Raw genomic sequence first — 144,179 nt, forward strand, 5'->3', positions numbered from 1 at the left:
ATATTAACAACAAGGCATTCGCCATCTTGGGGTGTTTAAATTAGATTATCGCTGTCTTATTTAAGCGGTGTTTTTTTTTTTTTTTCTGCAACAAAGTTATGAAACTTTGGAGGAAGAAACGATTTGAATGATGCACCCTTTTATTTCTGTGGCGTTGAAAGTGAAAGCAATATTTTAATCACACAAATGTTGAGTTTGATTCAGGCTAGTGAGATTTCATAACTACTTGAGTATGTTATGAAACTGCAAACCAACCACTTTCCTGTTCCTGTGATGACATGTCACACATGTGGCTGAGCCCTAGTAATTCACTTTTTCAACATTGTAACGTTAGTGGCTGTAACAATAATCTGCTACAAACATTACAAACACTAGAATTTAGGGTATTTTCTTTTTTTTTTTACAGTGTCCTGATGTCTTCAATGTGTACTGGTTTTATTTATGATGAGCATACTTGGCTCACTCTAATTTGCAGGAAACTTTTTAAGAAATATTTGAATAACAAACCATAACTCTTTCTGTCAATTCTGAACACACACACACAGGCCACAGAGGCACAAACGTTTTACTACGTTTTAAATGCAACTTTAAGGTAAATTCTGCAGCATGTTACGAACCTATTGCCCCTGAAATTAATTAAGACCATGCTCGAGATAAGTCAACATAAATAGGCCATTTTTCACATCAGACATCTTGACTTCGTCATAGTTGGGGAGAAGCCTGTTGCTAATAACATCGACGACGACTTTGTTGTATTCAAGTGTCCGAGTAAACACTGAGCAGTGTGTGACAGTGAGCCGGCATGCACAATACCAGGAGCCTGAAAACAGAAGCACCAATGTAATTCAGCCATCCTTCATTTTGTTATTTCCTACAGTCACATGTCAAAATCTATATAGAAACAGGCGTGTGGATTGTTAAACCCTGGAAATTAACTTGTACTGGGCCCTTTTGTAAACTTTGTCATGGCAGCATCAACCACACTTTTTTTATGCAGCAGTGTTGTTGTGGTGCTTGATGAGTTGTGAGCGACTGGTTCTCCAAAGAGCTTATTTTTATGCTGTAAATGCTGCTTGCGTCATTTAGTTTGTTTTGGCAGGCATCTTTTGTTTGCCGCACAGTGGAGCTGATTTGCCTTTACCGATATATAATTGATAGTAATGAACTCGTGTGTGCCCTTTGCACACACGCAGACACAGTCCTAACTGAAATGGCAGTAAACATTGTTCCTGGTAAAGTCCATAATTTAAATGGCTTCAGTAGCCAAGGCAGCGAGATAAATCAGATCATAGCCTTGATGTGTTATGCATGCATCCAGTAACTGCCAATGAATCAAAACACAGGTAGAAGGTCACTAAATTTGCCTCATATTTATTCAGAGCACATGTCCTTGAAAACCTCTGCAGAGAGAACAATGTTGAGGTGCTTTATGCTTGCATTCTAATATGAGCCTTTAACGTTTAACAATCTTAAAAAAATAGTGCAGGTGTTGCTCTTCCATGCTCCTGAGGCTCATGGTTGCCACATTATTCATTTGAAATGCGTTCACTTGAACACAGACTATTTATTGTATTACTTGAAATGAATACTATAAGAACATATACCGTAAATTCCGTAAGCAATACACCACACATTACATCAGCTTTGTTAGATGTTCTATACCTACAGCATCATGGTTTCAGTTGTCTAAGCCGTATTAGGTGTAACCAGATGTGTCGTGTTTTGCTGAATTATTCACAGTGCCGTGTAAATCATATTAAAATGTCTGTAGCCTCTCTTGTTATACCGAATATGCGAGTGTCCCTCTTTTTTTATGTTCCTTTGGCTCTTTTTCTTTTGGCCTTTTGGCCAACACAGGAAGGGAAAAAAAAAAAAACTGGACTGCTCTGCTAATAATTGTTTTCACCGTGTCTCTCCGATATTCTTACCCTTTTCCACAAGTTTGCACTCATTAATCAAAGATGCTGGCCTCCTGCTGAGGGCTGAGCAGGTTCATCAATTTGGCAGCCAGCTTGCTGTAAGGAACAATGCAGAGGCTCTTAACACACAAGCATAAATAAATCTATGGTCTTTATATGCAAGCCCTGAAGGTTAATACTGTATAATTCAATGTACCCTCTTTGTCTGCCGTGATTGATGTTTTTAAACATGTAGGGCTTGACGGGAGTCCCTTTTTGTAGGTCAGTGTTGACACTTTATGATTGGGTGAGCTTGGGGGGAGCGGCACGAGGGAGGTGGATTATTAGGAATATGTCAGGGAGATTACTCTTTTTCACTCATCTTGCTGATCTATTTTCTCTCCGCCTGGAGATGCTTTTCTCAGTGCTTTTATTTGAGCCAATGATGCTTCTGAGATTGAAGTCTCCCTGCTGTGTAAACTGGGGGCTGTTGTTCAAAGTGCTAGTAGTCTGGTCTATTTGTTTGACTGTTTAGTATTTTATTTACCTCCTTTTGCTGCAAGAATTGCAGGCCAGCTGAGAATGAATGAAGTGGCTCCATATACATAATTCTCAGTCAGATAGGTTCATATTGGATCTGTACCTTTTTGTCCAGTTTTTGTTGTAAACCATTCCACCCTCACACAAAAGGCTGTGCCTCAGCAGCCCACTTTTTTTTATTGATCCTCAAGCATTTAAAATCTGGTCACTGCTGCCACAAACACTTCCTACTTGAGCTGCACTAGGCATGCTGCTGCAGTCACATTTTTAAATATTCTGGCCTGATAAGAGACGGGGAGAAAATACATTTTTCACCGAGAAATGTTTGGATCAGCAAAGGCCAAAACTCTAAAGCTTAGTGCATCGACTTGACTAAATTCTTTCCGCACCCTGATGAGACACTGCGCTGGCAGTGGGCATGCATCTTTATTGCCTTTCTGTCTTGCACTGCGAAAATTTGCACATTCTTATTTTTGAATAAAACACCATAAAAGCACAGACCTTTTCCATTCAACTTTAAACACTCCTTTTATTGAAATGCTCTTAAGTGTCTTAGCTGAGTGGTTAAAATGATCCACGGTTCAGGTGGAGTAGATTATCGTGAAATGATCTCCATCAAATAAAAAAAATCTCTTCAAGGACACCACTATTGAAGGCAAATGCTTATGCATCCCTCCCAATAGGTAAACCAACACACCGTACGCACTGTATGAATGTCACAGTGCTTTCTGTGTTTACACTGAATGTATTGTTACGCATGTAAAAAGCCCCACATTCACTTAATTTGTAGGAGACAGTGTTTTGCCAATGCTAAGAGGCTGAGATTTACAAATGAAGAACAGATATTAAGAAGCTATGTTCATAACAAACACAATATTCACCCTGACCTCAAAAAATGATATATAAGGACTGTCAATTAGACTGCAAAGAAGGAACCAGAGTTTGGTACCCAGGTTTTATTGTTAGTTATGACTCGCGACTTGGTAAATAGCGTTCTGTGTCGGGAGGCCAATGCCATTATGTGCCAGATAGATGGACCGCTGAGTAACCCGAGGAGGCTCAGCCTTGTAGTAGTTCAAAGACTGGTTGCAGAGTGACCTTTTCCCTCTTCATATTGAATGAAACATGTAAGTGCAGAAGACAGTAATCTCTTTTACACTGGTACTCACACTGCAGAATGAGACAGATGGAACTGTAAGGTGACCCGCTTGTAGATGACGCACAACAAGTGTCGCTGCTACTCATGTGAGAGCACGGAGGTCGTCGGTTATGAGACAATCAGTGTTTACTGTTGCTATTAAGAGCTGATATAGAAAGCATAAAGACAAAGGGTAACACAGTTTCTATATCGGAAAATAAATGTGAAAGATGAAAGTGGCCAATATGTTAATTCGATTCACATCCTTAGTAATTAGTAATATCTATCTGAGCAGAGAAGGAAGTTGCTCTCGCTCTGTGTGTTGTAATCCAAGCTTCTCCTTGCTTTGTTGACCTAGCTTGGCCGGCCGCATGTGCTTTTAGTGCATGTTTGTGTGTGCACGTGAGCTGCACTGCTCTCATACAGCGGTTACATCTGATAACGCCGTCCGGAAGCAAAGCAATCGCCCTCCGGTTCTCTCTCAGCTACACAGTGTTAGCTCTGTCAGCACCTTTTACTGTAGTTTGCGCTGTTAGCACCGTTAGCTGCGAGTTGCCGGCTAGGTCGTCGCCATGTTGAGAGCCGTTGAGAGGCAATAGAAATGCTCCCAATCCAGTATATTGCACCTTTAAGCATTATGTTATGGAATCATGCCAGCTGCAACGCCAATTCACGCCGGCTCCGCCTTCACGGACTCGTTGTGTCTACTTGCGCTCCTTTGACCGAAGTGTAGTTTGTTTAAAGCCTAACATTACTTTTTTACTCAAGCCCATTGCATTCACGCTTAAAAGAAATCATAAAATAGCTGGACAAAACTTGTAATTATCATAAACTTATTTTTTTGCTGCAGAGCTTATTTTCCCATTGGCTTTTTGTTGAAGGGAACCAGAGCAATGTCCTGGAGACACCTCGGTACCGAGAACTACACAGAGGCGGTTTAAGGTACTGCCAGATGTTTATATTTTGTCACTGCGATAGCGTCGCAACTGTGCAAGATGCAATGACAAATCTTTACAGGTGTGTAGTTGAGATCAAAATGAAGGTTGGGTTTGGAGATATGCTTGTTCTAAGCGAGGGTGCGAGAAGTAGGGGGTTACAAAGCGGAGAAGGGGCCCCTCCACTTTTTGCCCCCGGCCCCATTCGGCGTTGCGGCTGGAGTGATCCCATCGGCCTCTGGTTTGTTCTATTTCAATAGAAGATCTCCTGAAGTGCCTGTAGTCGTCTTCAATAGATGAATACAACCTTTATTGTATCCCGTTAGCTTGGGAGCTCACTCCTTTGATACTTTTAGTTGGCTTGCAGTCCTTTGTAAACTAGAATATGAGGATAATATTACCACCTTCCGCTCTTTAAAATCACACATAAATGCCACGAGCCTAACCTAACACATGAGAGGTAGAACCTCTTTCTTTATCCAATAGTGTCCTAAAGAGGGACACTTTTTAAAGGGGAGGGATGTACTCCTCTAAGTGACAAGCCTCTGAGTTTGCTAAGCTTGTTCATTTTTGTGATGTTTCGTACAACTGATAGTTTCTGAGTTACATGTTTTAATCGATAAAATTCCTCCTGCAAAATAGGCTCGGTTTGTATTTGGAGAACACAAAGTTGGATTTTTAAATGTCACCAACGGCATCATGTTGTGTATTTAATTTGTTAGAGCCAGAAAGTGAGAAACATCTGATGAAAATACAATATGATTTCAATGGTTTTGTTTGAATTGTAATGGTGTTATTAAGTACTCGTATTGGTACGAGGTATCGGCAAGTACTCAAATGTGAGTACTTGTACTTGATGAGAAGGAAACATTGTAATGGTGCTTCAGAGTTAAACGTATGTATACAGTTGCAAAGGGTCTGGAGATTTCTGGACATTTTTACGAGGGAGGTTTTGGAAAAAAAACATTTTTCAATGTACAAAATGTATCTTTTTAATAGTGAACTTATTTGGGGGGAAATACACATAGAATCATGCATGAAGTCCGTGGAGAGGATATGGAGGCCTGTTTGAAGTTTTTTTTTTTTTTTAGCAGGGGGTCATAGGGAATGTTGTTGTTGTGCAGTGAAAGTTTAAAATAATGTCAAATAAGGTAACTCATTTAATTAAAGTTTTTTTTAGTAGAGGTGTTTCCAATTATGTCTGTTTATGATATGGTAAAAAGTTTGTTTGGATCTGCATGACATGGTTAATACAGCCTGAGCAAAAACAATTGTATATTTCCATTTTATTCATGATATTCCTCGTTAATATGGAAAGTTTCCACCTTGAGTAATCCAGAAATTATGCAACCCTGTGATGATATAGATGTTCAGAACCCAGAGTTATTGTTATTGTTCTTTGGCATTTCTGTATTTCTCTTTGAAATAGTCTCGAGTTACTATACATGACCATAAATTTCCTGCTCTTATGGTTGTAGAGACACCTTTAGTGGGTCAGTAGCTTTGAGTGATGTATGAAGACTTGGTTTAGACTCTATTTCCTTTACATTCCAAACAAAATGAACCCACATGGTAATGCATAGTGTACATGTGGTTTGCAGGGCCTAACATATGTCTATTTTGTGATGAAATGAGAGGATTAAAGAGAAGTATTGCTTCATCTTCACACATTTTAAAACGATTTCCGTAGAAGGGGAAGACTTTTTTTTAGCTTTGTATTTGAGTGTTCATAAAAACATTTCAGTTTCTAATCAAATTAAAGACATTTATTCAATACAGTTTCCTAAGGTGATTGGATTTCTGTAAAGTCAAAGTGTGGCCACTCTTGTTCTACGCACTTGACCATAATCCAATTTCTGCCAAGTGTTTTGTCCCATTGCCCCGTGGTTGTCTCCTGGAGCAGGAGTTTGATTTTCTGCTGATGTTAAGAATGGATAACTCATCTCCCTTTGGGGTCCATATTACCATTTTTATTTCATTTCCACAGAGCCTTCAGATAGCAACGATGCTGAATGAGTAAATCGATAAAAGCAAGCAATAAATCTGACTGTTGTCTCGTGTTTCAGGTGCAGTGATGTCACAGAACTGAGGACAGCCTCATACGAGTAAGTGTTTGGTTACGTTAGCTCCACATTGTCCATCACTGCCATTGTGCTCTTTGAAGTGCCTTTTTTTGATTTCATAAAGGAAAAACCAGTTTGCTTTGTTAAATTGGAAAAAAAATGTGTAAATGAAAATGCAGGGCTAAGCAAAACACCCCGTTTTAAAGTATTATTTAGGTGTAGGATTAGAATTTTCCAATTAGTTTGAGATTTAACAATGTCCTCCTTTATGAAATTAGTTTGTGCTGCATTACACTTTACTCTCATTTTTTTGTGTGTATCTAATTAATTCCTGTCTTTCTTAGAATTAAAGGGTTGAAGCTTCAGAACATATTTAAATCTCTCGGGAGAGAAAATAAAACTTTTTTGACTAAGGGGTGTATTAAGATAAATGACTGTGAGCCAAACAGGCATAATTGGTGGGGTTGAAGCTATTTTTTTAAGCTTTGTTTTCAAATTTAATTTGGGCTACTCCACAGATAGATGCTTCCTGGTTGCTATTTAAAAACTGCCCCAAGACAGAGGCGGTGGTTGTGTCAACTTCACTCTCTCTCATCCTGAGCTCTACTCTATCAGAACGTGTGACATGTGCGTTTTTTCTCCGCATGCAAATATTTGCTGCCAAATTATGAGAGAGTTAATTTGCAGTTTCGAAAGTGCATTTAATTTCCTCTGTTGTACTCCATTGTGGAATAGGAGTCAATTGATGAGAAGGGTTTGTCACAAAATAGTTTTCCTTTCCAAGAGAATTGCACTAAATCAACAGTTTTAAAGCTGACACAGCTGAAATGAAATGCGCTGCAAGTGAAATATTTTCCAAAAGGAAATGATTCTGCTCTCTAATTGAATTGTTGACTAATCCGATATAGTTGAGCGATCAATGCTACTGTTTCTGGAAGAATCCGTATTCACCTTTACCGTTGAATCCAACCTTTTCTCATTTTGTGTCTTTGCTCCTCTGACTCCCTTGGTGCTACTCTTTCAACATTAAGTAAAACCCTAAAGGGGGGGAAGAGTGTGGCTGCTGCTCATTTACCCTCCATGAAGCAAAGAATGCTGAAGCTGTGCCATGAAATTTACGGCATGCACACGGCCACCTCCCGATCGAGAGGAAAAAAGTCTCCCACTGTTTATGTGACTGACCCTGGAAAGAGACAGGTCATCTGTAGTGCTGCAGACAAGCCCAGTTGAAATGGTGAAATGAGCCTCGCCACAGGAATACCATCCTCTCTAAAGCCGAGTACTCTCCCTTTCACTTGTGTGTAGTATGGAAGCCCTCAAGGATTTATTAAAGCAGTTATGAGTAACCTTCAGTTTGGAGCCCAACCTTAGGTTTCGGAAACAGTTGCCAGGTTGGCAAGATATAGTCAGCCATTGCGTTTGGTTGCCAGAAGATGACACAACGGTTTCTGTACATTAATTTCATAGTCCTCGTATGAGTCATTAAACACATATTAATGAATAATAAACAAGAAGCTTCAAGAATGGTGAAACATATTCTTTCTCTCTGTCTCTCTATTATACACATATTTACATTCACACTCAACACTATGCTTACTGATACAGTATATGTTTACTTTAACATGATCATATCAGTGTGACGGGTTTGTTGATCTGCTGTTTATAAGAATGAAGTGAGCAGTGGGGTTTAAACGTTGAGTGACTATGTTCATATTTTGAAGTTGGTTTACATTGTGCATCTCTGATGGCTTTGTTTAAGCTGCAGTTCCTGGATTAACAGCCCTGCTTTGCCTCTTATATTCTGATCAAGATCAATGAAAGTTTACTTTTAGTAGTCTAAATTTGGTTTCCCAGGCAAACTGGACACAACTGCTACTGTTGAACTGTGACCAGTGAGCCTATTCTCCCTTTGCTGAAGAATGGAGGGAAAAGCAAACAAATTAAGAAAGAATATGTGAAAAAAGAGTGATGTGGAAAAGGATTACGAGGTGTTAATGAGGATACACTTCCAGGAGTTAGTCCCTACCTGATTTCTGCTAAACACAATGATCTGGGAATTTTTGTCCGCTATAGTCCAACCCTCCCCAGCAATGTTTCCAATTGAACTGCAAAAAAGAGCCGAGACACGCATGTACAGAGAGACCTAGACTAACTTTAATCAAGCTAAAATACATTTAAATCAGCACTTCATTGTACAGCATGTGCCTGCAGCTGCTTTTTAGTAAAAGCCAGGCGGTGCTGCCATTCATTTCTATACCACTTGAACACAATGGAGATACAAAGCACACAAAGGGCATGTCTGGCTCCAGACAAAGCAGACGTGTTTATTTTCGGAGGAATTGTTAAGAGAGACAAAGTGAAGCAGGGCACGTTCCCTCACACTGTTAAAATGTCAGGTAAATTATAACATGTAAACATATTAGTGTTTGTACGATTGTATTTTAAATAAATAGTTCAGTTAATTTAAATATTTCAGTCATTTTTACAATTTCAACTTTTGTTATTTTTTGTAGTTTACAGAATGTTGGGATGAGTTGGTGTAAAGTGGCATCAATCACTTCCAGTTTTGATATTCAGATATTCGGTATCACTTCAAAGGTGAAGGCTTTTAAAAGGCTCTTAATACCGGTATCATTATTTTTCGAACTGTGTGTGTGTGAGAGAGAGAGCGAGGTTCAGCTTCCACAGTTTCCCCCCTCTTTGTACAATATTGATGGCTTTCAGGTAGTAGTGTAACTTTACAGCGCCGGCTGTATTTTGTGACTTTGCCAGAAGAGCGAACAGATTGCTGTGGCTATGTAATTTGATGAGGTCGTACATAGAGCCCGCTCTCCTTTTGCTCTCCACATTTCTCTGCCCAGAGGGGCACTAAAGCACATGTGAAGTGAAGTGATGAAAGAACTCTGTCAATGGCGAATCAAAGACTCTCGTCAATGATGCAACTATGAGATATGTCGGTTTCCTTGGATACCGCATTCACACCGACTCAGAAGTTTAATGAATACACGGGCACATTTAACAATGTGCTGTATAGTCCAGAATCACTGGTTAGGTCAGCGGTTATGAGATTAATGAATACAAATTAAAAACCTGCATGTTTTTAATACAACGACATAAAGATACCAGAGATCTTGAAATTCCTCAAGGCTCATAACGTCATGTATAGGTAGCTGATTGTAGAAATAAAATGAATGGCGAACATCTTTGCTTCTGGAAAAACTGATGGAGATATTGTCTCGTATCAGCCTTATCTAGTCATTAGGGTTCCTCAGAACATCCTTTTGAATTTTTGATACGACAGTAGATCACCGAAATGCTTGATGGTGATGGGTCACCTGTTTCATAGGATGAAGTCACGATCGATTCATGCAAGTCAGACACCGAGGGACCAGAGCAGCGGTGCACATTCAGCAGCATCACGCAGACGGTTACCTGTAGAAAGTTTTTTTTATTTTTTTTTGTAATGTTGATTTGCAGTTGTCCCACTTAACTGGGAGGAAGTTAGTCTAGCAGAAAGTGGTTTGAGTTCCAGACAGCTGCAGTCACAGAGGCTGGTTTCTTGTCAATGAAGTGGAAATAATGACTGTATTTTTCTCTTCTGGGGTGAGAGGTCTGGGCCGGACTGGCCTCTGTTTTAGGGACAACACTGGCATGGTCTACTGGGGACTGTAGGCCTGCAAGAGCATCTCTGAGGTGTGCAGATGGCAGTGAGGAAAATTTAATTTTCTCACGTGGTCATGGCCAGCTGCCTTATGTTCCATCTTTACTGACTGCATTAAGTCTTCATTGGTCGACAGAGATTTTAAAGTCTCCATCAGTACACAGCAACATTGTGCATCACAATGTAGAGCTGCTGTACATCCTGTCTTGGAGAAAAGCTTCCAAAGTCATTTCTGACGGGGCTTGGTTTTGAGGGCAAAGATTTGTTCTATTTAGATTAACCTAGACATTCTCAAACCTTGTAACTGCTTGATTATAGATCTCAAAACAGATGTTGGAATATTACCAATGCTAATAAAATGCTTGCCGTTGCAGAACAGCACAAATGCCACATAGCCAGATGAGCGTTTTGTTGGCAGCCTATACCGGACCTTCGCAGAGAGGAATCTGTGGTGTCGGCGCTCAGACGGGTGTGGAGGGGACACCAAGGTGAACGGCGAGTTGTAGAATGGTTAGAAATCATTGATATTCTGACTCGGAGGCTGCAAATGGCTTGGTGGCAGATGGAGTCTTTGTCAGGGAAGAAAAATGGCAGCTTGGGAGCATCAACGCCGTTTTCCCTATCAGCTTGGCTGGCGGGCGGTGACCTTCTGCCGCTCAAAGAGATCCCCTTGCACATGATCAATTATCTCACTTCCATTGTTTACTGAGCTAGTGGAAAATGATTCAAATGTCTGCGATTGTATGTGTGATTATGAAGTTGGTGTTTGTTGTTAATGCATAATGAGGAAGCAAATTGTAGTTTGTCTTTTTGTACCCTTTTAATCGCAGTAGAAAATAAATCGGGGCAAGATTGACACACACAAAACCAATACATGGCAGCTGTTTAGCTCCATTTATTTCATGTTGTTACAGAATTATTGTAATTGATTTTAATGATTTCCAACAGTTCTTTTAACAAAAATGTTAATGGAAGAGATTCCTCAGGAGTACAGATATATCGCATTGCTGAAAGTGCTTTTCATTAACATTATCTGACTCAAAATAGATAATTTGTTAAGGTTAAAATGTCTATGCAAATAAACATGTTTATTGTATTAATTCGGTAATGGCTCTCCTCACTACACAGATAACACAGGCAAACAGAATAAAATGGTGATATGCAGTCATTATTTTCTGCTGTAAACAAATCTATCTCAGAATAAAATATGGAGTGAACCTGGGGAAGAATAAGGAAAATGAAGAAACTATGCAAAAAGCAGATGACATTGAGACCCCAGTTTAATATGTATGTATTTCAGCTTGATGGTTGATTTCATTAGCGGTTCTCATTGTTATGCACTGACTGTCCTCCTGCAGTAAAATGGTAATATTGTATTCACTTAGCCTCAATATTGAAGGAAGTGTTTGGATTTGAGTGGCTTCCCTCAGAAAAGTGTTGTCCTCCTTCCCCAGATTCTGATTATTATTAATTATATTGCTACAATATATAACATATTGATCTTCATTCATTCCAAGATTTTGAATGTTACGTGCTCTGTCATGTGTTCTGTGATCTGTCCTATACACTTGAGACCGTTATCATCAATGGAGCTAAACATACATGCAAGTTGGTTTTTTTTGTCTGTCAGGAGGAGGAGGAACTGTGTGAAACATTAATAAGGCTTTTTGTGGTGGTCTGTTTCAATTTATCCTTTTATATATAACTGCTTTCCTGTCCAATGTGAAAATAGAAAGCAATTGCAATACAGCTCCTAAACATGACTATATTTCTGACAATTTGCGATGTGGCTACTACACTCAACAGGCTAGTTTCATTTTGTGGCACTGATGGTCATGGCATCATGTTGTTAGGCTTAGAGTGAAGGTGGGTATATCTGGAACTGCACGCATTGGTTTTACTGTTTTCTGTCTGGAATCTCTCCGTCTCTGTGTTGTTCCTTCATCGGCTCAGTGAATGTGTGGAGTGCCACAGGGGGGGGGTTGCAGTTGTTTTGTGTTTTTGTATGAACTGCTCTATTATCATTGATACGCTACCAACACGCATCTTGATTTCTTCTTATGTTATCAGTCTTTGGCACACAACAAAATACACTGTTGTGTGATAATGATGTGTGCATTCAGTAGATGTTGGTAACGAGACATGCAGCGGTAGAAAGTGAGATTGAAAAACAGCAGAAAGGCCAGATGCCTCAATCTCATTTATCTCGTTCTCTTTTTAGGCCAGTCAGGATTTTGGCTACAGAACTACTGTCAAACTCAAGGAAACTCCCACCCCTAGTCCTAATAGTGATACTAACCACAGTTTACATGTTGCATGTTGTCTTCATTGGTTTAAAGCCAACTCTCTCAACAGTTTGGATACAAACCATATGCTGTGAAGCAAAAGCAGCAATATGTGGTCATATTTCCTGTCGTATTCCAAAGCTCTGTGACCATGGATGTCGCCTGGTACAATAATATTTTACATCTATTATAATGTCCACTTATTATCATGGTGGCTTGAAATGGCCAGTGGTGTTCACTATAGTTCATTGTTAGCAGCGCTGCATGTCACCGTAGAGTACACAGTGTCTGAAGTAAGCAGGTGATGGAAATATTCATATAGCAGCAGAGAAGAAGCTCTTTTTGTGAACATGGCTCGTAGGCAGACAGGAAATTAGTTATTTTACCCGCACATTCATCAAAATAGAAATATTCTGATGAGTATCCCAAGTGACTCTCCCACATCTATTGAAGCCACAGCTGCATGCACCGCGCGCTTAGTATGAAATCTCCAATGAATTTCAGGTGTTTTTGAGTACTATAAGACTCTTTCTTCGTCTTCCTCATCTCCAAGCCATTGTCCTGTGTTATATCCCACAAGAATTAGTACACTTAAAATAATGAAATGCACCATTAATTTTTATAACCTTCGCCTATTACTCTCTCAAAATTACGATGTGAAACGCGGTTGCAATCTGGTGCCGGGAACAAAGAACTCTAGATGGCGAAACTGTGAGGTATTTGCCTTTGACACTTCAGTTTGTGATAACCTTTGATTCAATGACTAACAAGCAGAATGTCAACAGGGACTGTCTGTGTGCCATATTGTTCAGCCTCTGCAAAGATAACAGTGTTATTTTCATGGTCACATGCAGAATTGCCAGCGCCTTAACAAATATAGTGCTTGTGTGAAAGTGAGTAGATGTTTTGAATGTACATATTCAGCCTAAAATATGCAGCAATGCGAAAACTCATTAATTTGTCTCAATTCAAATTTTCATTACTAATTAGTTAAACCGTTGCCATTGTAAACTAGAGTGTATTTCTTTCATTGTTCTCCTTTTCTGTTTGTGTTCTGTCGAGTCTAAGGTTGTGAGTTATTCAGTATTGTTCTATTAGCTCTAAAGGGAATTCTTTGTAGTGTCTAACATCACCTAAAGCATTGACTTTAATATCTGGACTTAACAAATTGAGATTTGAAAAGACAGTGCACCTGCGGTGTGGACAACTGTGTTGCATTGTCCACTTTAAGAAGTTAATTGTTTCTTTTTCATTTGTCTGCTTGGGAAACCTGTCAGCTGCTGACAGCTTCTCAACAGGTGTAACCTATAGTGCACCGTTGTTCAATTCATTTTCCCTTTTTGCTTCTCTACAGGCTATATTTGTTGCATGTGTTTTCACTGCCACACACACTGCTAATGATATTTCTAGGGTTTGATTGACATAATAACAATACAAAGCGGAATATCGGCCTTTTGTAGGTGCTGCGCTGCAAGCAAAAATGACGTTTTCCGTTAAGCTTAAGCTGTGCGGTGCTCAGCCACTCCCAACACACTTGCAGATGGTTGAAATCATCGCTTTACCACTCTTACTGGCATTAAGACAAAATACTGAGCATCAGAGTTTGGAGAATCAAAGGTGGAAAGTCTCGTATCTGTCTATTGTCTTCATCATGCCTGCTCCATCCTGCCTGAAGTGTTGAGGGCCCTCCTCGTTTCTTTGTGTTCCAAGAACTTGTGATGAGTGTTGGGTCCCATGGTTCTCCACGTCAAGGCGACCGGTGTTCAGATGTGACGCGTCGGTCCCCATACATCTCCGTCAGAAGGCTGATGTGAGAGTCCAGCTATTGAAAACTGTCTTCTCCTTCTGGCAGCCTGACATTATCTTTAGCTGCAGTGCCAAATTAGGAGGTTAGAATTCCTGATTATCTCACTTTTTCTGTGTCATTGACCTTCATTTAGGACATTCAGTGTGTGTGCACGCTGCACAGGTGTTTGTTTCAATGTAACCAGTATCGCCTGCTTCAATAAAGCAGTGGACATATGGACACTGTGTGACTAATGCTTTGAAAGGGACACTCGGGATCTGTTTTATTGCTTCATTTGGCACACCGCAGTCCCACTTCCCATTACGGTTGCCATGTGATTTATGTCGTGCTCTTTGGAGAGAGAGAGAGAGAGAGAGAGAGAGAGAGAGAGGAGTCGGGAATGAAAAAGCCGTGATAGTGATGTTTACCTTGATCCTGGCTGCCTTCTATTTCATCTTGGACATTGATGGTGGGGAGAAATGGGTTAAAGCCTTGTTAGGCCCCGTGTTTCCCCGTACATAAGTGCTGTTTCTTTGATCATCTGAAGCACGAGAGTGTTATTGGCATCGCCGTGTCAAGCTTTAAAGACTGAGAGAACCTTGGACCTGGAATCACACCGTCAGACTTCACCACATCACCTTCCACCGACAGATACTTGATTGATAACAGCTACAGGCAGATTTCTAACATAATGTAGTCATGTAGCATAATCCAAATTGCCTCCTTGCAGCGGTTTGTTTACCAAGTAAATAAGACATTATTAAAATGACACGAGGATGTCTTTGCCTTCTCTTACTGTTGCATCTAAAATAGCAGGAGTCCTTGGCTCTGCTGCGTGTTATTTAGTTGTGCAGAATGACAAATAACCTTTTCACCAGCAACCTACTTTCTTGTTTAATTTGTAGCTATGCTTCCTGTCAGATGATTGCACCTGATTTATATTCAAGCTGTTTTTTTTTCGCTTGTTTACATGCAAATGCACACCTTTCACAATCCAATAATATCAAACTGAGACATTCAACTGCTGAATTCAACATTTTCAGTCACAGTCCAACTGCATCGCCGCCTTGCTTTCTGTGAGTAATTGAAGTTTCACACAAAGTGATGCAAACAATGTTCTCTTAACGTTGTCATTTTTATCATACACATGAACACTTCATTTGTGCCAGAAGACTATTTTTAACGCATAAGTGTGGACTACGTTAACACACAACTGTTTATCAGTAGCATGTCAACATTTTTTTTTAATACATTTTAAGTCATCTAATGAGAATTGATGTTACCAGTTACAATGTGGCCTGCTCTTGTACAGTTTTAGAATCAAGTTCTGCACACATGGTTCCCACCAAAAGGCAGAAACTTAATTTTTGCCTCTCCAAATCATTACTATATGTCTAACGTGTTATTTGCAAAGAGTGCAAAAAAAATCACTAAAAGTACCCCCTTATTTTTAAACCATAGAACCATGTGGGCATTATCTTTTGGGGGGGGGTCAAAAACCTTCACATCATAATACAAGAAACAAATACTCGTTAAAATGACGCCTGCAGCAAATGATGGTGAACAAATGAAGCATGATTAAACACAGAGGGTGTAGTGATATAAATATGGTGTACATATGATAATCTGTAGCACGTTTTGGCTTGCTCGTTTTCCATCGCCACCCTTTTTTTTTAAAACACTACAAATACCAAGACCTGTCTGCATATTGCCACAAACAGGTATACCGTCACTCTGAGCATATGATTCATTTACATTGAGTGTGGCATTCTATTGGAAAATAAACTGCCCCAGCAACGCATTCAAAATGAAAATGTCATACAGGGGTGCCATTCTCCCTGTACCACCTGCATTTTCTAAGCTAACAACAACAACAACAGCTTAATAGCAGTTGATTGGGAGATGCATGCAATTACTTGTCCTTTTCTCACTCTCTACCCCCTCTCTTCCTTCTTCTCTGTATGTGTCTAATTAAAAACTGGAGGCTGAGCTCCACATTTTATGGCTAATGCTCGCTGCTGATGGGGCAGCAGTAGGCAGGAGCTCTAGGAAGCGTGTTCATGATGGATGTCAGTCTGCGCAGAAACATGCGGAGGCTCCCACCCCCGGAACACCCCTCGCGAAAATGATCCCCATGCAAACTGCAAACTGTGCCGACACTACTGTGAAGGACAAATGCTTTTCTTGAAACATTTGTCATACTGAGGCCTCACATCATTCATCAGAGTCCATTTGCCTCCTTTTACTACCAGCCTTTCCAATGTATTTGTGGCAGCATTCAATATTTGTTTGAAGCGGTCGATGCAAACAGGAATTAATTTTTGGGCGTGAAGGTCTCCCTAAAAGATGGATGTGCCTCGAAGAACGATGATAACAGAATGCCTACGCTTTGTGTTTTTGTGGTAATTCTCAAGAGCAAGAAATGGATTACTATCCTTTTCGCGGTATGAGCGCAGGTGGATCTCATCGCTGGGCGCGCAGCATGTGTGCGTTCTTGCAGAGGAGGTCAAAGATGTGATTACACTGATGCATAAATGACTAAGGCTGAGACAGGCAAATCAGTGAATAGATGGCGTTTGAAGGTGTTTAGTAACACTAGGGCAGGCCTCGCTATGGATCACAGTTAGTGACAGACGACTGCATCAGTGTCACGGAGCATCCCATCGGCTCCGCAGTGTAACCAACACTGCTCCGCCATCTACCACCCAACAGTAATAGTCCCGTCGATCAGTTGCTCCATAGATTCGGTTATTTACAACCTACATCCGGCATCTGAACTTTTCCATCTTGGATGACAACCATCCCTGCACACGCTCATGAAGACACACGCCCTCTGGAGAGCACATGGTTTCTTTTTTCCTCCCAACATGCTCATAAAAAAAGGGGCCCTCGCTGCAAAGCGAGAACCTGAGATGAATGGTAAACCGGCTTGTGATGCAGAGTATTGATTGTTTAGCAAAGCCATGTTTTCCCTTTTAATCACTCTCCACGGCTCTCGTGACAGCATGCTTAGTGCAGCTGAACGCCATCAATAGAAAAAGTAAGAAGAATATTCAGTTTATAATGTTGGAGAACGACATCCTCACATTTGAGAAGCTGGCCAAGTGTGGATTAATTTTCTGTTGATATAATTGTTATTTCTTGCGAATGTTGCGGAGGGTTACATGTATTTGATTGTATGCTAAATTAGCTCATAGGTTCCTTTTTTTTTTAAAGTATTCATTGCCTTCTGAACACTAAATGTTACCTACTAGTGTCACCTTATTAAATGACAACTTTACCTTATTGTACACATTCTGTTAGTTTCCATTTGAAAAGGCTTCCATGGAACCATGGCTTTAATGGTACATAAATCACCGAACATAAAAGGCAATAGTTGGCCTTGAAACCCCCCTTGTGCCTGACTCTACTCTATGAGTAATGCTGTGTGTTACTGTAGTTTTGCCCCCTGATGCAGGTCAATCTGAAGTTCCCTTGCTTAGCTCGTGGGATGGGTCGGACAGAGCACTTCATCACTTTCCAGGTAGAGTAGGAGTCAAGGCCAGGAACAATAACTGGTCATCAGAAGACACGGGCAGAATGAAGAACTGATGGAAAGTCATAGGAGCATGGTGCTCCAACTGAACTGTGGGGGAACCACTGAACTTGTTGTTTACCTACTGCAGCCACAGCGACCACACACACTCCATTTCATTCTTTGACCATAAAAAGCCTACTTTGAGCTCTCATCCTGCACATCTTGTGATTGTAAACCATAGACTGTATATAAGAAGTGGACGGAGTCATCGCGACATCACTCATCTGTTTGTGGACTGCCTTTTTGATGCCTTGAGTTTGTCGATTTTGCCGTCGCCATCTTGGATTTCGGCCGTGGCTATGTTGTTGTTTTTCGCAACCAATGAACAGAAGTTGCTATATTTGGAATCTGGAGGAGTGACTACTCTGGTAGCGGCAGCGACCTGTCAATCACAGTAAACCCGCCCAAAAGCATACTCCGCTTTACGGTTTATTTCACTCTAAAAGGCACCATCACAAATATTTGACTTGTTTACAGCTGGTCCGCTGGGGGACCTCAAAGAGAGGACCTTAAGTGGGTGAAAGAATGGCTTTTTTTTTTTTAAATCTTTTTTTTACCTCCCATCTAGAAAAGTACGAAGGCCAAACAGTGAGTGCGTTGTTGCTATTTTTCAGCAGAAGAAATTAATTGTGTTTGGTCGGATGATGGACACCAGCAGTGATTTGTAGGGTTTAGGAGTGCGCAGGTGATGACAAAGCAACCATGTATAGAATCCATCAGAGAGATGTCGTTGTCTAAGGAGGTGGATTTAGCCCTGTGATGTACGGTAGTGCTAATTAATAGGCCACCATTAATTTAGGGAAATTATAGTCAGAACTTGACACATCCTATTTGTTTTAAATAGTTTTTTCAGCCACATACTCTTTATTTTCCTCACAGATTGTTGGAGGACAGGCAAAGGACCTTTAGGTGATGCAGCTCTTTATCCTAGAACAGTGTCAAGACTGTCTGATACACTACCTCTTCCTCTTGCGTGTGCCCTCCATTAGCTGAAAAGACAATGTGTTTGCAGACCGAATACTGCTGATCCATGCTGACGACTCTGTTACTGGATTATCATTGTTAGCATCAGCCATCTGTTACTGTGAAAGAAGATAACACGGACAAGAAGGAGCACACAACGGAAAACAAATGCTTACGTGCACCCAATAACAACACTATGTGGTAAAATATACACAGCTCCATCACACACACACACACACACACACACACACACACACACACACACACACACACACACACACACAGCTGGAAAGAGAAAATACAAAGACAAAAAAAAAATCCATCAGTTTGTATTATGTGAAAACGTACATTCATATGTATGCTAGTTTATTTGTCAGTTAGGTCAAAACTTTTTGTCTCATTGTTTTCTCTTTTTATTTATTTAAATCTGCATTCAGTTTAAAATAATACTGACATTTTGAGAAACTTGCTGATTCTTGCCAAGAGTTAGATGAGATTGTTGCTAATCTTATATCTGTGTAGTAAATATGATTATTATTTATTATTATTATTTCCCAGCAGCTAAACATGCTACACCCCAAATCCACCTTCTATGCAACAAAGCTCCCAGTTACACTTGATAATAACAATTATTAACAAACGGTAATTTGCTGGTTCAGTTAATAGTCGTTTTGACTGTTAACAAACAATGATATGCTAATTATCAAAGGTTACTATAAATAATGCTATAATTTATTTGAACAGTTTATTGTTACACACTTAACATTTTCTATATTATATCAAGTATATGTTAATGGCCGAGTGTTATGCACATGCTAGTTGGGAGGGTGTGTTACCCTCTAACAGAGCCAGGCTGTTATCCTCTTTCCAGTCTGTATGGTAAGTAGGTCTGTTATGATAAGTAGCTTAAATCAATTAGATTGATTAGTCGATAATAAAAAAATAATTGGTAATGTTGCCTTAATGAGCAAAATTGAGCATATTTTCCAAAATGTCAAACTATTCATGTAAGCTAATAAATCACAGAACAACTTCCTGAAAGCTTTTAGAATATCAGGTGTTTTGACAATAAGAGAGCGTTCAGCAAGTAACAAACAAAATGATCCAAATAGCAGATAATGGTAGAAAAATGAAAGAGCAAAAAGAAAACAAAGTGCACACTTGGTTTGCTTTGAGGCCCACTGTGTGATTTCTGGTTAGCTGCTTTTGACAACATGTTGGATTAGTTGGTTTACCTCCTCACAGCAGGGAGTTCCCGTGTTTGAGTCGGGGGCTTATTCTGTTTGGAGTTTCTTTCTTCCTGTTGGTGTTTCAGTTCTCCTTTACATTACAAAGACATGCATGTCAATGGGACTGGAGTCTGCTAAAATAGTCTTCTGTTGTGCCCTCACACCTGTGATGGACTGGCAGAGCGATGACGCATTTTCACTACTTCCTGCATGATGCACCAATGCATGCTGGGATAGACTCCAGCTACCCATGACGTTGAGTAGGAATATGCAAATAAGCAAATTACATTATTCCAGCCACTAACTCAACATTATTTGAGCCACCTTATTTTATTGTATAAGCTAGTTTGCATCGGCAAAGTGTCGAGAGAATTTGTAGCATTAATACCACTCGATCTCACCCCGATAGAAATGTGACCGTCGGGCTGTTATTATGAGAAATGTTGTATAATGTGAATGTTTGCTAGCAGAGTGTGTTGTATCAGTGGTTAGATTGCTTATTTGAATAGTTACAGCAGCCTACATTCAAATGATTGATGGCGGGTTTGTGCTTTGTCTCATTAGAATCTCTTCAATTCTGTTGATACGTTCATTGTTTTCGCTTTGAAGAGAAATTTGTACTCCGAGGACGACAAGCTGAGTTATTCTTGTGGAGTCATATATGTGGACATGACTTTGATTCATTCAATCAGAGTCATTTGTCCCCCCCCCCCCGCCCCATGGTATATAAGCACGCGCGTCCTGCTGTTTGTTTTTCACCGCACATGCTTTCATGAGCTCAAGATGGTGTACATACATCCATCACATTAATTAAAAATGTTTATTAAACAACCATCATACTGTACTGTTTATAGCCTATAACTTCAAGCTGATTTGCTTGTTAAACTCATTTTAATTTCTATTAATGAAGTCAAGGTGGCCTTTGTAGATGCTGCAAAACAGTCTTTTCCTTCAGAGCGTTTTTTGCCTTTAGCTCATGTATTTGAATATGTTTGCGATACTAGAGCTGAGAAATGAATTCAACTGTAAATCTGTGTTTCACAGTTATAAAGGAAAGACTACTCCAGACATTTCACAGCTCTCATATTGATAGAAACAGATTATGCAGTAGAAAAGAAGTACCCAGTAAGAGATCATATCTTATCCAGCGAATTGCTCTAAAACGAAGAGGTAAATTAACAATAACATTTAGAGTGTGAGAGTTTGTGACACATTTTTTATCTTTAATCCTTGTCAAAAGAATTCCACCCTATTGAATATTTAATTGAATTTGTACAGATTCATAATTAAGGTGCAGGAAAGAAAGCTTTTTGATTTTTATTAGCATACTTGACATCTTTGAATGACGGGTGAAGTGTGATGCAGCAAGGTCAAAATGACACCAAATCATTTCTTTTTTTTTATTATTTTGATTTATAAATCTGAAAGCACCTTTTGTTCTTTGTTCCGCACAAACTCACACTACCGCAGGAAATGTTGGCCTTTCCAGTGAAGCGTGGCTGCAGCTTTCATGTCGTTTACGTCTCATCAGTGCTGTTCCTGGTGAGGGATGATACTTGCTATTCAGAGGGTAGCTTTGTCTCCTCAAATTAATCAGCCGCTCCTGTTTTCTTGTGCAGAGGAGAATCACCGGGGAGATCTGGAAATTGTTGGAGTAATGTACAATACAATAACAAAGGCAAGGCTGTAAAACACAACCTGGAAACATGCGTTGAAGAGGATTTCAGATGTGGGCTTTTGTGATCAGGGGGATGTGAAGGGGCCGTACATAATGGAGAAAAAAAATCCAGGAAATGTGGGGCTGATTAAAGAGCACAGAGTAGTACTAGAATCTCCGTGGCGTGATTTGGACGATGGGAAGAAAGACGGTGGTCTGAGAGTCATCAGAGGAAATGGCGGAGGCTATGATTACAGCTCCTTGTTTATTCATCATTGTGGACTTGATGTAAAGATTGTGGAAGGATGAATACAAATGTGTTCCGAAGAGACTGAAGATTGGCTTACTGCTTTATTAGAACGTTTTACATTAAAGAGTTGTAAAGAGATTTTACATGACAAGATGACAAGTCAGCAGTAATGTACCGATTATGTGTGTCTGTAATGTGTGTGTGTGTGTGTGAGTCTATCACTCCAGTCTGTATATATTTCTGAATATTAAGGCAACTGAATGCAAAATCGCATATGAAATCCGCTGTTATGCTTTACATTAAACAAAACCTTGACAATTCATAATTAGTATTTAATTACAGTGTACTCGTAATCATTCATTTTGACATCAGAGTTTGTCAAAGAATTACCCAGATTTATTATATCTAGTGCTGCAACTAGAGGTTGTTGGTAATTATCATGTTAGCATATTATATTATTTTATTATACAATTAGTAGATTGACCATTTACTCAATACAAAAAGGGGTAATGATGCTTGATAAAGGACTTCAATAATTGAAAATAATTCTAAAATAAACATTTTTCTGTCGATTATTAGTAAACCAATCATTTCAGCACTAATCCAATACAATAAACAATACCATTGGATTATCAGCCAACGTCATTTGTAGTAATAGTGGACAACTTTCACAAAGGAGTTCTACACATTGAGACGTCAGTGGTTGAAATCCAGTGTTGTTTTGACGGAAATTCAGATGTGTGTTTTTCTTCTTTTCTTTTCTTGCATCTCTAAGTATTGACTGGATTGTGTTTGACAGATATGGAGTTCGGAGAGCGGCTGACCTCCCCATCATCAGCCCCGTCCTCCCTTCACATGGCCTCTTCTTCAGCCGGCTCCTCCCCTGCTCCACCCCAGACACCCTCCACAAAGTGCAGCCCGGCCCCGAGCCCTGCAGGCAGCTCCCTTCTCACCACCTGTGGTACACACACACACACACACACACACACACACACACACACACACACACACACACACACACACACACACACACACACACACACACACACACACACACCATGTAGACGTAGGCACAAGATCAAATCTGACGTAAAGTTAATTGTTACGATATATTATTTAGTTTCAAGTCATTATTTCTTAGAATTCTGCCCGTTGTTGATGAACTATTTTTGGTAAGTTTTGAGTGTGCAGTGCTTCAAACGGCTTTCATAGTCGCAAAGAAAACCGCCTTAAATCCACAAGATATTAATAAATGTAAATCAATGCACTCTTCCGGCTGACTTAATCAGTATGCACTTTATAACTATACTGTCACACAGACGTGAGCGAAGAAAAGTGAAGAGGAGACGTCCAACTAAACTGTGTTGAAAACACTGAATTAAAATTGTGCCACAATAAGGGGGCTTAAGACACCTTCTCCCAGTCTTAACATGTTACAGACAATTTGATAGGAATGGAAAGACTGTCGAATTAATGAATGCCTACAATTAAAAAGCTTTGTGTACGCCCTTGTGAATGTCTTTTGACAACCTTTAGCTCCAGTTTATCCTGTGTGATTTGACATGTCTGTCAGCCTCTGTGTGCATGCAGCCGCCAACATCCTCTTGTTTTCTCTGAATATTAATTGTGGTCAAAGCCATTATGCATTGAGAAGCGGTGATGCATAAGCTGTCAGATTACCCCTGACCACAAAATAATGTGCAAATTTACATACTGTGGTTTGTGATTATTTTTTTCTTTCATGATAAGATGCCCCAAAAAGTAGTGGGTTTTCTTTTAGTGTCTTTTTTTTTTTTTTTTTGCTGTGCTATCACAATGAAGAACACATTAGAGACATTCTCATAAATTATTCATTTTCAAACCCCCACACCAAACGTGCACAGAAATTTCCCAGATAATTTATTTTGGGCTGAACACTACGGCACATTGGCACCTCTGTAGTCACATAGCTGTTATGATTATCAAGTAAATTGAGTTCTTTTAAGAGATGTCCTATCCCCTGTGGGAAGTAGAAGAAAGATACCACAAGACCAGAGATGGTTACACCCCTTTGAATACAATTGTTCTCAAGCTGTCATACTCTTAAAAGCTTTGTAATTGCTTTAGGTGAGTGAGATCTAAGAAACGTGTTTATGCATCATCCCCTCCTTGTGAATTTAACCCAGTTAGAACAAGTGTCTGATTCCAGAGTGGCATTTGAGGAAAGGCGTGACCTGGTTATTTTTAAGTAGTTGTTAAAAGATTTCACTGTTCCTGTACAGCAGGTGTGCTGTTATAACCTTAACACACTCTTACAGATTAGGCCTGTGTGGTTTATAGGGTTTCTAGCTCCACTTTCATATCAGCTAAACGGCATTAACCTTTCAATTGAAGTAAGATTACATTAATAGGTTAGGGTTTGATGTATAAACAGTTAGAATTAGATACATTTAAAGCTTATTGATCAAGGAATTGTATCCAAAGTTACTTTCCCAGATGAACAGCTGATTATGTCCTGTAACAACAGTAATAATTCACTCTGTTTAGCCTTGTTAGCTTTGCATTTACACAGAACAAATCAACTGGGCTTTGCTTTTATCAGGCTGCCCTGGGTTGTTAAAGTTGGGCTCAGCAACATTGGAGAAACCAGCAAGAGTAAGCTGGATTTTGAAAGTATCCATTAGAAAAACCCAGCCCAGTGTTGCCAACTCTTTTCCAATGGAAGCAGCTAGCATCACCTGCTCCAAAAGTCGCTAAATCTAGCAAGAAAGTCGCCAAGTTCAGGCCTCCCTCCAAAGCCACTCCCCCAAAATGATCAGTATGACGGTAAACATAGTGTTTATTTATAATGAACGTAAACAATGAGGCTAATTAGGCTTTTGTTAGTACTCACAGCTGTCGAGCTAGCAGCTTGTGGAAGACTCGAGTGGATACAGGCTAAGTGCACCAAATACTGTCTAAAGAGGTCTTTAATGGTATCATGGCATTAACAATTTCTGATTGTATAAATGAGTAATTAAACCATGATATGTTCAATCGATTGTTGTGTACTGTATATGTAGATAGAATATCAGAAGAGACAGTCTTTCTAGATAGCGAGATGAACCAAAAAATTAATATATGCATTAATATATTATAATTAAAGCACTCTATGAACTGTGTCCTTTGTTCTCCAGGCCATCTGCGGCAGGTAACTGGGGATGAACATTCAATTATTTCTGGCAGCTCCAATGGTTTCCCTTTGGTCGGCCATCCAGCTTTTGGGCTCTACACATCAGGTTCAGGTCGCTCTGAGTTTGGAGGCCTTGGAAGTCTTGGCTTGTCTGCCTTGGCTGCTCACTCCCAGTTTGGTGCATTTCCAGGTAGGAAATGCGATGTGTTTTTCTATTAATGGAAGTAAAGAGGAAAATTTGCTTGATGGTTGAGTTAATTGTTTTCAAATCTGTCATGGAAATTATTTTGGTGACTTCCTGGATTATATCATTATTCTAATGGGGAGGTAAGATGTCAAACTCCATTGCAACAGAAATAGACGTTTTTCTCTTCCCTTTTCAGTCTCCCCACTAAAATGTAAGATTTTGACATGTTTTTATGTCAAAAATAATGAAAGAATGCCTCCATGTTATCTGATTTCATTCTCTTAAAGTGATATCATGACACTGAGCACAGAGTGAATGTAGGTTTTAGAAAGCAGATGCTGTTTCAAAAGAATGCTGCACTTGGGGAAACTACAGCAGCTGTGATTTTTCTAGTAGATGAGGTGAATCTTTGCAGCTATTCTAGCAGATGACCTCTGCTTTAATTGTTCAACTACCAACATAAAGGGATGAAAGTGGAATTCAAAACTTTACTTTGAGGCGATTAGTGCTTTTGACAGGTTGGCTAAAACATGCTCTTATAACATGTTGGCAGATTTAATTCTCTGCATATCAAGATAAAGTGTCAGTTTGTGCCTAACTGCATGGTATCTCGCCCCCCCCCCCCCCCTTCCCTTCCAGACTGGTGGCGGCCATCTGAGGCACATACCAGCGGAGCCGGGTCCTTCTTCCCTCCTCTTCTAGGTCTGCATCCCATATTTGCATCAACCTTCAAAGGCCACGATCCCACTCACTTGCAGTCACGTACCTCAGGTAAAAAAAAGAGCCAGCTCCTGCTTCAGGTATTACATGTTGTTATAGATTAAAGCAAAGCAAAGAGGCTCTACAAAGAAAGGTTCCATAAAGATGTTAAAATACTAACATTATGAGACTTATTGTCCTCCTAATGTGTTTGACTCATGTTGCTTGTTCTCATTAGTTTCCATCTAAAAAAAATGCACATTTCCAGTTTCTGTAGGCGTAATTGGAACAGTGAATGGTAGGAGTGCTTCTTCTCCTACTGGGAACTCTGCTGTGACCACCAGTTCATTTCCAACAAAGGGAAACACTGAGAAAACTAAAGCCAACAGTAGTCGGTGTCAAAAGAACAGCCAGGACCTCGGCCAACTGCACCAGAAGATCACCCAGAAGACAAAAGAAAAGGTTCACGCTAAGCACTCGTGTACAATACACTGCATTCAAACGCACTTCATTGTTCTGTTGTTCCTGGTTCCATTTCTCCCATTTCACTTGATTCATTTAAAAAAAAAATTTATTTCATTTTTTAGAAACCCAACAAAAGACCACTAGAGACCTCCAGCATGAGTGGCAGCCAATCGGGATCATTGTCAGATATTTCCTCCAGTGATGGTGAGGAGAGCAGCAGCGATCCCGATGACATGGAGGACGACGACGACGACGACGACAATGACAATGATGAAGATGAGGATGATCAGAGCAATGACAGTAGCAGGTCTGATTCAGAAAAAGACAGTCAAGTGAAAAGGAAAGTCAAGGTAAGTGTCTCAAACTTTAAAATCAGTGGACACCATTGACAAAGAGTTTCTTTTCTGAATAATGTACTAACATAAAAATGTCTGGTAAAATAAGTAGTTTTAAAGGGACAAATTTCCTCTCTGTTAAGTGCTGTAAATGTTAGTTGGTTTGTCAAAAATAGCCATGGTGGTGGGTGGCAAACTGGATGTATGTGCTAGCTGACAGAGCTGCCACTGTGAGGCTATCTCAGTAGGAGCTGACATGACATGCTGTCTTTTCCTCATCCTCCTACTCAGCGGCTGACACAGAACACTTGTGAGAGTGAAAAGAAGAGACCTTGCACTGCGGATGGAAATTCAACTCAAGACCGTCGACGTGAAACTGTTCCTTTGACTTCCCCGTACCGCCTGCATCCCGCTTCCCATCTCGCTGGCCTGTCGCAGTCCGCGGCGCTGTTCCTCCAGAGCTCCGGGACTGCGGAGGAGGCCGGCCAGCAGCACATCAGTGTGATCCAGGCCACGGGGTCGGCAGCCGGCAACAGTCCCCGAGCACCATCCCACAGGGAGGCCTCGCCACTCCCCTCCAGGTTCTCATCAAAACACTTACATCCTTCCACCTCACAAAAGCACTTCTCTCATTTAATCTCACCAAAGCATAAGATAAGAAATGTGCAGGATTACAGCAGCAAAGTGGATCGTGCAACATCAGTAGAAAACAAGACAAAAAAAAGCTACGCAAGTACAATAAATAATCAAACAGTAAAGGTATAATACATAAGTAAGTCGTTAAAAATTCTTGCACATATGAGGTAGGAAATATAAAATGTTTATATTGCACAGGGTAGTTTTATTGCTCATACATACATTGATATTGGTACTGATATTGCACACGGCTCTGTCTCCTCCTCTTCCAAACATGTTGCTCTCTCCCTCTCTTCTTTACCCAGACCACCAACCCTGTTAGCCTCACAAAAGCCTCCACAGAAACCAAAATTCCTGATGCCCTCTCCGAAGCACACCCAGCTTGTCGTTGGCATGAAGGAGAGCGGTGGAAACCTTCCGGATGAAAGATTGTTACATTTGAAGAGTTTCAAATTGAAACAGGTGAGTTATATTTGTTATTCATTGGTGCTATGAAGCTGCAGCTTTTTTTTTTTTTTACAAAAACAAAGGTACAAAAAAACAAATTACTGTAAGGAAATCATGTGAGTCTGACCGCAACATGACAAGAAGCGACAACGCATTTAGCTCTATTGGGAATACTTTACAAAATTGACAAGCAATTAGCTCTTTTACGCTTTGGGACGTTTGTTATCAGGAGTAGTCTTTTAAGGACTCTGTTATTGTCACTGTTTTGAAAAGGAAGGAGAATGTAGCAGTCTGTAACAAGAGGGTTTTAATTCATATGATGGTGGTACATTAAATACAGGCTTTTGATTGAGTATGACAATAGCAACAAATACACGATGACAGCTGGAGTCGCACAATGGCACTAAGCCAAACAATTTGAAAATATTTTCCACAGCAGCTTTTTTTTCTTTACTGTATTTGACAGGCCTGAGTCTGCTCCTCATTGTCCCTGTCTCTTATTACACCTTCAATTCCTCCATTCACAGCCCACAGTAATGTAATGTGAGTGACAGTTTGTGTAATTACTTCCTCTTTTCTTTGTTTCTTTCACTTTTTCATTTTTTACTCATAAAGCCCCTCCACTCCAAGGACTCCGTGAAGCAAGCGTTCTCTCTGCGACCTAAGAGCCAGAACTGGTACAAAAGTCACAAAAATGCGTCATCCTCTTCGTCGTCGCTGACGCATCATAAACATTCGTCAGATACGTTCAGCAGTCATTTACTGTCCCTCCCACACAGCAATGACACCAATCTGTTCCTGAACCACCACCTTAATGGAGTGATACACAACGCAGTTCAGGATGCCCCTTTGGCCCTCGTCACTAAACCCCGCAGCCAGAGCAGCACCCCCAGTAGCAAGCCCCTCCTGGTAGCCTCCACCAGCCCTGCCTATCTCATGCCCATCAACCTGAGCACATGCACCAAGGAGATGTCCGGCAGCTCTGCCTCCCCACTTAAATCTTCAGCCCCGTCGGTTCTCGCTCACAGGCCAAGGAAGAATACCACTCCCAAGCCTCTGCATGCAGGAAAGAGCCTCGCTAAAACCAAAGCATCCTGTCCACCCGTAGACTTGGTCAGAGGCAGCGAGTCCGATATCCACAGCAGCAGGGACTCGGACGACTCTTTAGGAGATGACTTTGATGACGACGACGAAGACAATGAAGATGATATTGAGGATGAAGATTCTGGCAGTAGCCTGTCAGGTTGGATTAAACAGACCTTAATTGAATAAATATATTCCATTGACAACATGTTATTGAGGTTTGGTTGTGAGCAGAATGCTAATTAGAATATCATTTTTTTTTTCCCCTCCCTGTGTCACGCTGGTATCCCCTGTAGAGTCGGAGAGCAATCTGGATAGCGACTCTGATGGCTCTGAGGATGATATTAAGGAGCGCAGTGAGACGGAAGCAGACAGCGATGCAGAAAGGACTCCCCTGAAACTCGCTAAAGCCTCCTTGTCTACTCAAAGGTCCTCCTCGAACCTCTCAGCCAACTGCTCCCAGCTCAACCTGAAGATCATCAAGCCTCAAAGTAGCCTACTTACCCCCAACACAGTGACCAGCTCAGGGGCACTGAGTAACCACAGCACCACATCGCCGTCCTTCACGTTCGCCCCACAGCCAGGTAACAAATCTGAAAACCAAATGCATCCCCAAGCCTACAAGACGGCTTCAGTTTACAATTCAATAAGACACTTTTATCGTGTGATTCAGAGTGGGATCATGACAAAAGTCAGCATGGTATTTATTTTTTCTATCCAACCCATCAGTGGAAAATGATGTTTATTTTTTCCAGTATGAAAACATGGATGCGCATCTCTCAATAGTTCCAGGTTAAAATGATCTCTGGAAGAAATTGGTTGTGTCATTGTTTTGATGGCCCCCAGCAGCGTTTGCTTTATTAACGCAGGCAGATGCTTTACACATCTGACATTGGATGAGTCACGGAGCATATTACGCTACTAACAGAGCTGGGTTCTTACTTGCTGTAATAGAGAAGTATTAATTTCCTTTTACATTTAATAATAGTAAAAGAAGAGTGTATGCAGTGAATTAATCTCAATAATGTAAAAGAAACATTTATTTATGTATACATATATATATATATATATATATATATATATATATATATATATATATATATATATATATATATATATATATATATACAGAATTTAACTGTATTTCACACTAGTCATGACGGTGGTGAGGCTTGTTGCTGTACAAGCTCTGTTCCTGTGTTTTGTACTTCCCTTATACGTGTCAAAAGGTCTGAATATTGTTTGTCTTATATGTGATGTTGATGTTCATACATATCAGGGCATTGTTGTTGTGAACTGAGCTAACAAATTCCACTGACCTGCATGGTCATCTAAGTGAAGTCATGTGACGTTTGCCATTTAATATATAAAACAGCTATCCACAATAACTTGATGTATAACAGGGTCTCCTTTTTTGTTTGCTGTTTTATATTTGCAATGTTTTGCCCCCTTCCTTGTTTTGTGAAGTGGATATATCTGTAAACATGGCAGGTTTGCGGATTTGCTCACGTCCTCCTGGAGGTGCGAAAAGCGCTGAGTCATTTCTCCTGTTTTCCAGGATCAGGAAAGAGGAGGAGAGTAACTGATGAGGGAGTTCTGCGGTTGCCTCTTGAGTTTGGGTGAGCTAGTGTGCATAAGAAACACACAAAGGTTTGACAGTCTGACCATGTTCCATTTGTCCTTACTGTTCTACTTCCTGAATTGTTTGTGTTTATGCAATTGGTTGTTGTAGTAAAATGTCAGCTCACCGAAGGCTGACGAGTGACCTTTCCTAAAAGGTTATCTACGGTCTTTGTGGAGCAGCCTGAGACACATGATCATCCACGGCAAATATTATCATATCTCTGGGTTTGCCAAATACAACAGACAATGAACTGTGTTTTGGAAACGTTTCTGATCGATAAACTTTCAGTGTGAGCACATTCACACCAGTAATAAAAACAAATACTGTTTTTGTGCCATTGCGAACCAGATGCGTATCTGTCATCTGCAGTTGGGGCATATCACTGTGTAAATATGAAATTTTCCCAGGGTAAATACTGTAAAAAAAAGCTCCACTAGAGTTCCTGATTTTGAGAACAGTGACGTCTTCATCGAGAGCTATATCGGAGTAGACCACAAAAAAAACATCCTTTTAGGGGCCTTTTTAAAAACTCCAGTCTTGAGCAGTAGGCAGGAAATGAAATGAGGCCCAGCACTCCAGCATCAAGGGGTTAATTGCATACAGCCTCAACACAGACATGCAACATTAGTAGCCCCCTGCCCACAAATTCTGCAGCCTTGGATCAGAGAGCCTTTCATCTTCTAGGGATGTTTTTCATCAGCAGGAAACAGAGGCCATAAGTCTGGATATTAACCCCTTCTCTGTGCGGGGATAACCGCCTACATGTCTTGTTATAAGCCATGGCTGCTCTCCAGCGGAGCTCATGGGAACTGAGGGGTAGCCCCACTTGGTGCATGGCCATGTAGGAGTGTGATTACTGGAAGGGTCAGAGGAAGACAAGGCCACACAGCTGTACAGACATCATTTACATCATTTCTCTCCTTATTTGGTTGCTGTTGTGAACAAGAGGATGGTGTGTACTGTATCTGTCCCAATATTAACACTAGAGCGATCGGTCTGTCGTTGTTTTAACTATATGGTAGTGTATGTGCAATTTTTTTTTTTGCAATTTCTTTGTTTTTCAGGTGGCAGAGAGAGACCCGTATCAGGACTGTGGCGGGTCGTCCACAAGGAGCGGTTGCTTACTGTGCTCCGTGTGGGAAGAAGCTGCGTCAGTATCCTGATGTTATGAAGGTAAACCTACCATGTTTAGCTTTGTCTTGTTGAATGTAGCTTTAAAGCCTTACACGATTGCATATGCTCACTGCATCAGTTAATATGTACTTCTTTAATTAATATGCGTTGTTCATTTGTCTGCAGTACTTACTTCGGAATGGAATAACTGAAATCTCCCGAGACAATTTCAGCTTCAGTACAAAGATTCAAGTTGGTGACTTCTATGAAACCAGAGAAGGACCAGAGGTAATTGTTTCTACTTCTTTTTGTGTTCAACAATTCATTTCATCGCTGAAGGATGTCGACATTGATTGTGAACAAATGTATAATTCAATCACAGATGGGACAAGTAAAATAATGTATAATGTAATATATTTTATGAAATTAAAAAGTTATTTGGAATATGTTTTAAGCATGAAGAATAGTACCGCTGTTGTCTAAATGCATGATGCATTCTGAGGCATGTTGCGTACTCCCTACACAGCCTCGACGCTGTAGCTTTAAGTACTTAAGCCAGTCAACATGAAAATCCATAAATTAAAGCGTTGGGTAGATAGTCGAGCCATTTTTGTTTGGTTTGTTGGTTTTAATATGTCTTTCTTCTCCGTCTGACGAACCAGGGTTTACAGTGGTTCTTGCTGGCGGAGGAGGAGATCGCTCCCAGTATCATAGCGATGGATGGGAGGCGCAGCCGCTGCACACAGTCTGAGCGGCAGTCGATAGGTGATGACACCGGGGACAGCCGGTGGAAGACCCATCCTCTTAATATTGATGAAAATAACTTCCATGATGTCAGCGATGCAAAGCTGCTACGCAAACTGGAGGCTCAAGGTCGGTTAACATCCCAGAAACCTCTCAGCAGCACCTGGTCAAGAGAAGATCAACCATTAAACACACACAACTATCATTTACCTGGGTTGTTTATCTTTTTTGTGAGGATAGTAAGCCAACTGGTGATAAAGTGATAACTTAATTATATTTCCAGCGAAGCTTCAAAGGAGTTTAATAATGTATGTAGAGCTTATTAGCAGAACCATTCCCAACAATGTAAAATATCAGTGGTGAATGTTTTGTCGTCGTATCCTTAGAAACCATCTAGGAAGCGACAGCAATATGGAATATCTCAATGGGCGACAACGTCATAATTGAACGTAAACACAGTAGCTTGTTGCAAAAACTCCTGGCGCTTACTTTGGAGGATGTTCAGAGGAATTTTGGGAAGTGTGAGAGTATCTGTGGGTCACTTTTTCTTTCAAGTTTTTAATAGGGTCTGTGACTTCAGTAACGGACGTCATTATGTTGCAGAAATAGCTCGACAGGCAGCTCAGATCAAAATGATGAGGAAACTTGAGAAGCAGGCCATGGCACAAGCAGCCAAGGAGGCAAGGAAGCAGCGAGGTAAACACCTAACTACAAGTCACACTTGCATCACAACGCTGTGTGCAAGCCTAATTTGTCTGTGTCTTCCAGCAATAATGGCCGCAGAGGAGAGACGGAAAAAGAGGGAGCAGATGAAGATTGTTAAACAGCAAGTAAGGACTTTCCTTTGCATGCATTGTTTAATTCTCCGTGCAAAGCCTAATAACCATCTGCAGCTTCTCTGTTCATAAAAAAAAAAAAAAAAAGGTTTTAAGCTCAGTCAAATTGCTTTTAAAATTCTGCAAGGAAGTTGCTATCCTTCTAAATGCTGCACCTTTCCTGTCTGCAAAGACCCACTGTACTTCTTCAACCCCCCCCTCCGCCACTCTATGACATGCATGACTTAACAGTTAATTCATTTGATCTTGCCCTCATCCTTTTACCAGGAGAAGATCAAGCGCATTCAGCAAATTCGTATGGAGAAAGAACTCCGTGCACAGCAAATTCTCGAGGTTCGTCCTGAAAGTTATTGCAGAAACATTCTAAAACACTTCCTTTCTGCTGTTGATAGGATTTTTTTTTTTTTAAACCCAACCAAAGGCTATTCCTAAATTATGTGGCCCCACTTTTAGTCACATCCAGTGGGTACATGTGACTAATGCCTAATTGGTTTTTTGAAAAAGTGCCATTGAATATGAAAATCTCCTCAAACCATGATGGAGCTTAATACAAAATACAGTATTTCATTAAGTAAGAGGTGGCCCAGAGTTTACCATGGCTAGGTGAAATACGTATTTTGCATTCTCTCACTAATAGCAGCTGTGAAGTATTTTAGCTTTTATAAATCAAATTTTAGTTGACACGCTTGGCAAGCAGCTCTTAACAGGATTTCGTTGTGGCTGTAATTACTGATAGAATTTTGCCTAATTTATTCTCACTGCCTGCTGGTGTTTCATAATAACTGCAACCATTTTGTCTTTCACTGTTAATGGGAGGACATAATCATCTCATTGCACAGGAATGCAATATTTTAGATGTGACTTTATCAGTGAGCCGCTGACTATTTAGCTTTCTGTGGAAAGCGAACAATCTAGCAAACGTCTACATAATGTTAAGCACAAAGCTCAATTAGTTTTTTCAAACCAGATTTATCTTTATTATATACATTTAAGATCATTTTCCAAGTCTTTTTTTAAATTATTTTCACCTGATGATGAAAATTATTCATTAATCAGAGTTTACTGCCCCAATAAAAATGTGTATTTATTCAAAGCTTTTCTGTGGTGAATGTACTGTATGTCTTTTTAAATGAATCTGTTGTTTCTCCTCGCGTACAGGCAAAAAGAAGGAAGAAAGAAGAAGCAGCCAATGCCAAAATAATGGAGGCTGAGAAGCGAAACAAGGTGCGCCAGATGAGCATGCTCCCTTGTTCAGCTGACTCCCATTCTTTTTCCCTTACTTGTCTGCACGATGATGTTTTTGCTCCATTGAGCTGCTCGTCAGTGCGAAAGATCTCTTCCTTGCGTTTAGTTAATCATTTTGATAAAAAGAGGTTTGATCATCTCCTTGCGTTCCACATGGATCTGTGAAATGTGTTCAACTAATGAAGTCTAGGGGCCTGGATCTTTAGCATGATGTTGTTCAATAAAGTATGTATACGCCTTTTTAAAATTGTGATTATGTGTTAGTTTATAACTGACTTTATCTTTTTTGTTAAAGGAGAAGGAGATAAGAAGACTCCAAGCTGTCATACTGAAGCACCAGGTATTTTATTTTTTTTAATTATCAAGACCAAATTATTTTGAAAGCCATTCTTACTCTGTGTTTAAACTCAATGTCTTTGAGATGGTCTCTAACTAAAGATCATTTTCCGTAGCCTAATGGAATTATTTTGTTCAACTTATCAAATGATGCTTTGAGGTTCTCACGGGTGTGTTTATTTTATTTGAGTTTACCATCGTTTGGATTTTTCTGGCATTTATTTTCTTGTGTGATTTTCTATTTCTTAATACTTTGCAAACTCTTTCTACCAGGAGTTGGAGAGACATAGACTAGATATGGTATGGGTATGTTTGTTTCTGTACATTTAACAACCTATTGTGAACGTGTTGTGATAAATGGCTGCCATCAAAGTGTAGCATTGGCTGCAGTCATACTACATCCTTCTGCATGGCTTTTCCAGAACAGTGCACTCCATACGTCTGCGCTATTTGTCTCTCAAAGAAAACACATCCATTATCTGGCCAATACGATGAAAAACAGAAAATATAACTAGTAGTGCGAACACCAAATTCCTATTACATTGTTTTTGTTTTGGATTGAATAAAATGTAAGTCCTCAAAATAATTTGACTCTAAAGCGTGTGAGCCAAATTTCTAATCTATTTTATCGCCTGAGAAAAATCAATAAACACTCCTTGCCAGGGATTTACATCACTGAGTTAATGGAAACCAAATTCTTGTTTTTCCTCATTGGAGATTTGAATGTTTTATCATGGTTGTTCATTGGCGTCATTAAATGAGCCAATGATAGCATAGATGGACTCTACACTTTAGCTTTCACAGTAAATAAAGAGTTGAAGTATAATCATTTTTAATTTAATCTCCAGAATAGTTTTCTTACAACATTGTTCATAATGTTCGTAATTGATGTGCTTTGCTTCTCACTGTAACACTTAATATTTGCAGCTTATACGTCTAAACCTCTTGGCCTGTATCTTTCAGTCTGCCTTCTTGCCGACATGCTCGGATTAATAATGGCTGTTTCTAACGTATGCTTTGTGTGTGCATCACTACCCGCGATGTAGCTTTTCGTCTATCATTGTGCTCCATTTGGTTTACCTGTTGTGTTGTTTCTTACACTCTACGTACGGTGCAATGTGCAACTTTTTTAATTGTGACAAATGGCGTCCTGTGTTTCTTCTTCTACTGTGCATGTATTAGGTGTTCGTACTGTGTAATGCATACATGAGGCATTTTCCCTTCAAATAATACTGTGAACAGAAAAGAAACTGTGTGTCTGTGCTCTGCCAGGAGAGGGAAAGACGCCGGCAGCACATGATGCTCATGAAGGCTGTGGAGGCCCGTAAGAAGGCAGAGGTGGGTAACAACTGATCCGCTCACATCCCCGCTCCTGTGTTCTGCTACACCGTTTCATTTTGTTTTCCCTCTCTGAGTAATTTAATATTTTTTGATGATTCAACAGCGTGGTAATTGAGGTCATTGTTTGTGCGTTCCACCCTCTGTAATTCCGAGCACAGCAGTCAGTAATACTCTCTCTTGGCTGTAGGAGAAAGCGCGTCTGAAGAAAGAGAAGAAGGATGAGAAACGGTTAAACAAGGAGAGGAAACTGCAGCTCCGAAGACTGGAACTTGAAAAGGCGAAGGAGCTGAAGAAACCAAATGAAGACATGTGTTTAGCAGATCATAAGGTATTCACGCAGAATGAGAGTCCATGTGTGTCAGCGTGGATAGTCTCCATCTGTGGAATAGGTATGTGCGGAAAAGATTGGATTTTTGACATGTAAATCAATCGGTATAATCACTGTAGGAGCTATAGGCATGAAGATTAGAAAAGCTCTTTGACAAATTTATGGTTTCATTGTTTCACTATCAGATCTACCAAAATAGATGTGCAATATCACTGAAAGCATCTGGAATAGATTAAAAAGAAAGCAGGTTTAAGTCAAAATACTGCCACCAAGTGGCTACTAGTGCCCTAACACCAACCACAGTATTACTGATCTGCTACTTGTAATCAAAGAATTCTGGGCTTGACAGACAAACTAGTCTGAAACAAGTAATGCTGGAAAGGTTTTCCAACTTACTCTTTAATTAAGATCTTTTGGACACTTCTCTCACACAAGCTGAATTTTAAATTGTGTTAATGTTGATTCTTTGTGTGCAGAAACTAGAAATACGTTTTTGAGAGGCGATAAATATTACATATTTAATTTTTGAAACCTTGTTTTTATTACTCCGCAGCCACTTCCAGAGTTGTCCCGGATCCCTGGCCTGGTCTTACCGGGCAGTACCTTCTCTGAATGCCTGATGGTGCTGCAGTTTCTGCGCAGCTTTGGGAAGGTCCTGAGGCTAGACACAAATCCAAACATGCTTAACCTAAGAGACCTTCAAGAGGGGTTGCTCAACACTGGGGACAGTATGGGCAAGGTGCAGGACCTGCTGGTGAACATGCTCTCCGTAGTTGTGTGTGATCCTGGTATACCTGCAGGTCACAAGGTGAGACTTTGTTGTTGAAGTGCAAATGGTTCCTGTTCTGTAATTTACATGTGTACTGTATGTGCACAGATACAGAAAAAAAGCACACACCTGCTTTACATATTAAGCCAAAATTTGCATTCCCCAAAGCTATTTGTCCGTGCCGTGCCGTAGGATGCAATCATGTCTTTACCTTACAATGCATTATTACATCTAGTCGTATTAAGAGGCTGGCCCAGGCTGTGTGTATATTCAGTCCACTAAAATATCCTGTTTCATAATATCTGAACATCCTAAATGTGTCCAAGACACATCCCAGCGGTCACTTAAGCACTTAACGTTGCTTTGCTTTACAAAAAGATAATTGCTCAAAAGGATAGTGTTTCTCATTGCGCTCTTAGGGGCTATACCCGTCACCTGTGCCCTGCTCTCATGGGTTACAGTATATAAAAAGATAGTCTGGTTGTTTGTTTAACACTGAACTCCCTTTTTTTTTTAAACACACTGTTTCTCTCAGCATAAGACCGCCTTGGGGGACCACCTGACTAATGTGGGGATCAACCGAGACAACGTGTCCGAGATCCTGCAGATCTACATGGAGGGTCACTGTGAGCAGACGGAGCTGGCTGCTCTGGCGCGCAGCCTCAGGACCAAAGCGTTTCAGGCCCACAGCCCGTCGCAGAAGGCCTCCATGCTAGCATTCCTAGTCAATGAGCTCTGCTGCAGTAAGGCTGTGATCAGGTGAGGCTTTTTCTTTGATTCAGCTATTTATCGATTAAAGCTAAGTTTTGTACAGTAATGTTAATGAACTAAACTAACATTAAAATAAATCCTGGGCATTCTAGGTCTGTACAAACAAGTGTATCTTACTGCATGTGCCTGAAGCAAACAAGTTAATCTCTGTGTATCCATTGAGTCAACCGTTTTAATAGAAATAACCGAAGTATCAAAATGAATAAGATAAATTGTTTCACAATGTTGCATCAAACTACATCATACATTTTTCAGTAGTACTGGTAACACTTTGAAACACATCTGCTGCACACAGCAGTGTGGCGCAAAGACATCATACTCTTTATGTAATGCAAAAAAGGTCACAAAAACATCTGTGTAAATATCGTCTGATACTTCACAGTGAGATCGACAGAAACATAGATCACATTACCAACCTGAGGAAGGATAAGTGGGTTGCCGAGGGAAAACTTCGCAAGTGAGTATATGCATGATCTAAGCTGCTATTCAAAGACTCTCTGCTTACACGTGAACATTTTCTGAAGGCGATGATGATGCTGAAATAATCTGGGTTTCTCAACTAGTCTGAATTTCACACAGATGTGCACTCTATAAGCTGACTGTCCATTTTTGTCTTCAAAGACTGCGGAGCATCCACGCCAAGAAGACGGGGAAAAGGGACAGCAGTGCGGGGGGAGAGGACAGCCACACCTTTGTCATCCCCGCTGCCAGAAACAAATGCAAGAGGAAAGAAGGGGACAGTGAGGAGGAAGAGGACGAGGATGACACCAGTGAAGACCAGGGAGAGGACGACGACGACGAGGAAGAAGAATTGGGGGGGAGGAAGGGGAAGAAAGCGGAGATATGTGAAGAAGAGGTCAGTGACAGCATGGTGCTTTTCCCGGAGCCAGCGGCTTAAATCAGTGTTTGTTATAGTAAATGTCAGCCAGTCCACTGGCCTCATGCTAATGAGATCTTTTCATCTAGGACGACAGTGTACACTCAGCCAGCATGGAGGAGCTGGAGAAACAGATAGAGAAAACATACAAGGTAGATTCAACCCCATGAGACTTATTTTTTTCCTCAGGTTTAGTACATCAATGAATTCAATACCGCATAGTTCAACCTGCTGTACTCTCTGTCCCTCTAGCAACAGAGTCAGATCAGACAGAAGTTATTTGACTCATCTCACTCGCTGCGCTCCATGACGGTTGGACAGGACCGCTACAGGAGACGTTACTGGGTCCTTCCACAGTGTAGCGGCGTCTTTGTGGAGGGCATGGAGAGCGGTGAAGGTGCAAACCAAAACGGAGAGCTCGGATTTTGTTAACTTTTGTCTTTGTTCATCACCATGTACAGGATAGACGTTTTTTTTTTTTGTGCTGAGGTTACCTTTTCATGTTGTTCAGGTTATGAAGAGACGGAGAAAGAGAGGAAAAGACAGAGGACTGCTGCCGTGATCGGTGTAAAAGAAGAACAGCAGGAAGAGACAAAGAAGCCAGTGGTCTCCAGCCCAGCACAGAGCACAGACGGCGATACAACCACACCGGAGGGCCAGCAGGACAAGGACAGTCTCAATCTGTTCCTCCAGAAACCCGGCTCCTTCTCAAAGCTCAGTAAACTCCTCGAAGTAGCCAAAATGGCTCGAGATTCTGACATCAACTCTCACTGCAGTCGTTCTGCTCAAGTCCCTACCGCTGCATCTTATCCCTCATATCCTACCTCTCAGACAGCTACTAGTCAGCAGGGACTGATGGATAAATCCGATACTTCAGTGCTGTCTCTGCGTAGTGCCTCCCTGCTCAGTAGTCCCTGGATGACCTGCAGCCCTCAGTCTATCTTTCATGAGGACCAGCTCTCCAAGATGCTGATGGAAAAGAGCAACCAGTGGTTTAGCCTCTTGCCTCGCTCTCCTTGTGACGAGTCCTCGTTCACCTCAGGCTCCAGTCCTCCAGACTCCTCCTCTCCCCTACAGACCGTGAGCACCGAATCCCCCTCCCCTGATCCCCTGGCTTCAGCCAGTTCCAGTGCTCCTGCTGGGATCAATAACATTCAGCCTTCTGTCTCTCAGGTTGGTTGATGGCAATAATCTCAGTCACAATTATTTCAGATCACAAGTTTGAGTCATGTATGTGGAAGTAAAGTTTGATCATAATTTCAAGTGTGTGTGTTTTTTTTCCCCCCTCAGCAAGTAAAGTCTGGCATTCATCAAAGCAGGCTGACATGGTGCGACGTGTCCAGCGCAGCGACAAGTCCCAGCATGCCCTTCTCTGGTGCTTCTCTACCGCCAATGCTGGATCTGGCCTCCCAACATGCAGAGGGTAATGGCAAAAAGGTCTTCTTCCTGGCAAATCCCAACTCCGTCAACAAGAGTGAGACCCCAGAGCGACAGAGTGACAAGCCCGAGTGTGCCTCGTTCCCCGCTGTGGAAGTGGCCAACACCCAAGACTACCCTAGTCCTCAGCCCATCCCTGAGGGTAAGAATGGCTCACTGCCAGTATGCACGAGTCAAATATGCCGGAGTATTTACTGCCCAGACAGACGGTCACTCAGTAATACAACTTCTCTATGTTGCTGGAAATTAAACAATTTTGTGACAAGTTTTAAAATTGTGTGTGTGTGTGTTTTGGCAGGGATGCTGTGTGGCTGGTGGAGGGTGGCAGACATGGAGGGCCTACACAGTCTGGTCAAGGCCCTCCATAGCCGAGGCATCAGAGAGAAGGCCTTGCAGAAACAGATCCAAAAACATATGGAGTATACGAACCAGCTCTGTGCCAATAGCAAAGACGGTTAGTCCACATTTCCCCTGCTCTCTTTACAACAACAGACATGCAGTGATATCAAAATATATTATTGGCATTTGGTCGACTTACATTGAATAAAACAAGTTTGCTTTAAGTAGACGGTAGTTTGTAATTTCTGTTTATTTGTGGTGGTAGCGATTGATGTGGCAGAGCTGGAGAAGGGGGAGTTGCGTGAGGAGACGGTGGAGGGTTGGTGTGTTGAGGAGCAGGCCATGGAGGTGGACATCAGCCTGCTGCAGCAAGTCGAGGGTCTGGAGAGGAAAGTCATATCTGCCAGCCTGCAGGTCAAGGTTTGTGCAAATGAGCATCCTACTCTTTCATCTTCATACAGCCCATATGGCTGATAAAACACTGGTTTTATTCAAATTAATTTTCATGAGCAACTCTCCAAAGTATGCTTGTCCTTGACCAGTGTCCTCATTTTGTCTTGATGTTAATTACTGTGTCATCAAATGTAACAATGTCTCCCTCAGGGTTGGATGCATCACGAGCCCCAGTCGGAGAGGGAGGATCTGGTCTACCACGAGCACAAGCTCTATGCTTCCCCTGCTCCAGAGAAGAAAGGACAAAGAGAAACCAGCCAGGACGAACTCCCTGGCACGATGGTGCGACGGCCCGACAATCCCCTTGATATAGCCGTCATCAGGCTGGCAGAGCTGGAGAGGAACATCGAGCGAAGGTACTGAGAGAGAGAGAGAGAGAGAGAGAGAAGAAGACCCTCTAAGTACAACCTTTCAGATCAGACTGGATAATGTCACTGTACCTGCACCACACCATCCTCTAGTGGTGATGGTGAAGGGAAGGTCCATCCCACACAGACTCAATACACTGCTTCTGAAACACAAGGGTTAATGGCTTTTATCATTCAGTTTGATAATGTGATCTCTGTGATGTCAAAACAGTGAGGAGGAGGCGGCACCGGGGATGAGGTTGTGGCGTAAAGCCCTCGGTGAAGTCCGCAGCTCAGCTCAGCTGTCACTCTGCATTCAGCAGCTGCAGAAATCCATTGCCTGGGAACGATCCATCATGAAAGTGGTTAGTGACACTCTCTCTCCCATAATCACAGATTGTATAAATTATTGGTTTATTGATTTTTTTTTTTTTTAAGTACATAAACCTCTTGAAAGCAATCAAAGATAACACAATAAATCTGCAAAGCAGCGTTGTTGTTAGGCAAAAGGTGAAAAGAAAATAAATGGCAGCATCAATTTACAATGCATCATTACGAGGCAGCAACCATATCAGATGACAATCAGTAACAAATCAACATCGTTCAATGTGCCTGGCTGCAATGACATGCATTAAAACCTACAGTTTTCATAGTGATGTATCTCGGGTTGTATTCACGACTACACTTTGTTGTTTCCAGCACTGCCAGCTCTGTCAAAAGGGGGATAATGAAGAACTGCTCTTACTCTGTGATGGATGTGACAAAGGCTGCCACACTTACTGCCAGAAACCCAAGATCACCACAGTACCTGACGGCGACTGGTTTTGTCCCACTTGTGTAGCAAAGGTACACCAGCATGCCCTAATTGTTTATTCCACTGTTACAGTCGATCAAATTATTAAATAACGTAGATGTATCACATGTACACATCCAGTTAATTGATTTGATTATACGTTTTCTGTGTCTCTTCACCGGCCTCGTGTGTGTTTTGTCATTCAGGGGAGTGGTCAGTCCCCCTGGAGTAGGAAGCAGCAGAGCCGAACAGCTGGAGGAGGGAAGAAAGGCAGCGAGGTAAAACGAAACAGTAAGCCATCTGTGGTAGGAGAGCTCATCAAAGACGAGGCTGCAAGCAGCAACAGCGTGCCAAAGAAAGGTACCAAGGAGTTCAAAAAGAGGAAAGCAGACGACAGCCCCCCCTGCTCCCAGGCCAGGCATGGCAGCCCCGTCTCCTGTGTGAAAAAAGCCAAAACGACCAAAGAGAGCAACACAAATGGGCTGACGGTGTGCCGGTACGCATGATCATGTACTCGCTGCATGCATAGCGGCATTTGCTTTACCTCTTCTCATTCTCCTCTGGAAGTCATGAACATTTGACAATCAAAACATCCTTTTTAACATTTTTTTATTTTCACTTGTTCTCTCCAGAGTGCTGCTGGATGAGCTGGAGGCCCAACAGGACGCTTGGCCCTTCCTCACGCCCGTCAACCAGAAAGCCGTCCCTGGATACAGGAAGGTCATCAGAAAGCCCATGGACTTCTCCACCATCAGAGAAAAGCTCACCAACAACCAGTATGTGTGTTACAGTCACAATGTTTGTTTTTAAGTAGACATATGTGTGTTTTTTCATATACATATACTCTATGTATTTCATCATTTTTCATTTGTAGCTGCATATACATAAACATTTTAAAAACTTTTTCTAACCATTACAGGTATTTGAATTTGGAAACTTTCATCGTTGACGTGAACCTGGTTTTTGACAACTGTGAAAAATTTAACGAAGACGATTCCGAAATAGGACGAGCCGGCCACAGCATGAGGACATTTTTTGACAAACGATGGACTGAACTGCTGGAGTAACCGTTTGCCGTGTGGACTTTCAATGCTACCCTCTACATAGCATACTTCATCTTTGGTGTTGGAGGCCTTCTCATCACCTGTGACACTAAATCAATAAATAAGTTATAATACCACTGACGTGCAATGTGATGGGGGAAAAAAATTCTCCTGCTGAGAAAACACACTTCATGGATTGATATCTTAAAGTGCAATACTGTTTTCTTTATCAGAATGCACTGACTCTTGGGCTCAATATTGTATTTGGGCCTTTCTACGTTGGGGATTTCCACAGTAAATATGCCTTTTGCTTCTTTTTTTTTATCATCAGTACTTTAGTTTAGTGTAAATGTGTGTATTTATTTTTTCAAGTATTTATGTTACAGTCAGTCTTTTCTAAAAACTAAAAAAGCAGGACATGGCATACAGCTTTAAAAAAAAAAAAAAAAAAGATTGTTTTATGAACTATTAAACTAGCCAATCAAAAAACAAAAGAATTGTTTACAGCTCTTTGACTATATGGTGCCAGAGCAGTACTACTGTTAATTGTGTAAAATACCAGGAGGTATTACTATCACTCTTTCAAGTCGTATTTCTAACGTGTATAGAGTGTACATACAGTACAGTCTTGTTCAAATATTGTTAATGCATAAGGATGATTGTAGCACTTCATATGTCTTATACTGTGCTCTGCCTGTGCTGAATATCCACTCAAACACTGGTCTCTTCAGTATTGTAGTGCCTGACCTCTGACCTCTAAACCGTGTGTGGAGGAGTGTGCTCTTTTCTATTTTCTGTGCGTGTACCGTTGGTGTGTTCTGCACAATATACTGTAGGAAACCCTTACACAAAAGCTAATATTCTTTAGAGCTTCTCCTCTGAAAACAATTGATGTGGTGCATATAGTGTGTTTCATCTCCAAGCGTTTCCTTCAAGCCAGTCTTGTCAGAAATCCCGCGGACAGACGTAAAACCTGCAGTGGGCTTTAATCCAGCTGTGAGTCAGACGGAGTCACGGTCCAGCGGAGGCATCTCAAGACAGCTGAAGTCAGAAGACTTGAAGTAACTGTATTTTATTATGAATATTGTGAAATGAGTAGCGACTTTTGTGGGAATATTATTTTTGAATAGTGAGTGTGTGGCACAGATGAAATAAACCTGTTTTTCAAAATAACACTTTTGGGCGCTCACTGTCTTCCCTATTGATTCAGAGTAAGTCTAATTTTGATAATCTTGCCATTTTTGAATCATAGATTTAATTTGAAACATTTGTATTCGGTTGAAATGGAGTTAATGCATTGTTTTATTTGTCAATAGTGGAATGTCACAAAGTAAATTTTCTCAGAAATGAACTTGTGTAAAACGTTGGCGTACGTGTACTTTATTATTTCCATATTTTGATGCTTTATACTTCTATTCCACTTCAGGGGAGAATATACTTAACTCCACTTCATTTGTTTCACAGGTATACTGTAGTAACTAGGTACTTTCACGCAAAACACAACACATTAAATATGCAGCATCGTTATAGATAAAACTACCCAGCACAATAGAATAGGACAAAGGAGCTCCAGCTCGACCAGCTACAATATAAAATGCTGCAGAATTTGGCAATAATTATAATCCAATAATATAAATATAACACCGAAAAGATACATTCTGGATTATGAGTGTTATTGAATTTAGTGATAATACTTGAGTTAAGTGTTTTTCAATGTCGAGCTTAAAACGGTAGTTTTTCTTTTTATATTTTACTGCAATTACAGGGAAAAAAATGGACTACGAACATTGTGCAACTCAGTCACATGACTGATAACAGCTGTGCGAGATAAACTTGACTGTACAGCTGGAAGAGGAAGTATTTAATGAGAGAACCCGTCGACACATGGGAGCAACCGTTTGTGCTGAGGTTCGTGTCTTTGCGGCATTTTAACAAAAAAAGTTCGACGGACAGACTGCTGTCACCAACAACTCTCCTCTCTCCATTCACAGGCAGATCATTGGGCATTTTGCGCCACCTTGTGACTGAACGTCTCCCTCGGCAGAGCCACACATCTGTCCCCAAGATGGTGTCAATACTTTGCGCTCTTCGGCACCACGCAGACGAGGTCAGCTGCTGCGCGTTCTCTCCGTCTCTCCTCGCCACCTGTTCCGGCGATAAAACCCTCCGTGTTTATGAAACGGCCGACTTCTCGGAGCTTCCGTTCTCCCCTCTGTCGGGCCACGGTTACGGGGTTCACTGCTGCTGCTTCAGCTCATGCGGCCGCTACCTGCTCAGCTGCTCCACGGACGGATCCACCATCGTGTGGGCCGCGGACACGGGTGAGGTGGCCGCGGTGCTGCTGCACCCGGCCCGTAGTCCGCTCCGAGCGTGCGCAATAGCGCCGGACTCCTCCGTGCTGCTGGCAGGGGCCTGCGATGGCACCGTGGCCCTCTGGGATTTCCCCTCCAAGACGTTACGCAGGTACAGTGTGACCCCCAGTGTCAATCATGTTACAGCTGCAAATCAAACCGACCGTAGTCCATCTCAGAGCAATCAAGGGCCAGTTTCCAGCCTTGGATTCATCTTTTAGTGCACAAAGAAAACAGAAACAGGTGAAAAACTGCCGCTTATAATTTCTCAGAGCCCCATGCCACAGTCTTCAAATAGCTTGTTTTATCCGACCAGAAACATGATGATCTAAATAGTTGTTTGACTAACACTGATTTCTCTCTAGCAAACGCTCTCACAACCTGAGTTTAAAGGTTCTTTCTTGAAGTTGGGAATTTGACACAAGTAGGCTCACTTGGTTTCATCTTACTGCCTTTGTCATCAAATAGTCTTTGCATACCATCCTGATTCTTACATTGAAATATTCTGACTGATAAAACTGTCTTCATCTTAGAGAATTACAGCGTTTAATGCTTTTTAATGTGCGTATCTAACATGGCCTATTACAGGTGCAGTGCCGTGAGCGAGGCCAGTGTTGTGGCCTGCTGCTTCTCTCCCTGTGGCCAGATGTTTGTGACGGGCTGCACCCGCGGAGACCTCAAACTGTGGGATACGAACATCAGCCTCCTGCATGCTGAGAAGGACGTCCATGACCTGGGAGTCACCTGCTGCAGCTTTGCACCGCAGTTTAAAGTTGGTGAGTTCTTAGTGTTTTAAAAGGGTCAGTTCACCCAAATCAACAAGAAACATATTTATATTCACTTATTAATAGTGGTGTCTAGACATGCAGGGAGGTAGTTTGTTTGTTGGTGCTTTGGAAGGTTTATTATTTAAGTTTTTTCATGTGTTTCATGTTCATTGATGCTTTTTCCTGCTGTTAACCAGTGTAAACAGAATATCTTTGGGTTTTGGACTTTTGTTGAGACAAAACAAGCAATTTGAAGAAAACTGACTATTCATAATAATAGTGTGTAGATTATATGAACAGAACACTATTTTGGTCACTCTCAGACCTCACTATGGACAGTTTTCATCTGCACTATTACTTCAGTAGAGAGTGGTTCTACTCATTCAACTGTTACTCACAGTATTTGTGATTTTAGGTGAACTAAGCATTCAGTTTGTAGCCTATCAGAAAAAAAGTAAGCTGTTGCATTTTATCCCCGAATCAAGAATGACATGTACATTTGCCACTGCTGGTGAATAAAAAGCACATTTTTGTTATGGAAATCTCCCTTAAATCCAAAAACACTACATTTATGCCACATACAGTGTAAAAGATGCTTGCTGCGTGCTGTAACACTTCACGAACCGTCCGTCAGATGATATTTGTCTTCTTTTGCTATTAAAGTCAGTCAAGCGTGAACATTCAGAAAGAGGGAATGTGGCTGTTTTTTTTGTGTTTGTTGTTCTGCAGATGGCTGCTGTGTGGAGTTTCGACTGGCCTCCTGCGGACAGGACAGCCAGCTGAAAATACGAATTGTTTCCCAGCGTGAAGGGGCAGGTAGGCCGACCCCCCCCCCCCCTCTCCGAGCGCTCCCTCACTCCATCTTGCATGAGAGAGAGAGAGACAGCGACAGATAGAACCTGCTGACTGCTTTAACCTTGAAATCGCTCCGCAGAATAGAGCAATTTTATTAGCGTGTGGAATAAATCAGCCGCTGACCGACTCATTAATAATGGATCACTTTAAGACATTCTGCTGAAATACAGCAGCTGCAGAGGACGGTGTGGAGAGGGAATCAGGTGCACACAGTAAATCCACTGTGACATTCACATCTTGTACATCCTACAGCAGGACACGAACATCTCGTGTATGTCCATAGGTTGTGTAACCAGCCCGCAGACTGTATTTTTCTTTAGTGTGAGTGTGTGTGTGTGAACATGCCATGTTGTTAGTTCCTAAGTAGTGTTGCCGTGGTAACGTGTCCCACATGATGACCCACTGCGGTCCAGTGGGGATTGTTCATCTCTGCGCAGCTTGTAGAAAGACACAGAACAATGTCTGTCCTCGTTTTTTCTACATTCTCTGGAGGAGCTTTCAACAGGAGCTTCCTGAAATGTGCATTTATCTGTTATAGAGGATTGCTTTGCTTTAACCCCTCTTCCACTGTTTTATCAGAAAAAGGACTCGAGTGTAGATCATGCAGGGAAACAAGGGGCACATTTCCGTCTGTATGGAGCATTTTTCTTCTCCGGGCTTCATTTTTGTTTCCAGCCCCATATTTTCATGCCTCCATATCAAACATTAATGGCCCTATTCGAGCAAATTTGTCGTGTTGTCAGTTTTGCAGCCTTTTCCTTTCGCCCAGCAGCACACCTCTCAATCACACATGTCATTTAATTCATTTCCTCAAGTGTGCAGTTAGATTTTGTCAGGTTTGATAATACGTTTTCCTTACTGAGTGGTACGGGTGCTTCACGTCACATCATGAATATGCATGCAAATAACAAATTAAGCTCCCACAGAGCCTGAAATCAGCATTTTTACTCTCATGGAAAAGAGGGACGGTTTAATTCAATACATGTGTGTTTACAGGCTGACAATTTAAATGCTGCTTCAGACGAGTTGGAATTCGGCACATAGAATTATTGCGCGATGAATTATTACGCTGTACTCATAAGTGTCTTTGTATCTTAAGATGTGCGTGTCTCAGGTTTATAGCCAAAAAGAAAATCTTCTGTTTCCAAGCAGCTGTCAGCAGGTGGCACAGCTTCAAAGCAGCAAGACGGTTATTGACAACAAGTTTTGTTGTGGAGTGTGTGTGTGTGCATGTGTGTGTCAGCATCAGAAAGGGACTGAGAGATAATTACTTTTTGTGTTTTTTGGTCAATTTAAGGACAAATTGCAGGAGGTTGGTTGCTGAACGCATACAAACACAAATCTAATTTGAACTCTAAATCTGTGTGTGTTGTGTTCTCAACATGTTGTTGATTACTTTTGGAGACGCATTTCAAACTAAAAAACAGTTAACAGAAGACAGCTTGGGGACAAAAGCCACATCCCTAATTGGGGGAAAAGGCTGATTTTGCGGTCAGTGGTTAAGGTGAGGCGAGTAGGGGTTAGGGAAAGTCTCCAGGAAATGAATGTAGGTCACTGTAAGGTCCCCAAACGTGACCTAAGTAAACATGTGTGTGTTGTTTGCCCCCTCAGCCTGTGTCATGAAGTTGCTGCACACTCTCACCAGCCAGTCGGCTCCAGTTCTGTCTTGTGCCTTCTCTTCTGATGGAGAGCTGCTCGTTTCGGGGTAACGCACACAACACTTCCCCACACACACACACACACACACACACACATGAATGACTCATCTTCACACATGTGTGAGCAGCTCTGATAAACACCTCCTGTGTTGCCAAATGAATCTTGACTTATTATTTATCATTTGCTGTGAAATCGTTTTGCTCATTTGGGATGAATTAAGTTTAAATGAATCCCACTTCCATGTTTGAAATGCTCCTTTTTCTTTCTGTGCTGTAAACGGCAGATGCCACTGCTGAGCACTGATCCAGCTGTTTCTTCAGCAGACCACAGGAGGAGTGTATTCTGTTGTGTTTAAACTTCAGTTTGCATCTCTCTGCTGTTTCTCGTTTTAGCTCAAACACGCCCGAGGTTAATGTGTTCTCTGTTTGTAGCTCTTAAACGTTTTCATCATGTGTGTGTGTTTGTTTGTATTTTGTCTGTACTGCAAATGGATTGGATTCTTGCAAATAACTTTACTCTGATTATTCAACAGTTCGGTGGATAAAAGTGTTGCAATATATGATGCGGTAAGTAAAGGCCAAAAAACACTTTCAAAACAGCTTTTTTTTCTTTTTTGGCTTTGCTGCTTCAGTTAACTACTTTCTAAATAATTTATCCCAACCACTGTAAACACACGGATCCCAAACGTCCCTGTTCTGTCCCTGTTTGTCTGTTCTTTGTTTACAGAACCTGGGAACTCTGCTCCACACTCTGAAACAGCATGACGGGTAGATGATCAGACCTCCCGCGGCTATGCAATCTATGCAGCTATCAGACAAACAGCAAAAGAGTTTCAGATCAAAATGTGTGATTTTTGCCTGATTAGTTTTTTCCCAGAAGCACTTGGTGCAGTGATGCAATAGAATATTCTCCAGCGCTGTGTTCCAGACGGTCATTGAGGTGGCACCGCAGGTGGACACCAGCAGAGCCCTTTGAAGTGCTTGAAAGGATTTAAGATACAGTACCATCTAAGACTGGATTTTAATTTATATTTTATTAAGGGTAGATGGAAGCTGACTTTTAAAGCCGATCTCTTCCTGTGCCAGTTTTAGTCTGACATACACACGCTTCACATTTCTGCTCCTCTTCCTCCTCCCTGCAGGTACGTGACTGCCGTCGCTCTGTCTCCCACCATGCCGTGGATTGCAACCGGCTCCATGGACCGAACCGTAAACGTGTGGCGAATAGGAGATGAAGTCAGCGGAACTGGTAAATACTTAACAGGGAATTGTTTAGGTTGGCGCCTTCAAATGCACAATCACTTCTCCTTTTTTTTTTAACAGACTGTTAGCAGTGGTTCTAAGCTCAGGAGCCATTTGGAGTGCCAAAGCCTCCCTAAAGAGTGTTTTGGGAGATATCCAGCAGAAGAAGCTCCTATTACATGTGTATTGCTGTCTGGCTGCAGTGTCTAGAGGAGGATTTGTCATTGATGTTTATTGGTGGAGCAGGGCAAAGTACCACTAAGCCTCAGAGAACTGTTCTGAATCCTCTTTAAAAAATAGAAGAAAGTTCAGACCAAACATGAAAGAAAACATTTGGAATACTAAATGAAAAGGTGCAATCGTTAGACATCTGGAGGCCTTGAAGTTTTTATCAGGGCAGCTTCCCATCTGCCATTAGTCAGGTTGATGTTGACAAAGCAAATTCCATCTCAATGAAGATCTGCCTTTTTTTATGCCTCTACCTCTTTCTCTCTCTCAATCTCCCCTTTCCTTTAATCTTCTTTCTTTCTTTTTATATTAAAGTTATTCTCTTTTATGTTTTTTCTGCAGCAACTGAATCGAGGCAGACCGTGCGCCAAGGTAAATACATGCATCACGCTGTTTTTCCCCTAGAAATCATCAGCTATTCACAGCTCTCTGAGCTAAAAAAACACTGTTTATTGTGTTTCTATAGCTACTGTATGTCTGGTTGTGTGAACCCATAGAAACCCGAAGGTGCTTTGGTGAAGCTAATGGGGATCCAAAAAAGAAAATGAAATAGCAACTGCCTGGCTTTAAAGGATAAGGCTGGCATTATTCAATATTTTTCTAATGCCAGGAAATCCCATTAAAAGACGAAAACAACAATGTGTTGGTCCGTCTCTTAACACCTTCCCAAGCCCATTCGTTCCTGCTGAATTGTTACAAATGCATCATAAATATGTAGGGTTTCATTTTCAAAAGAGGCTCAGTAATTTCTGAAAACATATGGGCACAGTAGGTGTTAGCTAGCACTGTGACTCTGATTGGTGCAGCCATTCTCATTCCCCTCAGGATTTAGAAGAATAATATGTTGACTGTCTGACTGTCTGCAATACTTGCAAAACAAATGACATTCCCATCAGCCACAGCTGTACTCTATTTAGTCCTTATAAGCAAATGTTAAAGTGCTTAAACTTAGATGGCGGTAAGCATAATATCTGCTAAACATTAGCATGTTAGCATTGTCGCTGTGAGCATAGCGTGCTGATGTGAGCTCCTAACTTAAAGCCCTGCTGAGCCAAAGTGTAGCTTTACAGAGCCGCTAGCTGCCGATTATTTATGCTGGTTTAGCACCTTTTAAACAAGGCAATTAAAGTGCTTTGTATAAGACAATATGAAAAGGCACATGAATACGATTTTTAAGATAAGCTAAAGTGGAACAAAGCAGAATAAGTATTGTAGCAGCTGCTCGGGCGGGACAACCTACCCAGTTAACATTCTTATCAATGTACATAGTTTGGTCAAGTGATTGCTAATATGACTCCAGCTAGCTTTAACCTGAGTACAAGTCTAATCAGCCAGAGTGATTGGAAACACCTGTGTTCATGGGCAGGGTTAGCTGAGGACTGCATGCAGTATACCAAGACTTTATGTATGACATACTGTAATATTTTTTGACTTACTATTCTATGACTTCTTTATGACAAACTATACTATGACTTAATATTACATACTGAAATGAATTTTTATATGGCTTACCAAACTATGACTTTTTTATGACGTACTATATTATGACTTTTTTTATTACATACTGAAATTACTTTTATATCACTTACTATACTATGCGTTTTATGACTTGTGACATACTATACTATTACTGTTATACTATACTTTTTCTTGACTTTTTATTACTTACTATACTATGACTTTTGTTATGACATACTATAATATAGATCTTTTTATATTACTTACTGTACAATGACTTTATATATGACTTAATGTCACTTTTTATTGACTTTTGTATGACTTTCTGTACTATGACTATTTTTTAGAACATACTCTAATGACTCTTTTATTGACATATTATACTATGGGTTTTTAATGATTTTGTTATGACTTACTATACTATGACTCCTTTATGACAAATCGCTCAATAAACAAAGATGAATTTGATTGATCGCATTTTTTTTTCATTATGAAATAGTTCACTCTTGGTTTTTGTCTTTTCATTGGATTAGTTGACAATAAGAAGGAAATAGACCAGCCTCCACATCTCCAGTCTTATCCTGTGAGTAATGGGGATGGTGAAGAAACCCCAGTGTAGACCAAGAACACGCTCGAGAGATTATGTAGCTCATCTGGCTTGTGAACGCCTCGGAATCCCCCAGGAGGAGCCGGAAAACGTTTTCTTGGGAGAGCGATGTCTGGAATACCTATACAGCTTAACCTGCTGCCACCATGACCCGGCCCAGGATAAGCGCCAGAAAATGGACTAATAGATGAGGAAGGAGAGCCTCATGCATCTGTCCATGTAATTAAACACTGCAGTCTGAGCAGCCCCAGTCTGCAGTAAGGCTCTGTGAGGTTTTGATACTTTTGGCACAGTGATTCCATGACTCAGCCTCCCAGACTGGGAGACTCCACACTCCAGGGCTGCAGAGAGGAGGTGGTGTTACTCTGCTCTCTGTCATGCAGACCCCATAAGTGGAAGTTTCCACTCAGTGTAACAGTGCGTGGGGCACGAGTTATGTTTGAAAAGTTTTACTCGAGCCAAAAAAGGGAAAGCCGCATGTTCTGGGGGTGTTACCGAAAACACAATCTTTTTTTTGGACAAAAATATGCATTGATTATGAATTGTCTTGGCTAGCAGTGGTCAGAAGAGGTGGGAAGGGGATCGACCTAACATGTTGGTTAGCGTGGTAATGAGCAGCACCTCCCAGGCTTCAGAGTTATCCTTGACGCAGATAATGACGGGCGATGGGGACCGTGAAGCTGCCGCGGGGTGTCATTAACGGGGCCGGCACACAACAGGCCAGTTTGTCTGGGACTCGTATGATAAACGGTGGCCGCTCACACTCACATAGTGTCGTGTGAAGGTTGATGAGCTGCATGCTGGCACAATCTGAAGTAACACAACCCTGGGATTAACTGTCTTTACTTTGGTAGATCACATGCTATTATGCGAGGTCAGGGATCTGTGTGCAGGAAAAGTAATTGTCACTTCCATATCAGCACAAAGGGAGTGTGTCCTTTTTCTGTGGAGTGCGAGAGAAGTTGTTTGTTTACATCAGATACGTTTTGTTTCAGGAGATAGAAGGGGGGGGGGGGGGGGCGTTTATAATAGCAGGGCACTTGCTCCCTTCCTGTTGTGCGTTTTGCAGGAAGGAAGTTGCCGGGTCACTCCAGGCTGCTGGTTGCTGATTGGTCAGAGGAGGATGTGCAGACTTGGCTCTGTGAGGATGGACTGCAGGAGCTCGTCAGCATCTTTAAAGACAACAACATCGACGGAGCAGAGCTCAGCCAGCTCAACAAGGAAACAGCAGCAGAGCTGAGAATTGGTGAGGACAGGAGTATAAAACACAATCACGCACATTAGTGTACAGTGTGCGCGCGCACACACACACACACAGTGTTTTTGTGGGGATTTACTGTTTGATCCTAAAACCTGACACGCTTCAATTGGATAGCATGATATAAGCCGTTTCTTCTCTTTTTTTTTTTTTATTGATGCTCTGATTTATTTTTCCCCCTCACAACTCTTCCCCAAACAGTGATCTGATTCAGGGACGTGGAGCTGCAACGATTCTATCTGCTTATACAATCACAAATCACGCTGTGAGGACAGTACCCCACGGGATGACCTTTACGTCACAAACGATGATAATCCCTCTGAAAATAAGATTAGTCCCTCCAGGGTCGTCCAAGGTCTCAGTGTGGAAAGTTACTGTACAAACTGCGGCTGTGGACAGCAATGTTAGAGCAGCATAGTACAGTAGCTAACAATGTTAATGCTGACAACGAGCATCATTGTTTTCGCTTATTATTTGATTCGGTTTCTGACAGGGTTAGGGTTTTTACACCTCCGTTTTCTATACATCAACAAATGAAATATATGTTAATCCGTAAGTTTTAGAAGTATTTCAGGTGGATTTCACACCTGTGCCATCATTATGCACTTAACTATTTATTGCACCTGTATTCATCATTAATTCAACCATTATTGAGTATTTCATAAACCATATCATAATCAACCAATCTATGATTTGGTTTAAACACTTTAAACAGAGTATACAAAGTGATTTACAAAAACAACATTATTGCTAATAATTAATTTATAGATGCACATCTTATGAATCCAGACTGCAGAAATCATAAACTATTAGTGAAATATGGAAAAAAACCAAATGACTGTTTTATTATTAGTTTTGATCTGTCACCTTATTTTCCACATTACATGGTCACACACAGTCCTCTGTAGAAAGCCCACCTGCTCAAGAATATGATAAAAGTGCACACATCCTCACTGCAGATTAAAAGCTAATTATTTTCCGCTGAAATAACACATTTTGATGATTGTTAACCTTGTATTTTGTCTCCTTGGTGATGCTTTCTAGTAAGTATTTCAGCACTGCCAGTTTCAGCTCAGCAAATCTTGAATTCTTTATTTTCACACACAGATTTGAGGAGAATGACAGTTGACACACTGACTGCATGAATGCCATAAAGCACAGAAAAGCCCTCTTTACTCTGTGCCGACTGTAATCATGTGACTATCTGCATCCCACCCTTAATCACAGTATAAACGCCCTTCTGGCTATTGTTGTGTTTGCTTTAATTGGACAGCAGTAGACACAGTAAAAAACAACAGTAAAGCCGACTTCCCTTGCATTCTGCTAAGTTATGCAAAGCATGTCCTATGGACTGAGCATCTCTTTTCCATGTGTTTAGTATGGAGGACAGCTCTCATCATTAACAAAGAATAAGGACAGAGGAAACCGCACACGGCCACACTTCCTGTCCTTTTTCTGCTGTGCAACCAACAATCATTTTCCATGCATGCTGTTTGTGTAAGATGGGTGTGCGTGCATAGACACACAGAAAATTAGATTCAAGCTCACTTTACTTAATGAAATATTCATGAATCTTTGAGTGGGGGGGGGGGTGAACTTCCTCTTGGATATAATTCAGTGTATCTCTATGGAGACAACCTCATTCTGCAGTTTTATTGTAGCGTCTCATCAAATTATCAATCTAAATGTAAAGTGGACTGTATAGTACTAATGGCTTCAGTTCTCATGAAAAATGTGGGAACTTATGGAAATCCTAAACCTTATACAGCTGTTAAGTGCCGTTTTACTATTCAAGAGTAATTTATGAGATGAATTGAGGGACTTAATAGGTTCAACGTGTTTCATCGGGAGAAGGCATTTTGATTGAGCAACATCACTTTTCCCGTAGGATTCAAAGTATTTGTGATTGTGACAGCAGGCTGCTGCATCTGCCTGTTTTACTTTAATTAAACTTTAATGCAGGGTTTTCAAGGCACCGAGTTCATCGCATGAAGTCTTTGTCCTGTGTACCTGAATGCTTTCCTCCCTCCCATCTCTATTGTCTGCTCTATGAATGAGTGCATAATTAAGACGGACTCAGAACGTGTCATTTGCTGCAGTAGGAGAACAAGCTGATCTGATTGTGAAAGTCTCTTGGCTTTGTTTGAGGCTGATAGTGTCAAGGATCAAATCTCTTCAGAACATAGTGCCTCTTTACATCTTGACATGTTGGGGTTAGATTTTGGCGACACAAATGACATTTTTAAAATTCAAACTACGAGACATACTCTGTTATTCTTAAACAAAACTAAATCTATCCAGAAGTCTCTTCCATAATGGTTAAAAGCACACATTGTCATCAGTTGCAATTTTAAGCCAAACTGTAGTTTTATCACGTCTTCCAAAAATCATCCCCTTTGTTCTGGTATTCTTTACATAATAACCCATCTGGTTCTAGGTTTGGAAATTGAGCATCCTCAGCACATGTGAACCAATGACGAACCTCAATACAGCTCTGAAACTCTTAGCTACCATTGAGGACACTGAGGTCATAGTGTCTGTGTTTTTCTGGGAATTTAGAGTTGTTAGTAACATGGTGGAGATTACATTCTGCATCGGTGGATATTCTATGGGTTGATTATTAGTTTTTAAACTCAGGTTATTCAATAAAAAGTCAAATGAATAAAAATGTGAAAAGATTATTGTTACAAAACAGGGTCATGGAAAGTTTAACTTTTGTTAACTTAATAGATAAAATATTCAAAATAATTCAAAACATTTTGACACAAAAAAAGTAAGTAAATATTTATTTTTAAATGCTAATTTTATACACTTGAAGAAGATAGAATATGTTTTAAAAAACTGAATTCGATATTATTAAATAACTTCTCACACGACCTGTCTTGCAGTTTGAAACTACACCATGCAACATTGCAAGTATCATAGAACTAGAATGAAATATAGACGGGGAAATGGATGGAATAGTGCGATAGGAGGGATTCTCCAGTCACTAGATTGATTCCCAGAACATCTCTTGGCTCAATATAATTGTTAAGCTGCGGTCTGAAAAAACTTAATTTGTGTGTAAAAACAATATATTTGAGACACAATCTCTTCAGGATTTTATAAAGCTGGTCAGAGTTTATTTTGTACTGCAGCTGCTCACATTCACTGTATCTCGGCCACTATATGCATGCACACGTCCCTAATCACTATGGCTGTAAAAGTCCTCCCTCCATTGTATCAGGTGGTGAAATTTGCAGCTGATGACAAACTCAAAGGATCCTGTCAGTGGGCAGAGACATGCAGCTGTGTGCAGGGTATATATTTGTTTTCCTCTTTTGGCCCTTTATTAAAAATGTTATTCTGGAGCAGAACAATGATAAATGTTAACTTTTAAACTACAACCCACACAAAGTCCTCAGGGGAGACACCTTGCCTGAGTTGTGAGGCAATCATCACACAGTAAACATGTCTGGCTGTCTGTGTCTGGGCACAGATTGATTCAGCCGAGGTCCAGATTTATTCCTGCCTTTGTTTTATCTTAGAGGCCAGAGAGAGGACAAAGTCAATCTGTCGAGTGCCTGTCACAGATTCTGTTCCAACAGAAAAAACACTGATGCATCTTAATGGATTAACTGTAACATTAAATAGATTTTAGCTGGTTTATGTGAAATACTCCGTCTTTGATCATAAATGAATGGATACAAATAATCTTTGCATCAGTAAGCACTGCGAGTGATGTAATTTACCAGTTTCACTAAACAGCGTGTTGGTTTCTCAGAGTCTGTGGGGCTCCGCGGTCGTCTTCTGAGGAAAATCGAGGCCTTGAAGGCAGAGCAGAGTGGCTCAGACGACCCAGATGAGTTTCTGTGTCCGATCACCAGAGAGCTGATGAAGGATCCAGTCATTGCTGCAGGTTAGACAACAAATGCTGGAAAAAAAAAAAACCCGCCCAACGTCTCAGCGTATGTAAGGTGTCACACTGTGCGTCTACTCCACAGATGGGTATTCCTATGAGCGAGAATCCATCGAGAGCTGGATCAGGGGTAAAAACAAAACCAGCCCCATGACAAACCTGCTCCTACAGACCACGCTCCTGACCCCCAACAGATCTCTGAAGATGGCGATAACACGATGGAAGTCGAGCCAGTAGACAGCAGCTCATTTTTAGCTTGTTTGCCAACTAAACAGGTACTTTATCATTATACTGGAGCTGCTCATCTGATAAGAAGTGCTCTTATGATCATGAAGTAATCACTAATATTTGATACCATTACTTGAAGCAACACGATGTAACTGAATTAGAAATAAGACATTTCCTCTCTTAAATACTAGTTGAATTCACAATAAACTAAACGCACCACTGTTCAATACACTCAGAGAAGCGTATGACTGTTCTTTACTTGTGCTACTGTTAGCTTATGTTGTAGTTCTTCCATTATCCTATAAGGAATGGTCACTTGTGCTGTTCTTTGTGCAATTCAGGAACAATAAAGAAAAGCCTCAATCTGATTAATACACTCTAGTTGTAGAGTTACTGTAGGTCTAATGTGACCATCAAGCGGTGGCTAATGTTAGCTAAACTTTACATAGCTATTGCTGTGTCACTTTGTTGACCGTGACCCTTCTCTACTCTTGCACTACATTTTAGCATTTCACACAGTGTATCCCAAATAAAAATAAAAAAAGCAAACACTGAAATTGATGCGCCATTATCCTGTAGTTCCCGTTTGTGGCCACAGAGGCCGCTGTTGAGCAGATCTTAGTCCCGCTTTATTGATCTTTTTTGGCAGCAACCAAACGGCTGCACAATGATTGTCCTCCTCTTTAGGCTCATGATAATCATTAAGTCCTCTCACTTTGGGCAGACTTGTGTTTTAGAATAAAAGTCAGTAGACCGGTTTGTTTTTTCCTCAGTGGGTCTTTATTTCTCTCCCATGGTGGCTATGGCAGTAATGTTCTATTACAGTATGTGATCACAGCTAATAAAGCTCACAATACTGAAAACATGGCAACAATTGCATTTAACGTACATATTAAAATAGAGCTGATGGCACTGCGCCCCAAAACCGTTTCTGTTTTTATAGATTTGTTTTTACTCTGTGATACAAACTGCAATTGTAGCATACACTTAAACTCAACGGCATTGAGAATCATTAAATGTCTTATTAGCTGTGCAAAAATAACTATATAAAATATATTGCTTTTACAATTAACGAAGCCATTGGCGCTGTAAATAAATTAAACTAGACAGCAACAACAAGCCGATACAGAAAGGATTTCAATTCAATGTTAATGGTGATTTATATAATGTACAAACACATTTAACAAATGGGGTTTTTTTTTAGAACCTTGAACAACTTTTCAACAACATTGTGCATAAAACTCAAAATACACAAGTCTCAATTTGTCAATACACTGAACATAGATCTTCACAGAAAAGAAGGAAAAAATACATATTTATATAATATACACAAGAGGATCTATAACATCCTTCGTAAAACACAGGAATGCCCGTCCTTTTAGACTTTCTTACACCTTCACTGAGGACTCTTCTCTCAGCACCATGGACGTAATGAACACAGTTCAAACCCCCATTTCACTGTTTCTGTAATAACATTATGCTGTAACTGAATATGTTGTTTAAGCACTTGAGCGGCTTAAGTGTGTATAAAGTGCTCACTGTCCATGTTGCGTTGATGAGGACTGTACACTACATGTCCAAATACTTCCTTCAGTGCAATGTCTCCAGCTTGGCTGAATGACGGCCGACATGTTGTCATGTAACAGAAGCTGACAGCCACAAGCGACAGGTCGGGAGGAGAAAAAAAAAAATCTGGAGCATTCAGTACACTGCCTGCAGTCCGTGTATTCACACAGGAAAACAAACGGCTTGCAGACTGTACTTCATGCAAGGCTTTAAAAGAGAGACTATTGGGTTTGGGGTTGGTTAAAAAGAAATGAAACAACTCCTCACTTGAGATATTTTTTGCTCGTTTGTGTGCGCTGTGGACTGTATGAAAGATAAAACAAAACATCTCTACACATTCGACTCTATAAACGATCGCTTTGGTTTCATTGAAGCTCCGTGAATGGCGGGATTATCTCGGGCGAGGCCAGGCTGCTTGGGTTTGCTGTCCATGAACGAGTGCGGCATCGCCATTGCTGGCTTGGACTCTTTGTAACAGTTGGCGGCTTGGCAGAACTTCTCTGTGAATTCCATGGCGTGCATGCCGTTTTGTAAGCTACTCATCGCCATAGCACCCTGAGGTGGCGGAGGTTTGTGCTGCTCCTGGTAAGTGCTCACTGTTTTGGCGTACGGCAGCTCACAGTCGACGGGCAGCAGGCCCATTGCTGACATGTTGTGACACACTAGACCGTCAGACGAGTGGTTCAGCCAGCTGCGGCCCGCGGACTGCAGACTCGGGTAACTTTGCAAACCGTGGTGCTGCTGCTGCTGTTGAATTTGCTGCTGCTGTTGAATTTGCTGCTGCTGTTGCTGTTGAATTTGCTGTTGCTGCTGCTGCTGTTGAATTTGCTGCTGCTGCTGCTGCTGTTGAATTTGCTGCTGCTGCTGCTGTTGAATTTGCTGCTGCTGTTGGAGGAAGCGTGCCGTCTTGTCAATTATGCCCATGAAGGGTCTGGGTTTGTACTCCGTTGCAGAACCGGCCTGTTGGCTGTGCTTCGTTTTGTCAGAGATCTTGGTGCGGACATCAGGGCCCAGCTTGCCGCTGTCCGACAGACTGCTGCTGGACGCCAGGCTACTGGTGGAACTGGACACGCGCATGCTGCTGCCGCTGCCTCCCTGGGATCCCATTGCACCACACATCCCGTCCTTTCCCGGGTCAGTGTGGTTCCCCTGAGGTCCGGGACCAGAGCAGGCCAAGCCGTCCAGGGAGGACGCAGAGTGGACAGACAACCGGTCTTGCCCCTTGCTGCAGGACGAGTAGGAAACCTGGGAGGAATGAAGGCTCTCGTTTTCACAGCTGTGACCCGTGGAGGCGGAGGCGGCCGCCAGCGACACGCGGTTCCCGTACACAGGCTCGTCAGCCGGGGGCGGCAGAGGGCTGATGTCGATGCCTGGGCCCGGCTTCAGCATGCTGGACATGTGTCGGCTCGGTAAGGGACTGGAGGGAGCGTACTGAGATCTGGCCCCTGCCACGCGGCCCCCCGCGGCTCCTCCCCCGACCTGCATTGAGCTCATATGCTGGTTGGTCTTGACTATCTGGGCTTGCTTGGTTGGCTGCAGGACCAGGCCCTGCTGGGCCAGCGCCTCCCGGTGCTCTCGAGGGTACCGGTGGGGGGGGAGCCTGCTGGGGCCTGGGGGTGAGCTGGGGCTCAGACTCTGATGTCCCAAACTGTTGCTGACAGGCGGCTCAGGGGGTACGACTCTGTTGTAGGAATAACTGTTCTGTGACCAGCAGGCTTCAGTTGTTCTGTCGTGCAGCGAGGCCTCTGGCTCCTCCTCCTCCTCCTCCTCCTCCTCCTCCTCTTCCTCCAGGATGTCTCTTTGTCCGTCCATGCTCCTGGCTAGGCTGTGCTCTGAAGGGTCCTCCTGTCTTTCGTCTTGCTCCTGGTCCGACTCGTGGCCTCCAGACGCCTGGCTGGACGCAGCTGCAGCCCCAGCGACTTCTTTAGTCTGAGCGCGCTGCATCTGTTTACACTCGTCTTCCACTCGAGCCAGCAAACGACGGATTTCCCGGTTATTGGGGCACAGCTTGGCTGCTTCATGCAGGTCAGCCAGGGCCGCCGTAAACTGCCTGTGGGATTGGAGAAAGAATGAAGAGAAACATTGTTAACCGGATCCAGACAACATAATTCACCACTAATAACCGGAGGAGCTGCGGTGGAGCTGCGCTCAATAGTTTACCTGCTGCTTCTTTTAGCTCTCGCTCGGGCGTAGTAGGCCTCGTAGGATTTGGATTTCAGCTCCAGCGCTTTCGTTGCAAACTCCTCAGCCATCCCAAAATCCTACAAGAGGAGCAGAGTCAATACATTAGTTCGCCAAATGATATTCAAGCTTGATTTCAATCACAGAAATACAGATTCTAGAATATACAGCGCACACGTTTCGTCCTTGTTGCTCGTTTTATTTAGTGCTTTCAAACTAAGTAGTGACAGCATTTGACCCACGCTACGTCTCCAGACACCCCGGGTGCTGTTAACTCTAGAAACACACAACAGACTGCCTCATGGTGCCCGTTTCCCCTTAATACCCCTCTAGCTTTTGGGATGTAATCACATTATCAGCTGGTTTGCTACAAACGTCTTCCATGACTAGACGAAGACTTATATAAACACACTTTGAAGAAGAGCTTTTCTGTAGAAACAACTATGCACAGAAACAGCTTAGAAATCCTCATGTTTGCTTCAGTCATTTTCTTTTTTTAAATGTCCAGTCCTCCTGCAATAGTTATTATGAATTTATCATTCTGTGAAATCTCTTCTCGGCACAGAAACTCTGGCTGAGTGAGCAGACAGGCCGGCACATGCAGGAATTGAAAAGATTTGAAGAGATTTGAGTCCACTGCCCAGTGGGCTTGTAGCTTCCTCCCGGTTACCATCTGAACACTAACAAGCTTCCCCTGCCCACACATGCTCAACTCATTCCACAAGCTGGAGTCTTAGTCACCGATTTATCTTTGCCTACAACATTTCAAAACAAATACTTCTCAGAGAAAGAAGATTTTCCTTGGAGTGCCCAATCAGCTTCAGTTTTTTTATTAAATGATAGAAATACTTTATAAAGTAGCTGTGAATGTTTAAGGAAATAAGCTGCAATAGATCTGAACTCAAACAGATGAATGGAAAGCCATAGTGGCAGATGTTGGGTGGTCAGTTAGAGAGGCAGTGGGCAAATTAACACATTACAAAATCATCCAAAGGTATTATTATACACCAGAATGTTCCTTTGATTCTTTTTCTGGAAGCAAGTAAGTATCAGCGCGGTTGCATAGACCACTGGCAGAATCTCCCCAGCTGTGCTTATTAGGAGACTGGTCTCTTCTACCACCAGGTATAACTTTTGAACTTGCACTGGCAACTTTAATGCCGCTTCAAGCATTGTTCTCTGCCATTTGAAGAGCTAGACAACAAAAAAAAACAGGTCTTGCTGAATGTTTAAAATTGATGACAGACATTGCCCCTGTTGAAGCTCTAATTACCAGGACTAATAATTATTGTTAGATTTTTCTTTTCACTTGTCTGATGAGATGTGGTCTCATCTCTTACTTATGTTTCAGTGTTCTACTTTAGCCATTACGTTTGCATGTATTCAAAGAGTTAATAAAACAACTTTAATTACAGAAAACCGTGTATTCTTCAGCAAATATCAATATATTGATGCCCCATGATATTCATTACTCGCTTACAAATAAAACTGGTGAGTGAAACGCCTTGTATAAACAGTCATTAAAGGATCGAGCTAAAAATAGCAGCACTGGCTGAGGAACACAGACAAAAGTGGAGTGTCACTTGAGAGGCTTACATTGGTTTTTCTGCGACAGCGGGAGAGATTGAGGTACAGAGAGACCCTCAGGTCTTTAAATGCCTTCAGGTCGTCGCCAAAGCCTTCTCTAGGAAACTTCCTCAGGGCGTACTGGTACCTCTGGGCCGCCTCCTTCATCTTCCCTTTCTGGAGGACACATGGAGGGCAAACATGCAGTGAAGAAGAGGACAGAAGGAGGAGAAGAAGAACGTGGGGGGGGAGAGAAGCAGGGCAGAGGTATCTGCCAGATACTCCTGCAAAGCTGTTCTCCGGCTTGAGCCGTCCCTTCTCATCAATCATACATACAAACCACAGGCAAACGACACACACACACACACACGACCAGTTTGTGCTTTCTCCCACAAGCTCGATCTGTTAAATGTTAGGCATCGATCATGGCTCCTTTGTTAAGTGATGCGTAACATACACATCTATTCATTTTCTGCATTTAACTGAGCTAGAGGAAGGATGGTTATCACTTTGATGAAATCACCTAATAATAACTCAGTACAGCTGGGCAGATAAGGAACATGAAACCTTTCATTAAGACAGAAAAGTGCTTTGGAAAGTATTTTATTTACCTTGTAGAGTAGGTTTCCCTCCTCCATCAGCTTCTGAAGGAGGATGATCAGGATATCAGGCTTGGAAGTAGCCATGGCCCAAGCTGCGTTCCCTGTGGTTGCAGAGGGGAAAGAGAGAAGAAGCGAGGCGGGTCATGTTGTTGTTACTGTTGCCAACAGGAGGTCACTGTATTCTCTGGAAATTGGTACGAGGTAAAGTTACCTAAAGATTGTACCTGATCGATCGTAAGGTGACGTTCTGTAGCCTTAGTTTATTGAAGGCGGTTAAGAAAGAGTTAGGAGGGAGAGTGGAGAGAAAAGAGGTCATGCAAGAGAAGTCATTTGCAGTGAAAAGGAAAAGGAAAAGGTGTTAAGTGTTTTGTGACCACATATAATTATGTGTCAATCAACTTGAAATGGCCTTTGCGTTGTCAGCAGTAAATGCATGCAGAGTTTTAAACTGTGCTGAAAGAAAATATGTGGGTTCTACACATTACTTTTTTTTTTCTTTTTTTTAAGCCGCAGACCCAGATAGCTCTATGAATGTCATTTAGGTGATAAGTCACATTCTTAAATTAGCCAAGCAGAGCATGAGGGAGAAGAGGAATGACACACACACGTGTAAAAGTGAGCATACACACACACACACACACACACACACACATGCACACAAGCTGAACAGCGAGTGAAAATCAGGAATGGAAACAGGGTTTCTCCAGAACATTCCACAAAATTAAATCTGATCTCATTCTCAGCACCATGAGATACCGAGCAGACAGAAACGAACTTGACGTCGAGGCAAAACAAAATGCTTAGTCTCTGTGTTTATTGAAACGTGAACAAACTTCGCAAACCAAAGACACTTTCTACAGACCACAGGAGTAACAGCTGACTAAGTGGTGAACTAACTGACAGCACAGAGTCTCTGCACCAGCACCAGTCGTTGTTCACAGCTGGACATAAGAGGGGAAAGAAAAGCTTCGTGCTTACCCAGCTTGGCCCCTTTCTTCAGCAGAGTCACCACCACCGACGTGTTCCGACAGCCTATGGCTCTGTCCAGAGGCCTCATCCCACTGTAGTCTACATGCTCTATCACGGCTCCTCTCTCCACCAAATACTGGACCTACACGAGAGCGCCAACAGTTAAAAACTCGGTGTTGACAGTCATGAGCTGGCCTAACGCAGAACGGTATGAGTGCAATAATGGCCAAGGGACGCTCTCAGTTAACGCTAAATGAAGTGTGGTGTTTGCGTGCGCCGCTGGTTGCCGTGTTTTAGGGCGTTTTAAACTATTTCCACTTACAATCTCTGCATCTCCATAGAAGGCAGCAAGGTCCAGCGGAGTCCGTCCATTCTTGTCTGTGTGGTCGATGACCGCACCTTTCTCCACCAAAAACTGCACGACGTTCTTGTGTCCTTTTAAACATGCCCAGCTCAGGGGGGTCAGTCCCTCCTTGTCCATCGAAGTCAAAGATGCACCTTTGAAACAAAACAATGGTCGTTAAATACTTCATATTCACACATTCCGCTAATGTGAATGATGGTATTAATGGTGGATGCTCTGTGGCGCTGATGTTGTGTAGCTCACCTTTAGAAAGCAGAAACTCCACGGTGCTCAGGTGACCCTCGCAGGCCGCCACCATGAGTAGGGTCCTGCCCTGCTTGTCGCTGATGTTGATATCAGCACCGTGCTGCAACAGCAGCTCTGCAATCTAGGAAACAAAGTCGGTCAGAGAACAGGCATCAAACACGGGACATAAAAGTCAACCGATGCAACAATACAATAGCACACCCGGTTCCTTAGAAGAAGACAACGGTGAGGTGTAATTGTGGTTTGAGGCAGTGTGATTGCTGTGGACACAGAGGGATAGTTTGTCTGACGCAAAAAAGAGCAACTCGGCGCGTCTCACCTGCCAGTGTCCCTGTCTGACGGCGCAGAATAGAGGAGACACGCCCCGCCGGTTGACCTGCTGCACCACCGCCCCCTGCTCCAACAGGAAGCTGCAGACCTCCATCTTCCCCCGGCCGGCTGCTGCCGTCAAGGCTAAAGAGAGGACGAAGGAGGAGCTGTTAAAATCTTTATTTAGATCTGTACAGAGGAGCAACTTAAGGTAAGGATGCAGCACAGTGGTGAGATAGGGGTGGAATTTAAAGCCTCACACTTAACACTAAGCCAGAGAGGATACAGTGAAAATGTACAGTACACAGAGACAACATCAAGGGTCTTTAGTAACCCAAGTGTGTGGAAAAGGAAAGACTTGGCTCTCAATACTGTTCGCAATCCCAGAATCCCTCCTGTTCTTCAAAGACGAGCAGAGGAAAGCCGGCTAATGCTTGGTGCTAATTGAGTTTAAAAACAGACAATTACGTTACGCTTATTAAACTTATTAAAATTCTGCCTCGAGCTCCCCGGGCCTTGTACAGAGAGCGACGCGAATCCACTCATTTTATGCATCAGCAGACAAACATTAGACAACAAAGTCAAACAATTGTGCTAAACACACGTTCTTATTTAGATCTTGTATCTTTTTCAGAAGACGATTAACTGGATTTAACTGCGTCTGATTCATTTCTAACAAAAAGAAGAGAATGTGTGCTTGTGTTCGGTGAAGAAATCAAAAGACAAATTCTTGAAATGTTCAACGCTCGCAGTTGATCGGCTGCTGCGGGCGTACGGCAGCAGATGGGCCGGTCTTAAATGAGCGCTGGTTGTCAAAACAGAGTGAGATCCGCCGTAAGAATGGCAACAGCTCTGCTCTCGTTTTCACCTCGGAGAGAGTTAAGGTGCCGCCGAGCCTCCGTATCTGACTGACTTCATCCATCTGGATGAACAGTCACGAGAGGCAAACAACTCCGCCCTCCATCTGCTCCAGATATGGAGATCCTCACACGCAGCTCAGTGAAGAACAATGATTTTAAGATGCTAAATTTAGGCTGCGTTAGGGGCTCCAGAGAGCAACAAACTATCAACAGCTGTGCAGTTGTTGATGTTGAAAGTGATCCATACGTGATCCATATCTTCATGTTAAGTTAGTATTTCACACTCTTCATTGATGGAGCATCTCAGCATCCCTGCTCTTCAGAGAAGGAGCTCCCATTTCTACATTTGGTCATTTATTGTTTCAGTTTGACTCGCCTCTTCCTGTCTAATCTTGCCTTATTCTATCTTATCTCGTGTGTTGTAAGCTATTCATCTGCCTTGTCTCAACTCTGCTCGTCCTACTCGTGTAGACCACCTTCAAAGCCGCCTTAACAGTGTCCTGAGGAGGAGACTCTGAATCACCATCTGATAAAACAGATGTACAAAGTAAACACATAATAAAGTCCTTATCCACCACCACTCCACTACTAGGCTGGAGAAACAACAACGGAGAGGTTGTGACCCGGCGTTTTAGTAAAAAACTTTGCAGATCCATGAAACAACATGGAGCTGTTTTACCAACACTGATTAAAGGCTCTAAATCTAAATAAAATGTTTACATAAGAAATGCATTTATGCTGAGCACACAAGCATTCTGTGAACCAAATGTAAGTTCTATTATCTGAAAAGTTTTCGTTTACATTTCACCGCTCCACATTGAAAGACAGAAATCAGTGACGAGAAAGGAGCTCAATTTCCCGCAGCTCATGAAGGGAAAGTTAGATTTTCTATTTATCTAGGAGCATTGATTTATGCATCAACTTCCTGTTTGGAAGCGTGACAGTTTGGAGGAAGAATCTTTTCTTCAAAACGCCGATAAATATAGCCTGTGAGAAAAAGTATCTTTTCATCAGTTAACACAGGGTTGGCTTCAGCGCTCATCGTAAAATGCAGGTGTTTGTCACTTGATGCGAGAATAAAGAGCATCTTTTCCCCAGGCACCTGAGCAAACCCACAAATAGCTGCCTGGGTTAGCTCATGCTGTGCTCTTGTTATACAGTAGAGACACTTGCGCTCTTTGTACATATGAAATAATACAGCAGAGGATGAAAAGACCTCGAGTGCATTTTAAACTGCTCATATTCAGATTGTGTCCCCTGTATTTAAACCATGCTGACTACAGTATTAAGAGCGGAGCGCCGTTTCTCCACTAGCTTAAGACCCCTCGAAAGAAAGCGAGATCAGCATGAACATACAAACTCAACAAAGACGAGCACTGTCCACCAAATGAATGCTCAATTCCAAAGAAAATTGGGATCCTGTCTGAAATAAAAGAAATACATTTGTTTTTAAGATGCTTATCAAAATGACAGAGGATGGTCTATACCCATCTGTACATTACAGGGGCCAGAAACAACAAAATGATCCATGATTTACAAAAGATTACTCTCCTGCAACACGAGGACTTGTTGATCTATGCCTTGATTCCTCTGCTGCTGTGTTTTCACCTCAATAATCCTTTGCAGGTAAATTACCTTTCTTTGCATAACGGTAAAGAGGTTTGCATCCTAAGAGGGGATTTTAAAAGATGGAGATTCCACAGATGTGCAATTCAATCTGCCTCCATTTAAACACAGGAGACAGTGGGCCTATTTGCATAGAGATGTAATCTTCCATTGAATTTTAAATATGAAATACATCTTCCCAGAGACAGGTTGTTATCGGAGAGTTGTTTTGGAGACAGCGATGAATGGGCCGTTTCAGAGGGGATATTGCAGGGACTTTGTCGGTTTTGGCATTCTCTGCATCAGAGCGCAGACTGTTACCGGGTCGGATTATTAAATCTGCACGCCGAATGGTAGAAAGGGGATTTGAAGTGAAACTGAGATTTAATATAGTGCTGCTCATTTCTGTTGTTTGCATCCAGCCAACACGGGCACAGTCATTTCCCCTGTCTGTAGTGAACTGCTCTACCTGTAATACACCACTAAATGTTCATTATACGTCTATGGGTGCAGAAATATTTGAATATCCGGTCGGGCAAAGGGTTTTGGAGTCCCTTTGTTTCAGGTCAGAGGCGCTAAAGCGAACCTGTGACCTAATATTTAATTACTTTAGAAGGCATGCAAAGAGGGTGCTGACTGTGATTTAACATCCACTTTGTAAATAGAGCTGAGAGATAAGTTCAAGAGCATGGTGACTATTACTCACAGTAATAATCATGTCCAGTTTACATATCAGGTTAAGCGCTATGACTCAAAGCGTTGGTGCTTTATGTTTTCAGCAACAAGAAACGCAGGTGTTACGATTCTTCCAGGAACACAGAGTCCAGTCACATCAGTGGAAACAGAGCAGCAGTTCCACAAAGGAATATTTCAGGGGGGACGACTCTTTGTCCCAGGACTGTAATAAGGTCTGAAGTCCTGCAGTCATTGAGCAGGACACAAGCACCAGTTAACTACAGCGTGGACAGCCTCTCCGCTAATAGGCTGACCTACATTCCTGTAGCACCAAACTTTTACAGATACATCCTGCTGGCTTACAACTGAGACAGACATAAAGAGACTATTATTAAAATAAAATAAAAATAAAAATCTATTCTAGTATGATTGTGATTGTGCACAAAAAAAGCATCAAACGCTATTGTCAAACAAGAAGGGGTACGATGTGAACATTTATAGCTCGGATTACTTGAGTCTCAAAGCAAAAGCTCACATTGAAGATGAGAGGCAAACATTTCAAATGTGTCCAATATTTCAAAAAAGTCACGAGAAATATTGCAGCTCTAAGCCTGCATGTCTGAAACTTAGATAACGTCAAAGAAATATTTTTAGCACTTAAACTCAAGGTTAATCAGGCAGCAGCACAAACCTACCAGTCGCCCAAAAAGAGAGGAAAAAAAGGAAAAAAACTAAATCTAAGTGGATTATAAACAATATGTAATTGGTAAACGTTTCTACCAAAATGTGGTCTTCAATATATCCAACATCTGGTGGAGTAACTTCAAAATGTCCAAACTGTTGGCAATATCTTAACATAGAGCCCCAAGGGATACTGGAGCTGAAGTCCAGCGGCATGTTGGGAAATCTTTGTTCAAAGGAAATGCCGTGTTAACCAAACTCAAAGTAGAAACCCACATGAGCCACAATGAGTAATGCTTTCACCAGAAAGCGCAGGAAAACTTGAAACGGCCGTAGAAATGCACACACATTTGGGATGAGCGACCTCCACATCAAACAGAGAGCACTACTTTGCAGAAGAGAGACACACGACCCTCCACTGCAGCATGCAATAACAGCAGTGAGGTCCGGAATGTTAAAACAGCAGGTGATGATACAAGGGAGCCACCTAATGCAAAAAGATGGATGAAAACATACCTGTCTCTCCCCACAGAGTGTCATGGCCATCAATTTGCACAGCGTGCTCATTATTCAATGCCAGCAAGCCTCTCACAACCTGCCAAAAAAAGAAACTTGGATTAATGGCATACTGTTTCAGCATAAGATATCAAATAAATCTTCAAGAGGTTATACAACATGCTAATTTTGTAGAAGAATGGCAACCAATGGGATACCGCTGGCTGAGAAAATTCGTATAAATTAATCACAGCAGACTAGAGGGCCGCTCGTTCCTGAACCACTGCAGGGGGTTATGTGAGTTGAGTCCAATCTGATTAATACTTTGACTTTAACGGGGTCTCCTTCTACATGTGAGCTGACAGCTTAGCTTGGCCCAGTTCTGTTATCCTGAGCCGGGCCTCAGGATCCCATTCCAACTAATGAGGAAGCCAAAATAAACCTTAAGCCTGCATCACACCTGGGCAGCGATCCCTGAATCCTGCCTTCAGACATACACGGCCTCAAGTCATCTTGAGCCGTGTATTGTGTCGATAGCTACCGCTGCTTTCTGGAATATTTTGTTGTGAAAAACCCACAGGGAAGGATAGCGGTGCTGCTGTAAAGTACGTATTAAACGTGGCGTGCATTTTCGAAAATATGTTGTGTTTTGTATGCGTGGCTCTTTCGTTTCTTCTTTCAAATATATCTCTATCTGTAGTCATTAAAGATTCTCTATCACATTCTCAGGTCCATTAATTGTTTTTACTGTACGTGGGCGAGGGTGCTGGAGGTAAAACATGTGCACGTGTGTGTGTGAGTCAGACCTGTGTGTGTCCCATGCTGGATGCCCCTATCAAAGCCTGCTGCAGAGCTTTGTTCTTCAGAGCACAGTCCTGCTGCTGCCCCTCAGCACTCCATTCCACCTCCAGCAGGTACTGGATAATCTCTGGGTGTCCTCGGAGAGCAGCGTGGACCAGAGCACACTGGCCACTCTTATCTACATGATCAACCTGGTGGGAATAAAACATGGTTAGTTGTACCTGGGATAAATGTTCTGTGTACTGAGTTATGTACCGCAGCAATGCGGCTGAGATCATTCTGTGCAGATAGACACGACTTTAGCCTGAAAACAGGTTCAGTTTAGATTTTTCTAACGCATCTTTATTCATAAAAGGGTTAAACATGTGGGCTCCTCACCTTGCCCCCCCTCTTGCAGAGCAGCATGACGAGTCCCAAGTGTCCTGCAGCGGCTGAGAAGCAGAGGGGGTTCATGCCATTTTCAGACACCACGTCTACGCTGGCCCCAAACTCCAACAGCAGGTAGGCAATTTCCTGGTGACCGAGGTGGCACTGGACGCAAAGCACCGGCGCGTTGTTCAGGACCTCTGTGCGGTAATTCACGTTCGCACCACCAAGCATCAGCAGACGGCTCACCTGATTGTGCAAATGAGACGCAAACACAGACAGCTGGTGTTGGAACAATGCTATCAAAGTGTTACCATTTGTGCACTTGTGTATTACCTGAAAACAGTCCCTCATTTATAAGCCCTCTTATGTAAAAGGTCTTTTAATGTTTCCTTTTAATTAACTGAGCTGAAGATGAATGTAATTGCAAAAAGGAGGAAATAAAAGACAACATGCTGTCAAAATCATTACATTGAAACATTTATGAAGAATATACTGCATGTGAAGGATCACATGAATCCTTATGCACTCATTATTCATCTTCAAATGTCCCTGAAGTTCCTTCAAAAGGTAGATAAAACATAAATTCCACAATATTAATCAAAGGGATAACAGATACAAAAAATAGGATCTTCTTGACTTTGAAATAATGTAGCATGAGTTTGTTGGATGTGCATGTGAGGCGTAAACCATTTTCTAAGCCCACGCATTTTCCCCAACGTATGACTTTGTGAGCAGCAGGTACAAGGACTCATTTAAACAGCAGCAGAACCTAGAGCTCTTACAAAACATTCGACGCTCTCCACCTAATTTCAGTGCAAACGTGTTTATTGCTTCAGCTTCAGCTATTTTTCTCCAAGCAAAGGTCAGACACCAAATGAAGTGGTCACATTCTACTGAATGCAATTATGAAGTGAGTTATTCTCTTCCTCGATGAGGAAATCAATAATGAATGCTTAGTCAAACAGAACCACGGAGCCCAATGACTATCCGACAAAAAGGGAAATTCAATTGTGTATTTTTCGTTGGATCCGAAGTGGAATGAATTAACACCGATTTTGTGTTTATTCCCCAGAGGACAGAACAAGGAGACTCTGTAAATGTCTCTTTGAGTGATGTTCTACTTACACACAATAACTCGCAAATGGACATTGAGGATGACAACAAGTGATGGAATATCACTGAAATACTATAATATGTGAAATAATTCAGCTTCAAGCCGGAATACATCATTGTGACATAATCTAGGAAAGGCCAATGCCCCCATCCCCAAGATATAAATTATATTACATTTGGCCAAAGATGCAAACTGAATGCATCTGCTTTCTTTTCTTGTCTTCTTGGGTCCAAATAAGCAGTTGGAATCCAAACATTTAGAATTAACTAATGTAACACCGACGCACTCTTTTCACTTGCTCTAGTCTATAGCTTACATTAGCCACACACACCCTACATCAATCATTGTCCTGAACATACTGAGACACGTTCTTATCATTATCATATAAGTACAAATGGGACATATTGCAAGGAGGACAATAAATGCCAAAAGAGGGTAATGGGAGACAAATGTGAATAATTGCAAAATGTTATGAGAAAATGGGAAATGTGAGGAAAATAGCAAATGCTTCAAGAAGAAAGATTAGGCTTTTATATTTTTACAATCAGCCTGACTCTAATTATTTTTATATTAATTTACACCTTTGCCTGCCAGTTAATGGTTTTTAATTCCAGCCTTGGGGACGAGAGACGACGATGGATCAAGCTAATGGTAAGAAACGGGAGGAATCGGTCTGGGCCGATGAGCATCCTTAGACTGCTTTTTATGGCAGCTTCAAAAGTTAATCTGTTCTGAGCTCACGTTCATCCCCATAAGTATGTGTAAGGAATAGAGCGTGACATTTACAATAATTCACAACTTAATTGCCATCTGTGGAATTACAAGAGCGTTCAGGGAGGACATTTAAGTTCTTCAGATGTCACTAATAATACCATGTATACTAATCATCGGTTTGAGTGGGATTTGAGAGTTTTAGGGACATCATTTTGGACTTTTTTTGGTCAATCAATCAATCAACTATTAAGACCAAAAATCTATTAATTATCAAAATGAAACTCTAAAATACCGGATTCCAAGGTGATGTCCACAAATTGCTTAAAAAACAGGTTTAGTTTGGGAAGCCTGAACCAGCTGATGTTTCGTCATCTAATCAGCTGCTGGTCTAACTGACACACAAGAGCCGGTGCGGAGCCGGAGAACACCTTTACCTTGACGTTGGGTGTGTAGAGATTCCTCAGGGAGGCCAAGGCTGCAGAAAGGCCGTCGGCACTGCAGCTGATCCACAAAGCCTGCAGCACACTGGATGACACGCCCGTTCTCTTACTCAGGCCCTGCAGACACACACACACACACATAAACACACACCAATGCATATATGAATACACAAGGATTTAAACACACATACATAAAGTCAATGGACTTGAGCTGAACAAGTGTTCCTCTTCTCATCTCGTGGCACATTCCTCTGGTGAACTACACTCAAACATAAATAAATAAACAGAGAGTGAACACATCCCAGAATGGATGCATGTATGGCTTCCTCAGCTGTACCTTGAAGATGTGTGCTTTGAGGATGTGGTGTCCCAGCTCCATCGTCTGCTGACGATTAAGTTTCCCCTCTTGGCGGGAAAGCATGAAAGCCATAAGAGCATGACCAGTCCTGGACGAGGAAACAACAGAGACGACACTCAGCTATAAAGGTGAATCGGTAACAAACAGAAGGACAGCAGAACACCAGGAGACCTACGAATGTTCATAATATCGTCTCATCTGGTCTTCTGCTTCAGCATAAACTTTCGATGCTATTTTTTTTGCAATACATAAATCTACGGATGCATTTGGTGTTCATCTGCCCCACGTCAACATGAAACTGCTCATTACTTTTAGTCATGAAGAGCACCTTGTGAGTTAGGTATGAATTCAGAATACCCCCATGAAGGATGTGGAAGAGTGTAAAACCCCTGGGTTCTCCTTTCCATCTCCACTCAGGCACTCTGCCATTAATTAATGCCGAACTTCATTAAAAGAACATGCATGAATGCAGATCACTTTGATCTGGTTAACATTATCTCTCTTCGTGCCCTGGCGCAGACAGAGAGGCAGTGAGGCAAGCTTTTGTCAGCATGTGCGTTCCCTTTGCCAGACTCTGAGTCTTTGTTTTGGTAATGACAGAAGTTGGAAGGCTGTGAATGACCAGAATATAAAGCGGGTCCATTTAGAAACACCACTGTGTGAGCAGAGGTGATACTGACGCGCATCAGGGACGAAAAAAAAAAGAAAAAGCACGGCAAAGTGACATCATCTAATTTATATATTGGGAATGACTGAAGTCTCTAATGTGGGTGAATTACAATTAGGTAGCATTACTAAAGCGGATAAGGCCGTCTCACAGGGCACAGAAGGAACCAATGAGAAGTCTCTGCAGATTGAAGTTTCTTCTGGAAACACGGATTCACACAAATGCGCAAATGATATAAAATGTTTAGCACTACCAAACATTTTTCGATAACAAAAAAGGTATTCATAGTTTTCAACAAACAAACAGACTTTTACTAAATGTATCCCATATATTTCAATCTGTACTGTATGTCAGTAGTGTTCTTGTGAATGTTGTTTGCTCGTGAAAAAATAAAAAATAAAAGTTGCAAAACAGTACATAATAGCGACTGCATTGTAAAAAAAAAAGTGGGTTGTTATGTTTACAGCAAAAACACCTGGAACATCTCAAAGCCAATGTCCTCGCTGACTCCCAACACATGAATCATTCTGCACTTATTGAGAACATTTTACTTACTTCGCTACACACAAAGTCCTTCATGTAAGTGTACTATTCATGCAAAGTGCTGGCCTTGATTCACATACTATTAAGAACTAATTCAGAACCACAAGTAGAAACTTCGGGGACAAATAACATGATTAGTGTCTGCATAATATTTGTACTCAAAGGGCTGAATTCTAAACAGTTTACTAGGAAAGGAATGCTGTAAGGACATTGTGAAAAGCCTCCTACAATGTATTAATGTGCCTCCTGTCATGCAATTATCATCACGGCCTGGTTTGTACTTCCCTACAGTGTTTGGGATCTAACTGAACATTTTTACTAGCTGCACTACAGACTTGTCGTGCCTGTAAAACGTCCCCACAATCCTGAGAGGAGAACTCGCTGAGTCACTGCATTAGCTTGAAAAGGCAAAGAGGACTGACCTGGGGTCACAGAGGAAGTCTGTGCTCTCTCCATCGGCTCTCCACACCAGCCACTCTCTGAACGAGGGGTGGCAAAACATGCGCGTCTTGTCCCGCCGCTTGATGAGGAAGCACGAGAGCAACTCCATGCGCTGTTGGAAGTCCTCCCATGGCAGCTCCCCTTGGACGAAGACGGCGTTGATGGCCTGGAACAGCTGTTCGTCCGTCATGGGGTGCAGCGAGGCGAGCGCCACGTTGAGGATGGGCAGTGAGCGCTCAAAGGCCGAATTGGTCATGAACTTCATGTTGCACTGTAACTGGTAGAGCTCGGCCAGCGAGACGGGCACCACTTTGTAGCTGGCACTCTTGATCACCAGGTGACCTCTCTCAAACAGATCCAGGGTGAGTTTGAGATACAGGTAGGAACCCTGGCTGCGGGAGATCAGGTGGCTACTGAGCTTGCCGACTGTGATCGGGTCGGCCTTGCCGTTCAGGCTAATATTGTTCATGATGTCCTTGCTGCCATTGATGCGGTACTGGATGTACGCGTTGAGGTCGTTGCTTATCTCCGTGTTGTCGGAAAAGTCGTCCAGGGAGATCTTGGAGAAGGGCAGAAGGCTTGTGATCTCCTATGGGAGAGACAGAGCAAAGACAGTCAGTAGATGTCCATGCCGTTTGCAAATCAGCCTATATTGATGAGAAAATGTACCAATTCAATTTCAATAAGTGCTTTTGTAGTTCTCGTCTCTGCAACATAAATTGTATTCCTTATTACCACAACAGACAAATAGAGGCATAATGTCTTATGTGCGTTTATTATCAGAGGGCTGTCTTTGAGCAGCAGGGGAGCAAACATGCTGAGCTATCAGGCCAAAGCAGACCCTTGTTACTATTGGAAATGTGGCTGGGAGAAAGAAACAGGACCGGGAAAGTGAGTATTAAGAGGCAGGGGATGGATGGGATGGTGGTGGTGGTGGTGGTGGGGGGGGGGGCAACAGGAATACTTCTAACAGAGGTCTGAGCCAGAGCTCACATTTCAATCTATGTCCTGGGGGGGGTTTGAGAAATCAATGCACCTTAATCCTCCAATCTTCTGCCTGTCTGAGGCAAAAAAAAAAAAACATTGCCTCGGTGAGATAACACTTCACTCTTCCTCATCATGACAAGATACAGCAAATACACATACACATGCACGTGTGTCCACACATGCACAGAGTCACTGAATCGCACTGATTATAATCCACGAGGTGAGTGAAGTGCTCGCAACACCTCACCGATAAGCCAGATATTAGTGCAGCAAGCGAAGGCCAATATCCTGAACCCTTCCACCGTGCTGAGCTCCTATTTGTTTGCTCAAAGGACAAAACAAAACTGTGACACTTTCATGACACAAATATGATGCAGCGGTTGCAAACCGAGTCGTATTCCTTCATGGATTCCATTGAAGACGGAGTATTATGTGGCCTGTCCAATGCCACAGGAATGATTCATCCGCTTTAAATCTACTACTTACTCTGACAACGTGACACGTACAACTGGCTGGTAACTTAAGGAGGTTGTGATCCAAATTCCCTTCAATTTAAAAACTGCTCCACTGTGTCAATCAGAGCCCACCTACAGAGCTACACCTAAATTGCATTGCGTGCAGTCAACTAGGACAACCAAAAAAAAAAAAAATCTTTCCACACCACAAACGGACCCTGACGGATTACTAGAGGTGAATACATAAGAGCGTGAATACAAAATGTCACTGTTACAATAGATGGATTTAGCATATCCGGAGAACCTTGACATAACCCGAATATTAATTCCATTCTGACTCGCAGGATAAAAGCAAACGGGCAGAACTTGGGTTTTTAGCGAATTGCATACTGATGGCCACTACCTCGGCCTGGCTTGTGCCTGAACAATAATAACTTGAGCTCTGGATGTCAGCTCTCACATTATTATCCCAGGCTCAGCGCTTCGTCGCAGCAAAGGAAATCAGACGTCGTGTGCCTCATCGGGCGTGGCAAAGCCTCAGCTATCGCCAGTGTGAGTTCAACACATCTCTGTAGCTGGTCGACCTAGCGTCTCTTTCCCCCCCCCGAGCTAGTCAGCTCACAGTGACTGACTGCTCCTTCCATGTCATGCAGTCTTGGTTCCTGGGTCACTGATACTTCAGCTCCTTCTTGAATGTTCCAGGATACGCTTGACAAAACGGCCTCTGTAGAGTCTGACGAGGAGGAGCAGCAGCTCAAGAAAAACCTTTCCACTTCCCCACTTGTCAAAATCTTCAGGGTTTGATGGCAGTCAGCGAGAGCATCAAGCGGTGACGGAAGATCCGACTTGAGCTTTGTTACATTTTACAATCGCATTGAGAGAATTCTTAAATTAGCTAAACTTCTGTAATAAGCTGATTATGACACAAGCTGATGAATTTGAAATGTCTAAATAATGACAATTCATATTCATAATTCACATTCATATCTGCCATATTGCAAGAAAGTATTTTTTTGGTGTAAGACAAGCGCTACACAATGTTTTTCTTTTTTCTTTTTCTTCTTTATAAATGAGCTCTTCCGTACCAGTAAATTGACCCGGACAGTGACCACAAGTTTAAGCCAGGAAGGGAACTTGGCAATGATCTTCGTGATGAACGAGGCAATGGTGTCTCCGTAGTCCGGTTTATGGAACTCGGCTTCGTTCAGCCCGTCTATCAAGATGATGTGATCCTCCTCTGGAATCCTCCGCTCTGGAAACACACACACACACACACACACACACACACACACACACACACACACAATAACCAACAAAGGTAAGACGATGTGCAGCGAGGTCTTACGGTGACAGTTCAGTTCAACTTAACTTCCCCGTGGCCAGTGTGCAGAGCGGTGCCTTGATTCAGTGCAGTAACTAAGCCCTCTCTCTCAGAGGTGCGTGAGAGTGAGAGATAAGGGCTTTTACACCTTAGCTTCATCAACTACACTGTCACTGCTCACACTTCACTCCGTACTGAAATGTCAAGTTAGCTGTACCGTAGAGACAACAGTTAATACCTTCAGTGGCAGCTGATTGAGTTACTCTAAGCAATCTCGGGGGGGGGGGGGGGGGGGGGAACTGTCCTGATTATTTGGTATTATCATAAGCTTGTAATAATCTTCTTTTGCGTTTGTATAATATTTGCAAGCTGCAGTGTCTCTTTATGACATTTAATGAATACGTCATTACAGTTATATTGCAGAGCAGGTTCCATTTCATCACATACTCATATATTTAGAACTATTTGGGGTTCAGTGCTCAAGGACACACGTAAACATGCATCGCCACATCTAAAACAGGGGAGACCAGACGCCTACAAACATGAAATAATAAAATATAATGCATTGGTGTTTTACCTTTACGAAGGCTGGATAGTGGCTCAAGGACCCCCCTCCGGAAGGCGGCCATGGGGTCCTGGACACAGGAGCGCAGGCTGAGCATGCTCTGGAGGTGGGGCTCCTTCAGCAACATCTCCCGGTACGCACTGAGCTGGTGTGCTCTGCACAGCAGGGCAGCGATACTATGCACAAACTCTGGTACTAGGCAAGTGTACGTGTTATCCGCCTGGCAGTAGTGATATGCCACCACCTGGAACACAAAGAGAGGAGAGAAAGACAGATAAAGCCAGAGTTATTTCAGATTTCATGTTCTTTTATTCATACAACCCTCCATAAAGCCACATATTGTCTCTTCAACCAAGTTTAAAACAAAACTTTAGAGGGGATGATGAAGTAATTGGGCAAAGGCCGAGCACCTCAGATAAACTCTACTGTACAAAAGGAGCCAGTGGATCCCAGGTGGAGCTCTGAAAGGAGGATCTTTCTGTGTCTGAAGTCAGGTTGCTGCAGTGTTCAAAGGAGGTCTGATTCAGGAGCAAAAGGGAGGGGCGTGGATTGGGGAAGAAGCAAAGAGAGATGCCCTGGGGATGTGTGACTCTGTTCTAATTACAGTCCAACCTGAAGGAGCTGACACACTTCCAAGAGGAGCAGAAGGAGGAGCAGGTGACGCTGCTGCTGCTGCCTATTGTTCCATCAACAATGATGTCCAGCTCCTGGAAAAATAACGAGCTGAAGCACTTTCTTCTCAGCCGAACCACAGTGACATCTGAAAGTGTGTTTCTAAGTCCTACATTTGTAATGGAGTAGATATTAACCACATTAACTAATACATCAACTATAAGCATGATGTTGACAGTGATTTAGAGATCTATAACAAGACTAGGTAGGAACAATGATGGCGGCGGTGCTCAAAAAAAAGGTGATACAAACAAGTAACTGCGAATTAATCCCCGGGGTTGGAGCTTCGTCTACACATTTCACCAGTCGGTCACCACAACATCAACTAGTTGTCTCCAGATGTGTGCTCTTTCCTAAAGTGTCTCTGTAAAGCTTATGTGACAGTCAGAGAAGTAGGTATCAGTGAGTATTCAGCAAAATCCAAACACACAAGTAAAGGAAGTAAATGATCAAGAATCTAAATGTAAGAAAACATCATCCTAGGACTGCCATTCAATTCTATGGAATCAAATTAGCCGTGACCTTTAAAGAACACCATATTCCAGAGAAACTGTTGAACGCTTTTCTCTTGGGGTTAAAGTAATAAACTAAAGTTACCTGCCATTTGTATAAATACAATATCTTTTGATATGGGCCTGAGAAAGAGACTGCAGTGATAGTTAGTGTACAAGTCATGTAGACTACTGCCTCATCAATAAGCAATAAGCATCTCAACAAACATGATGCAACGCTCTGCAGTGCACCTGAAGCACTTCATGTACTGCCACTGAAATGAATCTGCTGTTGAGAACCAATGCCTGAAACGTGCCTCTGAAACAGGGCTGAGATGTAAAATTGCGATGAGACCATAAAACGTAATGGCCTCAGTGCCCCTTTTATGAGACCACTTTTTGGATCAATGATTAAAAAAGAACTGACAGAATTTGACAGAAGCAGCTCAGTGCATCAGTGAGCGCCTGTTGGAAACACTTTACCCAATAATTAGCTTGAGGGACATCGCCTGGGTTTATTAGACATTTAGATGAGCCTCCGTGGCATAAAGTCAGATGTCTGGTGCATGAAATGTAGCGCTTCCCAGTGGCAGAGGCAAACTGTACAGTCGGTATTTCATGCCCCATTTCACTATGAAGCAGGTATCCATGGCAGGGCAAGAGTGTCAACTGAAGGTGCAATTCCACGAAGCAAGCCAAAGTGCATTACGTAGAGAACTTTTGAGATAGCTACAGCGTCGACTTGTCTGCAAACTGAGGGCAGCCTATCTAAAATATTCTCTTTTAATAAACTACGATAAATATGATCCAGAACACGACTTAGAGCAATGGAAGGCTCCGATAGATAGCCTTGTAGTTCATTTTCAGCTAAAGGAAAATAGGAGAATAAATGAATAATGCTCAAGGAGAACACTAGATTTTCCTGGACTTTTGGCTTTTTCTCTCATTTTGCATGCGTTTCCAATGACTGGAAAAATGGTCACCTGTTTCCCGAGTTTTCCAGGTTTTGTGGGAAACCTTTACCTTCTAGAAATACTGAAGCTTTGGTTACAGTGATGTAATCAAACAGACTCATATCAGCTGTATCAGATCAAAGCCAAATGATTCAAAGTATGTAACTATTCTTAGATGGCTAAAGAAATCCAAAATATGCACCTTTACATAGAATGGGGACGAATAACTCCAATATTCAATACATGTTTTTCTCTGCACAGAAAATAATAAAAACCTCTAGACCCTATGTAACAATTGTGGTGTCTTCCTTTAATAAAAGACAGTGGAAGCTACAGCAGCGAAGATATAATCCAACATGTTTTTACTTAACACAGCTGTCGTACTGCAGCAGTGAGATGCTGCGGACATTAATATTGAACTTTTGTTTTTCACGGCCAAGTCTTTAACTAAGCTCACTGCTTCTCAAATCAAACAAGCCTGTGATATTAAAGCCTAACCTCAGCGAAGAAACCATCCATATTTCATAGGCTGAATATCAAACAAATGAACATAAACAACCATAAATCATATACAAACACGTATGAACATAAATCAACCGAGCTGAGCTCAGTGCATCTCATACATACTAAAAGTGATTCAGCACAGCAAGAACATCTTTGTAATAAGGGAGAGAATCAACAGCAAGAACAAACAAGGGGAACTGCAAGAAGGGCAGATATGTAATGTCCAAAACAGAAGACGCAGCACATCAATAAATGTACACCAGCGACAGCAGACACCTGTGCATTTGTTTCAATCATTGCAGCACTTTGCTCTCAGGCGTCATCGAGCCTTTTTTATAATGAAGCTGATTGACTTTTTGGGATGGATCAGCATCTTTAAGGATAAGTGACACTGCGATTCCTTCTGGATGCTGAGGGGCCGCGATGGCGAAAGTTGTACCTTTGCAGCCAGGCGCTTGACAGCCTCGTCCCGACGTCGCTGCATCTCGGGGGTGCCCGGGCAGCTGCTGGTCCTCAGCGTGTTGGTAGCACTGGAAGGTGGAGTGGGCTGTGGAGGCTGGCTGAGTGGGAGCTCTGCACTCGGTCCAACACCACCTGGAAGACACAGTCACACAAGACATGAATAAATGTAGACATACGAGTTCTAAATCAAGTATTTCATGCATTAGATGGTGGTAGCTTTGAGTTGATATTGTCAGTGGATATATCCTCACTTCACTTCCACACTCTGCAAGTTTATTGTAAAATAAAAATACAATAACCTGAAGTACAAAACTAGCTAAGGTAGTGCTAACATCCAGAAGGCAAACAATTTACTTTTTGGGGAGGCACTGGGACTGTTGGAGGCTATCTGCCGCATTCGGCCTCCGTGGCAGCTCAGCGCTACTAGCCGGGAGACGATGGCCGTCTTCCCGTAACCCACGCTGCCCACCACCACAGCGCCGTGGTTCTCTGTGGACTCGCTGGCCTTCAGGACATCTTCCAGCTGCTGAAAGAGCCAATCTCGGCCCACGAAGACAGAGTCTGTGGTGATGCTGGGCACCTCAAACAGCAAGGGCTTGAGCATGATGTCCACGGGTTTGTAGGGAGCGAAACGAGCTGAGGAGAAGTAATAGGAAAGAAAAGTATTAAAATACAATTCTGTCGCCGTTTCTCTTACAAATGCAAAAATATTCAGAGTCAGTGTCTGCTTTTCAGAGGAAGGCACGGCACATGCTTCTGTTTGCTTTTGGAATTAATCCCACTCTCTCTGTCGGTAATGGAGTTTTTTTTAAAGGTAAGTTTTGAAAACTGGCACATTTATCCCAGAGTAAATACATCTTGTATCCTTCACAGACAAACTTGCATACATTGCCATCTGTAAATCAAGTGTATACCAGTTTATAAAGGAATAATCTTGATAGTTTTGTTCTTCCAGAATGTGCCATGTACATCAACAGCCTACGTTGTACTTAAAACTGAATCTTTTGTCCACTTCAGTTTGGATAAATGTTAATTTAAGTGACATCTCAATATAAGTGGACTTTAAAGAGGACTCTCTGTCTGGTCCACTTCAGCACTCATTAGATCTCAGAACACTTGTTCACTCAGGAACTCTATTAAAGCTCTGATCCTCTCTACTAATACTAGAATTACTAATACTGATGCTGCTTACGCTGTTTTTCTAACTTTTACTCATACTACTAGATAGTAGGCTTGTAATAGAATATAAGAAGCTTCATTCGTTACGTTGACATTCAAATTCTAAATCAACATTTGAACGCTTCACAGCGTTCTTTTTGCATGTGTATTCATTGTGTTCAAACCTGATATTTCTGCACAGATATGGCTACATTAATATTATAAGTATTATGCTATTTGTTGAATTAGATGGTGGCTGTGTCGGATTGTTTGCCGACATGCGTCATCCAAACATTTCCAATAATTCCGAAGGTCTACATTTCAATTCTTTAAAAGATTTGTTGGCTTTTGTGTTCTTGAAAAAATAAATGTTGGATGCTCGAGGTTCCTTGAATATTTGTACTGACAAAAATACCTGAAATAAATCAAAGGTTATGTGTTCTTGGAAAGGAGAAAAATAATTGGCAAATTTAAAAATAATTGTTGGTAGGACTCCTAAGTACACACAATTTTAAATTGATGGGACAAAGACTGTAATGCAGACAGCCAGCGCTCAAAGTTGTCTGGTACTCAGCGGTATACAGTCCCAGAACTGCTACATTTTACTCTTCTGCGTACCGTGACTTTTTCTTGTGCACCGGTACTATTAATAAGATTAATAATTCTCTCTCTGCCCTCTCAGGTTTTAGGTTGTTATCTATAGTAATAATAAACTAATTAAATTGCACAGTAATACGTGGAAAATAGGCCTACTATAGTAGATGCATAGCCCCAGTATAATAATATGACAATAAAATTACAACTGATTCAGTATAACACAGATAAAAAACTTCTGGCTTCTGGCCAACACGTGATTAAAGGGAGTGCTGTCAGTACCAGTGCCCGTACTATTACAATTACATTACTGGCACTGCAACCAGCATTAATTACTGCATGCAATACAGATATATGTGAGGTCTAAATTAACATATTTAAATCATTCTGCTGGTCAACTGCTGGCAAACTTTTGACCTGAGCTGAGGGATATTGTGGTGTCTCCTGTCCACACTAAACATATCTCATTTCCTCACTCACTTCAGTCTAGAACACTTTAAGACCATAACAAATGTGACAACAGCGCAAAACTAAAAACATGCATACATACAGTATAGAACAGAAATTCTGTCTGCGCAGACATTGACTCAGTACGAACGTTTCTTCGTGGATATAAAAATGAATATGAATGAATCCACTGACATGATGCTGCTGGAAATGTGGAAAAGAAACAGGACATTTATTTTAAAAACAGAGCTAAATAGTTTGACTACCTAATGATGTCCCAATCAATTATTCATCTTCTCATCAAATATTCACTCTGTGGGATTTTTTCTCATTGAGACCGAGGTTTCAAAACGTATAACCGAGATAAAGGCCGGTCAACCCAGGACATGATTTTTATCTGCAGAGCTAAATGTGTGCAGGAAACAGTTTTTTTGATAGTTAAGCTTTAATATAAATCAGTTTAGTGGTGTTTGCGGTGCATACTTGAAATATTTGGACAGTTTTGGGACTCGGCACTTAAACACACAGGATTTGAAATTAAACTAGGTCTATGAGGTTTAAATGCTGACTTTTAGCTTTAATTTGAGGGTAATGACATCCACCTGGGACAAACCTTTTTACATACCTCTTAATAGCACAAGAAGCTACAGATCCTACATGCTTTCCTACGCTACCTTATATGGATGTGAACACACCAAACACCGTTAGAGCTGAAACACAGCACTTTATCCTCCCAGCAACTGTGACTGTTTCATTTGAAATCTAGTGTAATGGAGCAGAGCCAAAACAAAGAAAAGCTTTAACACTACAACTGACAAAAGTACAACATACTTTTTTTAAATTGTCACTATCTCAAATGAAGGAAAATGGCTATTCTTTAGCTTGCCTCATGAGTATCTACAGCAGTAATGCATAGCGGAGTCACCTTTAGAGTCCTGAGGTGGCCTTCCTCCCGTGTTATGCCAGGGTAGGCGAATGGACGTCCGCAGCGGGGTGTTGCGCTGCTCATCAAGAAAGCCCAGGTCTTCCAGCTTTGTGGAACTGGTTGCTGCAGACAGAGACAGGAATACAAGGAGATTGAAGCAGATGCTTCGGTGCATCTTGAGTGCTTTGGCACATTTGCCGTCTCTGAGAGAAGATGAGTGAAGACGAGGGCTCTCACATTTACAGTTTGCTTGAGGCTGTGTGTGCAGGTACCCGTATACTGTAGCAAAAAGAATACGGGTTCCCCCCAAGTCAAAACAGCGCCCTTTTTCTTTGATTTGAGATGACAGCTACACACGGTATATAGCAGTGAGAGGTCTGTCCCCACAAACACAAGAGAGCGGATTACCTTTATGTTTGTTTTTTTTTACTATAGTTTAACTCTGCATATGAACGACTCGATGAGTCAGTGATTACAAAGCAATGCAACGTTCTGCTTGAAGTACGAGCCACGGTCTGAACATAATAAAGATGTGCAGAGTGCTTAAAGGGTCTCTCTTCCAATTGCTGTTGGCCCTGATGAAGAGCAGAATCAAAGCCTCTGCTTTCCACTTTATCAGCCTCAGCTGGGAGAGACTGTCACAAACACTCCGCTCTTCTTTTCACTCGCTCTCTCCCCTCACTCGGTCGCTAACTTACTCTGTGGAATGTCCCACTAATTAAAACCCGTCTGCTGACAACAGAGTAACTGAGGAAGTTGCCATCAACACAACATGGACTGGAATTAAAAAAGAAAAAAAAAGAAAGGCCCTCGCGGTTACTTTTACTGCAGTGGATGGTGTTTTTCACAGTTAACTACAATGGAGAAAGCTGAACTATTAACAAGCAAAGTAAAAGAAAACAAGAGAGGCAAAAACTCATCGCGTCAGTGAGAGCGGAGCAGCACAGCACTAATACTTGAGCAAACGTGATTCTAAAGCTAAACTGAACAGCTACTTACATGCAACAGCAGAGCCAGGAAGGGGACTTCCTTGTCCCCAGGGTGGAATGTACTTGGGCAGGCATACAGGCAAATAGGCAGGGTGCAGACCCCTCACCTGAATCTCTCGAGGATAGAGTGGATGAGCTCACTGAGGGCACAAAAGCCCTCAATGAGCTCTCTCTCTCTCTCTCTCTCTCCCCCCCTTGTGCTCCCATGGCAGGCACATTGGCAGCGTTCGGCTGCTGAGCATCGGGCTTGGCTGCCCCCTCTCCAGCGCTCAGCCAGCCACAGCATCCAAAGCATTAGGCACTCGCTAAATGAATTAAACGCTTTCCGAAATTGGTAAGCAAGCAACAGCGGGTGAAAAAGGGAGTGAATTAGAGGAAGTACAAATGGGGAAACCGAGAGATTTAGTCTCCAGTGGCTGATTACAGTCTGTAATGGGCAGCTACTGTACTATTAATCAATGATCCTGGCTGGAGTCGGGGGGGGGGAGAAAAGCACGAGGAAAATGAGGTTGGGAAAAAGAAAAAAAAGCACGAGATGTGAGGACAAAGGAGGAGAGAGAGGAGATGGACAGAAAACTCCCCACTAATCACCTCTAAAGCCCAATACTGTGGACCATGAGTAGAGGTCTGTCACTTTTTCTTTTGTCGGCTGAAATCTTTCTGAAAAGATTTCTGAGGGGATAACACAAAAGTCACACCGTACCTCATTGTGCACCAGGCACATCTTTTTCTTGCCCATGGGTCCAATAAGCAAAGACTGCAGGTGATCCTCAGTTTGACGTGCTTAAGTAGTATCAACGCACACACTCCTCGTATCTCTTGTTATCCACCATTCTTTCAGGGCCAAAGATTTCCCACAGGAGGCCTTCAAATCCCACAAATCGCCCTCTTCAATTCTTGTTCTACCCTCTTTGGATTCTACCCCATGTCTTTGCCTATTCTTACATGTCTCTACTCATTGCTAAAACGTACATTTGATACCTCGAAGTTTCCGCTTGCGGTGACTTTGAAGATGCACAAATGTGTCAGTCTGTATTCTGATGGAAACGACTTTTTTTGCTCGTGCAGGTCTGCCCTTTGAAAGCTTCGGTCCCGCGTTTCCCCCGACATAACGGAGAGGAAGAGGGCTGAGCTCCTTTTGCTCCAACCACTGCTCTCCTTCTTGCCCTGCTGTGACTTTCCTCCTTACAAGTAGATACAATCAGTATTCCCATCACCATGCACACCCCGTTGCCTTTTCCCGTTGCAGGAGGTCATTGTAACCACTGTGCGACATTGTATGAGTGAAAGACAGTTTTTTAGAGTAAAAGCCTTTACACACCGGGGGCGTGACAAGTTAACAACACGACAATGCGAAATACTTAGCTGTGAATATTTTTGCATCAAAACCATTCATTCCGGCAGCAATACAAATTTGTGACAGTTGCAGCCCTATTGCAATAAAGGTTTTGAATAGATTCACACATGTGCAGGCAGAGGACTGACTCGGAGCAGCTTCTGGATTCTGGCAGCGTCTGTCTGAGGTAAATTGCTGCATAGCCTTAAACTATTTTATTGAGTTTCCTTTTAGCAAAATGTCTCTTTGAGAATTTGACTACCCTCTGGTGACAGGTATGCAATATACTGTACATGTCTTGGGCTTTCACTGTGAAAAGGTAAAACAGAAGAAGTGTCTCTGGTATAAACTGCTTTAAAATGTCAAAACTGTGATTCTTAATTCAGCATAATCTTGATATCAATGTGTTGTAATGATCACCTAAATATACAAAAAGCATACAGTAAAGGTATTAGGCCAAGTGTTGTGTGAGAGATGGGAACTATGAACCCAGAAATCTTAATATAAGAAATATGTCACAATAACATGGTTTAAATGGTTTAAAAAATAGATATTCTTAATTCTGGCCCACCCACCCTTATTCGTGATGGCTGTGGTGAATTATCTGTACTAAATCTTTAACATCACCTCTAACTCCAGTCATCCTCTGCCCCGTTAATTCAGAAGCGCTTTAGATCAAGACGACTGCTGTAAGTGCAAAGTAGAATTGTAAGTGGCCTTTACATAAATGTGGCGTGTTACCATGGAAACTTGAACTAAAAGTCCGACTGCCACAGTCCACTTTTGTGAAAAATGAATATGTAAAAAGCTTCACCGAGTTGTTGCGTGTCAAACTTCTTGTGCTGTGCTTTGATTATGAAACACTGTTTTCCCACTGCAGCATGTACAGACGACTGCATTTCGTGCCCTGAGATAAGCACGCATTAGATTAGAGAGTTAGCACTCTAACATGTTATAATAAGTGTGAGCAACAAAGTACAGCTGGGGCTGTAGGAAGCTCATTATTTGGTCATAAACCAAACAATTGGGCAAATTAAAATTTTGATCGGATGACGGCGCGACGTGAAGAGTTATGGGACCACTAAAGTCATTCAAGTTTATCCTGGAGGGGAACGTGTCGTGAATTTCTGTACAAGCCTTCGTGGCAATCCATCCGATGGTTACTGAGGTATTTCAGTCTGGTCCTAAGTGGTGCATCCAGCCAACCGGCGTACCGACAGACAAGAGGAGCTTTGAAAAGGATTTCCTACACAGGAATAGCATGCACAACTTAAAAGACATACCTCACTGGAAAAAAAGTCAGTGGCAAGAGCTAAAGATAGGAAGAAAAAAAAAAAGACACCTTGGACACTGAGAGATTCACGCCGTGAGAACAGTTGCATAGTTCCTCAACACCTACAGTATTCCATCGTTCTCAATAGCGGGGGTGCTATCAATCAAACATAGCCAGATGGCTCTGTGGTGGCTAACACATTGTCCCTTTGAGATTAGGCTTTTTGGCAAGTTCTGATCTACCAATGGAGTGCCACTGAGCAGAATTTTAAATGGCTTTTCAAAACTGACACAGATTGAGCTCTGCAAAGGTTTGTATTTTTGCTCCTGCTGTGACATAGACGCACCAAAGAAACCTCTGAGAGTGGACATTTTAAAGATGTCGCCGTGACCTTTTTAGAGAGCCGGACGATACGAATGGGGTTATCCGTTTTCTTTGTGCTTTCTTTTCAATCTCGTACTGAAAAAGATCTCCGTTTACGTGAAGCCAGAGGCAGAGGAGAACTCCATGGCTACATCACAAAACACTGACAAAAACAGGAAGATGCTCTCCGGTCCAGCAATTACAGGAGACAATATTGTCTTTGGCACTACCGGGGAGGACACGAGCTTACAGTTTATCAGCTACAACACATCATGCCGTACTGTTCCAGGGACTACACCATGTTGAATCTAAAAACCCATAATCTACATGTTGCAATACTGACAGACATGATTTTTTTAATTTGAAAAGATCACTCTCTGACCTTCGCAGACATCATTGAGTCATTGTTCACATGGACCAGCTGGAGAAGACTTCAGTCCTTCTGATAAAACACAGATGCGAGCTGCTCTCAAACCTTACCTTGTCACTGTCCTCAAAGGGTTTGATAGATGAATAGCGTATCCTTGAAGAGCATCGCGTAATATATCACAGAGCACGAGTTTTTTGTTTTTTTTGCCAGGAGGAGCAGATGGCTTTGGAGTAGAAACTGTGTACTGTACCTCAACATGGCTCTGACCACAAAGCTCTGTCAAATAGCAGAACACCACGGATGCACTGGAGCACCATTCCTGAGCCACGGTGAGCCGAACTCGATCTGCCTGTCCGAGCAACCCGACCACAAGCAGCTCAAGCTAAGATTTCAAAACCATGGAATTAAAAGTGGTCACAACTAATATGGCCCAGGGACTTATTACCTTAGTATATAGAGCGAGACACATGAAGTGAAATGTTGTCAACCATTGAGAGACCTCTGTTTGAACATACGCTCTTCTCCATCGAGTTATTCTGCACCGGATTGAAAAGAAATAAACGAAAAATTGGTCTTAAATCAAATATTAATGAATTACATATTGTGATTCCTACTGAATCAAGACAGACATTTATATTACGAGCAGAAACATGTCATTTGTTTGGCGGGAGCCGTCTCAACAGGCTTTTGATGCCGGACTGTGGAAAGACTCAAGAGGACTGCATTTTCAAGGGAGGTTAAATGCTCAGATTGTTTGCTGCAAGGACGCGGAGGAAAAAAAAAGCACAAAGAAGCCCAGGAAAAAAAAAACTCACAGCCCACACAGCCGTTACTGTACTGTGCATGTGGTCAATTGCTCGCTCTAAACAGGGGACATTCTCATTTTAAATGGATGATAAATAAATGTGGTGGCTATTGCGGTTGTTAGAACTTTAATGATGACTCACACGATACGGCAGAAAATGTATTCTGTGACGAATGGTGGCCAAGATGGTGCCTCAGACTACCAACTAATGATGCAATTACAGACTGCTCCTGAAGAGGCATCACAATTCAACTCTGTCAGCGGTGACAGCTGGTGCAAGCCAACATTTGTGCAACTTGCACACAGCAAATGCAGACTCCACACACACAGTGCTGCGCGAGTTCATACAACAGTTCAGGGACAAGCTAGCAACAGCATGAGTGTGTGTGTGTGTGTGTGTGTGTTCACCGAGGCAGTGCAAATAACCCTTCTCTGCAATAAGTGGACATTCCTTCCACATACATAGTTAACATTCTAGAGGCACAGCTATAACCCTGTTGATTGGCATGAGGCAGATGGGCAAAATCCACTTTGCCTCTTAGAAGATTTGGCCTTTGTGCTGCAACTCTCAGAAAATGCATGCGCTGTGATGCCTGGATATTACAATGCTTAGTCGATCAATACAAGAACAGAACAGAGTTTCATTTAGATGGACTCTAAGTCCACGTAGGGGTCTCCGCATAGTCGCTAAACTGGCTCTTTTCAGCTTCAAGAAACAGCTACTTAGTACCTTTCAGATGTCCGAGCTCCTCGCACGGAGCCTAAGGGTGCAATCCTGACACCCTGCAAAGAAGCGTCACTTTATTTGTTGCTACCGTTCTCTTGAAAACACGAGCGTAGATCAACTCCGTACTTCATAACAGTCCAGTACGAGGTCGGCATCACTGTCCACTTCACACTAATCCGCCTGTGGAACTCTTACCATTACTCTCATCTGTCAACAAGACCCTGAGATACTTGACCTCATTTGGAGCAGCAGTGACTCCCAACCCAAAGGGAGCAATGCACGGTTTTCAAGCAGAGTGCCGTGGTCTCAGACCTCGAGGAGCTGACATGGAACGAAAGTTTATTGACTGAAAATTCGAAAGCATGGTGTGTGTGGGGGGGGGGAGGAAGTGTTTTCCACCCCCTAGAATCTATCAGGGAGTGGGGAGGGGATCATTAAATTGCAGTTATCTGACGTTTTGCATGCGCATTGTCCTAACTTAATGTCTATCAAATAGGTAAAGTCACCGCAGACATCTCATTATCCAATGTGCTGGGACACAGAACCACACAATGGAAAATAGTCGCAGAGGTACTGGCACATAGAGTGAATGCACTTATGTTTTTCTTTCTTTTGTATCTCATTCATTTACTGCAGGTCCTTCCTGCTTCGGTATGCTTCTTTAGAATATTTTTTTTTTCATACAATATCCTTGAGCATCAGCTGAAAGCAAGCACTATCTCCTGGCCATAAATGAAGTTGTCTCACCACGTCCTTCATGTGCTCTCTCGGGGCTTTGCCACACAGCATAAAATCTGAGGTGTGAATTCTGCAGGACCCTAGAGGGCGAAGCTGCATAACTATGACATCAGCCAATAAACTTTGGGAGCGCACGGGGAGACATGCTGCACACCGCCGCTCACACGCAAACCAACACACATTAACAATCAAATATATCTCCTGGTCTGTTAGCTTTATGAGCCAGTGTGTGTCTGTGCCGTTCAGGTTTATGTCAGCGGCAAAATAAGGATGAGGTGTAAAAGGGTCATGGAACAATTGAAGGGCATCTGTACGGCACAATGTAAATGTACATGTACCACTTCATGTTTGCAATGTGGGTACAGATTCAACGGTGGGCTGTAGAAATATTATCAGTGTTGTGCAAAAGCAGTGCACAGTGTGGGATATACATACACAAGCTATGAACTGCATTTTATGTTACCAGCCATGCATTATTCTCTTATACCTAAACCATCTTCCTCTCTTGCCAATAGAAAAAGAGCACTGCAAGGACTACTTTCGGCATATAAATGGGCTTCTTGTTGAACATCTTCAAGGATCTCAGACAAACATGGCCTCTTAACATTACATTTATTCTGCACATGCTTTTGTCAACTGTGATTCACAATAAGTTCATTCAAACAAAGCAGGAACTTAAGTTTGATGTTGTTAGAGAGAAAAACCACAGACACGAGTGTTTAGTGACTGAATTTCATCAAGGCCAAACCCAAGGGAGGTGTATTTTGCAGGAGCATTAAAGCATTTGATCTTCAACTCATTGGCCGCTGGGCCATCCAGGTGAAATGGGTAAAACGCTCTAAACCCTGTTATATTCCTAAGCCCCAAAATAAATATATATATAAAAAAAATACATCATCTCCTAGCTAAAAACTAATAGTCACATGTTGAGGGACATACTACTCTATATTTCCATGCTTCTTTCCCCAGTTCTTCACAGTCTGCCCCCTGCCTTTGTAATTTCCTGTGACTCAGAAATCACCAATGAAGTGATCAGCTTGTATAACGCAGTGTGATTAGGTTCATCTGCTCTTCAAGCTGTTACTCTCACCTCCGTAACAATCTTCATCTTCCCCCCTCGAAGAGTGCTTCTTTCATCTGTTGTACCATTTACACACCATCCACACTCTAGACTGCTACCGCTAAAGCGAGTTAACATTTAACTCGTGTCCTTTATGTTCATATTGCTGTTAGTTCCAGTGTCTAGTCAGCCTAACAGCAAGCATGTGCAGCCTACTCCCCTGGGTCCGGAGCATGAGCTGCAGACTACATGGCTGGTGATTTCACAGTTCACTTACACATTAAAATCCAACAGCTGTCCTTAGTGAATCCTGCAACACCAGGATCTCAAATACTAGCTCAACCATGGCATTCAGTGAGGGCTTTAGTTTTTAAAGGAAGATGTAAAAGTTATGGCCAAGGTCAAAAGCAGTAACGGCAAAAACAGAGGGAGGCAGAGTGGAGGAGCTCTGGGAATGGAAAAAGGGGGAAAGGGGGCTGCGGAGGGATATCAACAACTGTGACAGCTGTGTGGATATGTCGAGCTGAGCCATAACAGGGAGGTTCTAGGGCAGGAATGCAGAACAGATCAGCCAGGCAGTGGTTTGCGCTCGGGTCTCAAATGGGAGGCAGGTCCGTGCCACAGCTGCCTAATCCCAAACTTCTGCCTTGATACCCCACTTCTCCTGAAGAACTTCTCATTCCTTCTACATCTACGCATGCTTTCTTTTCCTGCCTGTATCCGTCACTTGCTTGCACTCAAAATGACAGCACACTTGTCAGCCTCGGGCACGGATCACATCATAGCGCCACTGAACTGACTGGCAATGCGATTCAGCGGGACACCCAAGCACACCGTCAGAGCTTCACATGTTCTCAGCATAACAAAAGGTTACTAGGCAAACAAGAGGAAAACTTAAATAAATGTTTCTTGTAATGCTAAATGAGCGCAGCCACGGAGGAAAGGTATACAGATCCATTTCTTGCTCCCTTCTGCCCAGCAGACATCCAGATGTCGAATGCTCAAAAAAAAAAAAAAAAAGAGGGCTCTTACCTGCTACAGAGTTCGGCCTCGGCATCATGAGGGAAGAAGATGTCTGCGATGAGTATGGATAGGGTCCCTCGGGTGAGTGGCTTTGCTGCTGTGGTGCCCCTGCTGATGTGTTGGACTGCTGCTGCTGCTGCTGCTGCTGCTGCTGCTGGTCTGTCCTGGATGGGGTGTCGGCTGGTGCTGCAGTGGCGCTGTTGGAGTCTTCTTCGGCCACAGGAGAGCAGGTGTCGGCCCGCACACTCTGTGCCAGGCCATGGCGCCCACTGCCTCTCAGGCTGCCATCCTTACTCCACTCCAGGCTGGAGCCACTGCGGTCATCATTCTCAGAGGAGCTAGTGATGGTGGCTGCGGGGAGATTAAACAGAGGGGGGAATTAGAGCCAGTGAGGGAGGTAAGATGCTCTTTGTGTGCTATGAACATTTATCCGTCTTCATCTCTAATGAGATACTGAGCTGTAATGGAACTTTTAACTTTGAATAATTCGCTGCTTTTTCTCATCGCCCTTATCAACACTGTTAACCACCTGACTTTACAGAGACTGTCTGCTTGCACTAATGAAAACTGGAAATACACGATAGCATGGACTGGAATTCATTTCCTGAGGCCAGAATCTTAAAACGCTTCATGTTCTTTCCACCGATCATCAGTTGAAGGAGCCTGTGTATATAACACGCCGTAAACAGCTACTGGATGCTGTACTTTTTTTACACAAAATTCAACCTTGAATATATAAAAAAAAAAATGTAAGAGTAGAGGGAAGAAGTAGGGTTTGAAACTGCCTTCAGTATTTTTATGTCCAGACAGGTGTTTTGCTAACATGACAACAAATCCTTTAATCCTCCCTCCGGCCAACACAGGCATCTAATACAATCCTAAAAGATGAGCGGAGGGCCAAAGCTACACGAGCTGCAGCTGGAAACAGAAACATCAGTACGGTCAGAGGACAGGAACGGACTGTCCAGCTGGCTGCTTTTTCATCACACACACTCGTAATCTGGATTTGATAATGCCGCAGCACGTTACATCATTACTAATATTAACATAACACACCCATTAGCAGTTATCAATCAGAGCGAAAAGGAGGTTACATTGATTGCAAACTATAGAGAAATATAATATTCATATAATTATGATGAATATCATTTTAGTTATCCATTCAAAAGTATGGTGAGCGTGTCATTTTACCATAGGAAGGGCCGGCTATAGTTATTGCTACAGGGCTGTTATAAGTCATTCCTCCAGGCACCCTATGCAAAAAACTCCTCTGGGAGCTATTTTGTAAATGTTAAGACATTGCGAAATCTCCCAAATCCACCAAGGAGCTTTTAACGGCAGTACAAAGCCAAATTAATGTGCTTTTGAAATCAGAGTCGGAGTCAAACTTCAAAAGAACGGGGAACATTAATCACCGGTTGGAATCTGACTTATGGACACAGCGTAGCTTTGTTCTCTTCCATGCCTGCACGGTCTTATCAAGGCAGGTGGGTGGGATGTTGTAGACCAACGTCACATTGTGTCATTCTCTCGCAAAGTAAACTCTTGATTTGACAGAAGTAAAGTAGCTTTACAACGAGATAGACCATGCTGGGTGGCAGTCGATGTCCCGTGCTGGAAGATACTATATCACAGCTTCCATAAATTATTTAACAGCTAGCCAAGATATTACTCTGGGGGGGGGGGGGGGGGACAGAAAGACTGACTCATGGTAATCAGTCTCTGCAGCACTTGAAATCCAAATTGTTGTGTTTTTTATCTGGCTTTGGCATGCATCGCTTTGTGCTGCAGAACAATCATGGCAAAGGGTTAACTAAATAGGCATAACATGTGACATATTCTAGTTAGTTCATACAAGAATATTACTTTTTCCCCCCCAAAAAAATCCCTTCAGAAGTTCAACCGAGGATAACTGTGGGATCCTGCTGTTACAATTTGCTATTGAATTCCCACCGCAAATATTCAAAAGACATTTTCAGAATGAATTTCGAACATTTGTATAGCCACCGGAAGGTTTGTGAGTAGAAATAGCAGACGGATTAATATATCAATAGACCACGTCGTATTCCTGTCAGCTTGTGTAAATCCCCAGATGTCTTGCAAGGCTATTACTGGAGATATAATACCACGTCAAACTGTAGCAACTGTCACCTCAATGCTCTCTCATACAGGAACAGCTCTATACAAACTCAATAACTGACACATGGCGGTTTAATACAACCCGACACAAATGCTATTCAGTGCCACAAAGAAATCCAATGGGTTTAACAAAATGATGAATGAGTGACACGACACAGGGGAGACTTTGTGGTCTAAATCACAATGTGCACATGAGGTAACATTCTCAGATTGAATAGAAAAGCTTCATTGGAAGTGATGTAATTAGTTGATAATAATATAGTGGAGTGTGTGTGCAGAGAAATCTAGAGGATTGACTAGCACGGTTACTGACTGCTTTGGCAAAGACACCACGAGTGGATTTAAACAGCAGGGAAGTCAGTTTGAAGCTGACGGACATTCTCATGTTTTATGATATGAAGGTTCAGATATGAATGTCTGAAAAAACTGTTCAGGATGATGCAAAAATACACGAATTCAACAAACACAACTGCGGTACAACAGTAAACATTATTAAAAACACCTCTAGTTACATTCAGGGTCTTGGGAGTCTATATCTCTGAGACCTGAAAATGGTGTTGGATGCTTTGCTTCTCCTCATAAAACATTTGCAAAGCCGACTTTAAAGGAGCTGTAGTTGGAAACATGGTGATGGCTGAGTCGTATTACAACACACACACAAGGAGTGTTACTTTATTCTCTACTCAGGAGGACATTACTCCACCATATCTTTACATAGCAAATCGTTGATTCCTGCCATATTAATCCTCGAAATGTCGTATGGAAAAACCGCCAAAAATGATATTTTAAATCCTATATTCCATCCATGTTTGCTAGCTTTGGCCTGTTACATAAATCTGCACATTCTCGCAGCCTATAGCGTTAAACCTGCGGCAAGAAGGTGTATTGCGTCCAAGAAGAAACAAACAAAATGGGGAGTTCCTTGTAAAAACATCGCTCGTTAATGCTACTTTCAGTCCAAAACTCCACCGGGTACCATTAGGTAAGGATATGGGTACAACTAGTTTCAGTTTTTACCTACTCCATACAAGTTGCTGTTAGAATATGATAAAGGAGTTGGTTATTTCTCACCGATGATCCCACTGTCTTTGCTTTCAAGGGTGGAGCTGGGGCTGGTGATGGTCCCACAGGGGCTGGAACGGCTGAGAGGGGGGCGGCTGGCCGTGCTGTTGAGCGTTGAACATGGGCTGTCAGTGCTGGGAGATGCGGTGCTGCTGGTCAGTGTAGAGCAGGGGCTGATACCCTGGCTAATCACAGAGCACTGGGTAGAAGAAAGAAAGCGGAAAAGGGTTAAGGTACACAAAGAATGTGCTCTACTAATCAAATATGTCAACGAAGTATGAAATCGACCCAATATAAACAGCTGGCAACATAATCGCATTTTTTCAGCATGAGCAACTGTAAGAGTGATTTGATCCAAGTTCATTGCCTATTTACCAGGATCATGTAAAAGCAATGCAAACGATTCCCTCGAAAATAAACGAGCATTTAACGTGTGAGCATGACACACAAGCCGAATGGGCATAAGCGCTGTAAATGGAGCAAGGCTTGAAAATTACACACTCATATGTCTGAAGGGACCAAAATAGGCCTGAAGAGAAATTCACAAGGGACGAAGTATCTACTTTGTTGTGACACAATGGATACCTTTTCTCATGCATGCCACCAAGCCTGTCTCTCAACCAAACAGCAGCTGAATCTTTGTTTGAGCTAACCGACAACCGTAGAAATCCAAATTAAAGCTGGTTTGTCCTGTTTCCCCATCTTCTTTCAACAGTATTCTGATTCCACACAACATACTGTAGCTCAAGAATCATCTATGCCCACTGTCAGAAGAGCCAAAAGCCGTCAAACAGTTCCACATACGCTACTCCACACACATAACATTCCTAATTAAAAAAACACTATTACAAGCCCAGGTCAAATTAAATCAATCCTCGTACTCAATAGATTAACTTTGCTGCACATATTTTGTTGCCTGAGGAACTTTTCACCCCACAGATGACTTCTACAGCACCACTTACTACAAGACTGTGCATCGCCTCAAATGAACCGCTCCAATTAAAATCTCAGCAAACCCTCACAAACCATTTCTAACATTGTACCTGAACTCAAAACATCCATAACCAGTTTAAAAAGCCTCTTTAACAGACTGCACAACATTTGTTTTCAATAATAACCCAACTGGAACAATTACAGCACTTACTGTTAAATGTAGTGATTATAACTGAGCTTGTCCATGTCCTGCTTAAAAACCTTACTGCAGTATTTCTGCTGCAAAAAAAATCTATTCCTCTTCACCCCGACTGAACTCGCAAAACAGCGAGACTCACCAACGCTGAGCCAATTTGAGATAGAAGTGGGACCGACGTCTCGTTGGAGATGTACTGACTGTTGCTGTTTAAAGGTCTTCATGTTTGTGCAGTGGCACACTGAATGAATACAAGCAGCAGAATAGGAGGGATGCCACATGGCTTAAGGCATCATTAACAACTTGTGGAATGCTAATATGAACCACACAACAAGTCCAACCTGCTTTTGTTTTGTTTTTTTTTGCGACAGCATGCCAGTAGTATTTGCCCAGCAATTTCCAGCCACGGGCTGCACCCGGAGCTTATGCCACCTAACAAATCACAGTGGGAGCCAAACAGCTAACTGACATTTAATAATTTACTGTTTGGAAGAACTAAAAAAACCAAGCATGCTGAGTTTAAACTCACGTTGTAAAACAGCAGTAAGGAGGAAAAGAGAATTGCTGACAGATGACAATAAAGTGCTCCTCCCCAACTGAGCTCAAAAAACACACACACCTACACGCACACAAACAAACCATTCCCACGTCTCAACTAATGAACGCGATTCACAAAAATACTTTGCGAGTCTCTTTCTCATTCCGAGAATTGCCGGTTCAGTGTCAAAACGTGTCTAAGACACGAGATAAACGAGGGAAGCGTAGCGTGCTGGGCTCTGCTCTTCACACAGCCGGAGCTTAATTAGTAGAACCAAACAAACTGAGACTCAGACCGAACATAACTCTATTTCTGGACGGGGACTCAGTCACTCTTGTTACAGACTCAAGAGCCCCTGGAATAGCACTCAAGTTACTGAGAGACTCACACACCACACTGGAGAGAGAATAAAACCACATGCAGCAGGAATTTAAATATTCAGTTACTTTCTTAAAACCTCTTTATCATCTCGAACAAAACAGTTTGACAGTTACCGTTGTTTGTTGTGCCAAAAAAATGACTCCCAGAGGTGCATCCTAAATCCCCATCCAAAGATAATGCACAGTGGGGAAAAAAATGAATCAAGCTGCAACAAAAAAAATCCATTCTTCTGTTACACTGACACAACTCCCTCCTCCTCTCATCCTTACTCTCTCTATCTCTCTATCTGTGTGCTGCAGCAGTGGCAGCAGCTGCTGCTGAAACAGGGGGTGAGTTGGAAGGGGAGGGAGAAAATGAAATACCTTCTTTTCAATCTTGTCGTCCATAGGTATGCGTGCCGTACCCGGGATCCCTTCTCCTAGTAAAAAGCCCAGCCTTGTCATCAGTTCCTGAGTGGCAGGGGAGGAGGAGCTTGGTTGTTTCTCTGCTTGCAGCTCTAGAGAAGAGAGAGAGAGAGAGAGAGAGAGAGAGAGAGGGGGGGGGGAGAGAAATGCTTAACGTTAGCGGGCAGATTCCCTCTCTCCACTGGATGGCCCACACAGGGCCGCTCTGCCTGCCCTGCCCTCCTCGGCTCTGCTCTGAAACGCTGTGCTGCACTCTCCAGCTGCTGCTGATGTGGTGCAGGCTCGAAGAGGGGGGGGGGGGGGGGGGGGGGGGGGGGGGAGAGCAAGGGAGTGAGAGAAAGAGAGAGGGAGTGTGGCGGGGGCTTGCATGGCTTGCATGACTTAAGTGTGTGTCCATGTGTGTGTGTGTGTGTCTGAAAAGAAATTGAAGACATGTGAATGTCTAGCATTGTTAAGAAAGCAGGGAATGTGTGCGTGTGTGTGTGCGTGCGTGTGTGTGTCCTGCAACGCTTCAAGTGCCAAATCCAGGGCTTTCTGGTTGTTTACAGCTCTCACTCATAGAGCCTCTGAATATCAATGAGTGGACATAGGCGTTCTCAAACACAGCTTAAACTGCCTGCCAAACTAACTCTCAAGGCATAATACGGCAATTTCAAGGCTGAGATGCCATCAACAAGGCAGAGATCACCTGCAATCTATTTTTGCTTATAAATATTGTTTTTGGGGTATATATTAAAACTCAAGACAAATAAGGCACTTTGTGCAACAACATGTACCTGTGCTGTCTGCTGAAACGGAACAATTATATTTCAAAATCCATACTTGTAAGTCAAATATGGGTGTGGCAAACTAATTAAGGAAGAGTCCCAACATTCCCTGAGAGTGAACAGAGGGAGCGTGAGAGAGAGAGAGCGAGAGAGAGGGAGAGGGAGCGAGAGAGAGGCAGATGTCCAAGGTACAAAGGCTTATTATACAGCTCTCTGTCAGCACCTTTTCCTCCTCTCTCCTTCATGTTCCTCTTTCTTCCACAGTTATTAATAATGTTGGCAGTCAATCTGATAAATAAACAAGTTCAATCCATTGGCCCAATGACATGTACTGCCAAGCCCCACTGAACTCAAAATCAAGCCATCAGACACGCAAACACACACACACACACACACACACACACACACACACACACACACGCACGCGCACACGCGCACACATCTTTGGCATGGGAATACCCACGTACAGACAATGTGTTCTCCTCTATTGTAAATATGGAGAAATCCTTAAAATGACTACTCTCCATCTAGGGCTGCAATATAATGGCAGAAAAGGATAATCCCTGATATTTAATTGATTTTAGAGACAAAATGTTTTAATGCACTTTCACATTTAAATTAGCACCATATTCACTTACCTGTTGTGCTACATTGCTGCTTATGTACAAATTTGCATCAAAATAAGACTGGGCCTTATTCACAGTGCATCTCCTAGAAGGGAAATAAAATGATACCAAATATTCAAAACATCTCAAACTCCCCCTGGTGGCAGGCTGATAGTTTAGGAAGCACTTCATTTGATATGGTAGAGTTCTATATGAGTGGAGCACGCATTTAAAAACATCAATACCACAGCTAATGGCACTTGTGGTCAACTAGTAATCTTAAAATGAGGATGACGTACCATACAGGTGTCATCTAGAGGTTCAATGCAGACTGGTCCTTTTAGTGAAAACATGTAACACCTGCAGATACACTGCAGCAGTTACATGTCCTCTCTGGTTGGCAGTTAGAAATGAAACTACAGAAACAATACATCACAACGTTACTGCAAGCTTCTGTAGTCATTCCAGCACTATCCATTACAATCCAGACTAGCTGTCTTATTAGTAGATCATTTTTCTTTTTTTTTTACATGGAAAAACAAAGCATGTCTAATCAAGAAGATTGCGCAAATGGTGAGAACTCATTCCACCACTAATTTAAGAACACCAATGGTTGTTGAGGTCGTAATTACAATGCACACAGCTGGTCTGCTATAATCACAAAAGCAATTATGTAAAGAAAGAACGCCGGCAATTCATCAAAGGCTTCTATACACTCGCTGCTCTATGCTGGAAATTGTGTTCGACAAGATGCTTGTATTGCAAGTAATGTCAGACAAGCACACGCATCTAAGCTGAGCCTCTGCATATGTATGTTAACCCTGGGACACAGCCGCTCACTGGGTTGCCTGATCCTGATGTCAGTATATGTGTGGTGGAGGCACTGCCTTAAAGCCAGTTGCACCACTTCGAAGAAAACCAATTGCCTTAAATTCTGAGAAACTGAAAAAACGGCCCCGGCCTGAAAGAAAACCTAGCAGTAATCAAATAGGCCTCAAGCTGTTTTCCATGTAGTACTGAATGCTAACCTCAAACTAACTGGATGCTGTGTACTTGCATCACCTTTTCCTCCATACATTGAAAAGCTGTTCTTTATAGGGAATGTCACCCTGCTCATGTAAATGCTTGAGATGAGCCTTTTAAGACCACTGGTGCAAAGACAATATCGAGGCCTGAACGCTGCCGACAACAACAGCTTTATAGATTCAGGGTCACCGGATTATAGTACACATCCTGTTAAATCTTCACAGAGTACTACAATAATTCAACTGTCACCTCTCACAAACCACAACATGCCCAAATATTAATAACTAGGAGCACGTACGAGTGGCAGTCTTCAAAAATGTATTCACTGGTTTTGACAATGTTGTGAAAGTAAGCTTTCAAAGCTGAGCTTCTAAGGCATCGTCTTACTTTGACGTTCTATTTTGGTGATTTTCTGTCATTAAGGTTTCAGAACTCATGAGCTAATCTAATCCAAATCACTTGCATGTAACATCATAAGGTGACAAGAGTAGTATAACTGAGATGCATCATTAAATTAAACTGTGGACATGGCAGATATAAACTCTGGTGATCGCCGGTTGTGTGTAAATAGTCATTTGAAGTACACAACAACACGTTGCAGGCTTCATCAACTTTTAGTAGAGGGATACAGATAATGGGAACAGCTGGGCCCGGGTTTTTAAATGAGGCACCTTACACACCACACATTTATGGCTACTGTACATTAGCACACAGTGGCAGGTTGCTTTTTAATTGAGAGTCTGTAAAAAGAGCGGCGTGGCCCGAAAAGCGCAAACATAATGCATTTGTGAAGACTAGAAATACTTTTTGTGCCGTCCTTCACTTGATGTTGAGGAAATGCTGGATCTGTAATCATTTTTTACCATTATTTCTGTTGCCAGAAGCTGCTCTAAACAACCTCCGTCTCATCTGTTGGCCAGTCTTATCTGTTGTTGGTTAAGGGTCTTACTCCAGAGCTCCTCAGCTGTCGCACTGAGACACACATGCCGCTCTTTTGCTTTCCTTCCAGATTTGTCCAACCTGCTTGTGGTTTCAAAATCGGGTAACTTTCGGTCACGGGCTCTCTTCTCTAACCTTTCGACCACCACTGCTTTTAACAGGTGCAGTGTGTAAGATCTGGCTAGAATTTTAGTTTGGAAAAACATTCAAAAAATGAACCATCATGTGAGGAGGTTACAGTGTTATGTACTGTGTTGCAGAGATATCTACTGAAATGAGCATGCTAAAACAAGTAGCCCTGGCCCGTCCTGTCTTATAACACCACTTGTACCTCAGGACGCGACAGTGATTCGTTGGAGTGTCCAGTCTGCCTAAAGTCCAACACGAGAGGACCAAAAAGTAGAGCGTCACTTTGTAAGTCAAGGGTCCGTGGACGTTTTGATAGTTTGCTTGTCGAATTCAATCCAAAGTGGCAGAAAGAAGAAAAATGACTCACAATATAAATTGAAGCCCAACGTGAAGATTACAAGATATCAGTGTTATTTTCACCGTCTCTCAGCAGTCAATTCTGCATATTATCTCCTTGCTGTTCAGTAGTCCTAGTGTAGCAACTGTGTCCCTGGATTATGTTCTCTAGTTCCTTGTTCATAACAGTTTCTTCAATTTGAGACACATAATGAAACAGAAATCATATTTGGTGTATCTCATGTTTAAATGATAACTTTAGCATACAATGGCTAAAAGGACTTTCCAATCTATATCCAATAAGGAACACAAAACTGACAACAGTCCGAAGACAGAGGCCAGCGTGGATTTCATCAGGTTCTCAAGCTGTCAGCATAAAAGAGGGATGCTATGGTTTCTTGCTACCAGCACTTGTGACTGCAGGAGGTCTACCTGTCCCCCAAGATAACCTGGCGGTGGGCTGAATACAAGCCAAACCTGCTGGCTTTCCCTCCCTGTGTCCACAGATTAGATCTGCTCTTGTTCCATGTTAATGCTCATTGGCTCTTTTACCTCGGGCACGGCAGGTTAGTCACACACACACGTATCCACACACACACTTACACTGGGGACCGAGCTGTATCTATAGGCGTGTGTGTGCTCTTTTCTCTCTCGCAGAGATTAAGCAGGATCGGCGTATTGTCGTATTAAGAAATTGCTGCACTGAAACACAAAAAGACTAGATGACAGATTAATTATACTAGCGAGAAAGACACCAATGTGTTACTAATAAGGACATAACATAAATTATGTTCAGGGTCACTGGATTACAACACATATTTTACAATGATCCCACGGTCACACAACCACGTTTACGGAAATTCACATTCAATTATCATTTCATAACGCACGAGGAAATGTCGTTTGTGCCAACTTTAACCAATCTATTTCTGTTTATTACTTCATAAAATATGCAGGCGTTCTGTGTGTTGTAAAGGCTGAACTGCAACGTCTGGCTAACCTGATGGACGAACAACCAATTATACAAACACAGTACAGTCCTAATTAGAGGCCTGTGTGTACGAAGGAAACACTAAAAAGCTTTTCGGGAGAGTCAGTAAATGATTTGACGAGAAAGAAAACAGGCTTGGTTGAGTGTTGTCTCTTATGGCCCACCTCCTGTAATTTCATAGTGGATAAAATACCGTCCAGAGACAACGTGTGATGGATCCGCAGCACTGTTCTAATGGTTCTCATTAACTACTCTTACCTTCATCAACCCAGTTTATAATTGGTCTCATTCCGAAGCACTTCACATTACTTAATGGCTTCATCAAAACTTTTACGTAACTCAGCACAAATTTAGGAATCAATTAAAGACTTCACGAAATTTATGATACTGTGGTGGACATGATAAGACTGTGGCTAAAGTATCGCTAAACATGAGGCTAAATGCCTTGATGTGGATGGAAGGCAGTTCTAAAGTTAAATGACTACCCAATGAAAATGAGCTAGTATCTGATTAGTCCTCTATATCTTACACTACCAAGGAGATTAAAAAAAAAAAAGGGCTGTAGCTGGAACCACTTTTTGTTATTCCAGTAACTGTACAGCAAATGGAGGCAAAAGACAACAACATCATTATCTGCTGCCGGAGGAAGTTTATGAGCAGGTGTGAAATAGCAGCCGGGCGGTGCAGGGATAGAAGGAGGAAGATGGAGGGAGGAGGAGCAGATGAAGGATGGAGCAGCAGGGGAACACCGTCAACGGACTGGCTCCACGGACCTGTTTTTGGCTCTCTCCCTGCCGCGAATACAATCCAGCCGGTGCTCATTAGCAGCTGGAGTTTCATTACCACAAACTGTGGAGCCTGTTTAATGAACCCTCAATGAGAACATATATCCTGCTTCCCCATTTGAGCTCAGCGGTACGAGGTGACGTGCCCCACTGAAGCACGCTTATTGATAATTCCACTGTTCGAACCATAAATGTCCTTGAGCTGCAAGCACAGATGGAGTGTCCAATGAGACATTGCAGCGAACGGAAGTTAGACTGTTAATAAAGTATCTCCTTGCAAAATAAGGTTTGGAGGGAGTGGATGGCAACTGACATCTCAGCGTGACGCTAGCCGTTATTATTGTGGCTCTAACGGTAGATACAGATGGCATTTCATTAACCATTTGACCGGCAAAGCTAAAGCTTTATCATGAAGCGATTCACCCCTGCAGGGCAGAGCCGCTGTGGTGTAAGGATCCTCAAGAGATGAGAAATACTGATTAATGAAGCTTCACCATTAAATAACGAAAAAGACAAACAACATACAAAGTCAGCCTCTAGCAGCTGATTAAAAAAGGGAAATCAGCAATGAACCTGATATGACATGGAAACGAATATGACTCACTGTTGCAGCCAAAAACGAAATCGCAGCCCATTCATCTCCGCTGCCACCTCGGAGTGCTTGCCGAAATATCATCAAAAGTTCTAGAAACTGGCAACAATGGGTCTTGATTATACAATTGGGCTCGAGTCTTTGTAAATGGTACAAAATGAAGCCAGTTTGTAAAAATGCTCGACGCTTAGCTGGCGCACCGCATTCATTCTTATTATATAAGAAAGTCTTCCTCACATCCTCCTTGTCTACACTTTCCAGTTCAGTATCACACAAAAACAACAAGAATAATCGAACATTACCTGCATCATCTCATGAATGCAGAAATTTAAATAAATAAATAAATCAAACCATATTTACCCAATTCACACAAAGCCACATACACTTGGATAACATGAGGCTGAATCTGTAAAAGGTGCTAAGTTCTGTATTCTGCCACGGATGGGCCTTTTTTTAGCCATAAGTTGTGCTAAAATGAAACATTTGACAGCTAAAGATGGCTACATTTACAAATGTTAATGTTTTCACTGTTACATCTCCCAATGTAACAGTAACAATAATAGTTCTATGAATAGCAAAAGTGACGACATGCTCTCCAAAAAGGGTGATTATACAGGAAATCAAAGATGAATGGTCGGATTACTACGACAACTGCACATTACAATACAATAGAGAAGTAAAAGCAATGCCACAGTCAGATGTTGTAACAGGCATCAATTCACAGAATATGTGTTGGGTCCTAATCTCAGCACTAGTTAATCAGCACATGAAGAAACAGGTGCTAAGTGCTTGGGCCCAGGTCTCACTGGAGCTGTGACAGGGGGGGGGCGGGACATAGTTGTGGGAGAGGACGGGGCCTGAGGTTCAGGCTTGATTGACAGGGACAGAGCTCTGAGACCACAGCTGAAACAATTTCGACAGGCGACTGTTGGTCCGCCTGTTACAAATGCACTCACGCACTCATACACGCACACGTAAACAAACATAAACGTAACTCACACGTGCACAGGAAACTCTATCCTTCATCAAAGAGCTGCGTGAGATGACTCCACTGTAGGTCAAATACTATTGATGCAGAGGCATAGCTTTTATGCATCCAAGAGTTGCATCCTTCAGCACGAGACCAAACAAAAGCTCCTCAGAACTCACTTTTATTTGGGGCCTAAATGTCACACTGTGCCCGTGCTGCAAAACTTCCAACTGACTCCACCAGCTCAGAATCTCCCGGCACTGTTTCAACATTCCATGCTGACGCTGACCTAGTTATAAAAAAGCTCCAATGTCAAAAAAACATCTACTCCTGTCTCAGCAGCATTGTTTACCAGCTCTGAAGTGGTAGACTACACAGGCTGAAGGATGCTCTCGTTATTGACGAAAGAACACTGGAAACGTCCTTGTCACGCGCGACGTGTGACGCACAGCAACAGGCCGACGGCAGACGCTACATCTAACTACATGGTGCGACTTCATATAAAAAAAAGGACAATTCCTATATGTACGAATGTATCCACTTGAGAGGAATAGCATGTGTAGCGGTGTTGAAAAGCCTTTCAGCTGTTCGTGGGGCGTCCTCCTACAACAGCTGGGCTATCACAATCAGCACCTAATTGTACATAATTACTTGAGTAAGTTGGCGCATTCCTGCAATGTTTCAGCAGTAAACTTATTTTACCTGATAACGATGGCTTTTGGGAAGAAGAAGGTAGATAGTTTCTCCTGGCTGAGCTACTTACATTCATTGATTAAATGACTGTACGTGGCAGCAATAACAAGTAGCTGTATTACCTTAAAAAGAGGTTGGCTGTTTCTCTAGTTCTGCGAGAGCCGAGTCAATATTTGAGAGCATGTACGGGTCGCTACCAAAGCTACAAAATAAACTAAAACGTCTTCAATGCCTGGAGCTGCGTAAAGAGAGACTGACCTTTGTTGCAGTTCCAACACTGCAATGAGCAATAACAATGTACTGGGTACAACTCATCCTACCAGACCACAGGCCATATCATCTCTTATTTGCCATAAATTGACCAGATCTGTAACAGCTATCTCTAGCATCAGAAGTAGACCAGAAATGCTAAAGTTACATTTTTTTATAACCTCAGCTCAGTGTTTGTGTGCGCTCTCTGTGTGTTTGAGACTGAAGCAGTTTGATGGTTCTCTACATTTTCTGTTTGCAACAAATAGTCTATGGAGGGCTTAGTCAGTAAGTCTGTCACATACGTGGAAGATAGTACGGCCGGGTATATATATCGCTGGAAGAGTAATTTTAGCATAAAGTACACACACCTAGAGCATTCTTTTTCTTTTCTCTGTGTTGGGAAGCAAGAGGGAGGAGGGAAAGCTTAAGAAGGACCGTGTCTAGCGCCGGCATGTGAATGTGTATTTGATGTACATGTGCTTCAAGGAAGGAGAAGAGGAGTGTTGTTTGTGTAACCTGCAGTAGGTAAACTCAAAAGCATTGTAACGTGACTCGACTACATAGATTCTCCCCATGAATTTCTATTAAAAAGAAATTCCGAACCAAGGTCCTCTCAGAACTTCTGCAAACATTAGCCGACAAACGGTGCCAGAGCGCCAGCTGTCGTGAGATAACATTTATCTGGCGTCTGCTATCTATATGCCGGTAGCCCACTCTGAGCCCCAAACGCTGCTGCTCCGTGCCAGCTGACCGTCAGACACACCCTCGTGCCTCGGTATGTAACAGTCAACAGTGACTGGGCTGCGCTGGGTTACTACTGTCTGCGTATGTGAGCCACGTACAATCAGAGGGCACCACTTTCTGTGTTGCCCTCTGCTAAAGATAACGCATCCTATAGCTCTGCTCCAGCCAACGAGAGGAATTTGAGCCGTGCCCTGCTCTGCTCTGCTCGGCTGGAAACCAAAAGAAGGCACTAAGTGGAACATTACCCCCACACACTCAAACACAATGCCCAATACAGGAGAGAATAAAACTAAAGGCTGGTGGAAAACGTGGAAACACACACATAAACGTATACATGTGCAGTTACTGAGAAATGTAAGGTCTTGTCCTCATTACATTCCCATGTAGAAAAACGCAGCGCTCCGGTCAGACAATGTGTCCCCGCACAGAGGGAAAACTGACTCCTCTGTAATCTAAACACACACTTTAAAATAAACACGGCACTATTGTGTGTTTGTATAAGAGGCTACATGAAGGAGCACTGCTCAAACGCACTGGTACTTACATGGACCACTCGTGCAGGGAGCTGATTCTACCCTTAAATTACAGAGACCTATCCCTGACCCCCACGGACACAACACGGATATTCAATATAATACAAAAACACACAGCTATGAGGATCACAGTCTGAGGGCAAAGTTGTGAATTCCAGCCGACCACATGTACATTTCTCATTCTTAAGTCAGTTCAAGTTTCCAAATGCCTCCAAAAACACAAGCAGACATATATACACACACACACACACACACACACACACACACACACACACACACACACACACAAATGAACGAAAAGCCATTATGTGAACTCACCATTATGTGAGGACTCCTTGTTATCAGCCACGTTCCTCAGTGCTGAAACGATGGCATCAGAGGGAACACGAGGACTCTCCACATATTTGGGCTTCCTGATTGGACCTGCGAGCACAGACCGAAGATACGGGGAGAATGAGAGAGGAAGAGAGGGAGAGGAAGAGGGAGGGAGAGGGAGAGAGAGGGAGAGGGGAAAAGAAATGCAAAAAAGAAGAGAATGAGAGAAACAAGAGGGAGAGAGAGAGAGAGTTCTTGCTGGATTAACGTGTTCAAGAAGGGACTAGAGATGAGAGGTGGTGGTGTCTTAGTTGGACAGGCTTGGCTGCACTCTGTAGCTCACACACACACACACACACACACACACTCTCTCTCTCTCTCAGACAGCTCCCCGCGCTGATAGCAGCTCTGGTCTGTCTAACAACCCAGAATATCGTCTGCATGGCTGGAGACTCGCAGTAAAACACTGCTTGCCGGCACTGGGAATGTAAACTGCAGCAGGAAACCACAACAATTAGCCTCTTAGCGAACTTTACAGATGAGTATTCAAACACACATATGCACTGTTGGGGTTTGCCAAAAACAGACAGAGTTATTTCTGCGTTTTGGATCTGTGAGCGGTCCCTTGAAAGTGTACGCTGTTATTGCTGCAAAGATACAGGAGGATGGATTGAGGTCCGCGTGTCCTGCTGTATGTCAGATGATGTATAAGGGAGAGCGCTACAGTCCTCTGAGGACCGTCTTTGTCTTTAGCGAAGAGTCGAAGTTAGCTGGCTGCTCTGTTCTCTCTGCTCTCACCAGGACAGAATTAGAAAATCCCACAGCTCCACTTCAGAATGCTGGCTCACTGTGCCGAACTTTAACATGAACCACTGAGATACTCACCCCACTAGAGACACGGCTCCTTTTGCAACATTTCCATCTCTGTGCGGACAAAATGATTTGCCCGTGTTGTGACATATCCTGCATCAAAAAAACGCTTTTAAATTCGCCCTAAATGGACAAAAGATGAGGTTCTTAAGAGTGACATTATAATTGTTTGTACATGCAGGAGACCCAGCAAAGACGCTAGACTAAATACTAAGCCATGAAACAAACATCTCCCGGGCAGCTCTGCACCTTTCAAGTCCTCTATACTTCTATCCCACAATTTCTGGTGTAAAAAAGAAATCTGTTCCGGAGTCCAGACACAAAAAGCTAAAGTTTGACTGCAGGAAACAATCCAACAACATGAGGTGACTGTATAATACAGATCCATCAATTCATAGAGAATAGCAGCAGCGTGCCTCGCCTTGAGCCACTCCTCCACTGCTCCTCCAACCTTGACCTACTGTAACCCACTCCAAAGCTCCCCCTCTTATCAGATGACTGTATGCCTAACCCCAGACGTAACATAAAGATGACACGGAGGAGCAGAGATTACCATTTCCTATTACCACATGTGATAACCAGTCCCTCCCACCTCCAGGAAAAACAAAACCTCCTCTGAGTCAGACGGAACAATTTCTTAAACCGCAGCTGCGATCTTGGCCACAGATACACTAAAAGTGGAGGTGGGGGGGGGGGGGGGGGGGGGGTTACAGCAGCAGCCACGTGAGGGGAAATTATCTGGAAGTACCGTTGCAACAAACCAAGCACGGGGGAGTCAAAGTCATCTTGATGCACAGTGCCATCTATGGATATGCAACTTGAAATGCATAGTGGGGAACGGTGCTTTGGAAACCCTCTCTCTTCTCGCTTGTTAGCAGAAGTCGCAATATAAAGCCAGCAAATTTTCTCCATGTCGCCCCGCCTTCGTACATATACGAGGTCTGAGTCTGAAGGGTACTGATCCAGTGAAGCATCTACAGAAGCAATCCAAGTGCAGCCTGTTATTTAGCGGACAAAGCCAAAGAGTCCGTCCTGAAAACCTCCATTCATTCTGTGGATGGTCAGGCACAGTCTATTACCCAGGAGTCACACGGCTCCAATTAGAGTGGAACTACAGAGACACAGAGGGCTGTGTGCGACACACACTTACATCAGGTAAATATCGTGGCCCAAAAGCACACCGCCAAATATATCCCGTTGAGTGTATTTCATCTAAAAAAAAAAACAGGGGGCATCGTTTGAGTAATTGAAACCATATGCTTACGTTTAGATTCGGTTTACACAACGTGCCAAGAGGAACACAGGATCAACATATGAAATAACAAACATGTTGCTGGCTATCGAGGGTCATTTTAGGCCACATCTGAGGGGCTGATAATACAGAGAAGAGGCAAAAAGGGGTCCTTCAGCGAGATTCTGGTGTCTGAGCGTCAGCTCATGAAAGACAAAGCGCACGGGTTTTGTTTTTCCATTCAAAATCTAATCTCAAGATTTAACAGGGTGCCATTACCGCTCTGCCCTTCTAGAAGGAAGCACTGACGAATCAGCAATTGCAGTTTATAACAGGCATGAAAAGGTCGCGGAGATGGAAGAGTCAGATGTAAGACCCGTGAAGGACACCGAGAGAGAGAGAGAGAGAGAGAGAGAGAGAGAGAGAGAGAGAGAGAGAGGCAGAAATGAGACGGGTTCTTACTTTTATCAAAGTTTGGAAGCACATTAATTGGGGGAAGCGACACGACTGATTAAAAAGGTGTGTAGAGAGAAAGACAAAGAAAGAGACCGGGATGGTTAAGAGTAGATTAGAGGTTTGAACACCAAAAGAATAACAGCATAGAAAACAAAAAGGTTCCTATTAGAGCAAGCTGTTATTATGTTTAAGTATACAGTACTTAAACCGTATTTAAAATTAATGTTTCATATATTTTTGCTGCAGTTGTGTTTTTATTGCTATTCTGTTGTAAAATGTGCTGACTCAATATGCACGGCATGTAGTAACCTCAAAAAGACGGCATGCGAGCTTCTCTATCAAAAGTACATTTTCAGCTTGCAGAAATGTTTCCATGAGTGATAATTGAGCACTAAAAAGATCAGCTACTCGCCTCCAATGTACAGTAAATGTGTGTCTTTGTAAATACATGTTAAATGTTAAATACACGTGGAGAAAAGCAAGCAAACAAAAGGAATGGGGGGGGGAGATGGGTTAAAGGAAGAAAAACAGAGAGCAGAGAGAGTCCCGAGGGTAAAGCAGGCAGGCACGCTGTGACTGCAGAGGACTCTTTACTCACCAGTATTCACTGTGAGATTCAGGAATTCACGACCAGCAAGCTATCACTCAGCACACACACACACATACACACACACACACACACACACACCAAACAGTGGAATACCTATGACCAACAACTTACAATGTCCAGTCAATGCCAATGAAAGAGAGGATTGTTCATGGCTATAGGAAGTGATCAAGGAGTTTTCCCAGCATTCTTCACGATGGACTCTGACTTCTTCACATTTCAACTTTTCAATAAGAGAGTGTGCACCCTTTGTGCAGCGAAGGGAACGGCAGCCGCCGCACAACAGCCCCCTTTATGCTCCAAAATGTCATTCTTCAACTTAAAAAGGGAAAAATAATACATTAGATGAGACCGGCATGTCAATCTCAGTTGCAGTCTTATTTATGGAGAGCATGAAGTATACTTTGTCTTGTTCAAAGCTGTACCAGAGCTTTTCATCTTTTTAGCATTGAGGTTGCAAACCAGCCAAGAAACGGTTAAAGACAGGCTGAATAGGGATTGAATCCAAAATGTGCGTTTTGCATTTAAGTTAACAAAGCGTCGCGACATAATGCCATTGCACTCTCCTGGTTGTTGCAATGTCTGCACTGCACAACAAAGAGAGACTAGTAATCTTATTCAAACACCACATAGTCATGACTAATCTCACACACGCCGGTATGAACTACGTATTAAATCTCCACTCTCTGCCCATTGGTCATACATTGACTCAACAAGTGTTCCTTTGCCCTGACCGTTTACTCTCTAGTTGCCATACGAGCATCCTGGGTTCTACGGAGCGACTGAGGAAGTCATGTTGTAGGTGACTTGGGATTCGGCTGCAGATGGAAAAAAAAGGGGGGGGGGGGTTGCATGTGATAAGCAGCCCAAAGCTGTGAGTGTAGCCAAGTGCAGTGAGGTGAAGAACTGGATATAACTTTTCACTGGGTGCTCATCAGAGGAACCTTTCAAAGGGTTCTTGCAGCATCACAAGGTCTTTTTACAGCTCGGCTCTCAAAAATAAAAAAAGAGGCATCGATATTCCCTCTGGGCTGTCTGCTTACTGTCAATACCCCAGAGTCGACTTCAGGAGAGAGCGCACCTCAAAGGGGGCTACAGCAGCCTTTGAAGACGGCTCCTATCCTCATGACGGTACTGCAAAATAAATTGAACTCATCTGGTACTGTAGAGGAAGAGGAAGATGAAGAACACTAGTGGATGAGCATTGTACTCATGCAGGTTAACGAAAATACGACTTCTTTCAATCAGACAATTATTTGGCGAGAAAATGAGAAGGTATTGAATCACTTTGAATGAGTTTAACCAGACATGATCCATGGTTTTAATGATTGCTCTGAAGCTTAGTGAAAACACACACATCTATGGAGAAATTCCACCAGATGACGTTCTGTGTTGTTTCATGTGGTCTGCTGTGTTAATACCTTCTAAAAGCTTTAACCCCAAAGCTCCCAAAACATTTTAGTGAACGGTTAAGGTACTTAATAACCACAACAAGAACGCAGTGTAGATACCGTGCAGCGGTTTAACCACCACTAATGTATAGCGTGCAGTGTGTGGGGCTGCTGCTGCTGCTGCTGCTGCCACAAAACAGAGATAAAGAGGAGACGAGCAATAAAGAGGGCATGACATCAGACCACGGTCAGTGTAAGCAGTCACCTGAGCATCTCACACACACACACACACACACACACACACACACACACACACACACACACACACACACACACACACACACACACACACACACACACACACACACACACACACACACACACACACACACACACACACACACACACACACAGCCAAAAGCTGTGGGGTTATTACAAGCTGCAGATAATTGGTTTCAGTTTGGCCTCTTGGGTCTACATGTCCAAACACAGGATTGTACCCGACTAAATCTCAGGGAGATCACGTCAGAATAAACTGTGATCCCGCTGGTGGTGCCTTTCAGACCTGCTTGGCCGATCGATAAAAGGAATGAGCCTCTGAACCTCCGAATCCAAAGCTCCCATCAAAGAAAAATCCACTCAACTGTTTTCAATATACACAACAACAGCCGACCGGAGACAATTTCCCCCTGTGGCCTCATTCCAGACATACTAATTAAAATGATACACTGCCCACGACAGCCATAAATTAATATGAATTGCAGTTTTATGATCCCTCGCAGGCTGGCAGGGAGGGCGAAAGCGTGGCGCTAACAGATTTGTCATGTGACTGAAGAAAGGTCACACATGAGGAGCATACAGTGGCTGGTTCTATATCTCCTGTGGTTGTATATGTACGGAGAGGTGAGCGTTTCTGATGTGCTCATTCCAGCAGCTGCGAAAAAAAAGCGCCATCTTTACAAGCAGCGCAACCTTGAAGACGACAGATGCTTTTAAACCCTCAATGGCCCAGTAACGTATAACAACCAGAGGAGGTCACTGTGTAGATACCCAGGAGACTGTTAAAGGTTTCAACCCTTTGAAAGAGTGTCACTGACTTTACTCTACCCACTTAAGATCGAGGTTCAAGTTTTTCAATACCTGATCTTTGACCTGCACTGGGTTAGGACGGCAAGATGGGTCCTTCCAGGCTACATTCTTGTAGTAAATGTTCCTCCCTGGGCCTTGGTGGTGCCTGTAAACTATTAAGACTATAAAGCCTAGGTGCTGCTCAACACATGTCAGGGTGCAGTGTTTCATGGTTAAGCTCTGGGCTTAGCTGATCAAAGCTGGGCCACTCAACGCCACCAGGATTTTGTGGCTCAGGCATCCGTCACACTCCTAATTAACTCAATGTTTCTCCGTTGTCCCCCTGTGAAGTTTGCATGAAAAAAAAACAAAAAAAAACAACAACCACTAAGTTTGAGCCTTCCGAACTGCGACAGATTATCCAATGTGTCAGGAAATGAAGTCAGGCCACAAAATGCTCTCTGAATCTGTGAAACCACTTCCCCCTTACATCACTGATGGGAAGGAGAACAAATAGATGTGTGATAGAAGCACTTTTTTCAAACTTTTGTCTTTTGCCTGATGAGCTCATTGCAAATATCAGTAGAAATGTATGCATGATTCTGTTGAAATGGTTCCAATAACTCCAGCTTTCCTGCTAGATATCCAGGGTGAATCAAAACGACGATTTAGCAGAACATCTGTATAACGGCCATGGATTGTTTGAAGCTCATTTTGACAGAAGTGAGTCTTAAATTGGGAGTGCTGGGCTGCTTCTGCGGCTCAGCGGGAAGCGAAAAAGCTGCATTATGACCCATGTTGTTTTCGTCGCAGAGCTGAGACATTTCCTGCAGTATGTGTTTATTAACTGGAGGTGTGAACTCTCCCCCGACCGGTTTTCACAGTTACCTGTGAGGACAGTGGAGGAGACCCCCCCCCCCCATCCCCAACCCTCTCTCCCTGGTTGTCCTCCATAGCATCCTCTCTTGTCAGTCCGTTTTTCCATGCCTCAGAGCACCCCAAGTGGGAATATGCCTTTAATGAGTGTTCCCCTTCCCCCGTCCCCAGAGCTCCTTTTCACCTTCACAAACCCAGTCTCTTCTCTCTCTCTCTCTTCATCTCTCGCTACCTCTTGTCCCTCCTGTCATGTCTGTAAATGTACATTTCATCGACATTCTCTTCGGGTTTAAAATGGTCATCACAAATCCTGTATCACCTAAGGTAGTTGGATAGATGTGTTTTAGCTTGTGTGGGGGCTGGTTGAGCAAATAAAACTCTACTTGGCTATTACAAACTGTATTTGTCTTTGCTTTATCTTAGGTATTAAGCATACCTAAGCAATTATGTATCCGCTTTTCCTCTGAACATTTGCACAAAGTGCTGCATCCCAATGTCAGGCCTGCAAGCCCAACATTAGGTTTTCAATTCTGTGATGAAAATTGCGTGATTGCATTTAAAATAAACCGAAATAAACTGAAACACAAAGACTTGAGCTGAGCAGCTAAACGACAATTTCTTTCAAATCAAGAGATGTGAACTTGAACAGCACAAGTGTGCATACGGATTAAACCAGACTACCCCCTTCCCATCTACTCGTCTTTACACTAAACAGAGCAAAGCTGTAACCACTCGAAAACAAAGGCTAGATGGTCCACAGATGAGTGCCACATGTGAGTGGGGCCACATTGACCACTTAAAAAGATTTCTCTCCTCTTTGCCAAGTCTCCGGAATACAAAGACTCAGGTTGAGACAAGTTCAGCTACAAAGGTATCCCCTGCTTTGAAGCACCCCACAGCTGCTGACAAGCATGTTCTCAACATGGTGGATAGAAGGAGGTCGGGGAGGACTGACAATTGGATCCAGTGTAAACACACGGCCATTACCAGCCAGCAGAGTGTAAACACACGGTGCGGTTTGTAGAAACCTCGACATCGACACAAGGTGATCAAATACAACGCGGAAGTGACAAAAACAATCTGAGCTCGCAGCCGAACCTCTGGGATCCAGAACGGCCGAGCTATAGTTACAACACTTAACGCTCTATCACCTCGCCTCCTGTTTGACTATTATTCTTCCGAGAGTAACAATTACTCAGAATAGTTTGCCGTGTTTCAAGGAGGTTTAAGTTTAAAAAGTGCAGCAGCAATGTTTGAGACTGAAATAGTGTGCAAAGAATTGGATTAACCCAAATGCTTGCAGCACATTTAGCTTGTTTAGGTTAATAGCCACGGTAGTGTGTGGTACACAACAGAAGTATTTAGTTCTCAGACTATTTTAACGATTGGAAATACAGCTACAACGTCAGGAACTATTTTTTACCTGGTGACCTCTTGCTGGGGCGTAAGGGCATCATGTACGACTGTCGTGGCAGGAGAGGCGAGGATGGAAGAGACATGGACACTCCCTTGGCCAGGCTTAATCTGAAAATATCATCCGGGATATTCGGGGGCCCGCTGCCAGGCCCCTGGAACTGAAGGCTTCCCTCAGGTGGGAATCTTCTTTGGGCACCGTGGCCGTGGACATCGCCTGTTGAGGAGAAACACGAGGTTGTTAAAGGTTTTACAAATAGCTTTCGTATTACCTCGTGTCCTCACATTTTGCTACCCATTTGGGTATGCACTGAGCTTGAGCATTACAAAAAACACACTATTGTCGGCTAATGTTTGTGTAGAGCAGAGTTTTTCAGGGATGAAGGAAACCGAGCTCAGTGGACTTTTTTTAATCTGTTTACACCAAAGTGCTATTGTGGTACAATGCTGTTAAGAATTATTGATCTTTGTGCTAATGTGAATGTACTGCACACCAATCAGCATCGCGTATGAGAATCACAATGTTGACTATGCAGGACTTTTAGGGCTCTGCACTGTTGTGAGAGCTTAACAAGCAGACAAATACTAGAAAACAACACCGTAAGAATGTGCCCGAGGAAAAGAGATGCAGCTCCTAGTCACCTAGAAACTCCATGAACCCAGTGGGAACCGTGGAATTCAAAGTATTCTGATCCAAAGAGATGATTTACTTATAATTCCCAAAGGACAATTAGAGCAAAACACTTGATTTGTTTTACACAGAGACCGGAAGACGCTTTTTGTTTAGATACATAAGGATGACCACACGGACCTTGAAACTGACCCAATTGAAACAATGTCCCAAATCATTTACTTTTACTACCATCCTGAGTCTGAACACCAGGAATGTCAAACCTCAGAGGAAACCTTGGCAACCTTTTTTTTTTTGCTGCGGAAAGCAGCTGGATTCTGACAGGATGCCATTTGTGAGTATTTATAAAAAACAGACATATCACAGCAATCAGGGGGAAATATTGAAACCCGAAGCTTTTCAGGACACTTTCAATTAATCAAATGTGTTTTCCACGGATTAACTCAACCACGCAGAACTTTCTACATTCATTAAGTTTCAAGGTATTCCATTGCCTGTTATACAACTCTGTCACAAAGGCAGGTGCTGCATGCTTGCAGAGAAATCAGCTTACACAGCGGGGATAACGGTTGATTTCAGCATACAGCAGAGTGGTCTCTGACTGAAAGTCCCTGTAATGATTTGCATGCATCTACTTTCTTTCTAGTCAAGCTGTCAATGCACTGGCCTCTTTGTTTGCCCTTACTGTAGCTGTCCGTGTTTGCCAACACTGCTACATCTGCCACTGCTCACATGGGGCTCATTTGGGCCACAACAAGCAGAGGTTGGAAGAAAAAAAAAACACAGCGGAGAGACCTGGATCCTTGAGAACACAAGGCCACGTTTTGTTTTTAAACCCAGGGTCATGGGCCAGTGAGCATTTCTCATGCCATCGGGGCACATGAGAAGGACATCCAGTCAGTAGAGTAAATAAGGTTGTGTCATTGACCACGGAGTTAAGATAACATGTAATTCACTAAGCACACTGGCTGGCCGTTCCTGTCCAAGGACCAAAATGTGTCATCAAACTCATTTAATGAATTAGCTCATTCAAAGTGTCATTCATCTTCATTCATCCACATTTTATGTTTCTCTCTCTCTCTCTCTCTCTCTCTCTCTCTGCAGGACGACAGCAGAATGTTGATCAATCCTCAGCTTGGAAAACAAGCACTCCCCATCGACTGGGCTCATACGTGTTCAACACAACGCTAATCTTAAAGATTACTGGATAAGATTACAGTGGGCAAAAAAGGAAACTCAAAGCTGAAGAAAAGGATACTATTTCAGTGAGAAGTGGTGGTTATTATATACATTATTATAAGAAGGGATTCGTGCAGTTTGTGGACTCTGTCCATGACACATTTTCATTATTTACATCATTCTAGTCACATTATACACCGTTTTTAAACAGTGAATAGTGCAAAATTTGAGCAGATGTATAAAAAACAGAAAGCCGACCCTGGTATTCAGAATACTTAAAAGTGTTTGAACACACGTGAACTCACAGTCCAACATATTTTAATCAACACTGAGCAGCTTGAAGAGGCCAAATTTCATTTCATAACAGTTTCTAGTAGCTGTATCAACCTAACCTCGCAGGGCTATGGCTTCAAAGAGAAAACCTCAAATCATTTTCTAGCATGCGTGGGTACATTTGCCTAACAAATCACCATAGACCTTAACAACAGTCGACTAACCTCTCAAATACAACTATGATAAGTTTAGGACTCAACAAGAAATCCACATTTCACGCTGCCTCTAATCTGTATGAAAGTGTGTGTGTGTGTGGGGGGGGGGGGGGAGAGGTAAAGCGTACTTTGTTGTGTTCCCCGAGTAAAAACACCACAGTGTGATTATAATCTCAAAGAATTCCAAACAGAAAAAAAAAACCTGTTAAACTAGTTGTGGTGGTGTGCAACACAATCTATTTGTCCATAAATCTGCTAGCTTGCAATGTAAGCTAGCAGATTTCTCTCATGGCTTCACTGTGCCCGGCACTAAAGCCTTTGTGCTTTCAGGGCAGCTATAGTTCACCTTATCTGCTGTCAAACTTAAACCTAGCTCGAGATATTCTCTTCATTTTTCTCATTTTTTGCTCTCACCTATTAAGATACTTTCCTCCTCACAGAAATGGCTCCCCACAGTCTCTACACATGACTTCACTCAAGGCTTGCAAATCACTTAACCTGGCTACCAGTTTGCTCGGTGGAGTCCAAGCCCGAGATGGAAAAAACTGGTTTTTGCCAGAATGGAAAGTCCATTTTAGGTCCTGCAGCCAGCAAACGGCAAAGTCATCTATTATGCGGCATCAAAGTTGCCCACTCATCATGGCCACAAATTAAAATGTATGAATAATCAACCTCAAGATAACATGTAATACCTAACTAATAATACAGGCCATACGTCAGCAGAGCCAGCTAAAACAGATCTGCAGATGTGGTGAACCACTGTAATGACAATTAGCTCTGGTTCTGCTCTCTGTGCTGCTCGGGAAGACTTCGGCAGATTAGCTCTGACGCCTGTCTGCAGCCAGAGGTTCGTAGAAATCACTCGAGACTCAACTACAGGAGCTACAAGCTACCATTAGCATCCTGCTTCTCCCCTCAGGGAGTGAGCGTTGTCGGGCTGCCGGGCTAATGAGAAACAGAGACCTATTTTCTTCTCCACGCCTCCGCCTCGCCACGGGGGACACAAGGCTGGTCTGTGTTTTAAAGGCCTCCTAAACAAAGAAGAATGCCAGAGACAGGAAGCGGAAAGGTTGCAATGACACCTCTGCATGCCTCCAGACACGGAGAAACCTGTGAATGGCCCAAAGGTCACTTTAGTCGAGGCCAGGACATGCCGTTACCCTGACCTGAGGGGGACCTGCATCCACCCTGAAACCGACACTTTTAAGGATCCTGAGGGAAGTTCTGTGTGTCCCGCGGCTGTCAGCACTGTGTCCAAATTGAACTGGTGACTCCCGTCATGTGGTGCATTAAGTGTGTGCTAGGCAGACAGCCTTTGCTGCTTTTTTTTTTTTTTTCCCACAATCGAATATTATCTTCTTCTATCATCTTTGAATATCTGGCTGTTTCTTTTTTTACTATTTGTTAACAGCCCTAGTATGTGCCGGTTAGATACACAGATATGCAAGATATGAGGAACGGAATCTAAGTCAAGTTCTCTCTGTAGTAAGCACTCAACAAAAGTGTGAGATTGGGGATTTTATTACGAAGTTAAACAATTGGAATGACAATATATTTCGGGGCATCCCGGTGGTCCTAGATTTCAGGCACTGACCATGAGCCATAACATCCCTGGTTTGTGTTGGCCAGGAATCTTTATAGCTTAAGTTTCTTCGCTCCCTCCCATCATTTCCTGTCATCTCTCTCCTCTAACTCCTGAGTAAAGGCAAAAAATGCCTTGAGTAATGATATATTTTAACAATATGGTATCTGAATAAAATGAAAACCACAAAGCCCCTATGTGTGGTATTTGAAGAACATTATTTTTTATCTAAATGAAGATAATATAATAGGAGAAAAAAAAAAAATCTTCAGGAAATGCAACCCTTCTTTCTTGTCAAACTAGTCTCGAGACCAATTCCTGTGGCAGCAGCATCAGCTTTCCCTCCGTGTGCAACCTGACATTTAAAGAAAACATTTAAGATATCATAATGGAATGGGCATTATTATTTGTGATTCTGTGGTGGGCGTGATAACTGGTGCAGTGCAACAAAGATGCCCTTGTGCAGGAGAATCGCTGTACTTATTCATAGTGAAGCTAGCAGTATCTAGAGGCTACACTGGGTGACCGTAAAAGCTGCCCCGCGGAGTGTTCACTTGCTGCACAGCAGGTCGTGGCTGATACAGGTTTCATGCACATTGCGTGCTAAAGAGATTATGACAAAGTTGTAATTTTGGTAGTTGGTTCTGAAAACAAGAGGCGCCACATAAAAGCCAGGCCATCCAAGTGCTGGTGAATAGGCTGCAGTGTGTCACGGTGACTGCTCTGCCATCTGACAGACACTTTACAACGCAGAGGGACACAAGGACAGAAGCTCGCCAGTGCTATTTCAGTTACTTTCCTAAACCCCGGTTGGGTCCCAAGGCCTGCAATTTCAGCCCCTGCTGTGGTCAAGGAAATCAACCCTTTCTAATTATACAGCGCTGCCCCAAGATGATGTAAAAATGATTACAGTCCCTTGTACGCTCTTTCGTCCTCATCAAAGTGAAGGGCCAGAGCCCATGAGGACATGCCCAACCCATACAAAATGGTTCAATATTATTTCAAGACGTTGATTCAGTAAAATAAACATTAAAGTACAAATCAATTTTTTTTTTTTTTTTTTTCAGCAGGTCAATGTGAGTCAAATCATAAACGTTTATTCCAACCAATGTTCCGTCTCACTGGCTCCTACGAGCTGCAGTAAAGTCAAGATGGAAACGCTGCACTTTGAATTAAACCTACATCTTAACAGGCTTAAGGCTGATCGGGGTATCTTCATTGTTTAAACTACCCTTTTTATTTTTTTGATAATGAATTTGACTCGTCTGCATTCTGATCACAGTATGTGGCGAATGGTTGTCCAGGCTACGTGGCAAAGTGATCATCCTCATCAAATAAAACTCACAGTGAATTTAAACCCACTTTCTTGTATTCGTGCATGGCCTAAGCATCCTCCTTCCCCCTCCTGCTAGCATGCTAGGCACTGTCCACGTTGAATGCTTTGAGACTCTTTTAAGGGTATAAATGTGGATGGTGGCTTTCGCCTCTCAAGTAAATATGTGCAATGGAATGTGATCCGTCACTCCTTGTGAGGGAATGCAACCCCCCCCCCCCCCTCCTGAAAGACACAGATCCTCTCCATTGTCCAACAGAGGCCTGAACTGTCCAATAAAATAATATAACCGTATGGTAAACTGTATGGGTTTACGCCAGACTACAAACAACGTAAAGGCGGTGTACAAAATAACAGAAACAAGTTGCATTGCAGCAGCTCTTCCCTAAATAGGGCTGTGTGTGCCACCATGGTGGGGTTTTTTTCTACTTGAAGCATTGTGCTCATAGTGTCATGAGTAAAACCCGTGAAGTTGGCACCTAACACTGACTGAGACACCGTGGCATGGGCCTCCACACAGTGTTCGAAATAAAGAGGGTCTCAGGGGGTCCGAGTGTTGATTGACACTTGAAACCCCCTGAAAACCTCAACAGGATGATTTTAGGGGGTCTCTGAACAAATCCCCCCTCTCTCTCTCTCTCTCTCTCGCTCTCTCTCTCTCTCTGAATTTCTAGTTTCCAGTGATACCAAGCATGCTATTGTAGAATGACGAGAAAACGATCCCAAACTTTTGAACAGAACTTGCTCGTATATTTACGAAGGTTAATCTGCACGACTGTATTTGTTAAAACACTTCGTGATGAGACATAGTTTAGACGACGTACAGTTTACGGACTCTGAAAGCTGAAGACTCGCATTCAAAACAGGGGTGGACCCAGTCCCGGGTGGGTCGAGTGTAAAACAGGTTAAAAACATACTATGACCAGCATTATTCACCCATAGCACCCACTCTCACTGGGGAGTCAGTTCATGACATCTAAACACTGATAAAATCACATTCATTTTCACAGAAAAATTGGAAAATGGCGGCCTGAGTCTAACCCAAAGAAAAGCGGAGGGTAGGAGACTTAGCTGACGCACAGCAGACCTTTTGACCCACATCTGAATGGGAAGCTAGTTTCCAAACTGGAAGACTATGTAATGTAGCAAAGTCTCAAAAATCCGGTTATGCCAAAGACAGAATAATTGAATTCGCAGAGAGGGAACAGTAGTGTTTCTGCCCAAAGCATTCAAAGCAAACCGCTTGGCTTGCCACAAAGACTACTACTGACAGTGAAAACTATGTTTGCTGGTTTTACTAGAAAAGTCTATACAAACTTGAAAATATGATCCATGATACCATTCTATGTCCTCTCCAGAAACACACACACACACACACAAACACACAAATACTCTATTAGCTTGTCACTAGTTAATTTTGTGGACCACAGAGAAAATGGAGAACGGCTATAATTAATGCAGATTCTTTCAGTCGACACACAAAGCACGATGACCAGAGGACAATCCACCAAAGGGGGGAATTCTCCCGCTAGACTGAGTGCCAATGTGGATTCCCTGTGTACTTCCGAGGCCAGGGTGACAGTCTCACAAAAGCTGTCATGGTTAACACACAGTGACCCACAGGGAGGAGAGAGAGAGAGAGAGGGCCAGACAACGAGGAATACAGCATGGGGGAAGGTATTCGGTACAAGTAGTCTATGATGATGAAGGACACATTAGATCGAATATGATAATAACATGCAAATCTGTCCGGTTCAAAATAGGAGTAAAAAAAAAAAAGAGCACAAACTTCTGTTAATCACAGACGTACAAACAGTCTGTGAAAGAGACATCAGTTATTTTCCCATGAGGCCATTCTAATTTTAGACCACTTCACTGAGTCAGCAGTAGCCATAGGAACAGTCAAAATACGGTATAAGGCAGCCTGACAAAAGGCTATAAAACACAGACTGATTCAGAATAAAGTAAACCGAGTGTATTAAGTCTCCTACAACACATTTGTCACACGTTTTTTGCCTTTGTACAACTCGCACATCGCTGCCCACCCGGCTTCATTGCTGGTGCAGCATTCAGTATACTAATATGACGTCTCCTTCCTTGCAGCGTTTCATTTGATTTTCTTTTCCCTCTTGTTTATTGAATGTTAAGTATATGAACAGACGGCTCCACATCCCTCCTGTGGGCATATTTTCTACCATGAAATGTCAATTCTGTCTGCAACAACCTAATTCCATTAACTCTTCAAGTGTCCAGAGGAACTCTCTCTCTTATGGATTCCAAAGGATTACTCATCTATGCTGGTGGCCCCCCCGAGGAGAGAAAACAACTCCGACAGGGTCTTTAGTTTTAGCTCGTCAGAAAACAGGAACAGTTCCTGCAGCTCTGAAACCGCTCGACTCAGATTCACACTCACTTGATAATGAGAACAAATTAGCTGCTTTATGCAAACGCTGCGATGCTGTAGGCAAAGCAAGACTGCCAAATGTTTTGAATCCTAAGCACTGAGACTCTGCCGGTCTCTCTTTTCCATTCTGATGCACACTCTGCAGTGGCCTGAGCTCTGGAATGCCTTCCCCACTGGCCCCAGGGGAAGAGAGACTGACAGGGAGGGGTATGTGTGTGTATGTGTGTGTGTGTGTGTGTGTGTGTGTGTGTGTGTGTGTGTGTGTGTGTGTGTGTGTGTGTGTGTGTGTGTGTGTGTGTGTGTGTGTGTGTGTGTGTGTGTGTGTGTGTGTGTGTGTGTGTGTGTGTGTGTCATGGGAAGAAGAAGAAGCAGAGGAGGAGGAGGAGGGAGGAGGAGGAGGGGGGGGGGGGGGGGGTAGCACTGGGCAAGCACCATGACATTTCCCATTCCTTTTCATAGATCGACAATTTAAGTGGGCATGGGAAAAAACGTCCAGATCTGTGACAGGAAAGCAGAAGGAAGACCCAATAAAGGGAGTGTCAGAAGAGAAATATAGTGCGCTATATAATAGTACAAAAGTCAAGTGAAGCAGATTTTAATTAGACCATTCTCACTGAGTTAGAGGATATTTCTACGAATACAGATGAACTGCTTGACCTACCTGAGAGCAGTCTATGCGGAGGAGAGCAGGTAAACATATGACAAATAATGAGAAAACATAACACGAATAACCAATTCAATGAACAGTAAACAATTACAAATAACTACGTGAATAAATAGATTTTCAAGGTTTAGAAGTTTGCATATTACAGGTCAAAGGGCAATAGCACACATAGCACAAATGCAAATGTTTAACCATCCGTGAAAATGTTGAATTGCCCCTTGACCCCGTTTCATCAGAGATTTGGAATAAATTATGGCAGATCCACCGTTGACATTCCTGTCTGGAGAGTTATTGATATTCATGCAGGCAGAATTGTGTGTGAGGTCCCGGTATGAATGTCTCTCTGCAGGCCTCCTCGCTACCAGACACTAGGCAAGTGGGGCGCACTGTTCCCTCCCACACTAAAAAGGGAAAATACACCCTCTCTCCTCCAATCCGTTCATGTCCACCACCACTAATCGTGATCAAAGCCCTTCCAGAGGCCAAATGGAGTCAGCTGTTGTCTGTGCTTTAATACCTTGCATGAGTTTTTTACATTCTTTACATACCTGAGTGCATACCTACAACATTTGAAGCCTTGTAAAGAAGGGCGAATACAGTGGCACTCATCTGTTTTTCCTGTTTCTTAACAGTTGATTCTATGTTTTGTTCTGATTGTATCTCTGATCAACAGTCCAAGCACATAACGATGATTTATTAACTCAATGACAAAGTCTTAATTTTGAAAAAAAACAGCACTCTGCTACGTTGTCTCTTTTAATAGTTATTGAGCATCATCTGCATTGAGGCTCCAACAGTGAAACCATCAAATGCCTCACATGGGTTTTACATGGGGTTAATTACATCGATGTCCTCTACAAACATCTGGTACAGTCTCAGCAAAGGACAGACGGGTGATGGATTACAGAGCACACTTGTCCATACTATGATCAATCATTTTAACACCGTGAACACGGCACTGGGGCCACTTTGCAGCCAGATGAAATTAGTTTTTTTTTTTTTTTTTAGCTGTTCCACATTCTCAGATTTGTCTCAATTTTAGAGCTTTCCACTTCCAATTTTGGACTCCTATCTTTTAAAAAACATGGATAAAGCAGCCCTGAGACAGACTTGGAACGGGAATGGAAAGTGCACTGTGGTCTGGAGTCCCGCGTTGCCGTGGAGATGTGGTTCAACAACAGATTTGGATCGCCATTAGCACAGATCATTAGGCAGAGCTTCTGCTGGGGGCCAGGTGAGGTCATGAGAACACCACTAACCCCTGGACAACAGCTTGCTCGGCAACGTCAAATGGACGAGGATGTGGCACAAAAGGCTGGCCGGTCCTTCCAAAGAGCCTAATCCCAAAAGCAAACAAGGGCCGGGGAGAATCTTGCAAGCTTTGTACCATCTTTGAAAATCTTTGCTAATGGCGAACCTGTGCGAGTTCAGCATCCATCACATTCGCCTCGTTTCACGCACTTAGAGGAACTTCTTTTTCAACCATTAGCGTTTGAACGTTCCCATGATTGTTAATGTCATGATTAACAAAAGGTAAGAAATAGTTAATTACCCCGTCTGACACTAAACAGGCTTCTTACCCAGGTCCAGCAGGATGCAATTTCTATGCTGCTCTAACCACTTTTGTTAGACATTATTGAGCTTTCCAGAAAGAGTTTTCATATTTGTAAATCTATTATTTCGAAGGTTGCGTTTCAAAAATAATAGATGTACAAGTATGAAGAGGGAGCACTCTGTGCAAACTGCTCCTCTTTGCAATAAGCAATATCTCCTGTTCCTTTGAGGCCGGGCACAAAGGAACCGAGGTCATTAGTTCAGCCGGCCTCAAACCCTCCTGAGCTAAGGACAGCAAGACATTCATCTGCAGGCACAATCGCACAAAAAAAAAAAAGAGTGTTCAGAAATGCAGAAAAGAGTAGCACAGAGTAGGACAGAGGAGAGAGAAAGGGGGCCCCAAAGCCCAGGACTGAACAGAGGTCTCCACAGACACCCACACAGACTTCTCTGAGAGTCAGACTGTGTGACAGCATCGGTCAGTGTCTGCATAGAGAGAGATGGCAATAAATGAGAAAAGTGCAATCCTCAAAATTCTTGGAAAAATATCAAAGTCAACTAACAGAGAAGCGAGGCAGTGGACGGAGAGCACTTTGCACATCCTATTGGTGACAGCGTACCCTTCCGCGTAAAAAAGGGACACTTGGAGTGCTCATTGAGATCACAGACAAATGCTGTTAAAAAGGTATGAAAGCAAGATGGGAAATCAGACAGGAGGAATGCGTCTGCCCGGGCAGGTCACGCTGTAATTAGAAAAACCAGTGGCCTGCTGACCTCTCCAGCCAATGAAGTGCCATGACAGCCACTATCGCCCCTTCAAAGACCATCTGAAAACACCCTGGCATGTTAACTGATAAACTGCTTTTCCTCCTCTTTGAAGTCTCAAAATCTACTGCTGTGCGGGAGATGACATCATCCCTGCTTCCATCGAGTCCTCGTGTGTGTGTTTGGATTATTTTTCGTTGCTGTGCGCACACACACACTCCCAAGGTCACGGGCACCATCGATGCCGAGTGTACGAGCGCCAAATTAGGGTAATGGAGGGTGGTCACCGGCTGCTACGGCAGACAGTGGACCACTGGGAACTGTGGAAGCATCTCTCCGAATTCCTCCCAATCAGAAGCCACTGGGCAAGAAGAGCGGTGCCAGATTTGACCATTAACTAGTGCACTTAGCTTTGCTACATGTGTCGTTGGTTGAATATCACCCAAGAAAGGGAGATTGGGATGCAACCAACCCCTATTAAAAAAACACTATATTCATTAACACTGAAATGAGCCACAACAATACATTTATGTAAAGTGGAATTCTAAAGCCAAACTATATTCCATATTACCAGAGGAAAGATCTGAAACATCTGACTCTAATTTACAACGTAATTGAAATTCTGATCACACAAGTCTAATTTCAATGACCAAATCCTGGTGTTCTGTGATTCATAGAGTTCTGGAGTTATGGCCACTGACGGGTGGACAATTAGAGCTTTGGAGTTTGGTTAAGAATGGGGTCATCATATCTAGCTTCATTAGTGAAAAACAGTGACAGGAAAATGAACACAAGGGTGGATGAGCTCGAAGCAGCTGTAAATGTTATAATAGGTCGACCTGCAGGAGTCCTAAGACCAGCCTGCAATCAACCTGAAAAACGTTAACGGCTCCTAACAACCATAAGCGAGACAGATAAGTCACTCGCTACTGATTTCTTATTAATATAACCAGAAAAGGAAAGAAAAATGCTTCAAATAAACACAATGTCAGGCTGAATAAAGATGTGAAATGAAATGGCAGTTCAGACTGATTTTAACAACTGATGATGTCATTTCATGCTGCCTTTGACTGTGCATTCAAGCTGTAAGAACACAATGTGAACAAAGAATTGACGTTGCCCTCAGTCCCTTGTCAAAAACACTTAATATTATGCCAAGTAATTACAAAAGGTTGTCTTGTGAATATGTTAAACAAAAGGCACCGTTAGACCAAAATGAATCAGCACAATTAGGTTCGGCAGGGTAGACACCAAAGGTACATTTTGTGCATGAAATGTGATCAGAAAATAAGGAGCTTCATAGCCGTACTTCCTGAGTCATGTGACGTGAAAGTTAAACGTAGCCAGGGCCTAATGTTTGTTGTCAAAGTCTCTGCAAACAGAAAACAGCGAGGTTGGTCGACAAGGTCCACTACTTTCCCCGAGTGCCTTTATTTTGCTTTTCAGATTGAGAGACAGGGAGTGTCTAATGTGGATACACCTGAGGTTTGTGGGCGTATGTGTTCGTGTGTTCGTGTGTTCGTGTGTTCGTGTGTGTGTGTGTGTGTGTGTGTGTGCGCAAGTGAAAGATGTGGTTTTGAGCTACGCCCTGCTAATCGTTGCCTGCTGGCTGCACAGTGCTTTGATACCCACTCAATGGGCTCCTTTGTAGATCAGGTGCATTCTTTTCTCCACCATCTTAAATCCTACCATAACTGTCTGGGCATGGAAATCTAGACAAACATGACTGGGAGCAAAAAATAGCAAACATAGGTCCAAAAAAAGCCATTTTCACAATTGTCAGCCCAGTTATAGGGTTATAGAAATGGTAACCCAGATATAACCCTACGGTGTTTTTTAGTGATTTAAAGATCCATTTCTCACATAAAACTTACAATTAAAAGCTCAAGTCGTAAACTAACGGCAAACCCGACCGTCATAGCTGCAAGAGGGTTTTTTTTTTTTTTCCAGTACTTAGTGTTTTCCAAAAGGAAAACCATGAGCTGATGATAAAAGGAGTCAGTGGTTCTGGTCTGAGCACCAGTTATTATGGTTAATCAAAGGATGTTAATAATGTATCTTGAGGTTTGCGTGCCTCTCTCGCTGTCTCCGTCGCTCTCTATCTGCGAGTGTATGCACGTGTGTGGCATAACGTGGAGTTTGTCTTCCTGCCCTGCACAGGTCACATACTGTATGTAAACTGTGGTCTAGACATCCTGTGGGTGACTGTGTGCATCTTGTCTGTCTGTCTGTCTGTCTTGGTTTAGCACTCGGAACTTTTAATTTCTTTTGACACCAAATTAAAGAAAAGAAGAGGTTTATTTTGTCTCTGTGCTTAAGTATCAGGGTAGTTAAGTACATAAGCACTGCCTTTCACTGACTAAATCCTTTACTGTTGTTACCGTACAGCTTCATCCAGAGACTAAACCATGCCTTCCACATTCACTTGGAGCACACTTTTGGCACAAGCGCAGTTTTCCTAAATAAATGTTAAAACTTCCACCCACTACAGAAGGACACAAGCGAGGGAGTTTTCTTTAAGTTCCCTTACTAGCCACAGGACGAGGAGGGAGCGTGTCTCAAAATGGCTGCGGTAGATATGGCTAGAGAGGATACTGCCACCCAGCTGTTCATGGAGAAGAACCAGGCTAACACGGGCACTTTGACACGAGAACCAGTGGGCGGACTCTGTGCCGAGTAGTGTTTGTTAATGTCTGAGCGGGCGGTTGGCCACCATGTTCCAGCGAGAGAGTTCACTTTGGATCCTGCGTCCGGTTCAGCTTCACCGTCCGTGATGTCGGATCACCTCAGACTAGAAATAAAAGTTCTTAAAAAAGAAACCTTAGACAACCTTATTAGTAGCATGAAGCACATCCCTTTTCTTCAGGAAAGAAAATAATCATCTAACTGGCACAGTGGCTGGCACACACTTAAGGAACCAACGGGTGAGAGGAAATTGTCGAGCCAAAGATAGCCTGTTGAGTGTCCTCAGAGAACAGCATGCGGTTCATGCTCAATCACATGTGAAACTTTTCACAGAAATGGAAGAAAATAAACTGCTAGATTACTCCTGGGCAACAAAGGTGTGTGAAAAAAAAGCTCTTTTAGCTGCACTAACTTACAAAAGCTACAGTTTTTTCTGAGACAAAAATAATGTGATTACAATTTGATATTTACCTGGTAACCAACAAAAAAACGGCTTTTGTTTGGACAAACAAACTGTCCATCAAAAGCTCCTTTTTTTGTTTTTGTTTGGACAAATAACTGGCCAACCACCTGTGGTCATTGTTTATTGAGGGATGCTTCCCATAACAGTAAAGATTCCACATGTGAAACCCCTGAGGGCAGTTGAAAGAGAAAGAATAAAGACAACAGGAAAGGAATCTCTGCAATGTCAGCTGCAATATTTAACTGTATCACCACAGAGAGGGAGTGAACAATACAGAAAACAGAAAGAGGACGACAGAAATCTGTATTATCAGCTGCCCAACTAAACCACAGCGAACAATAACACAACAGCATAGTGCTCCAAAAATATGATTAGCTTTATCAACAACCCACTGACTCAATAAAAACGGAGCATAATAAGCTTTACAAAGGAAGTATTCATTGCAGGGCCATTCAGTCCAGCCCCTGAAGTACATGTGGCATGCAGGTTTATCAATATAATACTCTACCATCATTGTAGTGCCTAAAATTCTATCATATGAATTCCTACAAACAAAACAAAGTCCTCCTTTGTAACTAAATTGCTGTTGTCTGACCTTTGGCAACAAATCACTGTTTCATGTGAAAACACCAAAGAAAGTCACAGAAACTGCAGAGACAGCACGTACCAGTCACCAGCACAGCTGAGGCAACAGGGTGCAGCGCTTAATGTTCTCTCTCGCTAACACACACGCACACACACACACACATGCATGAGCACACACCTTTAGTTAGTGATGAACAACCCCTTTATATTTCAAATGTATCCTTTAACAATCACTTTGAAAATGAAAACAGACTTAAAGAATTGTGAGAGGCAGCGGATCAGTAACATGTTTTTTGTTTCGAAGTTTCCTTAGAGTCAGTTGCTTCTCATTGTGTTGTTCTGTCTGAAGAGGAAAAAAAACATCTGCTGCTGTGGTCACATGTTCACACTTCTTCAGCTGTAAGCCATGTTGCATTTGAAAAGAACGCAGATTCGTCACCTTTTAAAAAGGGGACTTTGGTGGTCATTTGGTTGGTCAATTGCTGACAGCATGCCATACAGGAATAGTAGTGTCCCTGTAGATACACTGCTGGGAGCTCACATCAGGGCGGTAGGGCTGAGGCCCATTTTCTGTGCCGGCAGGTCAACAACGGGCCTCCTGCCTCCCGTCCAGACAGGTGCACGAGTGGCTTCCGGCGTCGCACTGCAAAACATACTACGACGAGCCCTGCCAACTGGTGGTTGCATGTCTGTTTGTGTGTACATGGCTTGTGTGTGTGTGTGTGTGTGTGTGTGTGTGTGTGTGTGTGTGTGTGTGTGTGTGTGTGTGTGTGTGTGTGTGTGTGTGTGTGTGTGTGTGTATGTGTTGGGGATTAGAGGAATAAACAGCTGAAACTGTTATCAGCCTCAAGGAGTGCGCGGCAATGCATGTTAGTGTGATTAACACTGCGTCAACTGTCTGGCAGCTGCCCCCAAGTGACCGAGCTCATCAAGAGGTAATCTCAAGAGGGGGGGGGGGCTTCAGAGGCATTGCCCATCACACATCGATACACACAGACACCCACAGCAATTGCAGCCGAGTCAAAGATGCCGTTTCTGTGGGTCACGTGAACAGATACTGACTGAAAATACTCCCAGGACAGAAGCAACAGTAAGTAGCAGTTTATTCAAGACAGTGAGGCCTCTGTGAGATAAAAAATAATAAAAAAAAGAAGAGAGAGAAAGCAGACCACTTTCATCTAGAAGAGAAATAAATCTTGGTGGAAGAATGCAGGTTTTTCCTCAAGTGTTTCAAGTCCACCAAGGGGATTGGACAGAGCTTTATGTTTAGCTTCACTTCACAAAGCAGTAAAAACGTGGCATGCACCAATTGATTGGCCAGTAATCCAATTTCACCCATATTCCCTTTTGGAATTCAAGCTGAAAAGAAGAACCAATTGATGACATGTGACTTACTTGTATGCAATGTGAACTTTTTATGGCCCTGTCTACATGTGTTTTAATGCTGGACCTCACATCTAATAACCTCAAGAAGCTGCCGCAACAGCACTGCTATGCACAGGGCATCTTCTGCCTTTAATTACTGTAGGCTTATTGCTGTTAGGCTACTTCAGAGCACTGTTGTTGACGAATATGATATACATTCACACAAACTTGCCTTTATGACAGTCCACTGTCCTAAAACAATTCCACCAACTCGGAAGAAGTAATTTGCCTTGTAATGAACTAGAAAACCAGACATTGCTGTGAATTAATGGGGAGTCATAGGTGAAATTCGCAGTAAAATCTGAGGGGCCTGTATCATCAAAGAGAACACCAATTAAAACACTGTTTGGGTCTTTACAATACAATCATCTTCTTGTGCCTCCAGGTCCCAAATATATTAACTGCAGTGGGACCTACTTGCAAATGCAACCTCTCTCCAAAAAAAATGTTGACATCAAAGGCAACAGGCCACAGCAAACTAGCGTCCCACTTCCGGAGTGACAGACCATAAAAAAAAAGGGATTAAAAAGGCCAATTCCAAACAGATTCCTTACAGACGGAGTCTAGAGGAGGCAAGCGAGGGGGAGGAGGAAGAGGAAGGATCTAGGAGGAGCACATGATGGAGAGGACTAAATTAGCAAACTGTGTGTTTTGTGGTCTTGGCAATGGGGTGATCCCAAAGGAGAGCTAATGACTGCAGCGGTATCTTGCACAGGGGCCAAGTTTCCTTGACTGCTTTAAAGTTGCCATCAGTCCACAGCCGCCATGTCATGAGCAACATATGCCGAGCTATCTTGCAATTATACCATTATCAAGGTCTTTCCTCCCGCTGAGTTTTATTATATTTCGCCGAGCAGATTTTACAAGGACGTCGTACTTCTGGTCTATCTGAAGGAAGGAACATCTGTACAGCAAGCAAGCACAGGAAGCAGCCGTGTGAAACGCAATGACTAATGAATGAAATGTTCATTTATCTGCGAAAACAAACCAAACAAACTTGTAAGCAGAAGATGAATACCAACTGTCATATATAAAGCTGTTTCAACCAAAGTAAACAAATCCTTGACAATATTCCAATTTGAAAATGGCAGGAAGATAGAAGCACGTTTAATAAACTAGAGAACAAAACGCCTAAGCGGCAGACGTTTACTTCCAAAACAACAATCTTCCCAAAAAACCCCTTTGGGATCAAAATGAAATCAAGCCTTGCAGAAGGTGCAGTGAATATTTGATGTCCAATATGGTACTAGCTTGTCTCAGAGACCATCAACTGCACTGCGGTGTACCCGATGTCATTAACACGGCCTTCCCCATCAGGGCTTCTGTGTTAAAAAACTAATTTCAGATCCCAGGAAGGATCTGAATTTACGAAAAAAAGGACAACAGATAAGTAAACACAGGGTGAAGGCATGCAAATGAATACCTTTAACACAAATTACTAATTCTAATGAATGAAACGTATTTTATACCCGACTAATAAAAATGACCTACCATAAGTGTTGATATGGAATCAAATATGATATATAACTCGTAAAAAATCGTAATCAAAATGTTTTAAGGAACATAATCAAGACAGTATAACAAATAACTGTTATTTATTACAGGCTATTATTGCAGGTGATTTGCCGACAATCTCACAAGAGATTACACACATTTCACTGAGTCTGACTCTTCACGCCTGAAAATAAAAAAGATCTGCAGTAGAGATTTGTGCCCCATGCAGGAACAACAGTGTGGCAAAGTGGCCACCGCTAACTGTTGTATCTCTGTGACCTCTCATCTGTCTTTAAGAGCCCTAAACAACAGAGAAGAGTGGCCCAGTTTTATTGTCCCAGCATGAGAAAGGGAGACAGAGCTGCTTTAGCTTGATGGATGGGGTACAACTGGGCGAGTGAGGCTGGGATAAAGGAGCTGTATCCCGCCATAAAACTCTGCTGCTCCCGGCCTTCACGTACACGGACACTCCTGTCTTTAAGTGCGTAGGGTGTGGGTGTGGGTGTCTGGGTAACAGGGAAGCTATCAAAGTGATTCATACGTGCGAGACAGGTTGCAACAACTTGATATAAAACAATACAAGCGCACACTACTCAATTGTCTCTTTGTACTGGGCCGAAGAGCAGAGGAGATGACTGGAGGTGATCTTTTCACCTTTAATTTCAGCGTCGAGCGTTGAGTGAAACAATCACGTCAGACAAATGCAGAAAGAGCTCAAGTGTGGGATGTGAACCCACCGTGTACAGTCACTGTTTGAACCAGACTACCTGTGAAAACCAGTCCTGAGGCTGTACATCAAGTCTAGGCTGGCAGATGCAGTGTAAGCATAAATGGTCACAGGCTATGTAAAGACAGATCAGCGGAGGTGTGGGGGGGGGGGGGGGGGGGGGCGGCGTTGTGTGAACAAGAGACTAGTCAACAATGTATTGCTGAGCGTGATGTCTCATGTTTAGTCATGTTGGAAAACACTACAGACTCCCAAAGGAGAAGAAAACATCTGTTCACATCAGACACAATGGCCGAGTTGTCTCTACAGTCAAAAAGAAAGAAATCGAAGAAAGATGGAATGTATCCAGCTCTGAATTGAAGTGATTAAAAGAGGCAGTGGGCTGATGCAGGGCTTCTAAAAAGTTAATGCTGCACACTATCCCTACACAGACTGAATAGGTCCTTACCATTACTGGGCCTGGTGTTGTACCCAACTGTGGTGCAACGCTACAAAACATGCAACAACTTTTTCATATACGTACTGTCCCATGTCCTTAATCAAAGCCATTTGAGTTATGGTCACAGTGCTTATAACTGTGTCATAAACTAAGAACTGGAGGAATGTTCTTTTTAAACTGTATACCACGACCGCTATTTTGTCAGCCTACCTGTATTTAAAGTTCTCCGTTCACTTTGTAAAGTTTCCATATTCAGAAATGAATTTATTAACACAGAGTAGGATGATCTGAAGTGTACATCTGCCTCTGAAATGAAGAGCTTGTGTCTAAGCCTTTGGGGTGCGGAGTGGAACCTAGCATGCAGGCTTTCCTCCTGATCTTCCACGTACCTGAATCCTTCTTGCTCCCTTTGCCTCCATCTCTGCTCTTCTTCAGCACTGCCTTGAACATGGCACGATTCCTGAAAGCCTCTCTGTAGGGCCCCTGGGAGAAAACAAAACAAAACAAAAAATTCAGTCACTCAAAGCATGATAAGACAACAGAACTGTATCTATTGTCACGCATCCAAAAAAAAACAGTACAAATTATCCAGCAAACAGAAGCCTCCTCTATTCACACCTGTCAATGCGAAAACCATTCAAACACCTACAACATGCAAGTATTTCTTTTACCCAGGACGAAACAAAACGATACAAAACGATCCTCGAAAAATCTAACAGCAAATGGAAAAACAGTCTACATCCGCATTTCATGCTGCTTAGCTGGCACCCGCCGGGGACTTTTCCCACAGCACTCCCAATCCTGCAGGTCATCAGTGGCGGGGCGCACGGAAAGAATGCTCTAATATTTAAACAGAAAATGGACGACTTCTCGTATCTTGTTATGCAGGAAAACACTCCGTCGAATGCCTCGAATTCCACATGTAATTGATGCTATGTGGATGAACTTGGATGCTCTGCATGGTTGTTCTCAAGCTATAGTGTGCATTTTCAATCCTTAAGAGTTAAGCGGTATAACATGAACTGAAGGCCTTATGACGTTTTACAATTAAAAAAAAAGATACTTAACTGAACACAGCAGCAGTTAGAACACTTAATTGTGTGGTACTTTTGGTTTCTAACCCTCTAAAGACATTATAGGTTGCTACCCTGCTGTATTAATAGCAGCGGAGCAATCTTTCCGACGAAACGAATGGTTTCAACCAAATAAGGGAATGCCTACTGCAAACACAACACGCTGAATTCTCAACCCCAGAATCCAGGCTTTAAAAAAAAACCGGGTCCTCTTCTGCTGCCGACAGAGAGGCTATCGATTCGCCCTTTTACATCCTTGAAGGTGTCAGATGAAATATCGTGCAGCAGAGCCTCTACTGAATCTGTTATTGGAGGTGGAGATGTCAGGGGCAAATCCCCGATGAGCCTCTGCACCTCAAACCCACCTTGATTGCTCCAAAACAAAATGTCACTCCACCAAGCCTTAATCAAGACTATGAAAGCTGTTTCAAAGCAGCACAACACACACAAAGCAACCCTATCTTACCCCACATTTACCGTCTGGAACTGATCCACGTGGTCATCTTCCTATTTCTTTGGCTCTGTTCAGTTTTCAAAATAATACAACGTCAATGTCCTTCAATCAGTCTGCAGTGGAAACTGATTTCATTTAAATTCGCCAAACGTTAATTCAATATTCCAGCCACAACATCCACCCTGAGAGGCTTCCTAATGCAATTCTAGGTCTGGCAGATTCCATCCATCATCCTCTCTCTGGAGATGACTTCATAGTCCTGGTTTCTTCTGGTTTCACTCACGTCATCTGATCAGGAAGGTCAGGTGCTCTCAGTGTAACCATGACCTCACCTTCTTCTTTTTCTTCTCTCTCTCAAGGCAAGTCCCTTCCCAGGTAACAGCTGGCCATGACATGTAAGGCTTGCCTTAACAAGACCATGCGAAAGTGTCAACACAGTTGATTTAAGTATAGTTCGATTGCACTGAAGAAAGACATTTATTACGGACTGATCCTGCCCCGTCCCGTCATTAAAACGTCCCTTCATATTCCAACAGTACTGTCAACATTATGTACAGGATAAATGCAAATCATTCAAATATATTTGATACGATACAATTATGCCAATGTCATAACATAATTACACCCAAACGCGCAAACGAAAGCAACAAACATGCTACAACTACTAAATCTAGTCGTACTCTCTGATAAAACTAATACTAAATTGATTTAATGCTGATATTTGACTGTACTTAAAGCAGAATGAGTCGGATTTTGTCGTTATCTAAACACAACATTCAAAGTTGGCACCTTCTCCCCAGCCAAACGACACCAGAAGTGCACAACCTTTGACACCAAAATTCACTCTCGTTTTGGAACAAGCTTTGTCCGCTTGGATGCTTTGACTAGCAGACAACAACCAATCAAATGGCGGTCGTAAGGTTGTAGCAGTGGTAAATAAAATATACAGTATTGGGAAACTCTGAACAAGTTCTGGAACTGGATTTAATGTAATTCCTAAGAATGCAGGGGTCTGAACAAATAACATGGCGGCGAGGTAGAAACAGATCTGAGGACTGTGCCCGTCTGTATGTGCACAGAATAGTGTAGCTCGGTCTAATATGGCGTAGTGTTGTACATTAGCGTGGTAAGTAGAACTGCTAACTGCTGTGTGGGAGCTGGCTGCTCATCTCCACAGTGACAATAAACATCACTCAGGTTAACCCAGAAGGAAATGAGAAACGCCCTCTTGAAACTCCAAAAGCCAACATGACAAATTCCTTCCACCCCCCCCATCCCCCATCACAGCCACCAGACACACATACACAGTCAGTACCAACTGTGAGAATGAGACAACACCTCGTCGGCCATCATCTACAGTCATCACTTTGTATCCTGAGGTGTGCTTCCATTAGAGATTTTAATCCAAGGTGAGGGGAATTAAGCCCTGAACATTACTCAAAAAGAAAGTGTTGTCAATTCAACTAATTTACACAATGACATAGTGATCACAACATGTATTGTACCAAGAGTCCTTTGGTTCCAGGAGCCACAACATAGACCCAGTGCTACATACCATAACAGTCTGAATACTTTCCCCCACAAGACACATTCTTTCCAACTGAACAGACAACCATGACACTAGGTTGCAGCAGCCACAGATGGTCAGAGATCAAGACGATGTTATCATTGTACTGATTCCAAAGATGTCTGGTAGAGGTGCAACAGCAACGTTTATTCTCAGAAGTGAACCAAGTATCAGGGAAACAGTACAATTAGTATTATGTCACTGGCTCTTTGAACAAATTAAACCATAAATATATAACCAATATTTAGCCGACAGGTATAAGTGGGATTTAGACCAGCTCTGCGTATATGTTGGGAGATTAATAAACTCAAAGGCCCCCTGAACTATCCACTATGTGCTATGCAGTTTTAAAAAAGCACTTACTAAATAAAAGTGAGTTCAGATGTATCTGACTGCTTGTATAATGTAAATAGTAGCAATACATTGTGATGAATAGAGAATCGTTGGGAATTTGAATCATTGGTGAATCGAATTGTGAGGCCAGTGAAGATGCACGCCTCTTCACTTATATGCTAAGAAAATCCACAATATTTGAAACAGACACGAGGACAATATGTGTTGATGTTGCCTAAGCCTTTAGGCTGTTTGTATTGGAGGTAGATGTGACGAAATGTGGATTCTACGATACCAAAGGCACCACAACCGACATCAAATTCAGCTCGGCTTAAGCTGTGGTGGGGATATAGCGGTGACCTTTGTAAGAAAGCCTCCTCACAGAGGAGTCGAGGACTGCACGGCATGCCGAAAGACGGGCATCCAGATTCCTCAAGGCCTCAAAGTCAGGTCCATCCCAGTGCTTTTAAGCTGTATTTGGATATCAGCCTCAAAGCTTGGCCCCCTTAGAAGGGGCCCCTCAATATTAAAACAGAGCTGTGAAAGTCACACAGTGGCTCACGGGTCTTTGTGGACACACACAGGCTGAAAGGACAAAATACACTCTCAATATTCACATCTGTTCTGTGCGAGAAGAAGCCCAGAATAAAATAGCACAGTATTATGCCAAGAGACCAACAACCTAGTCGTGAAAAAGTCCTCAACAGGCTTCAAAACACACAGCAAAGACCTTATCAGAGGATTTGGGCAGTACCGTGTAATATTAAGGATGCTTCCCCACAGCTGGCATTTTCAACCTGGCATATGTGAGCTCTATGACCTTCACATGCGGACCTTCTGCTACCTTGGAACGGCTCAAGGCAACAATAAAAAAGGACTCCAGTCTCTCGTACAATGAAGGGACGGTTTCCTTTCACAGAAGAGAAATTGGAAACCAGGGGTGGTTAAAGGGTGCCTCGGGTTATCAACATGTATGTTTTTCCAGGTCATTCCCGACTTGATGGAGTTCAAATCCATACAGGGTTGTGAGGAAGAAAAGATCCTCACCTGAACAATGCTGATGTGACATGTGGTTAATGGGGTCAGGTAGCTATACCACAGTCATCTGAGAAGCTGTATATAGAACGGAAATAGGATTGTTGGGTTCCCACTGCCTCTGGGCAGGGATGCATTGCACATACTTTGGTGGTTGGTCGGTTAAAACCTGCTTTGTCCTCTATTAGGTGGCGCCATTACGCTCAGATCACCACGCTTCCAGGATCGCAGCAAACAGCTATTTTCCACCCCGTGCGTTCGTCTCTTGCCGGGCTGAAACGCCCTGCTGAGCTCTCCTGATCAACAGACTCTACACGAATGATCACTCTCAGAAATTCTGATTATTGGCTGACCCTCAAGTGAGTTTATCAAACTCTGCCTCGAAGTGATCAGATATTTTTAAAATGTCCCTGTGAACGCCATAATTATCTATTCTTTTGTTGTCCCTTCACTGAGTGCAGGAAACAGGCCCCGGCCTGGACGTTTGAGTTCAAGTGGTCCACAAACAATGAGAAGTTAGCTCACAAGCCCGAGAAGAAGGAAGTGTGGGGAGTAGCTATGGAGGACAACACGGTCTCAGTGTCGGCCATTGTAAGCAAAGGCTGTTATTCGCACTCGCATGAGTGGAGGGGAAATAACAAAAGAACAGACATTTTATGTAACTAGTCTACCGGTTTGAAGTGATTCCAGCACAGTCCCCACCTCGGAGCCTCTGAGAAGCAGGTTTCCATCTTATAGTGAGCAGAAAAGTGAAATGTCTTGGAACGCCAACAGCTGACCTCCAAGAGTAAAGACAATGTTTAACTTGTTAGTATAATACTACACCGTGCTTGTATCATTTGACAGGCCAGCGGTTTAAACACGCTCATTCAGGCATGCCTACTTGCTAAACATTTCAGTAACATTTTACTTAACTTTACCCAAAGAGTTTTGAAGTAATGTCAACTTAAACACGAGGTAGAACAAATAGTCTAACTAGTACAACAGTACTTACACTTAAAAAAATGAGCATATTGTGTATGATCTGGGACACAATTGCGCAACAATATGCTTTTCAAACTGTATTTGAAGGCAGAGTGCGCAGCATCACACTAAACCGCCTAAACAAAGAGGAACACCGGTGACAAACCACAAACCACAGCGTGTAAACCAACCAGCGACCATGCCCTTTGCATGAAAAGCCCAAACAGTCTGAATGAATGCTGCACACAAGTTACAGCAGTCTCAGGGTCTGTGCTTGACAATATTCAGCAAACTCAGTCCAGGGCCACCAGGGCCACCAGGAAGCAGTACCGCAGAAGCAGGAACAGTTTGAGCGGCCAGAACTATGACCCAGGAACCAAACCTGAAACCTGCATGCCTCCAAGTAACCCGAAAAAGGTTCTTAGGTTCATAAAAGTAGTTTCTGCAGCTGAAAAGAGCAATTAGACACAAAGAAAAGTGGTGGCTTTAATGGTCTCTTCTTCAGGAAGATTATAGAGGAGAAGGATGCCATCATCGGTAGCACTGTGTTCCTAAAAAAAAACTAAAAGCATCACAACTCGGCTCCATGTGGTGGTATTTGCAAACATGATCACGTAGCTTGAGTCTGAGAAAATATGAGACATTTCAGGGAACAATTCTTGAAAACTAAATCATGAGAAAACAGGCGGATGTTCACTTCATGAGATGATTGTTTACCTTTGCCTAGCGGGGGAACTATACTGTGCCGTGATATCACAGACACAGGCCGACACAGAAATCTAGCTTGGGGCCAAGCCAGCTAGTTTGTTATTGAGGAGGACCGGCCACTTGGCTCAGCGTGAAATTAAAAAGGATAACAAGTCTGATCTACTCATTAGACGGCCGTGGGAAAAGCACCGTCATTTTTGGAAAGACCGATCGGCCCTCAGAGGCCACTTGTCTTTCCTAATATGACTGATGAATAATGAAACAGGTCGGCATGCTGGCTCAGCAGTTACGGGGTCTTTGTATCCCAGCAGTGTTGCTCTAGAAGTGTCAAGGCATGTTTTAGGAGGCAATCATTGCTCTGAATTCACCCCAGGCCGTGGAAACTGAAAACTAAAATGTTGGAATAAGACAGGACATTGCACAACCAAACCAGATCAACATAGAAACTGAGCCCGCCATAGACTTACAAATAACCTACATTAATTGAGCTTGACAGATCAGAGTGTAACATGGATTCATGAATGAGTCAACAGTGCAGTGGGTCTTCGCACAACAATTGCACACGTGTTACATCACACCACCACCCCTCCTCTGAAATCATCAGCCAGCACTAACTGCACACTGAGTAACAACGATCATCTCATCAGAGCTACAGCCATTAACTCCTGTGAACACTGCAGACTGAACTGTATCACCATCCCTGATTTGCCACAGCAATTAAGTGTTAATGAACATCTGGAGTAAAAAAAATAAATAAACAAAAGCTGCGTTATCGGCCTTATTGCGAACGCTCAATCCGACATTTGCCTCCCGGGAAGCCTGGTGTTTGATTAAGGGTAAAACATTAACAGTGGTGTTTAAAGTCTACAGGAAGTGCCTGCAACCCACAGAGAGATTATCCCGTGCTAAGATTTGTAGGTCAGAGGGTTACAAATAATGAACTTACTTAAAAGGAAACACTACATGCCTATAAACCAGGATTTCAGTCAGTATACGTTCAACAGGGCTTCAGACCAAGAAGCACTTTGCAGATAAGATACCCACTTTCACTTTTGGAGTGCAGGTTAATTCTGAGCCCGTCTCACTTTATCCATACTGACTGAACCACTTATAATGTCATTTAGTGTTTAAAAAAAGTTAATGTAATTAAACAGCGAAGGATGCAAGGTGGATTATCACTTTGTATGCCATAACTCAATAGGGGAGGTCTCCTCGCTTTGCACATTGATATACACACTACATACAGTTACTGTTGTCACATGAGACACGCTTCTAGTCAGTTTTTTTGTGCGCACTGACTTTTACAGACGCAAATAGCCAAGACAAATTGGACACATCTGACCCTGAGACAAACTAACAAATCCAGATGAGATTAGTTCCACCGATTCATTGTTATGACAGGAACACATCACACGCACTTACACCCGGTCCCAACGTCACAGAAGTCATGATATTAAAGTCTATGAGGGTGCAGTGCTGAGGGTGGACATTTGAACAGGGCCTTCCTCCACATACATTTGGTCAGCATCAAAATCTCTACACGGACAGAGATTCATCAAATCTGTCGAGGTGGTTTGTTTTCTTCTTGCTGTGAAAGAAAAATAAAAAAGGACATTTTCTGTAGCTGCTAGAGCTGCACTCGCTGTCAAAGCTACAATAATCATGACACATTGGAAAGAATACTAATTCTGCTTTATCAGTTTGCCAATGTCAACAAAATTGATCGCAACATAATTCTTTGCAAGCACATTTTCACTCACACTGAATTTCACACTTTGAGGCGCTCTGCATCTCTACACCTCTCTCTCTCTGTCTGTTGGGTTTTCAAAAAAGCTTGACAAAAGTGTAAATCAGTAACAGCTGTAACTAAGAAGCACTTCCAAACACACACACACACACACACACACACACACACACACACACACGTGCTTTAGATACACACATGCAAACATGAGCGCACACATGCACGTGCATAGACCTTAATAAACGCATACACGCCTGCTTACATGGACTTTCAACTCTAGAGATAAAGTGGTGTTATGATGAATTCATCATTGGTACATCATTTGAAATGCTAAGGCAAGAGCCTTTAGGAAACTTGAGCTAATTCAATTACACAATGCCACTTTGCCAGTAGGCCTGTGTACGATCCTTCACCCCAACACGGAGGATGACAACATCATTTCTTTGCCTGGTAAATATTTAGGCGTTATAGAACTTCAGGATTTAAATATGATGTTTTGTGACACGAGTCTTCTTTTAGGAGGCCAATCAAGAGTAAGTAGAACATGGAGTATTGTAGTAATGTAGTAAAGTATTATCCTACTTTTGCAGCCATGCTAGGTGTTTATGGCTCTTCGGCTACCTCATTGCTGGAGATTGTGTCGCACCCACAGCGTGGCATTAAACACATACTGCTTCAGTTTCAGGAGCTCGGGGGGGTAATAGCTTCTTGCCTCCTCTGGTATTACACAGTTATTGGACAACATGCCAAAAAAAAAACACCTCAATGATTTTGACATGTGAACACGTCTTGGCCATGATACATAACTGCCGTTTACGGTACATATTATGAAAATCCCATTAGACAGCCTAGGAGATTGCTTCTTTGAGAGCTCTCATGATGAGTAGATGGATAATAGTACTTCAGCTTTCAAATTCAAGCTAAAAT

General features: G+C 42.6%; 3 protein-coding genes across 4 annotated transcripts; 2 read left to right on the forward strand and 1 right to left on the reverse strand.

Moving 5' to 3' along the window:
• Positions 1-22,783: 22,783 nt before the first annotated feature.
• On the forward strand, positions 22,784-44,554 carry baz2bb (bromodomain adjacent to zinc finger domain, 2Bb; the record flags this gene model as incomplete). Its single annotated transcript, XM_079170752.1, has 37 exons — positions 22,784-22,943; positions 25,138-25,323; positions 25,960-26,082; positions 26,288-26,481; positions 26,607-26,834; positions 27,111-27,400; positions 27,761-27,917; positions 28,518-29,145; positions 29,282-29,569; positions 30,544-30,604; positions 31,674-31,782; positions 31,909-32,010; positions 32,385-32,595; positions 33,070-33,162; positions 33,235-33,296; positions 33,570-33,635; positions 34,461-34,526; positions 34,843-34,887; positions 35,157-35,189; positions 36,156-36,221; positions 36,412-36,552; positions 37,106-37,360; positions 37,857-38,080; positions 38,475-38,549; positions 38,714-38,948; positions 39,059-39,121; positions 39,222-39,366; positions 39,481-40,142; positions 40,260-40,548; positions 40,705-40,860; positions 41,011-41,165; positions 41,349-41,554; positions 41,778-41,910; positions 42,245-42,391; positions 42,545-42,834; positions 42,971-43,114; positions 43,258-44,554. 37 exons carry the CDS (start codon positions 22,784-22,786, stop codon positions 43,403-43,405), a joined length of 6,636 nt encoding a protein of 2,211 aa, XP_079026878.1. The 3' UTR covers positions 43,406-44,554.
• Positions 44,555-45,254: 700 nt separating this feature from the next.
• On the forward strand, positions 45,255-58,225 carry LOC306703861 (WD repeat, SAM and U-box domain-containing protein 1). 2 transcript variants are annotated; one of them, XM_079169993.1, is made up of 12 exons: positions 45,255-45,289; positions 45,373-45,844; positions 46,321-46,508; positions 47,229-47,315; positions 48,966-49,059; positions 49,546-49,579; positions 49,740-49,780; positions 50,155-50,261; positions 50,825-50,854; positions 53,617-53,793; positions 57,569-57,703; positions 57,789-58,225. In XM_079169993.1, exons 2-12 carry the CDS (start codon positions 45,447-45,449, stop codon positions 57,938-57,940), a joined length of 1,443 nt encoding a protein of 480 aa, XP_079026119.1. In that variant the 5' UTR covers positions 45,255-45,289; positions 45,373-45,446; the 3' UTR covers positions 57,941-58,225. The 2 variants fall into 2 exon arrangements, with proteins under 2 accessions (XP_079026119.1, XP_079026118.1); XM_079169992.1 differs by having other exon boundaries at positions 45,261-45,844.
• A 484-nt stretch (positions 58,226-58,709) lies between these two features.
• Positions 58,710-99,404, reverse strand: tanc1b (tetratricopeptide repeat, ankyrin repeat and coiled-coil containing 1b). Its single transcript, XM_079170064.1, has 22 exons — positions 99,327-99,404; positions 96,926-97,115; positions 93,725-94,066; positions 85,032-85,154; positions 82,262-82,543; positions 81,885-82,039; positions 78,838-79,069; positions 78,025-78,191; positions 75,479-76,086; positions 73,826-73,934; positions 73,483-73,605; positions 71,230-71,466; positions 70,857-71,042; positions 70,072-70,150; positions 65,745-65,878; positions 65,423-65,546; positions 65,138-65,313; positions 64,825-64,957; positions 63,856-63,947; positions 63,275-63,421; positions 61,658-61,758; positions 58,710-61,547 (listed from the first exon to the last, which is right to left on the reverse strand). The coding sequence occupies exons 1-22, from the start codon at positions 99,348-99,350 to the stop codon at positions 59,828-59,830; spliced, it is 5,484 nt and encodes a 1,827-aa protein (XP_079026190.1). The 5' UTR covers positions 99,351-99,404; the 3' UTR covers positions 58,710-59,827.
• Positions 99,405-144,179: the final 44,775 nt, after the last annotated feature.

The sequence above is a fragment of the Pholis gunnellus genome, assembly GCF_910591455.1.
Source record: "Pholis gunnellus genome assembly, chromosome: 12".
Classification (NCBI taxonomy): domain Eukaryota; kingdom Metazoa; phylum Chordata; class Actinopteri; order Perciformes; family Pholidae; genus Pholis; species Pholis gunnellus.

Bases quoted from the DNA above. Each gene is read 5' to 3' on its own strand.
- tanc1b (XM_079170064.1), bottom strand. From the start codon at position 99,350: ATGGACGACAAGATTGAAAAGAAG. The intron at 85,155-93,724 runs GTAAGAGCCCTC...CTCTGTCTGCAG, and splicing joins GAGGCCGAACTCTGTAGCAG to CAACCAGTTCCACAAAGCTG. The intron at 61,548-61,657 runs GTAAACTATTGA...CCAATCCCACAG, and splicing joins AGAGCTAAAAGAAGCAGCAG to GCAGTTTACGGCGGCCCTGG.
- LOC306703861 (XM_079169993.1), top strand. From the start codon at position 45,447: ATGGTGTCAATACTTTGCGCTCTTCGGCACCACGCAGACGAGGTCAGC. The intron at 49,580-49,739 runs GTAAGTAAAGGC...CTTTGTTTACAG, and splicing joins GTGTTGCAATATATGATGCG to AACCTGGGAACTCTGCTCCA. The intron at 53,794-57,568 runs GTGAGGACAGGA...TTGGTTTCTCAG, and splicing joins AGCAGCAGAGCTGAGAATTG to AGTCTGTGGGGCTCCGCGGT.